The sequence below is a fragment of the Scyliorhinus canicula genome, chromosome 5 (assembly GCF_902713615.1).
Source record: "Scyliorhinus canicula chromosome 5, sScyCan1.1, whole genome shotgun sequence".
In the NCBI taxonomy this organism is placed as follows: domain Eukaryota; kingdom Metazoa; phylum Chordata; class Chondrichthyes; order Carcharhiniformes; family Scyliorhinidae; genus Scyliorhinus; species Scyliorhinus canicula.
Genome location: NC_052150.1, coordinates 31,644,040 through 31,788,218, shown reverse-complemented (window position 1 = coordinate 31,788,218; position 144,179 = coordinate 31,644,040). Strand labels below are relative to the sequence as shown.

General features: G+C 49.9%; 1 protein-coding gene across 4 annotated transcripts; it reads left to right on the top strand.

Annotated features, from left to right (window-relative positions):
* Positions 1 to 22,797: 22,797 nt before the first annotated feature.
* On the top strand, positions 22,798 to 142,594 carry LOC119965893. Of its 4 annotated transcripts, none has more exons than XM_038796862.1 (18): positions 22,864 to 22,976; positions 26,473 to 26,613; positions 34,116 to 34,245; positions 38,294 to 38,381; positions 39,847 to 39,912; positions 40,913 to 41,056; positions 51,997 to 52,063; positions 56,664 to 56,802; positions 80,752 to 80,857; positions 88,354 to 88,445; positions 96,851 to 96,972; positions 104,297 to 104,327; positions 108,151 to 108,245; positions 109,556 to 109,580; positions 113,644 to 113,748; positions 122,451 to 122,582; positions 135,374 to 135,491; positions 142,330 to 142,594. In XM_038796862.1, exons 2-18 carry the CDS (start codon positions 26,505 to 26,507, stop codon positions 142,498 to 142,500), a joined length of 1,740 nt encoding a protein of 579 aa, XP_038652790.1. In that variant the 5' UTR covers positions 22,864 to 22,976; positions 26,473 to 26,504; the 3' UTR covers positions 142,501 to 142,594. The 4 variants fall into 4 exon arrangements, with proteins under 4 accessions (XP_038652791.1, XP_038652790.1, XP_038652789.1 ...); XM_038796861.1 differs by having other exon boundaries at positions 22,899 to 23,021; XM_038796863.1 differs by lacking the exon at positions 26,473 to 26,613 and having other exon boundaries at positions 22,798 to 22,976.
* Positions 142,595 to 144,179: the final 1,585 nt, after the last annotated feature.

Sequence of the window (144,179 nt, the reverse complement as noted above, 5' to 3'; positions counted from 1 at the left end):
CAAGGCTAGCTCAGAATGTGCAGCACCAGAGGTGAATGTAAGGTTGGCATTAGTTAAACCCTACTCCTTAGCTTGGCCCCGGTTCACTCCTCCTCTGGTGATCAGGACTTGGGGCCTAGTCTGTAGCTCTGCTTCTGAAATGAATAAGCAAAAAAGGCTTGATTTATTAGCTCTGCTGCTTGGTACCATTTTTAAATTACAATATATTTAAATTACTAATTTTGCTTAAATCAGTTCATTGCCTTGACACTTTTTATTTGTTCCGCATAGTTTCTTCATATCTTAACCTCTTTTTTAAATTCACGTTTAATGCTGTGTTCAACCAGACCTCAGCAAATCTGCTGCTGGATTTCATGTTGAAGGGGAACGAGAGACTCTCCTACTGCTTTATAAAACCACAGAATCATTCCGGTGTCGAAGGAGGCCATTCAGCCCATCGTGTCCACACTGGCTCTGCAAATGAGCATTATAACCTAGTGCCATTCTCCCACCTTTTCCCCATAGCCCTGCTCATTGTTTCCATTCAAAATCGCTCCATTAATAACTAAAATTTCGTCCCAATGTATATTTTTGCCAAACGTCATGTGCCTAACTTTGGCATCACACCTGTTCGAGCTCCCATTTTTAGTAACCGCATCTTTTCATCCTTTGCACATTTTGGGACAGTAATTGACATGTGTTTTGCCTGTTAATTGGCAGCATAATGTTCTTGGCTTGTGAGTGGGTAAGGGATAGCATGTGAGAAAGCACATGTGAGAGCCAAGGCAGACACTCACATTGATCCCCTCACCAAAAACCATCACTGGGCCTACCAATTTAGCAGTGGGACAGCCTGTTGTCCAATTGCACATCATGTTCTTTTGGTGGACACCTAAAATCAGTTTTAGGCCCCTTGAATATGAGCCAACTGCATGTTAAAGAACCAACCAAAAAATTAATCCACTGCCTGCTCTGTCTCAGGATTCTTTAGCAGACTCAACCTTAGCGCCACACAAAAATGAGCAGGGCATTTCCTCCAGTGATAAGCCAATCTTTATTCTTCAACCATATTGTGGTCACAGAGGAGTCAGGTACGAGAGGATAACAAAACCGATTTATTGTTGAACCATACACTTCTTCGCCCGCGGCAGCACTTCCATTGTCAGCAGGGCCGCATTGGTTGGCATATATCGCGCCCGAGAATGGGGGGTATCTGCTCTGGTGGCTGATCCCCAGCCTGCTCAATGTTGGAAACGTCCGATGCCTGGGTATCCATGTTCAAGTCTGAGTCTACGACTCTACGCTTCTCAGCGTAGGGCCCCGCAGAGGGGCAACGTCACTAAGCTTGCTTGGGCCGGGCCAATGTTTGTAGAAGCTGGCTCTTCCGGAGGGGCATGGCGCAATGCTGATCTCCTGCCTCTGAGGTGGTCGACATGTTTCTTCATCGTCCTTTCCCATGTTCACATCTGGTAGGGGACTGGTCCTGTTGGTTGTACGATCATCCCAGAAACCCACTTGGCGCCTTTGGCGAATTTCCAAACGCGCACCGCGTCACCAGGTCTGAACTGTCTGACCTGTACACATCCAACTGGGCTACATCCCTGATGCTCTGGATTCCGCCACACTTTCTCGCCAGTATTGGGGAACATGAGGCTGAGGCGGGTCCTCAGCCGCTGGCCCATTAAAGGTTCTGCCGGTGCTACGCTGGTTGCGACACGTTGTGTGCCGGTAGCAAAATAGCAATCTAGCCAGCCTCATGTCCAAGCACCCCGAAGTTCGCTTCTGTAAGCCCCTCTTAATAGTTTTCTTTGCCCGTTCGGCCAGCCCATTGGAGGACGGGTGGCATGGGCCATGCGAATGTCGCACACTCTATTGGTCTTCAAATAGGTGCTGAATTCTTCGCTGGTGCCATTATCTGTAACCAGAACCTCCGGAATAGCATGTGTGCTAAAGGAGAGCCAGAGCTTCTCGATCATCGCTCTCAAAGTGTTGAGGACATCTTGTGGATCTTTAGCCACTTGGAATATGCATTGACCAAAATCAGGAACACAGATCCCTGGAAAGTCTCAGCAAAGTTGACATGAATACATGCTCAAGACGAGTCCGACCATTCCTATGGGTGAAATGGTGTGGCGGGTGGTAGTTTCTGCTACTTGGCAGACACCGCGCTGTTCAGCCAGCCACTCTATTTCTCCATCCAGGCCCGGCCACCACACATAGCAATGGACCAGCATTTTCATTTTTGAGACACCCGGGTGTCCATTGTGTAGATCCCATAGTATGTAGGAGCACAACGCGGGCTCCCCACAGGAGAATGGCGGCCTCAACACTGAGTTCCAACATCTTGGTCACAAAGGGCCGCAAGTTATTGGGCAGCTTTCGATGCTGAGCGCTGTACAGTACGAGGTGACAGACTTTCGACAATATGAAAATGAAAATCGCTTATTGTCACGAGTAGGCTTCAATGAAGTTACTGTGAAAAGCCCCTAGTCGCCACATTCCGGCGCCTGTTCGGGGAGGCTGTTACGGGAATCGAACCGTGCTGCTGGCCTGCCTTGGTCTGCTTTCAAAGCCAGCGATTTAGCCCAGTGTGCTAAACAGCCCCAATATGGGGTCTATTTGCGTCCAATCGCAGATCTGGGCAGTGGTGACTGGCAGGGTATCGAAGAAACTTAGCATGGCGATGACTTGGTCCATTCTTGGCGGAAATGGGGGTGGGGGGTGTGGGGGCCCACGTCGGCAATGGGGCATCGTAAACCTGGCATCGTGGCTGCTGAGCGAGAGAGAGGAGGTAGGAAATAGCGTGGAGTGACTGTGGCCCGGACATGCTGCCTGCGGCGGCCGGGGGGTGGGGGGGGGGGGGGGGGGGGGGGGGGTGGCTGCCAGGGCTGGGGGAGGGGAGGATGCGGGAGGGGACAGGTGGACAGGTGGAGCAGCCAGGTTCCCCCCCCCCCCCCTCCACAGGACTAGGGTGGCAGCCATCATGCTGTGCACCCACCGAGCAACCACCTCGGCCCCATGTACTATGTGACACCGGCCATATGGGTGTGCCCACTCCCGCACCCCAGCCCCGCCACAGCGCGCCCCCGTCCCCAGACACACTGCCCAACCGGCTGCTACCCACCGGGGGACCATCTAGGGCCACAGCCAAAGCAGCCACCAGTGAGGGCAGTGCCAACCAACGGTAACCCTGGCAGCAAGGACGGGCACCAGGACCGGGGGCACCGATGGTGCTGGATACTAACGGGGCAAAGGTGCAGGGGTGGAGGAGTGAGATGCATGGGCAGAGCCCACAGTGCCAACCGGGGCCACTGTGTAGCCCATGGAACCAGGTTGGGCATGGGCATGCAGACAATGGTGTTTGGTGTTCAACCAGCAATGCTGTCAGCCGTGGTGATGGTCGTAGCCCTGTGAATTTCCGGCCATGTGAGCAGAGGCCACTGGGAGAGGAGGGGGAAGCTGTAGCAGCAGAGCAGGCAGCAGCAGAGTGGGCAGCAGCAGAGTGGGCAGCAGCAGAGTGGGCAGCAGCGGAGCAGGCAGCAGCAGAGTGGGCAGCAGCAGAGTGGGCAGCAGCAGAGTGGGCAGCAGCAGAGTGGGCAGCAGCAGAGTGGGCAGCAGCGGAATGGCCAGCAGCTGAGTGGGCAGCAGCAGAGTGGGCAGCAGCAGAGTGGGCAGCAGCAGAGTGGGCAGCAGCGGAATGGCCAGCAGCAGAGTGGGCAGCAGCTGAGTGGGCAGCAGCAGAGTGGGCAGCAGCAGAGTGGACAGCAGCAGAGTGGGCAGCAGCAGAGTGGGCAGCAGCAGAGTGGGCAGCAGCGGAGCAGGCAGCAGCAGAGTGGGCAGCAGCAGAGTGGGCAGCAGCAGAGTGGGCAGCAGCGGAGCAGGCAGCAGCAGAGTGGGCAGCAGCAGAGTGGGCAGCAGCGGAGCGGGCAGCAGCAGAGTGGGCAGCAGCAGAGTGGGCAGCAGCGGAATGGCCAGCAGAGGAACGGGCTGTAGAGGGGCAGGTGGCAGCCACACAGGCTGGAGGGCCGGCTGCCCAACAGGCCGAGGAGGAGGAGGTGCCAAGGAGGCGCCACATGAGACCTTGTGTGTACTGGCACCGCCTGTCATTCGAGGACCTGCCGGACCGGGCATATTGTCGGAGACTCTGGCTGAGCAGAGAGACAGTGCGACACACCTGGCACCCTGGTGGTATGGGGAAGGACACCCGCTCCCGGTGATCGTCAAGGTGACAGTCGCCCTGACCTTCTACACGACGGGGTCCTTCCAGTCGCCAAGTGGAGACCTGTCCGGGATCTCACAGACCACGGCGCACAGATGCATCTGTGCCATCAGGGAGGCCCTATTTGCACAGGTGGATCATTACATCCATTTCCATGTGGACCGCACCCGCCAGGATGCCCGGTCAGCGGGGTTTGCTGCCAATGCCGGGATTCCCCAGGTCCAGGGGGCGTTAGACGGGATGCATGTCGCCCTACGGATACCTACAGATAACAGGCTGCTCTACACTATGTGAAGAGGGTACCACTCAATGAACGTACAGCGGGTCTGTGACCATCAGCTGCGTATCGTGCACCTCTGTGCCCGATACCCGGGCAGTGCCCCACAGACCCGCACCCACTCACCTCCCATACCGCCAAATTGCCCGCTTGCACACCCCTCCATTATACATACCTGCTGTGCTATGAGCTGGGGCCCTGGGTGGGCAGTGACAGCGGGTCTGGTCCATGGGATGGAGGATGATGACAACCCGCTCTGCGATGAGCTCCATGCTCCACATCATACGACAACGTCTGACTCGTGCTCACAGTAGCACTTTCCACCTGGGTGATCCCTGCATGCAAGCTGGCCAGTCCATCACACGGTCCCGTCAAATCCCTGGAGTGGAGGTGCTGGGGACTGTCGAGGCGCTGTGGGGGTGGGGGGTGGGGGGGGGGGGAGGGGGGGTTGTAGCACGGCCCTCCCACAGGGAGGCTCCGGCCATTGCTCGGGTGTCTCGGGTGGCTCTGCTCTGTCCACTGCCTACCAGATACATGGACAGGTTGGGGGGTTTGGGGGGGGGGGGGGGGGGAGTCCGAGGTGCTGTGGTGTTCCGGCACCTCCCCTGCGCGAGTCACCGGCACGGGCCCCATTACCTCCTCCCCCCTCGGGGGGTGCCTGATGGCTCCCGGGCTACTCCATTGGCTGGGGGTGCGGGCGGAGCCATGCCCTGATGCCCCCCCCCAATCCCCCCATCCCCCCGCCACCTGGCACTGCCAGTCCTGGAGTCCCGCTCTGGTCTCGAGCAGGGTCTGGTCGCTCGTGGGCCGTGGCCATGGAGCACAGGGAGTGGGCCATCTCCATCTGGGACTGTACCGCATCATGCTGCAACTGTGCCACGTCAGCCAGTGACTGGGCTACCTCCCATTGGGACAGGGCCACCCCGCCCAGTGTCTGCACAATGGCAGCCAGCGCCTAGGCAATGCCGCTGACGTTCCCAGCTATGGCCTGCTGTGACTGGGCCATGCTGAGCAGCACCGCTGCAATGTCCAGGTAACTCTGGCACATGGCTGCCTGTGAGTGGGCAGCCCTGTCCTGGGCCTCGGCCACCACCTGCACAGAATGCCCCAGGTCTTGGACACGCTGATCCATAGCCAAAATCCCAATGCCTCCACCGTGGATGCCACCCGAGCGGTGTCGGCCTGGGTGGCACGCATGACCGACACAGCCCCTTGCTCCTGCAGACGGATGGACTCCTCCACCTGCGCCTGACGGTGCTGAATGTCCATCGTCATCGCCTCTTGTGGTCCCTGGGTCTCTGACTGCATCTGCACTGTGGCTGGGACTGGATGTTCCAGAAGCCCAGGACCCGTCTGGATGGCAGCTGGTTCCTGGAGCCGGGCTGCCCTCCGACCGTCCGGCCCCTCGGCTGCTCCTACCTCCACCTGCTGTACCGGATGCGATGTGTGGTGCGCACCAGATAGTGTCCCAGGAGCCTCTTCACTAGTGTGCCCAATCGAGGTGATAGTCTCTGAGATGGTGGAGGGTGTTGGAGTCAGCTGTGACGGAAAGTCAGTGTTCTCCTCTGACCCGAGCTTCGGTGTGGCCTGAGTCTCGGGTGGAGGGCTGGTGTTCGGGCTGCTCACTCCGTCAGTGCTCGGCTGTCTGGGGGACACCGGCTCTGGCACCGGCTGGGGGCTCTGGATGGACCGGCCCCATCTCCGGCAGGTCCTGTAAGACACTGGACGACATGTATGATTAGACAGTGGGCCGCGGGGGCGTGGGTGAGGGGGTGTGGGCTGAGAGGGCTGAGGGGTTGTCGGGGTGGGGGGGGGGGGGCGGTGTCCACGCATGTGTCATCGGGATCCACAACTAAGCGGGGTCTCACTTGCGCGCCCGCCGCCCACCTCTGCGCCGGCGACCTCCCTTTCCTCCGGGCGCCGACCACGTCCAGTGCCCTCTGCTCGGGCATGGTGAGGGGCCGCAGTTCTGCTGGTCCCCCTCCGGTCTTCTCCCGCTGCCGGCGGTTGTGTGCGGTCTTCTCCTGGGGGGGGGGGGGGGGTGCAAACACAAACAACAACACCGTTAGAGGGGCCGACGCATGCAGCCCAGGGGTTGGGTAGATGGTAACCTCAGTGGCCAGTGCACCCAGCCATGGAGGCTGGCATGGGTGTTGGCATGTGGGATGGCGGCGGGTTGGGAGGGGGGGGGGTTCAGCTGTCCCCTGGGGGGGAGATGCCGGGTTACGGGTGTGTGTGTGGGTGGGGTTAGTGCCCCGTCCCGGAGCAGGCGACTCACCCTGGCCCCCCTGAGAAGGTTGTGGAGTTTCTTCCGGCACTTCGTGCCAGTATGGGCGATGTTGCCCACGGTGCTGACCGCCACTGCCGCCTGCGCCCAGCCACGGCCTTCCTCCCGGTCCAGGGTACAGGGTCATCCACCTCTCCTCCATGGCATCCAAGAGGGTGTCCAGCTCAGCATCCCTGAACCGTAGGGCTGTTCTCCTTCTCGCCACCTTGTTGGCTGGGACGGTGTGTGTGGGTAGATTGATCGTTTAAGTACAGCTGCAGCGTGTGAGCCTCATGTGCAGCAATCACGGACAAGGCGAACCCGGCACCGTGTTGCATGGAATTGATTGTGTTCCACGTGGCGGAACGCCATTGCTTCCACGCTAGCGTCGGCACTTTGTCTCAAAATCGATGAATCCAGCCCAGTCTCCCACACAGAGAATCCTGCCCATTGTCTGGCCACATTTCTGGTAGTGGAAGATCCATGAGCACAAACTGGCAGCTGCACTTTGTGCATCGTAACAGTGACCAAACTTCAAAAAGAACTTCAATGGTCATGAAAGGCGGTATATCAATGCAAGTTTAAAAATAAACCACAACAGATACTCTCTTACTCCCCATTTTGTTACTCATTTTATGGAAATGTTCTTCCTTTAGTGTTGATTTATTACAGTCTTTCTCACTTTCTTTGCTTTTCATTCCATCAATATCTCAGAAGCCTCTCTCCCTTCAAAGGTTGATTGAGCAAACTGCTAACGGTGAGGTTTAAATTCAGAGTCTGCAGGCAAATGACATGGCCACTGGATGGTTGGTTTGCCTTTTCTCATACTATTTCAATTTTTTTAAAGGACTGTTTACTGTTGAGAATACAGTTGGGCTTGCAGCAAGGGGCAGCACCAAGGACATCTGTGCTGCAAACACTCGTGACAAAGGTCAGAATGTCAGTATTTGATTTATTCCCGAGTGTTCAGACTGAAACCACAAAGATCTTCAGCAGAAACCCTAACTGCTCCTTGAAAAGGTCATCAGATCATTGCTTGAATGGTGAGTTACACACGGGAGCTTCAGCAATATAGCTGTAATCGGTCTGCTTCAATGTCAGCTGCTAGGTGCAGTTGATGTAAAAGGCTTCCAAACAAAACATTAAATATGAAATCCCATGAATATAAAACCTCAAACTGTACTATAAGGGGATAATCTATCAAAATGTTGATATCAAAACCAACACTGGTGTTGTGTTATGCTTCTTCATGTAGCATAAGCGGCTTCCTTGATGTATACTCTGACAAAGGAAGGTTCAGACTTGGAGATAGATTTAACACATTTATTAAACAGTTAACAATTCTCCTATTTGAGTCCGACTCTCCTACTGATCTTACTATAGTAACTCAATCTAACTAACCAGTCTGCTCTAATCCATGCGGTGGGTGTGATGCTTCCTGATCTGCCCCTGTATCTCTGAGTGTCGCCTATGGAAAGAGAAAGAGCATGTGCGCCCTGTCCTTTTATATCGGCAGCCCCCTTGTGGTAGTGTCACTTCTGGGTGTCTTGACTGCCCATTGGTCGTGTCCTATCTTACTGACCTGTTGGTTGAATGTCTGTGTGTCATGATGTCTCTGGTGCTCCCTCTAGTGTTTACTCAGTCTTAGTGTATCTACATTAACCCCTTGTGTATTGACAGTGATGCATATCACCACAACTGGGACATTGACATATCAAAGACAAAACAGTGCTATCAGACAATCCAATGAAAGAAACTGGGAAGCTGTCAGAGCTTATGGTACCGAACAACTGCCATTGTACAAATAAAGATCCCCAATAGCTACAGAAAATGGACTTCATCACATATATATATCAACATATCAACATTACACCTGAATGGGGTCCATTGTTTCGGTCGTGGGAACAACATCGCAATGAATTCTTTGTCTGGATTAAGGCACAAACCAAGATAAAAGAGATTAAAAGGTTCTAAGCACTGACCATCCAAACAGATGTCTCCGAGAATATGCTTTGATGTTTTAGATAATAGTTTTGTAATAAAAAGGGCAAGGCACTGCAGTCACCAAGGTCAGGAATGGTCAACCTGATTCCAAAGATGTGCGGGTTCGCTGGATTGGCCGCGTTAAATTGCCCTTCGTGTCCAAATAATGTTAAGTGGGGGTTACTGGGTTACAGGGATAGGGTAGATACGTGGGCTTCAGTAGGCTGCTCTTTGTAAGGGCCGGTGCAGACTTGATGGGCCGAATGGCCTCCTTCGGCATTGTAAATTTCATGATTTCTTTGATTCACCACCTACAGATCCTACCAGAAGGACCAGCTATATGGGCGATTGTGGGCAGCTATATGGGCAGTTGTGGGCGGTTTATGGGCAGTTGTGGGCAGTTTATGGGCAGTTGTGGGCAGTTTATGGGCAGTTGTGGGCAGCTATATGGTCAGCTATATGGGCAGTTGTGGGCGGTTTATGGGCAGTTGTGGGCAGTTTATGGGCAGTTGTGGGCAATTTATGGGCGGTTGTGGGCAGTTTATGGACAGTTGTGGGCAGTTTATGGGCAGTTGTGGGCAGTTTATGGACAGTTGTGGGCAGTTTATGGGCAGTTGTGGGCAGTTTATGGGCAGTTGTGGGCAGTTTATGGGCAGTTGTGGGCAGTTTATGGGCAGTTGTGGGCAGTTTATGGGCAGTTGTGGGCAGCTATATGGTCAGCTGTATGGGCAGTTGTGGGCAGCTATATGGGCAGTTGTGGGCAATTTATGGGCAGTTGTGGACAGTTTATGGGCAGTTGTGGGCAATTTATGGGCGGTTGTGGACAGTTTTTGGGCGGTTGTGGGCAGCTATATGGGCAATTGTGGCCAGCTGTATGGGCAGTTTATGGGCAGTTGTGGCCAGCTGTATGGGCAGTTGTGGGCAGTTTATGGGCGGTTGTGGGCAGCTATATGGGCAGTTATATGGGCAGTTGTGGCCAGCTGTATGGGCAGTTGTGGCCAGCTGTATGGGCAGTTGTGGCCAGCTGTATGGGCAGTTGTGGCCAGCTGTATGGGCAGTTGTGGCCAGCTGTATGGGCAGTTGTGGCCAGCTGTATGGGCAGTTGTGGGCAGCTGTATGGGCAGTTGTGGGCAGCTATGGATGGCAAAGGAACTGGGAGGGTTCATGGAAAGGGATGGGTATGGTGGACCCGTAACGGGTTAAGAACCCAGTGGTCTACAGGGTATGCCCCGGAATTGATTTTTTTTGTGGTGTTGGTAGGGGTGGAGGGGGCAGAGTGTGCAGGGATAATAATTTCGGACCAGTTCCGTCGCATACCTCTCATATGGGACACTGGAGCTGTGTAGTGACTGTGCTAGCCACTGTGCTACTGTGCTGCCAACGAATAAATATGCTACAGGGGCAATTCGATAGGTTGTTAATAGGGAAGGCAGTGAGGCAGCTGCGCTGGGTGAGGGGGTGCTGTATGAATACGGGGAGAAGGCAAGTTGAATGTTGGCACAGCAGTTATGGAGGCAGGCCGCGTCCAGGGAAATTTTGAGGATACAGACAGATAAAAGGGAGGTGATGTGGAGCCGGGGAAGATAAATGAGATGTTTAGGGAATACTGTAAGGAACTGTACAGAGCGGACTGGGGGGTGTAGAAGGGGATATGACACGGTTTTTGGATGGGCTGGAGTTCCTGCAGCTGGAGGAAGAGGCAGGCGCTAGAGGAGCCTTTGGGGCTGTGGGAGGTATTGGACAGTATTAGGGAGATGAAGTCGGGAAAGGACCCGGGGCCAGGTGGTTACCCGGGGGAATTTTATAAGGAGTTTGTGACGGAGCTGGCACAGCATCTGCTAGGGGCGTTTAGTGAGATGCTGGAGAAGGGGGAACTGCCGGTGACGATGATGCAGGCGACGATTACATTAATACTAAATAAGGGTCATACAGGCCCATATTGCTGTTAAAAATCAATGGTAAAGTGCTGCCCAACCTGGTGGGGGGTGGTGGGGGTGAGGGGGGAGGTTGGAAGGTTGTCTCCAGGGGGTGGTCGAGGAGGACCAGACGGGCTTTGTAAAGGGCAGGCAACTCTCCAGGCATATAAGGAGATTGTTAAATGTGATTATGACGCCGTTGGGAGGACGAGGACCAGAAGTAGTGGTGTCCATGGATGTGGAGAAGGCATTCGACCGGATGCAGTGGTGGCACCTGTTTGAGGTCCTGGGAAGGTTCGGGCTTGGGCTTTGCTGCTGTTCACACTAGCAATAGAGTCCCTGGAAATGGCCCTCAGGGGGTTGGCAGAGTGGCAAGGGACGACCTGTTCCTGTACCTGTCGGACCCGCTGGACAGCATGGGTAGGATTATGGATCTATTGGAGACGTTAGGGGTGTTCTCGGGATACAAGTTGAACATTGGGAAAAGTGAGATGTTCCCGGTGAATGAATTGCTTCGGAGAGCCAGCCTAAGGGGGCTGCTATTCAAGGTAACCAGAGACAGGCTCAGATACCTGGGGATTCAGATAACGGGAGAGTGGGCGACGTTGATAACTGGAATTTAACAAAGCTGGTGCAGGAGGTTTGGAAAGATTTTAAGAAGTGGGATTCACTGCATCTGACTCTGGCAGGGAGGGTCCAAATGGTGAAGATGAATGTCCTGCCAAGATTCCTATTCGTATTCCAGACGCTTACGATTTTTGTACCAAAGGCCTTTTTTTGGAAGGTGGATATGATTATTTCAAGTTTATGTGGGCAGGGAAGGTGCCAAGGGTAAAGAGGGCCCTGTTCCAGAGGCAGAGGCAGAGGCAGAGGGGGGGGGTTTGGCATTGTTGAGCTTTCTGCATTATTATCGGGTGGTGAACATGGAGACGGTGAGGCGATGGTGGGAGGGAGAGCGGGCAGAATGGAGGAAAAATTCTGGAAGGGGTCCAACCTTTTTTTTTCTTTTCCAATTCACAGGCAATTTGGTGTGGCCAATCTACCTAACCAGCACATCTTTGGGTTGTGCGGGTGGAACCCACGCAAACATGGGGAGAATCTGCAAACTCCACACTGAAAGTGACCCGGGCCAGGAGGGGGTCCAATCTGAGGGCTGTGGTGACAGTGGAGTATTGTTTCCAGTCCAAAGTAATAGCTGTAACTATTGTCTGAAGTTTGCAGCATCCTCAGAACAGCTGGAGCAACATTTCAAGGCATCTACGAGATATATGGAGAGCCCAGTGGTGCAGTCCACGATGAAGATGTGGAGTCAGCTGAGGAGGCACTTTCGGATAGAGGGGATGTCGGTGTTAATGCCATTATGTGACAACCACGGATTTGAGCCGGGTGGGGGGACAGACGGTATGTATAGGAAGTGGAGAGAAGTGGGGCTGGTGGGGGTGTGGGATCTGTCCCTGGAAGAGAGGTTTGCTAGTATAGTGGAACTGAAGGAGAGGGAAGAGCTCCCTAGAGAAAACAAGTTTAGATATTTACAGGTAAGGGACTTTGCACTGAAGAACTGGAAAGAGTTCCCCGAGCTGCCAAAGTTTGCCCCACTGGAGCGGTTGGAGCTCCCAGCCAGGTATCGGAGACATATATGGATGGCTGGGAGAACAGGGGGGTGAGCAGGTGGTTAAGATTAAGGAGAAGTGGGAGGGGGAGCTGGGAGGGGAGATAAATAGAGGAGTGTGGAGTCAGGAGCCAGGGAGGATAAACGCAGCCTCCTCGTGTGCGAGGATGAGCTTGAGTTATTTTCACAGGGTGCATATGACTCGCGCGAGAATGAGTGGGTTCTTCCAGGGAGTGCGAGAAGTGTGGGCAGGGACCAGCAAACCGCCTGTATATGTTCTGGGGCTGTAGGAAGCTGGAGAGATACTGGATGGGAGTGTTCGTGACACTAACAAAGATTGTGGGGGAAGAGGTCGGGCAGGACCCTATGGTGGCAATATTCAGGACATCAGAGAAGACGGAGCTGATGGAGGCGAGGAAGGCAGTTATCATGGCTTTCACCTTTCTGGTTGCTTTTCTACAAACCAGAGGCTAATCCCGGAGAATAAGGAACGGATTATAAAAAGGACTCCAGCTGCATTATGGCTGACTTTTGAATTCACAATTGCTGCAACGTTACACAATTAAATTGAGATATACCCTCAGCTTCTGGAGGACTGGCAAAAAGCATTTTCAATTGCTGCAGCAAACTGGGGCAGCAGGGTAGCATGGTGGTTAGCATAAATGCTTCACAGCTCCAGGGTCCCATGTTCGATTCCCGGCTGGGTCACTGTCTGTGTGGAGTCTGCACGTCCTCCCCCTGTGTGCGTGGGTTTCCTCCGGGTGCTCCGGTTTCCTCCCATAGTCCAAAGATGTGCGGGTTAGGTGGATTGGCCATGATAAATTGCCCGTAGTGTCCTAATAAAAGTAAGGTTAAGGGGGGGGGTTGTTGGGTTACGGGTATAGGTGGATACGTGGGTTTGAGTAGGGTGATCATGGCTCGGCACAACATCGAGGGCCGAAGGGCCTGTTCTGTGCTGTACTGTTCTATGTTCTATGTTCTAATTTCAGCCAAACCACAATTCTGGACTGGGAGCTAAATTGATCCATTGAGTGTAACAAAAAGGCAGCACCTACAGGCACTATAATAATCTAACCACTTTTCTCAAGCTTGATACCCGCACATTCAACCGCACACATACTGTGGTTTAACATAACTTCCCCCCGTGCTAAGAAAAAGCTATTTTCCTGTTGATAGTACAAGTAATTGCTAATGGTAAAACAACTAAACTTTGGGAAATTATAAATAGATTTACCAATTACACGTAGACATCGATTTACATCATTTGCAAGTTTAACTGCAGCATACTGTGCCAGTGTCAAAAACACAAGAGCTCCATTTTGAACCCCAGCTCAATATCTTTCCAATCTCTGAAACAGGAAATGTAAAGAAGCGTATTGTGGTTTTGCAATCTCTATTTTAGCAGGTTTTTAGAGGTGATGATGAACTCAACATTAATGGCAAACACCTCATTAAATGCAATAGTTTTCACATTCACAAAACTTGAGGGCCTGTTCGTATATCCAAGGAAACACTATGAAAAGCAACATTTCCAGGTTTACAGCTGTGTCCACTTCCAACAGGCATAAAATGCCCAATAACATTAATTTCAAAATACAAGTATTGTTTGCAGTCGAAAGTAATAGCTGTAACTATTGTCTGAAGTTTGCAGGATCCTCAGAACAGCTGGAGCAACATTTCAAGGCATCTACATTTATTTTTTTTTAATGAACATTTTATTGAGATATTTTTGGTATAGTAACAACAACAGAATAAACAATATACATGAAACCATAAACACAGTGCAAAAGCCATTTACCTCTCGTACAGGTCCCACCCTTATTTTTTTTTTTAATTTAGAGTACCCAATTCATTTTTCCAATTAAGGGGCAATTTAGCGTGTTCAATCCACCTACCCTGAACATATTTTGGGTTGTGGGGGCGAAACCCACGCAAGCACGGGGAGAATGTGTTAACTCCACATGGACAGTGACCCAGAGCCGGGGTCGAACCTGGGACTTCGGCGCTGTGAGGCAGCAATGCTAAGCACTGCGCCATCGTGCTGCCCTGTCCCACCCTTATTGACCCCCTACTCTAATCTAAACTACTCCCCCCCCCCCCCCCCCCCCCCCCCCGTCTGCTGACAATTAATTTCCCGCAAAGAAGTCGACGCACGGTTGCCACCTCCGGGTGAACCTTAACAGTGACCCTCTCAAGGCGAACTTGATTTTCTCCAAACAGAGAAGGCTAGCCATGTCCGATAGCCAGGTCTCCGACTTCGGGGGCTTTGAGTTCCTCCAAGCTAATAGTATCCGTCTACCAGGGAAGCAAAGGCCAGAACATCTTCCTCTTTCTCCTCCTGGATTCCCGGGTCATCTGATACCCCGAAAATCGCCACCTCTGGACTCAGCGCCACCCTTGTTTTTAACACCGTGGACATGACGTCCGCAAACCCCTGCCAAAATCCCCTAAGCTTTGGGCATGTCCAAAACATGTGGACATCATTTGCCGGTCCTCCTGCGCATTTTGTGCACCTATCCTCCACTCCAAAGAATCTGCTCATCCGGGCCACTGTCATGTGAGCCCGGTGAACAACCTTAAATTGTATCAGGCTGAGCCTGGCACATGTTGCGGACGCGTTGACTCTACTCAACGAGTCTGCCCATAGACCATCCTCTATCTCTCCTCCCAGCACCTCCTCCCACTTGTGCTTCAGCTCCTCGGTCTGTGTCTCCTCCGACCCCATAAGCTCCTAATAAATGTCCGAGACGCTCCCTTCTCCTACCCACCCTCTGGAAACTACCCTGTCCTGAGTCTCCCTCAGCGGTAGGAGCGGAAAGGTTGACACCTGTTTACGAAGGAAGTCCCGCACCTGCAGATACCTGAATTTGTTTCCCCTCGCCAACCCAAACTTTTCGTCCAACACCCTCATATTCGGAAAGCTCCTCGCTATAAACATATCCTCCATCCTCTCAATCCCCGCTCTCCGCCCTAACCGGAACCCCCCGTCCATACCTCCTGGGGCAAACCGGTGATTATCACAGATTGGGGCCCAGACCGATGCTCCCACTGCTCCCACATGCCGCCTCCACTCGCCCCAAACTCTCAGGGCTGCCACCACCACGGGGCTGGTGGAGTACCGTGCCAGCGGGAACGGCAGGGGCACAGTTACCAACGCCCCCGAACTGGTGCCCTTATATGAAGCCGCCTCCATACGCACCCATGGCGACCCCTCTCCCACCACCCACTTCCTGATCATGGCTATATTAGCCGCCCAGTAATAGTTGCTAAAATTTGGCAGTGCCAGCCCGCCCTCTCCCCGACTCCGCTCAAGCATTACCTTCCTTATTTGCAGGATCTTGCCCGCCCAGACGAAGCCTGTGATCACTCTGTTGACCCGCTTAAAAAAGGACCGTGGAATAAAGATGGGTAGACACTGAAATACAAATAGGAATCTCGGGAGGACCGTCATCTCCACTGTTTGCACCCTCCCAGCCAGTGACAACGGAAGCCCGTCCCATCTCCAAAAATCGTCCTTCATTTGGTCCACCAGCCGGCCAGATTCAATTTATGCAGCCGGTCCCATTCCCGCGCCACCTGGATGTCTAGGTACCGAGGTATCTACATTTTTAATGCAATCTTAAACCCAAATGATTAATTAATTCCTCTTGCTTGAAGGACGTTGCTCTGAAAAAGAACAGTCAAAGATCTGAGCTATGATTTAAACCGCAGACATTTCCACACTGGCGTCTAGAGTTAGCTGCTGAAGATGCAATAATGAACAAATAATTTAAGCCGACCTATTATATTTCCACCTTTGCAATGTACATGTAGCCGTTTATACTCGATACATCATTGTGTGACAGTTGTTTTCTTTTGTATGTGGTTTCTTTCTCCTCATCAAAGCTTGGAAACCACACAACTTTCCGCTAGATGCGTATTCATTCTTCAACAAGCAGAAACATGTGCATCTCAGCTTTATCATTCCTTTGATCTTGAACACCAGCATCACCTGAACTTAGTCCTCAATTAAACTAACACCTCGACGCCAAGAAGTCCAGTACAGACTGGTTGTTTTTTTCCCCTGTGCGCCTCCTAATAAACACTGTGGAACATTTTGGTCCTGGAATTATTCAAGTCAAGGTTCGAGCCAATCCAGTGACCGCCGTCACAGTCTGCAAATCGTTGCAAAATAAATAAACTCGAGTGGATTCATGCTCAGTGCGTTTAAGGTTATAATTATACTCCCCACTTCATTTTGCAGCTTTTCACAAGTATTACAAACCAGAGATTCACAGGATATTCTGGTCACTGAAAAAACAACCCAGTATGCAGATAATAATCTGCTCAGACAACGCAGGTGCACGCGACGTCCATAGAAAGTTACAATCGAGCAGAATCACCGAATTAAATAAAACATTGAACCAAATAAATTGGGGGAGTACATGGTAAAAGCAGGGAAAGAACAGTACACACGTAAAGACTCAGTCTGGAATCATGCCTTTCGAGAAATTAACAAAAATCAGCAAGTTGAGCTCCAAAGGCTTCCATAACCCCAAAAAAACAATCTACTTAATCAGTGGTGTAGGTATACCCACAGTGCTGTTAGGGAGGGAGTTCCAGTTTTTAAAAAAGGGTGGCCAAAGTGATTGGCACTGCTGCCTCACAGTGCCAGGGACCGGGTTCGATTACAACCTCGGGTGACTGTCTGTGTGGAGTTTGCCCCTTCTCCCTGTGTCTGCGTGAGTTTCCTCCGGGTGCTCCGGTTTCCTCCTATCGTCCAAAGATGTGCAGGTTAGGTGGATTGACCATAATAAATTGCCCTTTAGTATCCAAAAGGTTGGGTGAGGTTACGGGTATGGGGTGGGGGTGTGGGACTAGGTGGGGTGCTCTTTCCCTAGGTCGGTGCAGACTCGATGGGCCAAATGACCTCCTTCTGCGCTGTAGGGGTTCTATGAGTGCCCGATTGCAACAGCTGGAAGGACGTGAAAGATGAATTAAAGAGTTTTTTTGGCTGGGTAAGGGGTGTGGGCATCTCAGACTACTATTACACAGCGAGTAGTGGATTGCACTGCTTGGAGGTGTGATGGAGGCAGGTTCAATCCAGGCATTGAAGAGGGTATTAAATGATTACTTGAGTAGAAGCAATGTGCAGGACTTCCAGTGACGGCGGGCGGGAGGCAGCCGCGCAATGGAGGGCTCCCGTTCGGGAACGGCATTTTCGGGGCTTTAAGCCGGTCCCAGGGTCCACAGATGCGGCAAAAGCAGGGAGAAGGCACAGAGGAGGCACAGTGAAGGCACAGAAAAGGTAAATGTTGAGGGTGAGCAAAAAAATGGCCGTAAAAAAAACAGCTGAAGGTCCGTCGGGGAGTGGAAAGGTCACCGCGGGGTCACCAAGGAAAATGAAGGCTGGAGCACCAGGGGAGGCCGCATTGCTTACGGCTGAAGAAATAACTAAGGTGATGGCTGCGAAATTCGAAAGGCAGTTTACAAAATACATGGAGACAATGAGGAAGGAGATGAGGGAGGTTTTGAGTGTGCTGGTGGAGGGGGCGATTTCCCTGGTGATGATGGCAGTGGCGAGCGCAATGGCGGAGGCGCGGGAGCAAGGGGAGGCGCTGAAGGAAGTGGAGGAGACATTATTGCAGCACGGTGATCAACTTACCTCGATGGGGTGGAGCTGGCGAGGAGGCGGGCTGCTTTCAACCGGGTGAAGAGGGCACTGTACATTAGCAAGGTGCAGTGTGGCATTGTATATCCAGCGAAGCTGAGGGTGACTTAGAAGCTCAAGGACTTTTATTTTGGAACGGCGGAAGCAGCGGAGGAGTTTGCAAAGGCAGAAGAGCTGTGGCAGAACTGAGAAATTGAGAAATGGCCATGTGCCGAAGTAACCTCATGACTGTATTTTCTTCTTTGTTGTTTCACTGCGTGCGGGTGTATGGGTTAAAGGAGCCAATGTTGTATATCTTCGGACAAGGGAAGTGATGGGACTTTCACTCAAAGTGAGGGCTCTTTGGGGTGTAGGTGGATATGCGGGGTTTGTGTGCTAAAAGGGGATTTCTGGGCTTTCCTAGGGTCGGGCAAGGGGGAAAGGGACCCGGGCGGGGGCCTCCACGCTGGTCGGTTTAAGCCGGCCAGTGAACGGGAGTCAGGTGGGGGGAGGGGCTGCGGCCATCAGAGCCTGGCAGAACAAGGTCCGAGTGGTCTAGCTGGGGAAGGAATCGAGGTTGGGGGGAGGAGTTTTACAAGAGGCAATGGACGGGAGGAGTTGGGGAGGGGGTTGTTTACAACTCTTGGGTATCACGTACGGCACTCTTTCATATCATGTACGGTACTCTTTCAGAGGTTTGATGGCGCTGAGTGTGTGTGTGTGGGGGGGGGGGGGGGGGGGGAAGGAGGGAGTGGACTCTATGGTGACCATGGGCGGTCCCGGACTCCTTTTTCTTTTTCTCCTTTGTTTTTTGTTTCCACCGTGGGAGGGTTTGTTTTATTGGATGAATATATCGACAGGTGGGCCGTTGTTTCGGGTGGTGGGAGAATGGGATCGTTGTTATTGTTAAGGGGATTGATTCTGTATTTATTACTGTTTACTGCCTGTGTTTGGGGTCTAAATTTTGAAGGAAAATGTGAAAATGGAGAATAAAAACATTTTTTTAAAAATGTGCGGGGATATGGGGAAAAAGTCTGGGGAATGGCATAAGGTCATGGTACTTATTTGGAGAGTCGGTACAGATGCAGTGGGCTGAATGGCCTCCTTCTGTGCCCTAACAATTCTGTGGCTACCTGCCTACATGCTGAGAGGTGGAAATTCTTAGGTTGATTGGATACAATCAATATTTTTAGGAGAATAAAGGTAATTCTAAGGGATTTATATTTGTTTTGGCAAACATTAGACATAAGATATCATTTTAAGTGGGTTTAATTTAATGTTGCTGTGCCTGGAAGGATAAAACCTATAGTTAATTTAATGCTTGACAAAAGATATTTGTATGTGTGGGGCCAGCGTGAAGAATAAATAAATGCATAAGCATGTGGGGTGTTGTTTTGCAACTGCGGCCTTGTAAAGTGGAGAAACAATTAAGTTTTAATTTGGCTAACCCAATGATACTTAGAGATATATAGTGAGAGAGAAGGCAGATCTCACCTCTCTGCTAGAACAATAGTTTAGAAGGCTAGAGAGGGAACAGTTCTCTCAGCTTTGCTAGAAGAAAAGCCATACCATGGGCTAATTGTTAAGAAAATAAATGCAGAGGTCTGAACTGCAGCTAATTAAGGAAATTAGAGAAATTAAGAGAAGCATCAAAGAAGTCTGAAGTTAAGTGAATAGAGACCAAGGTATCGTTCAGAAGAATTCAAGGAAGAGTAAACGAGGTGGATAGGAAATCATCATCGGACATGTGGGAGTCTTTCAAGTGACAGTTGATTAGGATTCAGGAAAGTCACATTCCTGAGAGAACAAAGGATAGGTATGGGAAGTTTAGGGAGCCTTGGATAAACGAGAGATATTGTGAACCTCATCAAAAAGAAAAAGGAGTCTTTTGCACGTTCTAGAAGGGTGGGGCAGTCAAAATCCTTCGGGAGTACAAAGAAAGTCAGAAGGTACTGAAGCAGGAAATTAGGAGGGCTAGGAGGTGGGGTCATGAAAAATCCTTGGCAAGTAGGATTAAGGTGAATCCCAAAGCTTTTTATTCATATATAAAAAGCAAGAGGGTGGCTAAGGGAAAGGATTGGAACACTTAAGGACAGTAGGGGAAATCTATGTGTTGAGCCAGAGGAAATGGGCAAGGTACAAAATGAGTACTTTGCATCAGTGTTCACCAAAGAAAGGGATTTTGTGGAAGATGATTCTTGGGTAGGGTGTGTGGACTGTCTGGATCATGTTAACATCAAAAGGGAGGCGGTATTGGGCCTTTTAAAACATATTGAGATAGATAAGACTCCTGGGCCGAATGGGATTTACCCCAGAATACTGAGGGAAGAAAGAGACAAAATTGCTGGGGCCTTGACTGATATATTTGTATCCTCATTGGCTACAGGTTGGATCCCAGAGAACTGGAGAATAGCTAATGTGGTACTGCTGTTTAAGAAAGGTAGCAGAGATAATCTAAGAAACTATAGGCCAGTGAGCCTCATGTCGGCTGTAGGTAAATTATTGGAGAGAATTCTCAGGGACAGGATTTATACCTATTTGGAAATAAATGGACTCATAAGTGATAGACAGCATGGTTTTGTGAAGGGGGGGGGGGGGGGGGGGTAACCTCACTAACTTGATTGAGTTTTTTGAGGAGGTGACAAAGATGACTGATGAGGGGAGGGCAGTGGATGTTGTTTACATGGACTTCAGTAAAGTCTTTGACAAGGTGCCTCAAGGCAGACTGATAAAAAAGGTGAAGTCCAAGGGATCAGAGGTGAGGTGGTAAGATGGATACAGGACTGGCTCGGACACAGAAGGCAAAGGGTAGCAATATGGAGGGTTGTGACTAGTGGTGTTCCACAGGGATCTGTGCTTGGGCCTCTGTTGTAGTGTACATAAAAGATTTGGAGGAAAATGTAGCCAGTCTGATTAGTAAGTTCGCGGATGACACCAAGGTTGGTGGAGTGGCAGATAGTGTTGAGGATTGTCAGAAGATACAGCAGGACATAGATAGGTTGGAGACTTGGGCAGAGAAATGGCAAATGGAGTTTAATCCAGACAAGTGTGAGGTAATCCATTTTGGTAGGTCTAACATAGTCGGGTAATATACCTTAAATGGCAAAACTCTGAGAAATATAGAAAGTCAGAGAGATCTAGGCGTGCATGTCCACAGATCTTTGAAGGTTGCAACACAAGTGGACAAAATGTCCCAATCACCTAACGGCACATCTTTTGGGACTTGTGAGAGGAAACCAGAGCACCTGGAGGAAATTCACACAGACATGGGGAGGATGTGCAGACTCCGCACAGTGATCGAAGCTGGGAATTGAACCTGGGGCCCTGGTGCTGTGAAGCAACCACTGTGCTAACCACTATGCTATCGTATTGCCATAAAGGTTACAGGGTGGGATTCTCCATTCCTGAGACTAAGGGCTGGATTCTCCGATTTTGAGACTACGCTCTGACGCCGACGTGGAAACAGTGGTGTTTTACCACAGAAAAAATGGTGCAACAGCTACACCGTTTCAGCTACTTTAATGGACTAGCACCATCGCCACGTGAAACAGAATCAATTCCATAGAAAATGGTGCCGTATTGGCACACATGAGGCTCACATGTCGCAGCTGCACTTAAACAATGCATCCTCCACAAACACCGTCCCAGCCAACAAGTTGGCTGGAAGGAGAGCAGTGCCACGTTTCAGCGCCATGGTTCAGGGAGGCTGAGCTGGACACCCTCATGGATGCTGCGGAGGAGAGGCGGATGACCCGGGATGAAGACCACCAAGTGCCTCCGTCCGCCGTGGCTGGGCGCAGGTGGCCTGCACCATAGGCAACGTCGCTCGGACTGGCATGCAGCGCAGGAAGTCCACAACCTCCTCAGGGCGGCCAGGGTTTGTAGACAGCGCTGTGCCCCTGGCACAAACACCGCCCCCCTCCCTCAACATTCCCGTAACCTGGATCCCCCCCCCCCCCCCCCCGGGGACGGCCGAACCCCCACCTTGATCTATTTGCCAGCCGCCATGGCCGGTGCCCTGGCCACTGAGGCACCATCTACCCAACCCCTGAGCTGCATGCATCGGAGCGCCTAACGGTTGTGCTGTTTGTGTCCCCCCCTCCCTCCAGGAGAAGGCCGGGAGAAGATCGGAGGGGGACCACCAGAATTGAGACCCCTCACCATGCCCAAGCAGATGGCACTGATTGTGATCAGTGGCCTGGAGGAAAGGGAGGTCGCTGAGGCAGAGTTCAATGCACTCAAGCTGTATTAAGGAAAGGAACAGCTGTAACCTGTCCCGGACCTCCCATTGGCATTCACAGCAGCTAACATTTTTGAGTGGCATGATAGACTACGCTCACCAATTGGTCTCTGCAGAATTTCACAACTTTGTCCGCACATGAGAGTTTGAGCATATCCAGAGCAGCCCCTTATATCCACAATCAGATGGTTTGGTAGAACAGATGGTTCGCTCAGCCAAGCATCTTCTAGAGAAATGTGTCCGGGATTGCACATTCCTCAGTTTGGGAAACCTATCACAACAGGGCACAATCTAGTCAGCACAATTACTTTTTTCCCAAGCGCACCAGGATAGTGATTCCTACTGCTAAGGTCGTGCTGCAGCCTAAACCTGAAACCAATGTGATCGATGCCCTCCTGCAATGTAGGTTGCAAAAGCACTCTGGTCACAATGCCAATAGACTGGGCCAAGCGAAATCTAGTGGCCAAGTTGCTGGAGGGAATGACATTGTTGCCCAGTGTGGGAGTGACCCAGACAATGGATCATGCGGTATATACACCAGGAATACGACAGCAACCCTGCAAGAACCACCCACTCGGCAACAATGGTGTGTGAGCCTGGCCCGAATTCCCAGCAGCCTAACCCCCCACCCCCTGGATCTCCTCCTGGATGGTGTGGTGCTGAGCAGGCCATGCTGGGGCCTTCATTGTTGCTGGCAGCGTCACCGCTGATGTGGGTCGTGTTGCTTTGTGGAGCGGCGCCTCTGCTGCTCCAACCCAATGACAGAGGCAGATGGTCGGCGGCGGGGAGAAGCTCATAAGACGCGCCCGCTAACATTCCGGACGCGCGGCGCTAACGGCTCAAACACTTTGGTCAACGGTAAAGTTTATATTTACTTCAAGTGTGAAGTTTCCCCTTTGACAGGTACGCTTTTAAAATAAACGCGGCGGGGGAGGTATTAACTTCTTGGGGGGGGGGGGGGGGGAGGTATTAACTTCTTGTCAACAACCAAATCATGATATTTGGAAGTGTTCTTAGAACTTTGCAAACTGGATAGGGGAAAGATGTGCGAGGTTAATCCTGGCCCAGCGCTGCCCACTACCCGGCCCTGCTGTGGGACCTCCAGCTTCAGCCTGGTGGCGCCATTGGTTGCTCTTAGTGGTACTTGGGAGGGTAGCTTGTTGGGCTGGACTCTACCAGCCCTCTGAAGAGGGGTTGGGAAGGGGCAGGGGTGATAAGGGGCTGGGCTGTTGAGGGGTTGGGATGTGGCAGGGCTGGTAAGGGTTTGGGAAGAGGCAGGGCTGGTAAGCGGTTGGGAAGGGGCAGGGCTGGTAAGGGGCAGGGCTGGTAAGGGGGTGGGAAGTGGTAGGGCTGGTAAGCGGTTGGGAAGGGGCAGGGCTGGTAAGGGTAAGGGTGTGGTAAGGGGCAGGGCTGGTAAGAGGTTGGGAAGAGGCTGGGCTGGTAAGGGGGTGGGAAGAGGCAGGGCTGGTAAGGGGTTGGGAAGAGGCAGGGCTGGTAAGCGGTTGGGAAGGGGCAGGGCTGGTAAGGGGGTGGGAAGTGGTAGGGCTGGTAAGCGGTTGGGAAGGGGCAGGGCTGGTAAGGGTAAGGGTGTGGTAAGGGGCAGGGCTGGTAAGAGGTTGGGAAGAGGCTGGGCTGGTAAGGGGGTGGGAAGAGGCAGGGCTGGTAAGGGGTTGGGAAGAGGCAGGGCTGGTAAGGGGTTGGGAAGAGGCAGGGCTGGTAAGGGGGTGGGAAGAGGCAGGGCCGGTAAGGGGGTGGGAAGTGGTAGGGCTGGTAAGCGGTTGGGATGGGGCAGGGCTGGTAAGGGGAAGGGCTGGTAAGGGTGTGGGAGGGGCAGGGCTGGAAAGGGGTTGGGAAGAGGCTGGGCTGGTAAGGGGGTGGGAAGGGGCAGGGCTGGTAAAGGTGCTGTGGAAGGTGTGCGAGGCGTGCCCTATATCTCCCTGTTGCCATGGCATTCACCGCCGCAGGAAGCACAATGATACGGCTGCCCCACTGGGCAGTGACGTTTGGGGCAGTTATACCTCCTGCCTCCACTGGCCTTCTGCCCATGTCGGAAGAGGATGCTTGCTGCATGTAGAGACTGCAAGGTAAAAGAAACACTGACAGCTTTGCAGTGGATGTCTGGTTTGGGGCGGGGGACAGGGTCTAAGGCACCAACAGAGCAAATTCCTCACGGATTGCAGGGCCTGCCTGCCCCTGCCTGGTTAATGAGAAAGCTTGCTTTCTGTTCAAGTGTGTCTTGGCATTGACATGGCCTCGCCTTCAGGCTGCAGCTTCAGGAGCGGCCATATCTAACAAAATAATAAAATTGAAGGGCTGTAATGGGATGGAAAGCAAGGCAGATTAGGTAAGCAAAAGGATGCTGGTGCAAGAAGCTGTGAGAAATGTCAGCCACTCTCGATCAAACAAAGATTTTATGCATATGCAGGGAGAGAATCTCGGTGACCCAAAGTACGTCTCAAGGATATAGAATTTGCAACACATATTTAGGTCCTATTTCTGGCTTTCACTAGATTTCACTACAGTCATTAACCCTTAACCCTACCATTCTATCAATGACCTGGATCAAGTAGGCCCAGCAGATGATCCTGGTATCTCAACCTTCAGCCTGGGATTTGCTCGTTGCCATGGTGACTCCGCCATCTAGTTTGGCCTATAGTTCCCCTCATCTCCTTCCTCTGTATAACAATGTTTATGCAGGCTGTTATTGCTAGCTGCTTAGTCAGCATCTCCAGGGCTACCTTTGGTCAAGTATCACATCATGCCGAGGAAAGGAACCCTCATAACCATAGTGAAGATGAGTAGAGCATATTAATGCTCACCCTACTAGTGAAAGCCCCCTGGCCCCTGCTTCAAAGGCAAATGGGAGAACAAAAAAAAACAAAAGGTGCATCTGGTGGAGGTGTACATGGTGTCATGTGAGAGTACCTTTAAGAAATGGGTGTTCATAAATAGGTATATATATATATATATATATATATATATAAATATCTGTAGTGAGAGTACCTTTAAGAAATGGGTGTTTAAGAAATGTACCTTTAAGAAATGGGTGTTTATCAGTGATGTCAGAGGGTGGGTGGAGCTGGGCTGTCTGCTTTACTTTCGTTTTTGAGCAGGCTGCTACAGAGTGAGTTTTTAGTTTTGTTTTCAGAGTTGGGTAGCTGCAGTCACAGCCAGAAGGTGTATTAGTCTCTCTCTGTAATCTAAAGACTGTAAATCGATCCTTTGGTGATTTAAAACTAATAACTGCTCTCAGTAGTGACTTTAACCTGATGTGCTTCTGCTAAAAGTTTTTTAAAAGCCTTATGAATGTTAAAAGGCCAGCTTAAGGATTACTTAGTGTTGTATTCTTTGGGGGTTATATCTGAATTGATGGTTGCTAAGATGTTCACTGTACGTTTTAAAAAGGTTAACTTGAGTTCATAGAATAAACATTGTTTTGCTTTGAAAAATACTTTTCGATTTCTGCTGTACTGCACCTGTAGAGTGGGCCGTGTGCTCCCGATACCACAATCTATTAAAAGTCGTGTGTCAGGTGAACTCCATGATACACTTTGGGGTTCCTTAACTCTGGTCCATAACAGTAGGAAAAGCAGAATCATTATTAACTGTCGCTCTTCAAAAACAGAAGACACAAAATACCAGCAGTGTCTAAGATCTGGAACTATTGGAACTCATTCTTGAGTCTGGAAGGCTGTAAGTGCCTTTTAGAAAGTTTACATTGAGTTTCACGAGAATAATCTGGGACTGGAGGATAAAGATGTCAAAGCTGGAGTGGAGATGTTGCTTACAGGCTGCTGAGAGATTGGGATCACACTTGTGGACAATATGGAGATATTCCCGAGAGTGGTGACCCCACCTGTGCTTGCCTTTTTTAGGTAAGTTTTTTTTTGAACAGTTGGATGTGGTCTGGGCATCATTTAAAAACAGCAATAAACCTTATGAACAATTCCTGATCTCTCCTTTGGGTTCCAATCAGTCAGGGCCAATGCATAATTAGGCCTCATTCTATGAAGGAAAGCCAACTACCATATACAGAGCTCCTTCCAACTAGGTTTTCCCATCCCTCTGACCGGGAATCAAAGAGACAATATGAAACTGAAACAAGGCACCATTTACATTAGAAGGGACGGAGGTTTCCTGACTTCATAAAAGTTTCTGCAGAATTTTATATCGGGATTGAACCTGTGTCAAAAACAAGGCAAACACACACGAATGGTAGGTTGTCTGACATTTTGTAGTTGTTGTTAGAAAGTGGGTCAATAATTAGCATTAGAGGTCTACTAATCTTTCATTCCTTGGGAAATTTTGTTTTAAAATTGGAAGTTGCATTAAAGTATTTTTTTAATAATTGCAGATACGTTGCAAAGCGAGAGTCTTGACTTCTGAATGGCGGATTTATTTAGGAGACCAGTTGTTCAAGAACAGATTCTAAAAGAGAAGGACCTTCAACTTTTCAACTTTGTAAAGCAATGCTTTGCCACAAAAGCGCAAGATGGTTTGTGTTTAGAAAATGCAAATACAGAGATCTACTTTCTTCACAATTAGCAAAATAACATCAGCAATGTTGTATTTCAGCCAGTTAGGCAGCACGGTGGCTCAGTGGGTTAGCCCTGTAGCCTCACGGCGCCGAGGTCCCAGGTTCGATCCCGGCTCTGGGTCACTGTCCGTGTGGAGTTTGCATATTCTCCCCGTGTTTGCGTGGGTTTCGCCCCCACAACCCAAAGATGTGCAGGATATGTGGATTGGTCATGCTTAATTGGAAAAAATTAATTGGGTACTCTAAATTTATTTTTTAAAAAGTATTTCAGCCAGTTCCAACCCTTCCTTATTTAATAATAATAATATAATTGCTTATTATCACAAGAGGCTTCAGTGAAGTTACTGTGAAAAGCCCCTACACCACATTCCGGCGCCTGTTCGGGGAGGCTGGTACAGCAATTGAACTCGCGCTGCTGGCATTGTTCTGTATTACAAGCCAGCGATTTAGCCAACTGTGCTAAACCAGCCCCTAAAATTTATCAATTTTAAATCAATATTAAGTACAGTGCAAACCCATTGAATGCAAACTTTTATCATTTTATACAAATCACAATCACAGTAACACACATTATAACAATAGAAAAGAAAAACAAAGAAGAACAGTACCTCCCAAATGGATACTACCCACCCCTCCCTTCCCCATCAACATTTAACAGTGACCAGTTTCTTTAAAGTGCAATGTAAATGGCCACCATCTACAATAGAACCCATCGATGGGTGAATGCCAGAGTATCCGCCCCCACCCTGTCCTCCGCACCAGCTGGTCCAACACCCCACTAATGGGCATGGCTCTCGATCCACATTCAGGAAAGCCGATTTGGTGCTAAAAAAATACCCCCAAAAACACACCGGGTTCAGGGCAGGACCGGAACATGTGGATGAGGTGAGCAAGCCCTCTCGAGCACCGCTCACACTTACCCTTGATGCCTTCTAAAAATTGACTCCTGGCCTTGGTGAGGTGCGCCCTAAACATCGCCTTTAGCGGAATCAAACTCAACCTCGCGGAGGATGACATCACATTTACCCTACGAAGGGACTTACTCCACACCTCTTCCTCCAAAATGGGTCCCAGCTTCTCCTCCCAACTGGCCTTCACTTCCTGCTCCGAAACCTGCTATTCCCACATGGTCCTCTCATATATCTTGGACGTGCTGCCTTCCTCTGATCCCACGCAAGAGTGTATCCTTTCCAGCAAGGTAGACAACGGTGCCTCTGGGAATGTCGGAAATATGCTCCGAACAAAGTCGCGCACCTGAAAATACCTGAATGCATCCGACACCCCCCCCACCACCCCAAGCCCTCCGTTCTCCTTCAACTCTTCCCAGATGGAAAACCGCCCCTCCAGAAACAATCACCCTCTCCAGACCTTTGCCTTTCCATCCCCCAAATCTAGCCTTCAATTTTGCCAGCTCAAACAGATGGCTCCTACAATTAGGGGCCCACCTTGACACGCCCTCAACTTAAAATGCTGACAGAGCTGCAGTCATATTTCTAACGTGGAGACCCTGTGGCTTCTCCAATAATTGAGAGAAAGGCATTCAAAGCAGGATTATCAAACTATTTGCAGGTAGTTCTGGTGTTGAGACCCCTGATCCTTAATCTTTTCATGGTGGGATAAGAGAGTTGTTTCATTTACAAATAAAAATGCCACCTTAACTTTTATTATCTCCTCACTTCCGGTGGCGACATGTCAGAGTGAGTCGCACATTAGGTGGCCCCTGGTTGAGACTCTGGTTTTTACATTTTTATGACTGGTTTCAGAGGCAGTTTGTGAATGAGTTGGTGTGGGAAGTTATAATGAAGGTATGTGGGGCGGAATTCTCCGCTCCCCACGCCGGGTGGGAGAATCATGACACGCCGCCCTGGCACCCCCCGCGATTCTTCACGGCCCGGATGGGCCGAGCGGCCTGACGTTCCCGACCTGTTCACGCCGGCGGCAACCACATCTGGTCGCTGCTGTCGTGAACATGGCGCCAAATCTTCATTTGTGGCTTGTGGGGGGTGGAGAGGGGAGTGAGCACCGCGGCCGTGCTCGGGAGGGGACAGGCCCGTGATCGGTGCCCACCAATCGTCGGGCCGGCGTCTCCAAGCGACGCACTCTTTCCCCTCCGCCGCCCCGCTAGATCAAGCCGCCACGTCTTGAGGGGCAGCGGAGGGGAAGACGGCAATCGCGCATGCGCAGGTTGGAGCCGGCAGCCGTCGTGACGTCAGCCGCGCATGCGCGGGTTGAAGCCGGCCAACCTGCGCATGTGCGGCTGACGTCACTTAAGCACCTCCGTTGCGTCATTCTCGGCGCAAGCATCAAGGCCCGGCGGCTGAGATTTACGGAGCGCCGCTCCTAGCCCCCTGGGGGGGGGGGGGGGGGTGAATAGGGTGCGAGGAGCGGCCTCCGAGTCCGTTGTGAAACTCGGCTGAGTTCACGACGGCCTTCCCAATGCCGCGCTGGAGTGGAGAATTCCGCCCGTGATGTCAAAGAACCAGAAGAATGGCACTGGAAAAAAGGGGCGAGCAAAAGTCTGCTGTCGAGTGAGTTGGTGAGACCTGCAGGAAGAAAGATGCCGGGGGCTGGGTCTCTGGATGGTGCCGCTCCCCTCACCGTGGAAACTCTGACTGAGGTGATGTCAGGGGAGTTCGAGAGGCAGTTCACCAATCATCTGGTGGTGCTATGGAGGGAGATGATGGCTGCGATGAAAGAGTGGGTGGAGGAGCCTATTACCCCGATGAAGACAGTAGTGTCGAAGACATCGGCCGAGTTGCGGGAGCAAGGAGCGAACTTGAAGGGGGTGAAGGAGCCTCTGTCGCAGCTCAGTGACCAGTTCACCTCAATGGGGAGGAGCTGCGGATGTCAACAAAGCGCTCAGAGCTAAGGTGGTGGACCTGGAGAATAGGTCAAGAAGGCAGAATCTGCAGATTGTCTCCCTATCTGACGGGGTGGAGGGCCCAAGGCCGAACGAATACTTCGCGAAGGTGCTGGCAAAGCTGATGGGAGAGGGGGGGCAGGGGGAAGCCCCCCCTCTATGAGTTGGACAGGGCACATTGGTCACTCAGACCGAAGCCTAAAGCAAATGAGCCACCAAGGGCGGTTATAATCTGCTTTCATAATATCCACATGAAGGAGAAGATCTTGAGTTGGGTGAAGCAGAGATGTGACGTGAAGTGGGAAGGTGTTGGTTTACAAATATACCAAGATTGGACTGCGGACTTGGCAAAAGGCAGGTGGCCTTTGGATGGGCGAAGGCGGCACTGAATAGCAACGTCGTGAGGTTTGGAGTGGTTTACCCTGTGAAGTTGGGAGTGACGCACAACTCAAGGGATTTCTACTTTGAAACGGCAGCGGCAGCGATCGTGAAGACTGAAGGACTGGGACTGGAATGTGTTGGGGGCTTGGACTTGATTTGAGGGGATGGGTTTGATGGGGTTTTTGATTTGTCTGTCAAATGGGGGGTGTGTAGTTTACCTTTGTGGATATGTGTTCATGTATGTTTTGTGTTTATGTCTTATTTCTGGGGCACGGTTCTGGACTCCCCCACCATCCTGAACATTCTTTCTGAACCTACCCTATCTAATCCTGTTAGAATTTGTACATTTCTATGAGATCCCCTCTCACTCTTCTGAACTCGAGTGAATGTAATCCTAACCGACTTCGTCTCTCCTCATATGATAGTCCCGCCATCCCAGGAATTAGCCTGGTAAATCCTCACTGAAATCCCTCTATAGCAAGAACATCCTTCCTCACATAAGGACACGCAAACTGCACACAATACTCCAGGCATGGCCTCATCAACACCTTATACAATTGCAGTAAACCATCCCTATTCCTATACTCACATCCTCTCGCTATAAAAGCCAACATACCATTTGCCGCCTTTATTGCCTGCTATACCTGCGTGTTTACTTTCAGTGACTGATGTACGAGAACACCAAGGTCTCACTGAGTATCCACCTCTCTCAATTTACACCCATTCAAATAATAATCTGCCTTCCTATTTTGCTACAAAAGTGGATAACCTCACATTTATCCACGTCATACCCCGTTTGCCATGCATATGCCCACTCACTCAGCCTGTCCAAACCGTGCTGAAGCATCTCTGAATCCTCCTCACAGCTCACCCTCCCACCCAACTTTGTGTCATTTGCAAATTTGGAGATAATACATTTAGTTCCCTCGTCCAAATCATTAATATATAATGTGAGCAGTTGGGGTTCTAGCACAGATCTCTACAGTACGCCACTAGTCACTGCTTGCCAATCAGAAAAAGACCCATTTGTTCTAACTTTTTGCCTCCTGTCTGCTAACTAGCTTTCTATCCATCTCAAGACACTGCCCATAATCTGCGCTTTAACTTTAATTAGTAACCTGCTATCTGAGAATTTGTTGAAAGCCCTCTGAAAACCTAAATAAACCACATCGACTGGTTAACCCTGGTCAACTCTACTAGTTACTTCAAAGAATTCTGGAACATAGAACAGTACAGCACATAACAGTCCCTTCGGCCCTCGATGTTGGGCCGAGCATTGTCCGAAACCAAGATCAAGCTATCCCACTCTCTGTCATTGTGGAGTGCTCCATGTGCTTATCCAATAACCGCTTAAAAGTTCCTAAAGTGTCCGATTCCACTATCACAGCAGGCAGTCCATTCCACACCCTAACCACTCTCTGAGTAAAGAGCCTACCTCGGACATCCCTCCTATATCTCCCACCCTGAATCTTATAGTTATGCCCCCTTGTAACAGCTACATCCACCGGAGGAAATAGTCTCTGAATGTCCACTCTATCTGTCCCCTTCATCATCTTATGAACCTCTATTAAGTCGCCTCTCATCCTCCTCTGCTCCAAAGAGAAAAGCCCTAGCTCCCTCAACCTTTCCTCATAAGACCTACCTTCCAAACCAGGCAGCATCCTGGTAAATCTCCTTTGCACCCTTTCCAAAGCTTCCACATCCTTCCTATAATGAGGTAACCAGAACTGCACACAAGGGGCTGGATTCTCCCCTACCCGACGTGACGGAGGGTGCCGGCGTAGGGGAGTGGCGCCAACCACTCAGGGGTCGCGCCTCCCCAAAGGTGGGGAATTCTCCCCACCTTTGGGGGCCAGCCCCGCGCCGGAGCAGTTTGCACCAGAAGACTGGCGCAAACACCCGGCGCCGTCGGAAGTGGGGCTGGCCGAAAGGCTTTCGGCGGTCGCCGCATGCGCCGGCAGTGACGTCAGCGGCAGCTGGCCGCTGACGTCACTGCCGGCGCATGCGCGATGCGGGGTTCTCCTCCGCGTCTGCCATGGCGGAGGCCGTGGCGGAGCGGAAGGAGAAAGAGTGCCCCCACGGCACTGCCCCGCAGAGTGAGCGGGGGGCCCCGATCGCGGGCCAGGCCTCCGTGGGGGCACCCCCCCGGGTCCGATCGCCCCCCGCCCCCCCAGGACCCCGGGGGCCTGCTCGCGCCGCTGAGCCCGCAGCCACCAAGGTGGTTTAAACTTCGGCGGCGGGAGAAGGCCTCCCAGCGGCGGGACTTCGGCCCATCCGGGCCGGAGATTTGAGGTAAGTTTTTTTAAAAATGAAATCCCGCCGGCGCCAGCTGTTTTCACAGGCTGCCGGCGGGATTTGCACAACGCCGGTTTATGACCGGCGGGAGAATTGAAAAACCTGCGGGAGCGAAAATAACGCCGCTTCCCGCCTATTCTCCGACCCTGCGTGGGGTCGGAGAATTTCGCCCAATACTCCAAATGTGGTCTCACCTGGGTCATGTATAGTTGTAGCATAACTCCGCGGCACTTAAACTCAAGTCCCCTGTTAATAAATGCTAACACACTATCAGCCTTCTTCATGGCTCTATCCACTTGAGTTGCAACCTTCACAGATCTGTGGACATAAATCCCAAGATCTCTCTGTTCCTCCACATTCCTCAGAACCCTGTCGTCGACCCTGTAATTCGCATTCAAATTTTTTCTACCAAAATAAATCACCTCGCATTTATCAGGGTTAAACTCCATCTGCCATTTTTCAGTCCAGCTCTGCATCCTATCAATGTCTCTTTGCAGCCTACAACAGCCCTCCACCTCATCCACTACTCCACCAATCTTGGTGTCATCAGCAAATTTACTGACCCACCCTTCAGCCCCCTCCTCCAAGTCATTGATAAAAATCACAAATAGCAGAGGACCCAGCACTGATTCCTGTGGTACACCACTGGTAACTGGTCTCCAGTCTGAAAATTTTCCATCCACCACACCCTCTGTCTTCTATGTTATAGCCAGTTACTTATCCAATTGGCCAAATTTCCCTCTATCCCACACCTCCTTACATTCTTCATGAGCCGACCATGGGGAACCTTATCAAACACCTTACTAAAATCCATGTATACGACACCAACTGCTCTACCTTCATCTACACACTTAGTTACCTCCTCAAAGAATTCAATCAAATTGGTGAGGCAAGACTTACCCTTCACGAATCCGTGTTGACTATCCCGGATTAAGCTGCATCTTTCCAAATGGTCATAAATCCTATCCTTCAGGACCTTTTCCATTAACTTACCGACCACCGAAGTAAGACTAACTGGCCTATAATTACCAGGGTCATTCCTATTCCCTTTCTTGAAAAGAGGAACACATTCGCCATTCTCCAGTCCTCTGGCACTATTCCCGTGGACAGTGAGGACCCAAAGATGAAAGCCTCTGCAATCTCATCCCGTGCCTCCCAAGTAATCCTTGGATATATCCCATCTGGCCCAGGGGACTTGTCGACCCTCAGGTATTTCAAAATTGCTAATACATCCTTCCTCAGAACATCTACCTCCTTCAGCCTACCCGCCTGTATCACACTCTCATCCTCAAAAACATGGCCCCTCTCCTTGGTGAACACTGAAGAAAAGCATTCATTCAGCGCATCTCCTATTTCTTCTGACGCCATGCACAAGTTCCCACTACTGTCCTAGTAGATTTGACAAGAATAATTTTTCTTTGGTAAATCAATGCTGACTTTGTATAATTACACCTCTGTTTTCCAAACGATGTGTTGTGAAATCTTTGATTATGGACTCCAGCAACTTCTCTACTACCGACGTGATGCTCAATGGTCTATAGTTCCCTGTTTTCTCTCTACCTCCCTTTGCGAATAGAGGGGTTATATTAGCAACCAGTGCCATTTCTCAGCACATGGCTACATTAGGCTCATGGGTTGTGCCAGGAGTGCATTGGGGGAAGGATAATGACCGGAACTTGGAAATACAGGTCATTGCAGGCAGCGTGTCTTAATGGTGGTCTTGCCTGGTGCCCAACGAGAAGTAACACAGGAATACCTATTGTAGTCTTCCTTTGTGAATAGTTTGTTTGTCTGAATTATTTTTTATCAAAACCTACTTATAAAGTAGTATTGTTCCTTTGCATATGAGTAGAAGATAACCAAAATAAAATGGATACATTAAGAAATAGAGCAGAAATAAATTGCAATTTTTCCCTTGTAATAGGTAACAGCGCTGTTCAGTTTCAGGATGCAGTCTACGATGATAACATTTCACCTGTAGAAGCAGCATTGAAGAAGAAATATGAAAGAAGGCAGGAGCTTCTCCGCTGTGGTTTCTTTACACCCCTTGCAAAGTAACTAGATGTATTTTTTAAAAGTTCATCAAAATTGTGAATGAATAAATTTTCTCAATGTATTTGGTAAATTTGAAACTCACTGTTCCAGTAGAGAAGCATATCTGGGCAGCACGGTGGCCTAGTGGTTAGCACAACCGCCTCACGGCGCTGAGGTCCCAGGTTCGATCCCGGCTCTGGGTCACTGTCCGTGTGGAGTTTGCATATTCTCCCCGTGTCTGCGTGGGTTTCGCCCCCACAATCCAAAAATATGTAGAGTAGGTGGATTGGCCACGCTAAATTGCCCCTTAATTGGAAAAAATAATTGGGTAATCTAAATTTAAAAAAAAAAAATTAAAAAAAAAAGAAAAAAGAGAAGCATATCTTCCAGAGAATAATTAAGGGTCAGTATTCAAGATTGAAGCATTGTTTTCTGGCTTTGCATGTTTTGTGACCAAAAACTTTTAAAAAATTATGGATGGAAAATTATTTTCCCAGGCTAATCGCCTGGCCTCTGCGCTGGAACCTTGAATTTGTGAGATTGGCCTTCAGTGTTCTTTACGAGGTTTGGTTGGCCAATATTATAATCACAGGTACCCCTATCATTTATGTATACATTTTAAGTATTCAAAATTTTTTATGGATTCCAAGCTAGGTATGGTTGTTGCTTACTTCCTGCCAAGTAACAATTACTTCTGGTGATGTTTTCCTGTAATATCTGCTTGCTATATTCTTTTTCAGTCATGCCATTTGTCTCATTTCTGCCTGCCATAACTGAACATACCTATTCATTTTATTTACCACTAAATTACCTCCCTCTTTGAGTCCTTACCTTTGGATTTTAGTTAGCCCTGAAAAACACTTTGAGATGTGTGGCTCTACTGAAGGTGCTAAATCAGACTAAATTATTGATGTGTATGTTGTCAGTATAATTCAGGATTTATTCCAGTTTTGCCTCAATATGCCTTCCCCTTGTACCGTATAGCCAGGCCGAATTTTGGAATGAAAATTACTACCAGTCAGAAAATCACCCCTCAACTATTTTTAGCAGTTGGGGGAAGTACCTTACAATAAAAATTTGTACCACCTCACATTCTTTTATTTCAGTATAACAGTTTAACATATAAAGCACATAATATACAAAGTGGCAACTCATGTGTATCTGCCATTTACAAACAAGTTTGTTACTATGTACAACGTTTTTACAAGCGCCCCCCCTTGTTGGTGGCATGTTCCACTTTCTTTTTTTTCCCGGTTTGGTGTTGGGGGCGGTGGTTGCGTGACCCTTCCCTCCCCTCCCACCCACTCTGCCCCATTTCTTGTGCATGCCTTTCCTCGTCTTTCTCGCTTCCCTCCCACCCCCTCTCTTCCTAGTCGCAGTTGGCCTTGACCAGCTCTTGGAACAGGCTGATGAATAGCCCCCATGCTTTGTGGAAGCCCTCGCCTGACCCTCGGATGGTGTACTTGATGTTCTCCCGGTGCAGGTATTCCGAGAGGTCTGCCAGCCATTCTGCAGCTGTGGGTGGTGCTGCTGATTGCCAGCCGAGCAGGATTCTCCGGCGTGTGATCAGGGATGCATAAGTTAGCCCTCTTCCCCATGTGAAGATCTGGCTGGTCCGATACCCCGAAGACTGCCATTCTCGGGCACGGCTCCACCCTCATCCCGCAACCTTGGACATTGCCTTGAAAAAGGCTGCCCAGAACCCAACAAATCTGGGGCAGGTCCAGAACATGTGGGTCTGGTTGGCCGGGCCTCCCTGGCAGCGTTAGTATTTGTCCTCCACCTCCAGGAAGAACATGCTCATTAGTGTTTTGCTAGCTCTGCCCCAATGTCCTGGTAGATTCTAAGTTTGTGTCCTTCCCAGCTGCTCGCTTTCGTCTGGTGTGCCCACTGCAGGATCCTCTCACGGTCCTGATATCGATGGAGCTTTGCAATAATCAGCCTCGGCTGCTCCCTGGCTTAGATTTTGGTCTGAGTGACCTGTATGCTCTGTCGAGCTCTGGGGCTTTGGGGAAGCTGTCTCTCCCGAAAGTTGCCCAGCATTTGGGTGACGTGGTCCATTGGGTCTTTGCCCCCAATGCCAACAAATTTGGGAGAGACCCACGAACCTGGGGCGGGATTCTCCGATCCCCCTCGCCTGGTCAGAGAATCGCCGGGGCGGCATGATTCCTGCCCCCGCCTGCTGCCAAATTCACTGCCGCCGGGGATTTTGCGGGGGCGGGAATCGCGCCGCGCTCGTCGGCGGCCGCTGGCAGCGGCCCCCCCGGTGATTCTCCGGCCCGCGATGGGCCAAGTGGCCGCCCGTTTCTGGCCAGTCCCACCGGCGTATATTACACCAGGTATTTGCCAGCGGGACTTGGCTGCGCGGGTGGCCTCCGGGGCCGTCGGGGATCTGGCCCCGGGAGGTGCCCCCACGGTGGCCTGGCCTGCAGTCGGGGCCCACCGACCCGCAGGCAGGCCTGTGACATGGGGGCACTCTATTCCGCGTCGGCCGCCGTGGTCCTCCGCAATGACCGACGCAGAGATGAACCCCCCCCCCAGCGCATGCGCTAGGGTGATGCCAGCACACGCTGGTGCTCCCGCACATGTGCCAACTCGCACCGGCTGGTGGAGGCCCTTCGGCGGCGGTTGGCGTGGCGTCAAGCCCCTTCCCTGCTGGCTGGTGAGGCGCAAACCACTCCGGCGCCCGCCTAGCCCCTGAGGCGGCCCGTCGCCGGAGTGGTTCACAGTTGCCCGCCCCGTCGATTCCCGCAGAATCCCTCCTCTGATGTTTTGTCGTTAAGACCTGTTCTCCTGGCCCTTGACTTTCCCCTTGGGTTCCCCTGGACCGCCACCAACCCTTTTACCTCTACCGCCAGGGCAATGATTCTGTCGCTCTGGTCTGTCGAGGCCTTTTCCCATTCGAGGATCGTCCTCTCCTAAGTCGCCACTTTCTTTCCCCGCCCATCGATTGCCTTCTGCACGTTGGCCATCGCATTTGCCACTGCCACCTTGACCGCCACCTGGATTTCTATCCTGATTTCCTCCTTCATGGTGGTCAGCTCCTTCATCAGGAAACTTTTCCATCCGTCTCCAGGTGGTTGCCGGCGAGGGTGGTGGTGGGGAAGCTGATGCTCAGGTTGATGAGGGTGGTTGGGGCCCCTTTGCCTTGTGGGTCTGCTAACACGTCCGCCTGCTGGTCTTGGCTCTTTCCGCCGATTCTGCCGTCTCTTCAGCCCCTCGAGCTCCCATCCGCTGGCATCTGTTCTTGGTTACCCTTCTTTTGCTGTTGAGGGATTCTTGTCATTTGAAATTTGGACCAAATTCAACAAAAGTGCCTTTTTTTGTTCTGGTTCAGAGGAGAGCCAACTGATGTGCGTCTGCTCAGCACATCACCGTCACCGGAAGTCCCCAACACATTCTTAACCTTCACACTGGGCTAAAGAGCTGGCTTTTAAAGCAGACCAAGGCAGGCCAGCAACACGGTTCAATTCCCGTACCAGCCTCCCCGAACAGATGCCGGAATGTGGCGACTAGGGGCTTTTCACAGTAACTTCATTGAAGCCTACTCATGACTAAGCGATTTTTGTTTCATTTCATTTCAATGATTGAGGGATAGCTAAACAAATACACAGAGCAGAATATTCCCCTCAGCACAGAGTGCTGGCTAAGGTGAGAAAATCAGTGTGCAACTCTCCAGCTGCATCACTGTGTTTTCTCTCCAGAATTTAGTGGACTCTGTACAAAACAAGATCGGTTTTCGGCATCACTCAGGCAGGGGGGGGGACCTGATAGAGCTGGCAAGAATTTTGTTTGCCGGCAACCATCTCTAAAGGGCGCCCCAATCTGCAATCTGCAAGAATCTCGTTTGCCGATTCTAGAGAGAATTTGGGCCAGTATCGCTGTTTATGCTAACACCAAAAACCGGCTCAAATTTCCACCCATAACATAAGATTCTGTTATTATTAGAACTGTTCAGGATGAAACTGCTTTGTTCAACGTGGTCATGAATTATTGGCTGCTGATGTAACACTGAGTAAGTAATGACAGACGAGGGAGGTAATGTGGAATATTTCTTATGTTTTGTAGACCTTACCGTGGTTTGGGGACTGTCATTACGAATAGCCAAGATCTGTTCACACCCTATATGAGTTTTGAACAGCAAAGACAATTAAGGGTAAATATTTTCTTAGTGATCAAGACATCATAGAATGCGCCTTTCGGTTTTCCGTGCTGGCTCTTTGAAAGACCAGTCATTCCTTGTTCCGCAATCTCTGATTTTTGTCTTTAATCTGGTAAACCCCGCATCCTCAAGTACATTTTTTTTAACTCCCTTTAAAAATTATTGATGGAATGACCTTTCAGGTGGAGCTCAGGGGCGGGATTCTCCGAGCCTCCACGCCAAGGGGCAGGATTCTCCGAGCCTCCACGCCAAGGGGCGGGATTCTCCGAGCCTCCACGCCAAAATCACATTCGGCGCAGGGGCAGAGAATGGGCATCAATGCTGAAATCCAGTGGGACGCCGCTCCCAGAGAATTGGTGCAAATCGCGCGGTCCACGTGGCGCGGGTAGGGGGCCATTGACGGAGGCCCCCGCGGTGATCTCCAAGTGTAACTGGCCAAGTTCCTGACGGCGTGGTTCTCTCATGGTCCCACCCCTTGGGAACTCGGCGTGGCGGCTGCGGACTCGGTCCCTGGCTGCCCTGGGGGGGCGGGGTGATCCTTCACCGGGGGGGGGGGGGGGGGGGGGGGGGGGGGGGGGGGGGGGGGGGGTGGGCTCACAGATGGCCAGGCTGTGGATCAGGGGCCACTGATCTGCGGGTATCCACGATCCCGGGGGGGGGGGGGGGGGGGGGGGCTCTATCCTTTTGGTGCCAGGTCCGTGGTGGGGTCCACCATTTCGTGTGGGGCGGCCGATGATGTGACATGCGCGACCACCGACCGGACATGCAGGGGCCCTATCGACAGCCGGAGCCTTGCGAGGGCTACGCTGGTCCCTGCTAGCCCCTTCCAGGTAGGAGAATCACTCTGGAATCTCTTAAGGAAAGGTCAAGAGTGATTCGCCCGCATTTTCACCTGGAGTGTGGGACATAGCCCCATTCTTGGAGATCGTCACCTCGGATCTTTAGCCAATGAATTTAAATCTATGACCTCAGGTAACTGACTGCTCGCCAGAATCTTTCCCGTACCAGCCTCCACGAACAGGCGCCGGAATGTGGCGACTAGGGGCTTTTCACAGTAACTTCATTTGAAGCCTACTTGTGACAATAAGCGATTTTCATTTCATTTTCTCTGTAGATCCAAAGATGTGCAGTTTTGGTGAATTGGCCATGCTAAATTGTCCCTTAGAATCCTAAAGGTTAGGTGGGGTCAGGGATTACTGGGTTATGGGGATATGTTGGGGCATGCCCAAGACATTAGAGGCCGAATGGCCTCCTTTTGCACTATAGAAATTCTGTGTCAAATCTACTGTATCTAAACTGCTCATCACCTTTAGAAACCTCAGTTAGGTTACATCCTAACCATTACTGTTTTGAGGGAAACAGTCCTAACTTTTTCAACCTCTCTACACAATCAAGATTGCATTTGCATGAATGAATTATCCAAAGCTAAGCAGATTTTTTTTCTTTGCTGCTGTAACAGAAAATTATGGAAAAAAGGTCAGAGGATAAATCAATTATAAAGATTGTTCAAGCAAAACCAGAACAGGTAAGAGGAACATGGAACTATCAAGTTTCAACCAATGCCGTTCTTTGAAACAAGTACTTAGCAAGGTAAAGTAATATGCAGCTGGCATTTTCACTTTCGTTTGAACCCTTTCCGGTACTCGTTAACTCACTCCATTCTCATTCTTTTATCTGAAGTAAGACCTTGTTGGGATCTGAATGATGTCATTGAACTTCAATATTTCACAATCTTAATCAACTCCACTAATATGGCAGGTTTGAAATATTCTTCTTTTTCTTCACGGGACGCGGGCGTCGCAGGCTGTGCCAGCATTTATTGCCCCTCCCTAAAGGACATTAGTGAACCAGATAGCTTTTTGCGACAATTGACAATGGTTTCATGGTTGAATTAGATTTCACCATCTGCAGTTTGCAGGATTTGAACCTGGGACCCCAGAGCAATATCCTGGGTCTCTGGATTGCTAGTCAGTGACAATACCACTACACCATTGCCTCTCCTGTAATATTGTCCTGTTTACCACCTCATTGCCATTTTAAACCCCCAACTCTGCTTCCTTTGTCTGGGCACGGTTGAAATTAGGTTATTTCCTTTTCTATTCAGCAATTGTTCTATCCAAGTTATTTTGATGCAATGAATGGATAGTATAAGACAGATAGCGTACAAATCCTTTTAAAAATGGCATTGGCCTGTTGGTATTTTGGTGCACCCCGAATAGGTGTTGCTAAACTGAGTATTGGCTTGCCTTTTGTCTTCTTTCAATCATTTAAGTTCTTCATTTTACTCCTGTTAGGCCTGGCGGAGGCCCATTGCTTCCACCGTGGCTTGCTTTTGCAGAGCTCACCGTGGTTTGCTTTTAGAGCGGCTTTTGCAAAGTCAGAAAGTGGGTCACCATTGATTAGATTTTGTTGTGACTATCAGTTTTGTCAGAGTAAATACGTAGAGACGGATAAGTATGTTCACAGTTACACCTTGCCAGAAATAATTTAAACTTCATCATTTTAAAATTGCATTTGCAATGCAGATGAAGAAACCTCAGGCCCCCTCAGCCGAGCAGTCGAAGCGACAGAATGGATACTTCCATATTCATGAGTATTTAGAAGAGAATAAATGGATAACAAATGCAATGCACACGGGGAAGCCCCTTTCTTTATGCCTGAAAGAACTGGTAAGATGTTAAAAATCATAACAGTACTGAAATTAATTACTGAGTTTGCAGGCATAAATGTATTTTTGGATGGATAACTGTTTATATGATTTGCTTTTTAATCTAATTATTGGAACTTATAGAATTGGGAATGATTACACAAAGTAAAAATCCACTATGCATATAGAATAAGTGTGCCACATTTATCTCAGTCGATATGCTTGATGTATGTTTGAAATTAATTCATTATGTAAGAAATCACTGCTATAATTTGTTGTCAGTGTAAATCTGTGTTTAGCATTGATAAGAATAAAGGGTTGCATTTTACCTGACTCAAGGAGGTCCAGCAGCAGGGACTGAAAGTGCGTGCCAAGCCTACGTGGTTGGCAGGACAGTGAAGGGCGATTTTACCTGGAGTATCCGATCAAGAGGCTGCTTCTGAGTCTGCCGTCCCAACTCCGCCAACTCCACGCTCTTACCTGGGAAGTCACTGGGAGGCATTCCCGATGCTGGTAAAATGCCAAAGGGGGTAAAGTGGCTGTTGACTGGCCATATAATTGAATTGAGGAGTAGGGAAAGTGGGGCTTAACATGCCCATTTAAAGGGTTCCAATAATTTCAGGATAATAGTAATAATTATTGTCACAAGTAGGCTTCAATGAAGTTACTGTGAAAAGCCCCTAGTCGCCACATTCTGCCGCCTATTCGTGGAGGCAGGTACGGGAATTGAACCCGCGCTGCTGCCTTGTTCTGCATCACAAGCCAGCTATTTAGCCCAGTGTGCTTGGAGGTAAGTGGGTTGTGACAAAATGGAATACAATGGCAGTTGCAGGAGGAGGGAAGCGCAGGAAACATTTCATTTTCTGAGGTTGAAGTTCCACTTCAGAAATCAGAAAAAAGAAAGCTGCTATATTCCGGTGCCAAAGAAGAACCAAGCTACGTGCCTCAATGACTACCACCCGATGGCCTTGACATCTATCATTATGAAGTGCCTCATGAGATTGGTCATGAGACACATCAACTCCATACTCTCAGAATTCCCTGATCCACTGCAATTCGCATACCACCACAACTGGCCCACAGCAGTCACTATCTCCCTGGCCCTACACTCATCCTCAGAGCATCTCGACAACAAGGACTCCTACATCAGACTCCTATTTATTGACTACAGCCCCGCCTTCAACACCATAATCCCAGCCAAGCTCATACCCAAACTCCAAAACCTCGGATATGGCTGCTCACTCTGCAATTGGATCCTCGACTTTTTGACCCATAGACCACAATCATTAAACAATGACACCACTTCCACGATAATCCTCAACACCGGCCCCCGCATTCATGTGTACTTAGCCCCCTACTATACTCCCTATACACACGACTGCGTGGAAAATTTGGCTCCAACTCCATCTACAAGTTTTCTGATGACACAACCGTAGTGGGTTGGATTTCGAACAACGATGAGTCAGAGTACAGGAGGGAGATAGAGAACCTAGTGGAGTGGTGTAATGACAACAATCTCTCCCTCAACATCAGCAAAACTAAGGAGCTGGTCATTGACTTCAGGAAGCAAAGTGTCGTACACACCCCTGTCTGCATCAACGGGTGGAGATGGTTGACAGCTTCAAATTCCTAGGTGTGCACATCACCAACAATCTGTCCTGGTCCACCCATGTCGATGCTATGACCAAGAAAGTACAACAATTCCAATACTTCCTCAGGAAACTAAGGAAGTTCGGCATGCCCACATTGACTTACTAATTTTTACAGATTCATCCTATCGGGCAGCATCACAACTTGGTATGGCAACTGCTCGGTCCAAGGCTGTAAGAAACTACAGAGAGTCGTGACCACAGTCCAGTCCATCACACAAAACCGCCTCCCATCCATTGACTCTGTCTACTTCTCCCGCTGCCTCGGGAAAGCAGGCAGCATAATCAAAGACCCCTCCCACCAGGCTTATTCACTCTTCCAACTTCTTCCATTGGGCAGGAAGTACACAAGTTTGAGAACACACACTAACAGATTCAGAAACAGATTCTTCCCCACTGTTACGAGACTCCTAAATGACCCTCTTATGGACTGAACTGATCTCTCCACACATCTCTTCTGTGCAGCCACTACACTCCCTATGCTTCACCCAATGCCCATGTCTATGTCCTATGTTTTTTCATGTATGGAATAATTTGGACTGCTGGAGAACAATACTTTTCACTGTACCTCGGTACAAATGACAATAACTCTAAATCTATTGTTAAAATAGGTGGGACAAAGCCATCAAGGGCAGCAAGACTAAATAGGCTGACTATGAACATTGGATTGGATTTGTTTATTGTCATGTGTACCGAGGTACAGTGAAAAGTATTTTCTGCGAGCAGCTCAACAGATCATTAAGTACATGAAAAGAAAAGGAAATAAAAGAAAATACATAATAGGGCAACACAAGGTACACAATATAACTACATAAGCATCGGCATTGGATGAAGCATACAGGGGTGTAGTGTTAATGAGGTCAGTCCATAAGAGGATCGTTTGGCTTTTAAAGCAGACCAAGCAGGCCAGCAGCACGGTTCGATTCCCGTACCAGCCTCCCCGGACAGGCGCCAGAATGTGGCGACTAGGGGCTTTTCACAGTAACTTCATTGAAGCCTACTCGTGACAATAAGCGATTTTCATTTCATTCATTTTCATTGTTTACCATATTGGTGACGAGGGCAAAACGGAACTACAGGAGTCTGGTAACAGCGGGGAAGAAGCTGTTTTTGAGTCTGTTTGTGCGTGTTCTCAGACTTTTGTATCTCCTGCCTGATGGGAGAAGTTGGAAGAGTGAACAGGGTGGGTAGGAGAGGTCTTTGATTATGCTGTCCACTTTCCCCAGGCAGCGGGAGGTGTAGATGGAGTCAATGGATGGGAGGCAGGTTCGTGTGATGGACTGTGCTGTGTTCACGACTCTCTGAAGTTTCTTGCAGTCTTGGGCCAGGCAGTTGCCATACCAGGCTGTGATGCAGCCAGATAGGATGCTTTCTATAGTGCATCTGTAAAAGCTGGTAAGAGTTAATGATGACATGCCGAATTTCCTTAGTTTCCTGCGGACGTATAGGCACTGTTGTGCTTTCTTGGTGGTAGCGTTGACTTTCAGCCTTCACACCCTATACCACTGGTGCACAGTGAGTTGTTTGGGCAATCTACAAGATGGACTGAATCAACTTTCCAGGCTTCCTCAGCAACACCTCCCAAAGCTGTAACTGCTACCTCCTAGAAGAACAAGGCCAGCAGGCACACGGGAACACTTTACCTACCACTTTTGTTCCAAGTCACACACTATCCCGACTTTGAAATATATTGCTGTTTCTTCATAGTCACTGGGCCAAAATCCTGGAACTCTCTATCTGACAACACAATGAGAGTACCCTGTCCACTCAATTGGCATATATTGAAAAGGCGAATCATCACTACCTTCTCAAGACCAACTGGGGATGAGTGAATAAAAAATAAGCTAGGTTAGTGAAATAGATGTAGAAATGGAGAATGCTGTTTAATGTAAAGGATGTGGTATGGTAATTTTGGGAAGAAAACTGGGATGGGGGCATACCTCCAATAGAGAGAAGTTAAATATGTCAATTCAGAGGGTCCTAAGGATTCAAGTATCTCACTTCTTGAAAGCATGAGAGCAGGTAAATAATGTTATAAAGAAACTGAATATCCTTTGTCTCCTTGATCCCCATGGGAATGACATGATTAATCTTGCCCTGGGGCTTGTGGAATACAAGCTCCCCTGCTGAGGGGCACAGGCCCAACAGCAGGGGCTTGTCAACTTCGTGAGATAATTGCCGGCCCAGCCGCGAGCCGGCATCTTCGGATGGTCCCGGCTGGGACTTTTTGTGCCCTTCACCGCTTGCTGTGAGTAAGAAAATAAACTTCTAGGACACAACTTTTGATACTCCTCGTTGGGGCTGGTTTAGCTCACCAGGCTAAATCGCTGGCTTTTAAAGCAGACCAAGCAGGCCAGCAGCACGGTTCGATTCCCGTACCAGCCTCCCCGGACAGGCGCCGGAATGTGGCGACTAGGGGCTTTTCACAGTAACTTCATTGAAGCCTACTCGTGACAATAAGCGATTTTCATTTTCATTTCATTTTCATTGTTTACCATATTGGTGACGAGGACAAAACGGAACTACAGGTGGCGTTGCTGGACACCTGTACCACGGCTGCATCACTGGTTTAAAAATGCTGTTCTTCAGGAGACTCAATGCTTTTGATGCAAGTATAGAAGACTGAGAAGGCAGTGGCATAGTGCTATTGACACTGGACTAGTAATCCAGAGACTCCGGGTAATGATCTGTGGACCCAGGTTTGAATCCCACCAGGGCAGTTGGTGAAATTTGAATTCAATTAAAACAAAATCAGGAATTGTAGGTTCAGTGATGACTATGAAACCCATTGTCAATTGTCGTAAAAACCTATCTGGTTCACTTTAGCGAAGGAAATCTGCCATCCTTACCTGGTCTGGCTTAATGCAACTCCAGACCCACAGCAATGTGATTGACTCTTAAATGTCCTTCGGGATGGACAATAAATGCTGGCCCAGCCATCGATGCCCACATCCCATGAACGAATTTAAAAAAAATTGGGCTCAGTACGCTGAGCGAATAAGTTACTTTTTCAGGAAAATGGCATTAATGGGAATGACCGCCAGAAGGTGATTCTCCTGACCGCCTGTGGGGCTACCACTTTTACTGTCAAAAAGAGCCTAACCTACCCAGCAGCCCCTGACTCCCAAGACATTTGACGAATTGGTGGCGCTTGTGGTGGACCACTGTAACACCAGACCGCCAGTCAGTGTCCAAAGATACTGGTTCAGTGCAGGATACTGGGCAGCAGGGTAGCATGGTGGTTAGCATAAATGCTTCACAGCTCCAGGGTCCCAGGTTCGATTCCCGGCTGGATCACTGTCTGTGAGGAGTCTGCACGTCCTCCCCCTGTGTGCGTGGGTTTCCTCTCGGGTGCTCCGGTTTCCTCCCACAGTCCAAAGATGTGCGGGTTAGGTGGATTGGCCATGCTAAATTGCCCGTAGTGTCCTAATCAAAGTAAGGTTAAGGGGGGGTTGTTGGGTTACGGGTATAGGGTGGATACGTGTGTTTGAGTTGGGTGATCATGGCTCGGCACAACATTGAGGGCCGAAGGGCCTGTTCTGTGCTGTACTGTTCTATGTTCTATGTCTAAGAGCACCCCAGGGGAGACCATTACTGAGTTTCTAGCACACTTACACAAACTAGCTGAGCACTGCAATTATGGGCCATCCCTACCAGAGGTGCCAAGGGACTGCCTTGTGTGCGGAGTATATAACATGATGGCCAAGGGAAAACAGCTGGCTGAACCATCTTTGGACTCGAAAAGGGCCATCGGGATTTCCCTCTCCTGGGAGAGCGTGGAGAAGGGAGTCCAGGAACTCCAGGGCGCCCCCCCCCCCCCCCCCCCCCCCCCCCCTCCATTCAGGCGAATGGCACCCCCTATGAATAAAGCCTCTGGGGCCCAGCCCTTGCCCGAGCACATTCAGAGCCTGGCTGGTTGGCTGAGGGCCGCTGCAGCCAGGTGAGACATCACCCCTGAACCACTGGTGGAGGATTCACTGATGTGTTGCACCTGTGGCTGGAGGACCCGAAGGGACCAGTCAGACAACAAGCGCGTCACCCCAGTCAAGTTACACACCTGCCAAGAGCTTGGACCTTCGACCAAGTGCAGCCCAACAAAGATGGATGAATGCAGTTAAAATGCATCGCCACGCCAAGAGTAGCTCCCCATCAAAGTCACCATCCAGGTGAATGGTCACCCACTCTTAATGGAACTGAACTGGGGACTGCGGTGTCGGCAACAGGACAGCAGGTATTCCATCAGGTCAGGAAGGAAATCCAGCGATTAGACTTGAGGGACATGGAGGGGCATTTGGCAAAGGGCAAAGTTCACTAGGGAACCGTTGGCCATCGTGGGCAGAACAATGACCCCAGTTGCCTACGGACAGCAGGCCTTCTCCGTATTGATCACAACCGCCACCTCCACCTTTCGTCCCTCCAGGGCATCATAGCATTTAGCAGGCGCCTGATATTGGCCGACATATGCCTCTCTTTTATGAATCCCGTCTGGTCTCCCCCCATCACCTCCGGCACACAATCCTCAACCTGCAAGTCCAGAATCATAGCCAGTAACTTGGCATCCACATTCAATAACGATATTGGATGGTAGGACCAACACTCCTCCGGGTCCTTGGCTTTCTGCAGGATCAGAGATAGTGAGGCCTGCGCCAATGTGGGGGGGAAGCTCACCCTTCTCCCTCACCTCATTAAATACCCTCACCAGCAGGGGCCCCAGGTCACCCAAAAACCTTTTGTAAAACTCTACTGGGATGCCGTCCGGACCTGGGGCCTTCCCTGCTTGCATTGCCGCCATACCCTTCAACACCTCCATCAATCCAATGGGCTCTACCAGCCCGTCCAAAAAATCCCGTGTTCCCTCCCCCTCAGCCGAGGGTTCCGATTCATAAAGCCTCCTATAGAATTCCTCAATCACCCCATTCACCGCCAACAGATCCAATACCGCTCCGCCCCTGCCGTTCTTCATCCTGCCAATCTCCCTCGCCTTCTCCTGCTTCCTGAGCTGGTGGCTCAGCATCCTGCTAGCATTCTGCCCATACTCATACACACTGCCTTCCTTGTGGACACCAATCCAAACTCCATCTGGAGCTTCTGCCTCTCCTTCAACAATCCCACCTCCGGGGCTTCCGCGTACCTTCTGTCCACTCGCATAATCTCGTCCACCAATCTCGACACTTCTGCCCATTCCTCCTTCTCCCTGTGAGCCCGAATTGATATAAACTCCCCCCTGACCACTGCATTGAGTGCCTCTCATAGCGTGGCGGCCAAGACCTCACCTGCATCGCTTACTTCCACCTACCCCCTGATGGCGGCCCTCACCCGCTCACACACCTCCTCACCTGCCAGCAACCCCACATCCAACCTCCATTGCGGCCGCCCCCGATCCACTCAAGTCCACCCAATGTGGCGGGCGGTCTGAGACCATGGTCGCTGAATATCCCGAGTCCACCACCTCCTCCAGCAATGACGTACCCGGCACAAGTAAAAATCAATCCGTGAGCAGACCGTATCCATATGCGAGAAGTAGGAAAATTCCTTCTCCCTCGGCCTGCCAGACCTCCACGGGCCCACAATTTGGGCGTAAACATTAACTAGGATCTGGCATCCCCTCTAATTTCCCGCTTACCGTCACAAACTACCCCCCCCCCCCCCGAATCCGTTACCATATCCCCCACCTCAAACAACACCCGCTTATTGACCAGCACTTCCACTCCACGCATCTTCATATCCAACCCCGAATGGAAAACCTAACCTACCCTTTTCTCAGCCTTGTATGGTCCCCAATCTTCAGATGTATCTCTTGCAAAAAGGCCATATCTGCCTTCAAACTACTCAGATGCACGAAAACACACGACCGTTTGACTGGCCCATTCAGCCCCCTCACGTTCCATGTGACCAGCCTGGCCGGAGGGATTCTCCCTCCTCCCCTGTCAATCAACCATACTCCTTCTTAGGCCAGACCCCCGCCCGTGCCACGCAACCCTCCAGGCCCACCCCTGGATGTCTACCGTCTCCACTCCCTCCAATATAACACCACGGCAGCAATACCGTCATCAGCAGCGCCCCCCCTCCCCTAAACAAAGCAACAGCCCCATCCCCCCTTGCTACACTACCCACCTGATCGCCCTCTACTGCGCTTCCATTAACCTGCCCACTCAGCTAGCATGGTAGCCCCCGCCCAAGATGCCACCACCTTTTACCCCCTTACTGATTCTCCCCTCCCCCCCCCCCCCCCCCCCTCACTCCTCTCACAATAGTGCAATAATAAACAACAAACTCCTCATTAGTGCCCTGTGCACCCGATCGACCTCCAGGGGCCGGCCAACTAGTTTCTCCAACATTTCAGCCATGAACGTGGCAGTGTCCGCTCCCTCGATGCCGTCAGGCATCCCTACAATTCTTAAGTTCTGCCTCCGGGAGTGGTTCTCAACACCCTCCACCTCCTCCTGCATCCGCCTCTGGTTATCTCACATTACTCCCTCCTCGGCCGCCAGCGAAGCCAACTGCTCCTCGTGCTCCCCCACCGCCTTCCCCACTTTCCGGGTGGCCTGACCCTGCATCTCCAGCCTCTGCTCTACTTGGTCAATCCCAGACTTCAACAGGTCTACTGTCTTGGCTAGGTCCTAATGGGCCTCTCTCCTCTGCTGACTAAACACCCCTTTAAGATGTCCACCAGTTGGTCCATTGACCATTGGGTCGGCAGTGGCGGCCCTACACTCTCTGCCATCTTAGGCTGTGATGCACAAAGATTCTCCTGCTTCAGCTGCTCCCTTCCTCTTGACCCACTTCTAGTCCTTGGATTCATCCACCAGTTATTACGGGAAATTCATCCCAAATTTGGCGACAATCCTCGCCCCACTTCATGCATATTGAAAAAGCAGCAAGGTTAGGTGTGGAGAGTGCCGCAAAAAGAAGTGTTCGCCAAGGTGAAGCAGCGACTGTCATCATGGGTTTTGTTGACCCACTACAACCCCTCACGGCCTCTTCTGGTCGCTTGTGCTACCTCCCCATGCGGGGTTGAGGTCGGATTATCCCACAATATGGACTCCGTGATGGAGAGGCTGCTTGCCTATGCATCGAGGACTTTGGTCGATGCGGAGCTCAATTATGCTCAGTTCGAGAAAGAAGGGCTAGCCGTCGTTTTCACAATGAAGAAATTCCTCCAATACGTTTATGTGTGACGTTTTACAAATATAACGGACCACAAGCTATTGCTCGAGTTGTTTATAGGGGACAAGGAAATCCCACTGATAGCAACTGACCGGATTCAGCATTGGGTCCACCTGTTTGTGTTGTACAAGTACGTGTTCGAATATCGCCCGGGCACACAGATTGCTTTGAGCTGACTCCATTATCGATGCAATCCCATCACCGCCAATGACTGACAAGGTCGTATCGGCCCTAAATGATTTGGATACCTTGCTGGTTACTGCCGCAAAGGTTCGGAACTGGACACAGAAGGATCCAGTCCTGGTGAAGTTACTTCATGTCATCTTGCACGGGGATTGGCAAGGGAAACTGCCTGCCGAACTGTGGGCTTTCGAGGCAAGCAGAAAGAGTTCAGCATGGAGGACTGTATCCTCCTGTAGGAAGCTCATGTTCTGATTCTGAGTCAGGGCAGACAGGCCATACTTCAAAACCTACAATGGACATCAGGGTGTGTCGCAGATGTAAATGCTCAGCAGGAGTTACGTATGGTGGCCAGGTTTGATGGGGACATTGCACGGTTGGCACAGCAATGCACCTTGTATCAGAACATCAGAAATTCCCACCAATCGCACTCATCCATGCATGGGAATAGCCAGGCCAACCTTGGGTATGTCTGCATGTGAACTTTGCTGGATCTTTCAAGACTTGATGTTTTTGCTGATAGTGGATGCCCATTCCAAATGGTTAGACATCCATCGAATGTTGTCCACCACTTCAAAGATTATCATTGAGAAGCTATGCCTCTCACTCAGCACCAATGTCATCCCGGAGGTATTGGTCATAGACAATGGTACTCCAGTTACTTGCAAGGAATTTGCACACTTCACAAAGTTAAAACGGGGTGAAGCACATCCGAACCACCCCATACCACCCTTCCTCAAACGGTCTGGCAGAACAAGCAGTACAGATGCTCAAGAGGGGCATAAGGAACAGGCCATGGGATCTGTGGCGCATGTTTTGCTTAGTTACGGTTCCATGCCACACATCACGACTCGAGTGGCACCGGCGGACCTGCTGATGGTCCGGAGTCTGAGAACACGCCTTAGCCTGACGTTCCCCGATATTAGCGGGAAAGTAGAACGGAGACAAGATATCCAGAGACCGCATCGAAGCAGACGGATGCATGACAGAGATTGCCAACTGAGGGACACGGAATATGTCCAAAACTTCAGAGGCAGTGCCCAGTTGATGCACGGGATTGTGGTGGAATGGACTGGACCGGCATCACACATGGTGAAAGCATGGGAGCGGACAGTGAAAAGCATGTGGACCATCTCTGGAACAGGAAACCAGTGTTAAGACCGACCCCACCGGATGTGCCGTCTTTTCCTCCCGCCTCCCCGGCACCAAAGGACCTGGGGGCAACACCCCCTTGAGGCCCTAACACAGAGATGCATGAGGTGGAGGACACAGGATCTGACATGGAGACTCAAGCATCCATGGTTTTGGACAACAGTCTCGCCAAGGAACGGTCGCCGATGATGAAACCTCCTTCCGCCCAGATGATCGGCGCAAAAGCGATGTTCCCCAACACTACATGCTGCCCAATCCAGCCCCTCAATAGCCGGAGGTGCAGCCACGGATAAAACAGCAAAAGAGGCCTCCTCCACCCTCTACGGCAGAGGGACTTGTGGACTTTGGAGGGGGAGGGACGCCTAACAGTGGGATTTGTTAACTTCCCGAGATAAAAGCCGGCCCTGAACAGACTAGGCAGGGACTAAGTGTGCTGTTCACCGCTGGACAGTCTCGCTGTGAATAAGAAAATACACTTCTTGGATTTACCTGTTCGAGACTCCTCATTGATTACCATAGATTCTTTTTTCCGAAGGGGCATTTAGCTGAAGGGGAAAGAACTACTGATCATTTTGTTCAAATCTGTGGATATGCTGTATTTGGAGAACTATGAACAGTTTTGGGTGGCTGTTGGGATCCTAGCAAGCATGAAATGTAGATTCACCAAGATAAGGGGATGAAAATGTGATGGGTTCCAGAGGGATAAATGGTCCATTCCACCAGATATTGCCCAAGTGGAGAAAATGAACTAAGCACCCAATATTTTTGATTTTACTTGTAGATCTAATATATTGCTATTCTGTTTATTTTCCAGGATGAGATGTATGCTGAAGCCTTAAGACAAAAAGAATTTGGAACCTTAACAATGGCCCAGGAAAAATGTAAGTGCTGGCTGAGTGGTGTTTGGGGATTTTGGTGCATTCAACTGAGTGTTAGAGGTGAATATTTAAAAGTCTCTAAAAACCCATCAACTCTGAATATGCAAGACCAGCGCAGAAGGACAGAAATCCCTGAGGTTGCAGAGGACAAAGCCTGGTCGCAGAGCTTGCAAGAGGTCTGATTGTAGGAAATAACCTAATTCCTCCAGGGTCACTCTGAACTCTGGCCGAAGTGGGGAGGCATGTGGAGCTGGCATGACTTCTGCCCAAACGCTCCCCACACCAAGTCAGAACGTCCAGAAGAGCTCCAGGGCAGTTCTGGGAATTCTGCCCATCAAATCGCTGTAAGGCCCCAAACAGGTCGGCAATGTTATGGCTTCCACTGAGGCCACTGGAAAGGCCCCTGATGGTTCCAAGATGGCGGCAAGTAAACTGGTGAGTGTAGAACAAGATGGGGGGAGGGTTCTGGGTTGGGGAGGAAATACAAGCTCAGGATAGAGGATCAATTATTAGGTCTGGGATGAGAAAAGTTTTCTTCACTCTGATGGCTGGGAACCTTTTGGCTTCCCTACTCCAGAGTCCTGTAAATGCTCCATCCCCGCTGTTTCCAGACTCCTAAATGACCCTCTTATCGACTGATCTGATCACTTCACACATCTTCTCTACTGAGTAGTACTACACTCCTGTATGCTTCACCCGATGCCTGTGTCTATTTATTCACATTGTGTATTTATATTTGCCCTGTGTTTTTTTTTCATGTATGGAACAATCTGTCTGGACTGTACGCAGAACAATACTTTTCACTGTACCTCGGTACACATAACAATAAACAAATCTAATCAAATCTAATCCCCCATTGAGTGCATTCAAGGCTGGGATAAATAGATTTTAGATCCCCTAAGGAATGAAGGGATATGGGGAGTGGGCTGGAAAGTGGAATTGAGGAAGAAGGTCAATCATGGTGGAATTTTGGCCTTTATAGCTAAAGGAATAGAATATAAATATAGGGATGTGTTGCTCCAACTGTACAACTACACTCTGAGTACTGTGTACAGTTTTGGATCCCTTATTTGAGAAGGGATGTAGTTGCATTAGAGGCAGTTCAGAGGAGGTTCACCAGATTGATTCCAGAGGTGACAGTTTAGTCTTATGAAGAGAGATTGTGCAGTTTAGGCCTATACTCTCTCGAGTTTAGAAGAATGAGAGGAGATCTGATTAAGTATTATAAGATGATAAGAGGTATTGACAAAATAGATGTAGAGAGGATGTTTCCTCTTGTGGGGCATTCTGGGATGAGCAGTCATAGTCTTAGGATAAGGGATAGCTGATGTAAAACAGAGATGAGGAGAAATTACTTCTCTCAAAGGGTCGTGAATCTGTGGAATTCACTAACCCAGAGTGCAGTGAATGCCGGGACTTTGAGTAAATTTAAGGAGGAGATAGACGGATTTTCTTTTCAATTTAGAGAACCCAATTATTTTTTCTTCAATTAAGGGCAATTTAGCATGGCCAATCCATCTAACCTGCACATCTCTGGGTTGTGGGGGTGAAATCCACGCAGACAAGGGGAGAATGTGCAAACTCCACACGGACAGTGACCCAGAGCCGGGATTCGAACCCGGGTCCTCAGCGCCGCAGTCCCAGTGCTAACCACTGCGCCCTTTACGGATTTTAAATTAGTAATGGGTTGAAGGGTTATGGAGAAGGTGCAGAACGGTAGAATTGAGGACGAGAGGAGATGAGCCATGATCGTATTGAATGGCGGAGCGGGCTCAAGGGGCTGAATTGCGTGTTCGGGAATCTGCGCATTAGAGTAAGGCTTATTATCTCGCTCTAATATGCAGATTTTCCAAAAAGTGATCCCATCCATTGTGAGCAGGATTCATCTTGCAACGTCTCGTGAGTTCGCGTTGAATCTTGTGAGGCATTGCGAGCTGGGTAGATCCCAGGAACGGGGTCTCCCGACTCTCAACGGCCACGCTGTACCGCAGCAAGCTGCTTTTCCGGCGCAGCGTGGCTGGAGGGTTGCGGCCATAGAACTTTGTTTCAGCACTGGGGAGCTGAACTCGGAGACCGGGCCGCAATTTTGAAAGGGTGCCCCGATCTCTATGTGAACTTGTGGGTCCCATACATCTCCCACTCATGGGCAATGTCACCCCCCCCAACACACCCCCCAAGTGAGGACACTCCGCTATGGAGTCCGTGGGAGTCTCCCCTCTTCAGGCCCCAAGCCCCCTTACAGCACCCCCCTCCCTTCCAGGATCATCATCCGTCACTCCCCCCCTCCAACCTCCCAGAGGCCCCTGCTTACCTGACCGCTCCCCCACCTTTTAAAATGAAATAACTGAAAATCGCTTATTGGCACGAGTAGGCTTCAATGAAGTTACTGTGAAAAGCTGCTACTCGCCACATTCCGGCGCCTGTTCGGGGAGGCTGGTACGGGGATTGAACCGTGCTGCTGGCCTGCCTGGGTCCGCTTTAAAAGCCAGCGATTTAGCCCAGTGTGCTAAACACCCCATCCACACTCCTTTCATGGGCATGGCCCCCCTCAGGCTCTGACCCTTGGCTGTGCCACCCTGGCACCCGGGCGTGCTTTCACTGGAACCCAGGCAGTACTCCTGCCAGCTTGACAGTGCTGCCTGGGAACCTTGGCACTGCCAAGGTGCCCAGCTGGGCAGTGCCAAGGTGTCCACATTCCAGGAGGAGGACCAGGGTGCCACCCTACATTGACTCTGAGCATCCAGGGGTCCCCAATTGCCTCAGAAGGCCCCTCCCCCCCCGGGTGCTGTTCCGCCTGGTTCACATTCTGTGGACCAGCACTGATGGCTGCAGCCTCCACGGGGAAGCCGGAGAATTGATGGAATCTGGTGTATCCGGCTGGTGTATACGTAGGAAAAGACCTACTTCTGGGAGCGGCGTTTGGTCCCGCGCCTTTTGGGCGGAGTTCCCATTCTGACACTTCATGAGACTTGGGCGAATTCCACGAGGCGTGGAGGCTCCCAGGAAGCCCATGAGAGGGCTCTCCCGGATACTCAGGACACGGCCAGAGATTCGTGCCCAACTTCTGAGAAGTTGGAAATCACTTTGAAGTAGTGAAATCAGGATCTCAGAATAAGTCTTGTGAGCACAAGCCTTTTCCCACAGACTGGCCCCAAGGATTGTAATATCATTTTTGGCAGATCAGTTTCATTGAACAATAAATGAAGAGGGAACTCAGTCGAATAGTACAATTAAGCAACTCTTCCTTTGGGCTTTGCCCCGCCGGTTCATTTTTTGTTCGTACAAAGCTGAAAAAAAGAAGTACTTTTATTAAGAGCTTCCATCTCACAGGAGACTTCAGACCAACCCACATCCAACAACCTGCTCCAAAACCTCTGCTCACATTTGGACAGCTATGATAAATTCCACCATAGCTGCTGAGACAATCCTAAAACAATCAACAACATTCTTTTTTAAAAAAAAGCAATTTGCGCCATCTTCCAACGTAAACAGCCCCTTTAAATGATTCCATAATCTTGCTTTGTGTCCATATCTTTGCCATGAAACGGATCCGTTCTTCCTTGGGTCATGCTCGATATGTGTATCAGGTTTTTTTGAGATCTGTCTATTAGTTTGGGGGATATATTGTTAAAAAACAAACTAATGTGCCAAAATCTCACCATCGTATACCTACATTGGTAGATATAATGATTGCCCAATGTGTTCTTGCCCTTGTTGATGCTGGTGAGATCCATGCAGCATGGGAAACCTATGCGCTTGCTTTAATAACCGAATGCTGGATTAAATCCATAGTTACTTGCAAAACTTATTTATGGTTTTAAACATTAAAATGACCTACCCGGCAGCCTCACTGCTGTCTCCCACACTTGCCTGCAAACTCACCCAGTTAAACCCAGAAGTGGATGGGATCATGTTGGGTTCCTGATTCAACACTACTTTTTAGGGCTTAAACCCTCCTCCTCCTCCCCCCCCCCCCTCCTCCTCCTCCTCCCCCCCCCCCCCCCCCCCCCCCCCCCACCTGCACTGAATCTGTCCCCCTTTTGGTAGTTAAAAGTCTGTCATTAGTCCGTATTGTAAAATTGGGAAACAGCAGCCATCTGCATAAAATAAAGTCTTGCGCATGACAATGAGTTTAATTACCGGATGTTCTCTGTTAGTGGTGTTGATTTGAGGAATGAGTACTGTTCCAAGACACCTAAGAGAGCTCACCTGCTTTTCCTCAAATAGCCCCATGGATCCTTTACATCACCTAAAATGGCTGTGCCTTTGTTTCACACCTCATCCAAAGATTACAGGCGGGATTCTCCATCCGTTCACGGCAACGGAATTCTCCGGTCCCACTGCAGCAAATCAGAGATTTGGCGGAGCGCCAAATTCTCCATCCTCGCTACCAGCGGAGCTGTAGCAGAGCGCGCACTGGCATCGGAGAATCCCGGCCTCCAATTGCGACAGTGCAACCCTCCATCAGTGCCACATTCACTCGGCAACAAGGTGAGGTATTCAGATTGATTCAGATCTCTGGAATGGGCTTTGAATGCACAAGGTTCTAATGAAGATGAGGATGCTATGACTGAATTAAAGTAATTTCCCAATTATCTTCTAGCACGCCGTTATTCACGAAAACCAGTAGATGAGCCAGTTCCATTTTCCACATTGAGAAACAAAGCTGCCAGACGATATAAGGAATGTGGTCTCTTAACGCAACAAATTCCCAAAGACCTAGATCAGGAAGAACAATTAGAGTATGGAAAGTTTATCTACCTATGTTCATAAGCTTGTTGTTTGAGATTGAAAGCTACATGAATTGTATGAAGATATTGCGTGCATGTTCTGTCTCTTCTACCTTCGCTCGTATTACAATCCTCCTCTAGGTCACACACCAACAAGATTGTTTCCACCAACACAACTGTTACACGGGGAGAAATGTGCAAGGACTCACCTTGATTTTCAGTGTTCGCTGGGAAACACTGAATGTTAAATCCAATAATAGTATATGGTTAAGGAATAATCTGAAGCCTTTTATCTTCAGCAAGTTTATTCCCAGAAAAATCCAGCAGATTAACATCCTCTTTATGTTCCCCATACCCAACTGTTCCAGCTGTGTCCATTTATACTATTTTGAGTGTTAAAAAAATGAACAGACTAAGGGACAAAATAAAAGAGCAGTCCCTTAAAGAGACGATGTACCAAACAAAAGGAAAAGGACATGAATCACATTTTGGCTTGATGGTTTAAGGGATCGATAAAACAAACCGGCCCCACCAAGCATGGAAGGCCTTGATGCGTTTTCTTTATTGAATTAAAATTCCACCTTCTCCCATGGTGTGATTTGAACCCAGTTCCCTAGAGCAATATGCTGAGTCACTGGATAACTAGACCAGTGAAAATAGCACACGGTTAGCACTGCTGCCTCACGGCACCAGAAACCCAGGTTCAATTCTGGACTTGGGTGACTGTACAGAGTTTGCACTTTCTGCCCATGTCTGTGTGGGTTTCCTCCCCCAGTCCAAAAATGTGCAGATTAGGTGGATTAGCCATGATAAAATTAGTGTCCAGGAATATATAGGTTGGGTGGGATTACAGGAATAGAGCAGGGGAGTGGGCCGTGATGGGGTGCTCTTTTGGAAGGTCAGTGCAGACTCTATGGGCCAAATGGCCTCCTTCTGCACTGTAGAGATTCTGTGAATCTTGGCCTGTGTCCAATTTATAGTTGAGCTAATGCTCATCATCTGTCTTGAACAATGCAATTGCAATGGGTGCAATTACTGGTATATTGGGCGGGATTCTCCGCTCCCCACGCTGGGTGGGAGAATCGCAGGAGGGCCGGGCGACTCAGGACACGCCGCCCTGGCACCCCCCGCGATTCTCCCACCCCCCGCTCGGATGAATCGCTGCTCGCCGTTTTTCACGGCGACCGGCGATTCTCCGACCCGGATGGGCCGAGTTGCCTGACGTTCCCGACCGGTTCACGACGGCGGCAACCACACCTGGTCGCTGCCGTCGTGAACATGGCGCCAAAGTTTCGTTTGAGGCTTGTGGGAGCTGGAGAGGGGAGTGAGCACCACGGCCGTGCTCGGAAGGGGACTGGCCCGCGATCGGTGCCCACCGATCGTCGGGCCGGCGTCTCCAAGAGACGCACTCTTCCCCTCCGCCGCCCCGCAAGATCAAGCCGCCACGTCTTGCGGGGCAGCGGAGGGGAAGACGGCAACCGCGCATGCGTGGGTTGGAACCGGCCAACCTGCGCATGCGCGGCTGACGTCACTTAAGCGCCGCCGTCGCGCAAGCGTCAAGGCCCAGCGGCCGAGATATACGGAGCACCGCTCCTAGCCCCCTGGCGGGGGTGGGGGGGGGGGGGGGGGGGCGTGAATAGGGTGCGAGGAGCGGCCTCCGAGGCCGTCGTGAAACTCAGCCGAGTTCACGACAGCCTTCCCGATGCTGCGCGGGAGCGGAGAATTCCGCCCATTGACTCTGATCAACCCCAGTCACTACATTGAGACTGCAATTGACAACACCGCAGTGTCAGGTCACAGGTCTTTCATTAATATAATGTGATAGAACTCTAATACTCTCTGCCACCACTCTGCCCAATTAAAAGCAACTTTATTTGGAAGCGAGCTCCATTGGTTTCAAAATTTGAATTCCCAATCACCCAGAAAGTTGAGCGATAAATATGAATATTTCAAAACTCTGTAAAGTACAACTTTCTGACAACAAATAAAACTTCTCTTTTTTTATGCTGACACAGATGATGTAAGTATATCGTTAAATTGCGTAACTTTAGCCCAAATGCAAAAGTGTTATTTTTTCTAATTATTATTGCATGAAAATGAATATAAAGCAAACACTTCACCCCGTCAGCTGTTCCCCACATATATATTTGCTGAACTCAAAAGTAGAAACATTCTGGCAGTTTTATTTAAACATTTTGAATTTAGTTAAAGTAAATTAAAACCTCACTGTGCTGTTAACACTAATGATGCCATTGGTTCCATTTTTATTGCGGTTGTGACTAAAGGCATCTATCTGAATCAGGCGCTCGACTTTCTATTTAGAAATCATATCACAATATCCCATTTTTCATTTTAGGGCTGAGTAGGCCAGAGCCCACAAAGTATTCACAAAGGAGAGGGACACGTTGATTGGTGGTGTCTCAGAGAGATGTGTAAACACTTTAGAACAGCTCGTTATTACGAGGGAGGAAGAGTTAGATGTGTTAACAAGCATTAAGGTAGACAAGTCCCCAGGGTCAGATGGCATCTATCCCAGATTGCTGAGGGAGACAAGAGATGACATCGCTGGACCTCTGACAGAAATCTTTGTTTACTCATTGGCCACAGGTGAGATCCCAGAGGATTGGAGAATAGCCAATATTGTACCATTATTTAAGAAGGGCTGCAAGGATAATCTGGGTAATTATAGGCCAGTGAGCTTGACGTTAGTGATAGCAAAATTGCTGGAAAAGATTCTCAGAGAGGATCTATACACATTTGGAAGTGAATGGTCTTATTAGCGACAGACAGCATAGTTTTGTACGAGAAAGATCATGCCTCACTACACCCTGTAAGGACTCCATCCCTTTCTCTCAACACCTTCGCCTCCGTCGCATTTGTTCCGATGATGCCACTTTCCAAAATGGTGCTTCGTAAATGTGTTCCTTCTTCCTCAACCAGGTCAAAACACTCATTCCAGGTTAAGCAGCGTTTCACTTGCACCTCTTCCAATTTGGTCTACTGCATTCGCAGCTCCCAATGTGGTCTCCTCTATATCGGAGAGGCCAAACGCAGACTGGGTGATTGCTTTGCTGAGCATCTTCGGTCTGTGCGCATTCAGGACCCTGACCTTCCTGTTGCTTGCCATTTTAACAAAAGACCCTGCTCCCATGCTCACATGTCTGTTCCTGGCCTGCTGCAATGTTCCAGTGAAGCTGGAGGAACAACATCTCATCTTCGGGTTAGGCACGCTACAGCCTTCCGGCCTGAAAATCGAATTCAACAACTTCAGATGATCAGCTCTACCCCACCTCGACCCATTTGTTTTCATTTCATTTTAACTGTCATTTACCATTTTTTCTTTCTTAATATATATTTAATTCCCCCCTCTCCCCAATCTTATCCACCTTTCCTTCACATTTCTCCTCTTTGCTTCCCCCTTCCCCTCCCCCCATATCTGCAGTTCATCCTCTGATGTTACTTTCTCTGCTGTTTGACCTTTCACATCTTTTGTCCTCTCAGGGGACTGCTATTAGCACTCTTTCCCCTTGGTTTCTGTGGCCATTAGAACCCAGTTTCCCTGGGTTTCTGTGGCTATGACTCATCTTTCATTCTCACTCCACAGTATAAATATTTCTCACTTTCTCTGTCTTTGACAAAGAGTCATCGGACTCGAAACGTTAGCTCTTTTCTCTCCCTACAGATGCTGCCAGACCTGCTGAGATTTTCCAGCAATTTCTCTTTCGTCATGCCTCACTAATTTAATTTAATTTTTTGAGATGACAAAAATGATTGACGAGGGAAGGGCTGTGGATGTTGTCTACAAGAACTTTAGTACAGCATTTGATAAGGTCCCTCATGGCAGGCTGATGCAAAAGATTAAATCACATGGGGTCAAGGGTGAACGAGCTGAAAGGAATCAGAACTGGCTTAGCCAGAGAAGACAGAGGGTAGCAGCTTCCGAAGTCAGATTGGCCTTCCTGAAAGTGAACCCACAGAAGGCGACGGGCCCGGACGGGATCCCTGGTCGTGCACTCAGAGCCTGCGCAGACCAGCTGGCAGAGGTATTCACAGACATCTTTAACCTGTCCCTACTCCACTCCGAGGTCCCCACATGCTTCAAGAAGACCACCATCATACTGGTACGAAAGAAGGACCAGGCAACGTGCCTCAATGACTACCGCCCGGTGGCCCTGACGTCAGTTGTAATGAAGTGCTTCGAGAGGCTGATCATGAAGCGCATCACCACCATACTCCCGGAACGCCTTGACCCACTTCAATTCGCATACCGTTGCAACCGGTCCTCATCAGACGCCATTTCCCTGGTCCTACACACATCCCTAGAGTATCTCGAAAACAAGGACTCCTACATCAGACTCCTATTTATTGACTACAGCTCCGCCTTCAACACCATAATCCCAGCCAACTTCATATCAAAGTTCCAAAACGTAGGACTTGGCTCTCCACTCTGCAACTGGATCCTCGATTTTCTGACAAACAGACAACAATCAGTAAGAATGAACAACAACACCTCCTCCACAATAGTCCTCAATACCGGTGCCCCGCAAGGCTACAAACTTAGCCCCCTACTCTACTCCCTGTACACACACGACCGCGTGGCAAAACTTGGTTCCAACTCCATCTACATGTTTGCTGACGATATGACCATAGTGGGCCAGATCTCGAATAACGACGAGTCAGAATACAGGAGGGAGATAGAGAACCTGGTGGAGTGGTGTAACGACAACAATCTCTCTCTCACTGCCAGCAAAACTAAAGAGCTGGTCATTGACTTCAGGAAGCAAAGTACTGTACACACCCCTGTCAGCATCAACGGGGCCGAGGTGGAGATGGTTAGCAGTTTCAAATTCCTAGGGGTGCACATCACCAAAAATCTGTCCTGGTCCACTCACGTTGACTCTATCACCAAGAAAGCACAACAGCGCCTATACTTCCTCAGGAAACTAAGGAAATTCGGCATGTCCACATTAACCCGTACCAACTTTTACAGATGCACCATAGAAAGCATCCTATCGGGCTGCATCACAACCTGGTATGGCAACTGCTTGGTCCAGGACCGCAAGGAACTTCAGAGAGTCGTGAATACCCCCCAGTCCATCACACAAACCTGCCCCCCATCCATGGACTCCATCTACACCTCCCGCTGCCTGGGGAAAGTGGGCAGCATAATCAAGGATCCCTCCCACCCGGCTTACTCACTTTTCCAACTTCTTCCATCGGGCAGGAGATACAGAAGTCTGAGAACACGCAGAAACAGTCTCAAAAACAGCTTCTTCCCCACTTTCACAAGACTCCTAAATGACCCTCTAATTGACTGACCTCATTAACACTACACCCTGTATGCTTCATCCGATGCCAATGCTTATGCAGTTACATTGTATATCTTATGTTGCCCTTTTAAGTATTTTCTTGAATTTTGTTTAATTCTCTTTTCTTCCCATGTACTGAATGATGTGTTGAGCTGGTTGCAGAAAAATACTTTTCACTGTACCTCGGTGCACGTGACAATAAACAAATCCAATCCAATCCAGTGGAAGGGCTTTTTCCGAATGGAGGTCTGTAATCAGTGGTGTTCTGTAGGGTTCAGTACTGGGACCTCTGCTCTTTGTAATATATATAAATGACTTGGAAGAAAACTTAGTGGGTTTGATTAGCAAGTTTTCGGATGAAACTAAGATTGCAGGAGTTGAGGATAGTGATGAAGATTGTCAGAGAATACAACAGGATATAGACAGGCTGCAACATTGGGCAGAGAAATGGCAGATGGAATTTAACCCCGACAAATGCGAGGTGATGCATTTTGGTAGATCCAATTCAGGTGGGAGCTATAAAATAAATTGCAGCACCATCAGGGAGCATCATAACACAGAGAGATCTTGGGCAGCATGGTAGCATAGTGGTTAGCACTATGGCTTCACAGCACCAGGGACCCAGGTTCAATTCCCGCTTGGGTCACCGTCTGTGCGGAGTCTGCACGCTCTCCCTGTGTCTGTGTGGGTTTCCTCCGGGTGCTCCGGTTTCCTCCCACAGTCCAAAGATGTGCAGGTTAGGTGGATTGGCCATGATAAATTGCCCTTAGGTTAGATGGGGTTGCTGGGTTACGGGGATAGGGTGGAGGTGTGGGCTTAAGTTGGGTGCTTTCTGGGGGCTTCCGGTGGTGCGCGCGAGCGCAGCGGTCGCGCTGGAGAGAGGCTCCCACCGGTCCGCGGCATTTTGGTGTTTTCCGGGGGTTTCCCCGTGGTTTCGCCGGTCGCGATTTCTTTGGTCGTTGGGGCCTGAGGGACGGGCGCTGGGTCGGGCCGGTTTGGAGCCGATGGGGACCCCCATGACCGGAGGAGAAGGGGCATCGAGCCTGAAGCAAGCGGTGGGGGAGGAGCGTGGCCTGAGGCGAGGCCTGAATCCAGCACAGATGTGGAGGGGGAGCAGCGCACACCGGGTGGCCCCCGCTGAAATTGAATGTTTGGGATGTTTGAAGTCCAGTCCCAGGAGAAGAGATGTTTTGCACTTTGATTTTGAATTTTTGTTTATTTTAATAAAAAACTAAAAAAAAAAATTATATTTATAATAATTCTTTTTATTTATTTATTTATTTTTAAAAATGTTATTATTTATTTATCTCGAGATTTAAGAAAGAAGAAAAAAATACTAAGTGGTTAAGGGATGCCAAAAACAGCCGTGAAGAAGGGAGGAAACGCGAGTTTGCCATCAAAGGAGAGGACCAGTAAAAGCGTTGACAAGATGGCAGAGGCCGGACCGCGTGGTGGGGTCGTGCTACTTACAGTGGAAAAGATGACCAAGGTGATGGCTGTGGGCTGGAGAAGCAGTTTGCGAGGCACATGGAGGCGTTGAGGAAGGCGATGGCGGTGGCACTGAGATCATTGGTGGAGGAGGCAATTGTCCCGGTGAGGGTGAATGTGGCGAAGACATCGGCCGAGGTGAGAGAACAGGGTGAAAAGATGAAGGAAGTGGAGGAGGCCACATCGCAGCACAGCGACCAGCTCACCTCGATGGGAGACGAACTACAGAGGGTGGTGGAGGTCAACGGAGGACTCCGAGCAAAGCTCGAGGACTTGGAGAACGGCATGAGGCGGCAAAATCTGAGAATTGTAGGCTTACCTGAACGGGCAGAGGGTTCAAGGCCAACAGAGTACTTTGCTAAGAGGCTGGTGGAGTTGATGGTGGAGGGTGAAGAACCCTCCCATTATGAACTGGAGCAAGCTCATCGTTAAGGCCGAAATCCAAAGTCAATGAGCCACCAAGAGCAGTAATTATCTTCTTCCATAAATACCACATGAAGGAGAAGGTGTTAAACTGGTCGTAGCAGAAACAGGAGGTGCATTGGGATGGTGCTAGAGTTCGGATTTCCCAGGACTCGATGGTGGAGTTGGCAAAGAGATGAGTGGCGTTCAGCCGAGTGAAGGCGGCACTGTATAACAAGGGACTGCAATTTGGTATGGTATACCCGCAAAGCTGAGGGTGAGTGTTTGGTTTGATTGACATTTTTGCTCCTTTTTTGTTGTTGCAACGGTTATTTCATTGAATTGCATGGGTTAGATTGTTTTTCTTTTTCTTCTGGGACTGGGTGGGAGGGGACATTACGTTTTTGGGTGGGAGGGGGACTACCCACGCTAGCTAATTAAAGTCGGCTTGTGAACGGAGGTGAGGTGAGAGAAGGGCTGCGGATATTGGAGCCTGTCCGGGGAGGCTGGTACGGGAATCGAACCGTGCTGCTGGCCTGCTTGGTCTGCTTTAAAAGCCAGTGATTTAGCCTGGTGAGCTAAACCAGCGATTCCCGGTGATTCCCAGGCACAATAGACACAATTAAGAATAACAAAGGTCAAGCTAGACTCTTTGGCGCCAACAGGAGTCCCGGACAATAAGATACAAACAGCCCCAAGAACCGCCCAGCGATCGGGAAACAGCCCCAGTATTGGGGAATTCAAACCAATCGATTGGTATGAGGTCCAATCGATTGCAAGTAGGTACAGGGTCCGCCCAGATGGGCGCGAAGCCCCTGTGACCTATAAAGGACAGATCCCAAGTCCAGCTCTCTCTCTTAGCCGGCCCTCCCAGCAAAACACCTTTGCAGCAGCTCTCTAAGAACTTGAACTGGAGAAGGAGAGGCCTGGCCAATTGCTACACCGACAAGTAAGTGTCATACAACGCAAGCTACGAGAATAGACACTCCTGACCCCTTTAGTCCACACCAACTGGAAGCCTGCAGATCCAGCGCAGAGCAAGAGGCCATTGTTCCCTGCTCCGGCAGTTCCCTTATTCCAGATAAGTATTGGCCTAGTAGTGGTAGGAATAGTCTAGTCTTAGTATTATATGCATGAGTAGTAAATAACTGTAATAATAAACGTGTCTTGTTTGAACTTACTAACTGGTGTATTGAGTCATTGATTTGAATTTGAACCTCGTGGCGGTATCATAAAGATACCTGGCGACTCGAGCTAAGGAATAAAACGGAGCCAATTGAGTGTAAAGCACACTCACCCAGAACGAGCAACATAGGCTAGGCTAGACAAAGAGGAGAGGTTGGAGGGTAATAGATGAGATGCTGGAGGTAGACAGGAGATATGCAGAAGATAGGGACCCAGTGCAGTTGAAAAAGAGGAAGGATCTCCAGGCGAGCTTTGACCGACTATCTATCAGGAAGGCGGTACGCCAATTGAGGCGATCAAGGGGGGCGGTTTATGAGCATGGAGAGAAGGTGGGCCGTATGTTTGCGGGTCAGCTTGGTAGAGAGGCTGCGACAAGGGAAATTGTCCAGGTGCGGGACAGGGCAGGGAAGTTGGTGGTAGCTCCAGTTCAGGTTAACAAGGTCTTTAAGGAATTCTGTGAGAGGTTGTACAGGTCAGAGCCACCTGGGGGAGGCCGGGAGATGCAGGAATTTCTAGATGGGCTGGAGTACCTGAGGTTTGGGGAGGGGGACAGGGCGACATTAGAGGTGGCGATAGTGGAGCAGAAGATAAAAGATGAGATTAGGAGGATGCAGTCGGGAAAGGTGGCAGGGCCGGATGGATTTCCGGTGGAATATTATAAAAAATTCAAAAATAAGCTGGTACCACTGATGTTGGGGATGTTTGAGGAGGTGTTGGAGACGGGGGTGTGACCACAAACTTTGGGGCAGGCATCAATTTCCCTGTTACTTAAGAAAGATAACGATCCGACGGAGTGTGGGCTGTATAGGCTCATATCACTTTTAAATGTGGACGCAAAGATATTGGTGAAGGTACTGGCGGGTAGGCTAGAGGAGTGCCTCTCGATGGTCATAGGTGAAGATCAGACGGGGTTTTTGAGAGCGAGGCAGCTCTTTTCGAACATTAGGAGGGTTTTGAACGTGGTTATGGTACCGGCGGAGGGGAAGGAAACAGGTTGTTGTGGCATTGAACGCCGAGAAAGCGTTTGACCGGGTAGCATGGGGGTACTTGATGGCAGTTCTACAGCGGTTTGGAATTGGACCCAGATTTGTGGATTGGGTAAAGCTATTATATAAGAAGCCGAGGGCCAGTGTCCACACAAATAACATCAGCTCAGAATACTTTGCTCTCCACCGTGGGACTAGGCAGGATGTCCTATGCCCCCCCTGCTGTTTGCACTCGCGATTGTGCCATTGACCAAGTTCGGGGGTATGGAAAGGGATCGTGCGGGGTGGGGGTGGGAAGATAGATCATAGGGTGTCCTTATATGCCGATGACTGGTTATTATACGTGTCGGAACCAAGTGTGTCAATAGGGGGAATACTGGAGCTGCTTCGGGTGTTTGGGCCTTTCTCGGGGTACAAATTAAATCTGGATAAGAGTGAATATTTTGTGGTGTCTCGGGCAGGGGTAGGGGGGCTGCCATTCCGTAAGACAGGGACTCACTTTTGATACCTGGGGGTGCAGGTTCCTCGAGATTGGGGGGGGGGGGGGGGGCTCTGTAGGTACAACATTTCTAGTTTGGTGGGGAGGGTGAAAGCTGATCTGGCAAGGTGGGATGGTCTCCCTCTGTCACTGGTAGGTCGGGTACAGGTGGTTAAAATGAACGTGTTGCCGCGATTCCTGTTTATTTTTCAATGCCTGTCGATTTTCCTGCCAAAGGCATGTTTTAGAGTGATTGAAGGAATGATTATCTCGTTCATATGGGGAGGAAAGGTGGCCAGAATTAAAAAGGTGCTGCTACAGAGAGGAAGGCAGGCAGGGGGTTTGGGTCTTCCGAACCTGATGTATTATTACTGGACAATGAATGTGGAGAAGGTGCGGGGCTGGGTCAGAGGGGTTGACACCCAATGGGTCAAAATGGGGGAGAGTTTGTGTAGGGGGTCGGGATTGAAGGTGCTAGCGACAGCGCCGCTCCCGACGGCCCCGGGGAAATACTCAGGGAGTCCGGTAGTAATAGCTTTGTTGAGAATTTGGAGGCAGTTTTGCCAGCACTTCGGGTTGGGGGCAGGCTCAAGGATAATGCCGATTCGGGGAACCATAGATTTGAGCCAGGGAAGGGGGATGGAAATTTTCGGAGATGGGAGGAGAAGGAATTAGGACACAAAAAAATCCCCAATTCTTGGGGATCGTTTTGCGGGATTGAGGGAGCTGGGAGCGAAGTATGGGCTGGAGCAGGGGGAAATATTTAGATACATGCAGGTTCGAGACTTTGCCAGAAAGGAGAATCAGAGCTTCCCAGTAGAGCCAGCTTCCACGTTGCTGGAGGAGGTGCTGACAACAGGGGGACTGGAGAAGTGGGTAGTATCGGCGGTTTACGGGGCTATTTTGGAGAAGGAGAAGGCGCCGCTAGAAGGGATCAAGGCAAAGTGGGAGGAAGAGTTGGGAGAGGGTATGGAGGAGGGGTTCTGTCGGAGGTGCTCGTGTGCGAGGTTGGGGCTGATACAGCTGAAGGTGGTGTATAGAGCGCACCTTACAAGGACGAGGATGAGCCAGCTGTTTGAGGGGGTAGAAGATGTGTGTGAATGTTGCGGGGGGGATCCCGCAAACCACGTTCATATGTTTTGGTCCTGTCCAAAGCTGGAGGATTACTAGAAGGAGGTGTGTAGGGTAATCTCTGAAGTGGTGCACGTAAAACTGGACCTGAGCCCTCGGGAGGCCATATTCGGGGTGTCAGATCAGCCGGGCTTGGCAACGGGCACGGAGGCAGATGTTGTAGCCTTCGCCTCGTTGATCACCCGAAGGTGGATCCTGTTAGGGTGGAGATCAACCTCTACACCCTGTGCCCTGGCGTGGCGGGGGGACCTGCTGGAATTCTTGACGCTTGAAAAGGGCAAATTTGAACTGAGGGGAAGGATGGAGGGGTTCTACAATTCATGGGCATTATTCATTATGCACTTTCGAGAATTGGATCACATTGAACATTAGGGGGGTTGGGGGCTGGGAGGGGTTGGGGGGGAGAGAGACTCTGTGTTAATGGTGTCTATGGGTGATTCCTGATTCCTTTCTGTCATTTGTTTATGTTAACATACGGGCTAATGTCTGGGGTTTGGTGGGAGGATGGGATCGTTGTTATTGATATGGGGATTGACATTACATTCGTTACGGATTATTGTTTATTGTTGGGTGTAAATTTGGGAGAAAATATGAAAAGAATAAAAAATATTTTTTTAAAAGTCGGGTGCTCTTTCCAAGAGTCGGTGCAGATTTGATGGGCCAAGTTGCCTCCTTCTGCACTAACTTCTATGATACTATGATATGCAGGACCACAGATCAGTAAAAGTGGCAGTACAGGTGGAAATGGTGGTAAAGAAAGCATATGGCATGCTTACCTTTATAGGACGGGATATCGAGTATAAAAGCTCAAAAATTATGTTACAGTTATATAGAACGTTGGTTAGGCCACATTTGGAATACGGTGTCCAATTCTGGTCACTGCACTACCAGAAGGACGTGGAGGCTTTGAAGAGAGTACAGAAAAGGTTTACCAGAATGTTGCCTAGTATGGAAGGCATTAGCTATGAGGAGAGATTGAGTAAACATGGATTGTTCTCCCTGGAGAGACGGAGGCTGAGCGGCGACCTGATAGATGTTTACAAAATTATTCGGGGTACAGATAGGGTGAATAGTTGGCGACTCTTTCCCAGGGCGGAAATGACAATTACAAGGGGGCACAAGTTCAAGGTGAGGGGAGTAGGTTCAGTGGAGATGTGCGGGAGACGTTTTTTACACAGAGGGTGGTGGTGGCCTGGAATGCACTGTCAGGTGAGGTGATTGAGGCAGATACGTTAGCGACCTTTAAGACTTACCTGGGCTTCCGGTTGTGGCTATGCGGAGCTAAGCCGCACGTTCGGCAGCTCCCGCTAAAAACGGACTTTGGGGCTCTTTTCAGGGCCCTCAACGGAGCTTTTTCGACGATTCCCGACGTGGGAAGGGGTCTGCAGTAGATCCCCAGGGTTCTATGGTCCGGACCAGGAGTGGGGTGAGCACAAAAGCGGTGGCACGCCCCTGGAAAAGCGGGGGAAGGGAAACAAAATGGCCGGCGGAGCCCTCGAGGAGCTGAGGCAGTGGGCGCAGGAGCAGCAGGCAACTCTTCTGCGCTGCTTCCAGGAGCTTAAGGTGGAGCTGCTGGAGTCGCTGAAGGCTACCACCAGAGAGCTGCTGGAGACACAGACAGCCCAGGGGGCCGCAATCCGGGAGCTGCAGCAGCAGCAGGCCTCCGAAAGGGAGGATGAGGCCGCGGCCGTCGCGGGGAAGGTGGAGATGCACGAGGCGCTCCATAAAAAGTGGCAGGAGCGGTTCGAGGAGCTGGGCAACCGGTCGAGGTGGAAAAATTTACGGATCCTGGGCCTCACGGAAGGGCTGGAGGGGTCGGACCTGGCGGCCTATGTGGTCGTTATGCTGAACTCGTTGATGGGAGCTGGGTCCTTCCAGGGGCCCCTGGAGTTGGAGGGGGCCCACAGAATACTGGCTGGCAGGCCCAAGCCGAATGAGCCGCCGCGGGCAGTGTTGGTGCGGTTTCACCGGTTCGTTGACTGGGAGTGCGTGCTCTGGTGGGCCGAGAGGGAGCAGAGCAGCAAGTGGGAGAACACGGAGGTGCGGATCTTCCAGGACTGGAGTGCGGAGGTGGCTAAGCAGAGGGCCGGGTTCAACCGGACGAAGGCGGTGCTCCACAGACGGAGTGTGAAGTTTGGCATGTTGCGGCCGGCACGTCTGTGGGCCACCTACAAGGACTGTCACCATTATTTTGAGTCCCCGGAGGAGGCGTGGGCCTTTGTGCAGGCCGAGACACTGGACTCAAAATGAGTCAGTTTGGGGTCAGACTCGGATGGGGGTTTTGTATGAAAATGTAACTGTGTTTAATTTTTGCTCTGGAGGGGGGGGGGTGGTTCTCTGTTTAATGCAGGATGTGTGTTGGTTTTAGGGTGGGTGGGGCGATGTTTTTATGTCTTTTTGTATGGGTCTGGTGGACGGGTTCGGGCAGGGAGGTAAACTGGGAGTGCGGGGAGCTGGTGGTGGGGACTGGCAATGGGAGTTGCCCTAGAGGAGGCGGGGTTGGGCAGGGCGAAAGCACGGGCTTTTCTCTGGTTGATGGAGGGCGGGGTCGGGGCTGAGAAGCGCGGGCCTCTGCTGGCTGTTATTTTCCCGCGCAAGAGCGGTGGGGGGGAGGGGGCCGGTTGGTGGGCACGAAGGAGGAGGAGTAGTCCCACATGGGGAGGGGTCGGAGGTGTGGCTGGAGTCGCCGGGGTCAGCAGACAGTAGCTGGCTCACGGAAGTGCTGCGGAGGGGAGGGTGCGGCTAGGAGGGGGTCCTAGCCTTGGTGGGGGGGGGGGGGTTACCGGGTTGCTGCTGAAATGGCCAGAAAGGAGCTGGAGTATGCAGTGGGTGCTGAGGATGGGGCGAGTTGCCGCCGTGGGGAACAGGCCGAGCGGGGGACGCTGGCCAGTGGCGGGCAGGGGATGGGTTATGGCTAGTCGGCAGGGGAGGGGGGCAGGGAGCCCTCTGATCCGGCTGATAACCTGGAATGTGAGGGGACTGAACGGGCCGATCAAACGGGCCCGGGTGTTTGCGCACTTGAAGGGGCTGAAGGCGGATGTGTCCATGCTCCAAGAGACGCACCTGAAGGTGGCGGACCAGGTTCGACTGAGGAAGGGGTGGGTGGGCCAAGTATTTCATTCAGGGATGGATGAGAAGAATCAGGGGGTGGAGATCCTGGTGGGAAAGAGGGTGCCGTTTGAGGCGTTAAAGGTGGTGGCTGACAGTGGCGGGAGGTATATGATGGTGAGTGGTAAGCTGCAGGGGGAGCGGGTGGTGTTGGTGAATGTTTACGCCCCAAACTGGGGATTGGATAGGCATATGGCGATAAGGGAATAGTGTAGAGGGACTTTAGAAGGGTTTCACAGGACGGTGCAACATCGTGGGCCGAAGGGCCTGTACTGCGCTGTAATGTTCTATGTTCTATGATGCGGGGTTTATGCGGCGCATGTTGGGCCGCATTCCGGACCTGGAGGTGGGGGGCCTGATCACGGGGAGATGTCAACACGGTGCTGGATCCCCCATTGGATCGATCCAAGTCCCGGACGGGTAGGAGGCCGGCGGTTGCTAAGGTGTTGAGGGGGTTTATGGATTAGATGGAAGGGGTGGATCCCTTTAGGTTTGCGAGGCCAAGGGCCAGGGAGTACTCGTTTTTCTCCCACGTGCATAAGGCCTATTCTAGGATTAATTTTTTTGTCCTGAGCAAGGGGCTGGTTTCGAGGGTGGAGGATGTTGAATACTCGGCCATTGCCATTTTGGATCATGCCCCGCACTGGAACTCGGGCTGGGGGAGGAGAGGGACCAGCGTCCGCTCTGGCGCTTGGAGGTGGGGCTACTGGCAGATGACGAGGTGGCCGGGAAGGTTCAAGGGTGTATCAAGAGGTACCTTGAGGCCAATGATAACGGGGAGGTCCGAGTGGGGATGGTCTGGGAGGCATTGAAGGCAGTGATTAGAGGGGAGTTGATTTCCATCCGAACCCATAGGGAGACGGGGGAGCAGAGGGAGAGGGAGAGACTTATAGGGAGATGGTGAGGGTGGATAGGAGATATGCGGAGGCTCCGGAGGAGGGATTGCTGGGGGAGCGGCGTAGCCTTCAGGCCAGGTTCGATCTATTGACTACCAGAATGGCGGAAGCTCAGTGGAGGAAAGCACAGGGGCCGGTGTATGAATATGGGGAGAAGGCGAGCAGGATGCTGGCACACCAGCTCCGAAAGCAGGACGCGGCCAGGGAGATTGGGGGAGTGACGGTCGGAGTTGGGAAGGTGGTGCGGAGGGGGGTAGACGTTAATGGAGTCTTTAGGGACTTTTATGGGAAACTGTACTGGTCTGAACCCCCGGTGGAGGGGTGGGGGGGGGGGGGGAAATGTGGCGCTTCTTGGACAAGCTGCGATTTCCGAGGGTGGAGGAGGGGCAGGTGGAGGGACTGGGGGCGCCGATTGAGCTGGTTAAAGGGATAGGGAGCATGCAGTCGGGGAAGGCGCCGGGGCCGGATGGGTTTCCGGCCGAATTTTATAAAATTTATGCGGACCTGTTGGGCCCCCTGTTGGTCCGGACCTTTAACGAGGCAGGGGGGTGGGGGGTGGCTTTGCCCCCAGCTATGTCACGGGCACAGATTTCCTTGATCCTTAAGCGGGACAAGGACCCTCTGCAGTGTGGGTCATATAGGCCGATCTCGCTGCTAAATGTAGACGCCAAGCTGCTGGCAAAGATCTTAGCCACAAGAATAGAGGATTGTGTGCCGGGGGTCATTCACGAGGACCAGACGGGGTTTGTGAAGGGAAGGCAGTTGAATACCAACATATGAAGGCTCCTCAATGTCATTATGATGCCGGCTGTGGAAGGGGAGGCGGAGATAGTGGTGGCATTAGATGCGGAGAAGGCCTTTGATACGGTTGGGTGGGGGTATCTGTGGGAGGTGTTGGAAAGGTTTGGGTTTGGGGAGGGGTTTGTCCGTTGGGTAAGGCTGCTCTACGAGGCCCCGATGGCGAGTGTAGCCACGAATAGGAGGAGGTTGGAAGTAATTTCGGCTGTACCGGGGGACGAGACAGTGGTGTCCCCTGTCCCCCTTGCTCTTTGTGTTGGCAATTGAGCTCCTGGCCATGGCGTTGAGGGAGTCAGGGAACTGGAGGGGTCTGGTGCGGGGTGGGGAGGAGCATCGAGTGTTGCTTTATGCGGACGACCTGTTGCTCTATGTGGCGGACCCGGTGGGGGGGATTCCGGAGGTGATGAGGATTATCAGCGAATTTGGGGGCTTCTCTGGGTATAAGCTCAACCAGGGCAAGAGCGAGTTGTTCGTGGTGCACCCGGGGGATCAGGAGGAGGGGATTGGTAGGCTCCCACTGAAGCAGGCAGGGAGGAGCTTCAGGTACCTAGGAGTCCAGGTGGCTGGGAGTTGGGGGGCCCTGCACAAGCTCAACCTCACAAGGTTGGTGGAGCAGATGGAGGAGGAATTCAAATGGTGGGATATGTTCCCACTGTCACTGGCGGGGAGGGTGCAGTCCGTCAAGATGACGGTGCTCCCGAGGTTTTTGTTCCTGTTCCAGTGCCTTCCAATCCTTATCCCGAAGGCCTTTTTTAGGAGAATTAACAGGAGTGTTACGGGATTTGTGTGGGCGCATGGGACTCCGAAGGTGAGAAGGGTGTTCTTGGAACGGGGCAGGGATATGGGGGGGGCTGGCGCTGCCCAACCTCTGTGGGTACTATTGGGCTGCCAACACATCGATGGTGCATAAGTGGGTAATGGACGGGGAAGGGGCAGAATGGAAGAGGATGGAGATGGCGTCCTGTGTGGGCACGAGCCTGGAGGCGCTGGTAACGGCGCCGTTGCCGCTCCCTCCAACGAGGTATACCACAAGCCCGGTGGTGGCTGCTACCCTCAAAATTTGGGAACAATGGAGACGGCATAGAGGAAAGGTGGGGGGCTCGATGAAGTCCCCGATACGGGGGAACCACCGGTTTGTTCAAGGGAGCATTGATGGTGGATTTCTGGGCTGGCACATGGTAGGTGTTAGGAGGTTGAGGGACCTGTTTGTGGATGGGAGGTTCGCGAGCTTGGGGGAGTTAGAGGGGAAGTTTGGGCTCCCCCCGGTGAATATGTTTAGGTACATGCAGGTTAGGGTGTTTGCCAGGCGGCAGGTGGAGGGGTTCCCCTTGCTGCCCCCACGTGGAGTACGGGACAGGATGCTCTCGGGGGTGTGGGTTGGAGGAGGGAGGATTTCGGACATATACCGTGTAATGCAGGAGGTAGACGAGGCCTCGGTGGAGGAGCTGAAGGGTAAATGGGAAGAGGAGCTGGGTGAGGAGATTGAAGAGGGAACGTGGGCGGATGCCCTAGAAAGGGTGAATTCCTCCTCTTCCTGTGCGAGGCTTAGCCTCATACAGCTCAAGGTGCTGCATAGGGTCCACATGACTGGGACGAGGATGAGTAGGTTTTTCATGGGCGAAGACAGGTGTGCTAGGTGCTCGGGGAGCCCAGCGAACCACGCCCATATGTTTTGAGCATGCCCAGCGCTGGGGGAGTTTTGGGAGGGGGTAGCAAGGACGGTGTCGAGGGTGGTAGAATCCAGGGTCAAGCCAGGCTGGGGACTCGCAATTTTTGGGGTTGCAGTGGAGCCGGGAGTGCAGGAGGCGAAAGAGGCCGGTGTTCTGGCTTTGCGTCCCTAGTAGCCCGGCGGAGGATCTTGCTCCAATGGAAAGATGCAAGGCCCCCAAGCGTGGAGGCCTGGATCAATGATATGGCGGGGTTCATTAAATTGGACAAGGTGAAATTTGTCCTGAGGGGATCAGTACAGGGGTTGTTTAGGCGGTGGCAGCCTTTCCTGGACTTCCTGGCGGAATGGTATGGAAATAGGCCGGCAGCAGCAGCCACCCCGGGGGGGGGGGGGGCGGGGGGGGGGGGGGGTATTGGGTTTGGGGGGGAGGGAGAAGTGTGTAAATGAATGGGTTTGTCGGATGTGGCGGGTGTTATCTCTTTCCTTTCTGTTGTTTGCTTTTTTTGTTTCGATTTAGTAGTTACTTTTGTAGGGGGGTGGGTGTTGTTCTTGGGTTTTTACAATGGTTATTCTGTTAATATTGTTGTGTTGTTTATATTTTGTGAAAATCTTAATAAAAATTATTTTTTAAAAATAAAGACTTATCTGGATATGCACCTGAACAGACGGGATATAGAAGGATACAGGCGGTTGGTCTAGATAGGACACGTGATCGGCTCAGCCTTGGAGGGCCGAAGAGCCTGTTCTTGTGCTGTGTTGTTCTTTGTTCCAGAGGCAGACCTGTTTCAAAGAGAGAGTAAAGCACTTTAAATCCATTTATTTTGTGGGCCTCAGCGAAGCATTCCACCTCCCATCAGGGTCCATGAAAATGACCTAAGCCATTCCCTGGGACACCCGTTGTGTGTGCCCTTGACCCTAGAAGGGGGTCACTATTCAATGAAAATGTCAGAAATTATCCCAGTATCTCTGTTGCCTGTTTTCGGAATGAGAATAGGTAGAGTCATAGAGGTCTACAGCACAGAAAAGACCCTTCGACCACATCTGCGCCGGTCAAAAACAGCCACCTAACTATTCTAACCCCATTTTCCAGCACTTGGCCCATCGCCTTGTATGCCTTGGCACCACATGTGCACATCCTAATACTTCGTAAATGTTGTGAGGGCCTCTGCCTCCACCACCCTTTCAGGCAGCGCATTCCAGACTCCCACCACCCTCTGTGTGAAAATAGTTTTCCTCTTCAAATTAATCTTTATTTGCTTGTACAATTTTTTTTCTCCATTATTCTGAAAAACAGCAATCGTACCAAATATGTTATTTTGATCATGTTGAGCACAATCTACCTGAACCGGAACAGAGTCCTGTAACGCGCACGATTGGCCAAGTGTATCCCAGCGCTTAGAGCGGCAAAAAACACAACACGATCAAACAACCATACGGGTAGATCAGGGGCCTCAGCCTCAGCTGAGGCTGCAGTTAGTTCCGTTTCCTGCCCTGAGGAGCTCCATTCGCCGGAACTCCTCAATGAACGATGAAATCGGGACACCATTTTTAAATGGCAACCCGATCCCTCATCTCCCCCCACCCCCCCTAACTCACCATTAAAGTTCCTCAGGAATTTCCACAGAGTACCCAAGGCTCAATCCCCATTGCAGGAAAAATGCAAGCTTAGCACCTTGGCAGTGCCAGGATGTCACCCTGCCTGGAGTGCAAGCATCTGGAGCCTCCAATCCCCTGGGAGACCCCCTCAAGTGCATACTATCTGGTCCCCATTTGTGGGGACCTGCACTGAATAGCACTCACCCGAGGTCTCAAAGGCAAGGGGGTTAGATTGCATCTAACTATGTATGCATTCCCATGATGTACCATTGAGTACATTGTGGGAATGCATATCAGAGTGAGACTAGCTGTCTCACTCCAATATGCAGATTTGCTAAAAGGTGATCCCGTCAACAATGGGATAGTATTAGATCTCGCAAGACATGGCGAGGCTGGTAGAACCCAGAAGTGGAATCACTCGGCATCTACCAGCCATGTTGCCTTTTGGGCACAACGCAACCGGTATATCTCACCCATGCTCTTTAGGTCACATCCCAGATTCCCACTGAGCAGTATCCCATTTCCATCTCGAGGGAGGCATTTTAATCTTTTGATTAGCACTTCCTCAGTTCGCAGATTTAGATTCTTGACTCTGTTGTTTCATCCTTGCTTTTTTGTGGATTGAATTGAATTTTTTCTGACAATCTCGTCAGTTGATTGAAGCATCTGGTGATAAGTGCCAGCTTTATGATTATGAACTTCCAGTGTAGCCGTCCTGTGGGGAAACTGTACCATAAGTCCTGGTATCAGCATTTGCAAAGAGAGCAAAATGGTATGTGGAATGTCATTTCTCGGGTCAGAAACATGGTTAATTCTACTAAACCTGCCTTTGAAGCAGCATGTCTCGTGAGAGTGTGTAATGCTGGCAAGGGAATATTATATTTTTATATAGTAAGCAAGGATGACTCACGCTCTGCTAGCCATTCTCCACCATCCATCAACTGGATTTTATAACCACCCATAAGGATTTTCTTTCTCTACTTCCAAATCGCTGACCGTCTCCAGGGGTGGAAGCACAGTGGAAAGGAGGGAAATAAAAAAGTCAGAATAGTATTAAAATGTAAGATGGGTAAGCCTCCAGAGACTTGGGTTGGAAACAGTAGCAGGGAAACACAATGATCGTAAGACTGATACAAACGTTTGTATAGGTCTTACGATCATTGCGTTTCCCTGCTACTGTTTCCAACCCAAGTCCAGTAGGCCACGATGAGAGTCCACACTGAGCTGCAGAAGGAAATAACGTTTTATTTACAATAACTATTATTAATGCAGCACAAAAGATCCCAGCCTGGTCTCTCCTTGCTGTCGGTACCCAAACTGGCCAATTTTATGCAGAAGTGTCGCTATACATGGTTTAGGGTTCCCCCGTCTGCTTTAACGTGGGAGCTCGTATTCAGCGAGGGAGTTTAATCATTGCCCCTTCGCAAGCCTCATGTGGGTTATGTCATCAAGTCCTGGGAATATAGTCATATACGTATTCAGCATAGCTGTCCTAAGCCTGGAGAAATGCAACAGAGTGCAATATTGTCAATATTCTCTCCAAAAAAGGGGCAGTTGAGGCCCAAACGGAGTCGAAGTCCAGGTTAAAAAGATGCAAAAGCTTTGTGACAAAGTCACATTTCGGAACAGGCAGCTGATTCATCAAGGATTAATTGTCACATGTTGTCTTGATCGATGGCAAAACCAAAGGCCCACAACAGGTACAGCAGAACTGGGCAAAATGCCCAGTATAACCCAAACTGCTGTCAGGCCTAACAGGGGTGGGCGGAAAAAGCAACTGCCTCCTCTGGGTCAGGATTACCATGTTGTCTTAGGTGGGCAGAACTCAACTGATTCCAATTCCTTCTGCCGTGCCAACATTGGGATCCCGTCAACAGAGGGGCAGAATTTTAATTTTAGAACTTTTATGTCACGGGGTCAATTTTCCCATTCCGCCCCACCATGGAAATTGTCGTGGGCGGGAGGGACAATTTGGTGGACTATTGAAAGATCCCTTGACCCTAGGCAGGAATTTCCGGTTTCGGGGCAGGTGCGACCGGAGAATTCTGCTCTATGACATTTTGGCAAATGAAAGGACAATTTAGCCCCCCAAAAAGCATCTCTCGTTTAAACATAAATGCCACCTTCTTGCCTTTTCAGCACATTGTTTGATTGATTGGCAAAGAAATTTAGCTGTGCAGCACCTGTTTATCAGGCGCTAAATCATAGAAGCAAAGAATGGTCAAAGCACAGAAGGAGGCCATTCAGCCTGCCATGGCCATGCTAATTCTTTGAAAGAGCAAAGCATTTAGCCTCACTCCCGAACCTCTCCCCATAACCCTGCAATTCTCTTTCCCGTAAAGTTCTTATCTGATTACGTTATTGGAGACATTATACATCCAATATTTTAAGTGGCATGTTCGCTGCTTCACCATATAGGTACGTGGGAAGAAAAAGTTTGCCAACCAGGACCCACTCTTGAAACAAACATTAGGATATTTTACAAATTCAAAACAGGATCTAGTATCTGTTTGAAGCTCTCCCTGCAATGTGGGTATGCCCTGGGGCAAATGTTCATCCCTGGGCCGCCACTGGTGTTGCAGCAGCCTGGTGTTCAATTTGTTTACATGGATGAGTTTACTTTGAATGCCTAATAAATGTCCTCAGCTTGTTCATCCATTGATAATCAGGATCAATATCACCTCTGCCCCTCTATATGCGTGTGAAGATGTGACCTCCCCCCTGCCCCCATACCTATTTTTGGGTACACTCAAATTTTTAGACATTTCTTTCTTCAGGAACACAACTACAGTCAGAGCTTAGAGTTTTAGAGTTTTACAACACAGAAAGAGGCCCATAGTCCCATTGTGTCCGTGCCAGCCATCAAGCACCTATCTATAATAATAATCTTTATTAGTGTCACAAGTAGTAACACTGCAATGAAGTTACTGTGAAAATCCCCGAGTCGCCACACTCCGGCGCCTGTTCGGGTACACAGAGGGAGAATTCAGAATGTCCAGTTCGCCTAACAAGCACGTCTTTCGGGACGTGGGAGGAAACCGGAGTACCCGAAGGAGACCCATGCAGACACGGGGAGAACATGCAGACTTCACACAGACATTGACCCAAGCCGGGAATCAAACCTGGGACCCTGGCGCTGTGACGCAACAATGCTAACCACTGTGCTACCTAATCCCATTTTCCAGCCCTTGGTCCATAGCCTTGTATGCTATGGCTTTTCAAGTGCTCATCTAAATGCCACTTAAATGTTGTGAGGGTTCCCCACTCTTTCAGGCAGTGAGTTCCAGATGCCGACCACCCTCTGGGTGAAAAAGCTTTTCCTCAAATCCCCTTTAAATCTCCTGTTGCTTATCTTAAACCTATGTCCCCTGGTTGTTGATTCCTCTAATAAGGAGTAAAGTTTTTTCCTATCTACCCTACCTATCTCCCTCGTACTTTTGTGCACCTTAATCAGGTCCCACCGCAGTCTTCACTGCTCCAAGGAAGAAAACCCTGCCTAACCAGCCTTTCTTCATAGCTGAAACACTCCAGTCCAAGTATCATCCTGGTGAATCTCCTCTGCACTCTTTCTAGTACAATCACATCCTTCCTATAGTGTGGTGACCAGAACTGTACACAATACTCTAGCTGTAGTCCAACGAGTGTGTTATACAGCTCCATCATAACCTCCCTGCTCTTACATTCTATGTCTCGGTTAATAAAGGCAAGTATCCCATATGCCTTCTTAAACGCCTTATCTACCTGTCCTGCTGTCTTCAGGGATTTTGGGACATGCACCCCAAGGTCGCTCTGGTCCTTGGTACTTCCTGCATCCTACTGTTCATTGTACATTCCTCTGCCTTGTTTGTCTTCCCAAAATGCATCATCTCACACTTTTCAGGCATAAATTCTATTTGCCACTGTTCTGCCCATCTGACCAGCCCGACTATATCGTCCTGTGGTCTAAACTTTTCCTCCACTCTATTTACCACACCACCAATTTCTGTGTCACCTGCGAACTTATTGATCTACCTCCCAAATTCGTCTCTAGATCATTACTGTACACTATTAACAGCCGATCCCAGCGGTACATCACTGGACACAGGCTTCAAGTAACAAAAACATCCTTCAACACTCTGCCTCCTACCCCTAAGCCAATTTTGGATCCAGTTTGCCAAATTGCTTGATTAGTAAACTGAGAGTATACCCCACCTTTAAATCCAGGCAACAATGAAAACTGGTGGATAACTAAAGCCCCTGAACATTGAAAACGATAAGACAACAAAAAGGATTACCTTTAAAAATGATGAATAAAATCCCGTACAGATATAACAGAGCTATCGGTAAGTTTGACAATCAACCGTAATCAACTCGCGGTTTTGCCGTACTTAAGTGGTGAAACCTTATAGGTGTGAGCCGAAGCAAAGGAACTTTGATGAGTGAACCTTTCCAATTCATGTCTTAAAGATAGATGACATATACTATGAAGATGAAGGTAAGATACAATTAGAAATAATAATCAATAATCTTGGCAATTACAAAACAACTCATCTTGGATTCAGTTAAATCTCAAATTCCTTATTGTCCAGAGATAATCCCATCAAATTGTGCAGGGTAAAATGGAAGGCAACTTGATTTACCAGATCAGTTGAAATGCAAGTAATTTGGGTGCGTACCCAGCACCTACACAGGTTTTGTTACGCAGCCTTCTCCAATAGGCCACCAATATTGGGGTCATATTTCCCTCAGACCTGCTGTGTAAAGTTAGTAAAATTAAAACAAAATTCACCTCCCCTTGTGGGCTCAGGCCTCATCCCTGGCCCATTGATGGATTCCTTCTTTGTCCATTTAGATGCTGTTGCAACTCAATTGAAATGGTGCACTATATATGCTGTGTAACTGATACTGTGTCAAACATTTCAATGTTTTTATGAAGGAGCATACATGCCAGAAGAAGAGAGTACATCAATGAAAAGCTGCAAACAATTTACAGTCTATTATGTGGGGTTGTCAATATGAAATGCAAGGATCTCAAACGTTTTGTAAGTCTATAAGTTCTGTATTTTTTGGCAACCCATGACAGGATAAGTGCAGAAAAGAAAGTCTGATTGAATATAAAGTTATTTTTTTGCCTACGAATATAGTCTATAAAATATATAAGTAACGGCAGCTTTCAGTCTTGAAGGATGATGGTTTGCAGTATGGTGGTCAACTCTGTGTTAACATTGCCTGGTGTGGCTCAGCACCCCATTCCAGCACCGCAGTCTCTGTTGCATTTGCTGCAGAGAAGGGACTGGATTTGTTGGCCTCTGTTTTCACTCGGCCCTTTCCTTGATCAGCTGAGCTTTTCATTTCACCTCACCTTTTCCAATGCCCTTCCAAACAGTTGGCCAAGTTATATAGCGGCAACGCTTTACATGTGAAAACTAATGAATCGCTCTCTCACTGCCTGTGTTGACTGGTTGATCAGCGGGGTTCTGTTCTTCTTGCAGCAGGGTGGTCCCTCCTGTTCTGTTGATTTTCACACTGATCAAGCACACCCCTGGTTCTTGGAGTAAAAAGATTTGTGATCTGAGGTCAGTTTTGGTCACTGAAATAAAAGCAAAATACTGCGGATGCTGAAAACCTGCAATAAAAAGGGAGCACTGGAAAAACCCAATGGGTCTTGCAGTATCTGCGGAGAAATGAAGGCCCTACCGCAGAGAGGTTTTCCTGTGGTGGAAACGGGACGCCGATGGCTGGCAGGCTCTCTGCCAGCACTGCCTGCGAACAACGCAATTGGACATTGATGCAATTGGGACTGAAAGATCCCATTTGGCGGCCCATGATGAGCTGCCTCGGCCACCGGAAAACCCGACGCAGGGGGCAGGAAAATCTTGAAAATTTTTGAGTCCGTATGACTCATTCATAAGGCCTCAAAACGTGAACTCTGTTTCTCTCTCCACAGATGCTGCCAGACCAGTTTGGTTTTTCCAGCATTTTCTGTTTTTTATTTCCGTTTTGGTCACGTGCCTTGCCATGATCAATACTTCAACTACCTACATAACTGGCTCGAAGTTAGGAGCCACTGCTACGCAATGGGGTTTAATAACAGCGGTTCAAACCTGCTTGTCATAACTGGTTTCTCTGCACATTTCTTTGTCAAGGGTTGAGCTCGCAGCCACAGTGCTACTGATTTTGAGTTCCAGTCAATATCCAGTCAAAAACAAGTATAAATTCACAAGTGGTTTCTCAATGCTAGGGTAATTCAAGGGAGGGCAATTCTTTGTGCAGAAATCGCAGAAGGTGACCTAATCTTTTGTGGCCACCTTGGGTAAAGTAAATTTTCATAAGCCTTAATTGACTGAAGTCTGTATCCTGAAAGTTAGGAACATGTTATCCTTAGAGGCATGGTGTGACCGTCACAGAGGTGTTAGAGAATCTATCCATTCGCCACTGCCGATGTTCCTCAGTATGGAATGTTAGTGTGGCATCGCCAGGATAGAGCAACTCTCTGATGAGGGCTTGGCACAGCTTTCTCTTGGATCTCAGGTGAGCAAGGCTGCATAGCTTTCCATCCGTTCTGGTATGTTAGTATACATCTTCTGCAGATATCATGAAGGCAGCTGGAAAGAGAAGACTACACCAGGGTCTCAGTGCCAGAACAGAACTCTGACCTCACTGCTGATCTCAAAGGTTTTGGATGTTTCACTCTCACAGCTGACCTTATCCGTCATGTTGACATGGAAAGAGGAAATCACACTGAGCAGCTTCAGCAGGCAGCCAATTTTCTCCAGCTACTTTAGTCTACCCCCCTCTGCTCACATGGTTGAATGCCTTGGTGAGATTGATGAAGACAATATATAGTGGGTTCCTTTATTCACGGCATTTCTGTTGCAACTGCTGGACTGAGAAGATCATGTCAATTGTAGATTTTCTAGTTCTGCAGCCACACTGGAACTCGGGATAGATGTGCTCAGCCAGGATCTACGGTCTATCAAGGGCACCACGGTCATATATTTTAACCTCAATGAAAAGCAGAGGAATGCCATGGTGGTTGTTGCTGTTGCTGAGGTGTTCCTTGTTCTTGTGTTGGTGCTGGTATTACAGATCACTCAGGAAGTCCAAGTTGCTGTGGCAACATGCCCTTTTATCTGTTGTAGTCTGGAGCGATGGATGGTGTTGGTAGAGGCACCAACTTTTTTTCCACCACATGGCTGCCCAGAAAATTCTGCTGTTCTTACTGCTTGTCATTGGTGTACGTTGGAAGGATTAAGGTAGATAAAACTGTTTGGACATGTTACGAACACACCTTCCCCAACCATCGCATCCTGGGATGGGACTCGAATCTGGAGCTTTTGCTGCAGAGGCAGGGATGCTACCCACTCTGCCAGAAAGGCCTCCTCCCTTTTATGGTAGAGGTCATGCCGGTTACATCATGCATATCCTGAGATGCCCCCCCCCCCCTCCCCCCCCCCCTCCCCCCCCCCCCCCCCCCCCCCCTCCTCCACCCCCCAACAGAGACAGTGAGGTGTGTGCAGATGCTGAGGCATGCTGGTTTCCCATGCCTGATGAGTATCGCTTCACCACCTGGAGCTTTGCTCATGGCAGGTGAGTCAATAGTTTGCTCAGCTCCCTCACTGTGAGTTTGATATTCAGCATTGCCATGACAGGCAGGCTTTCTATGGTGTCTGGAGCCTCCTCCCTGCCAGTGTTCTCCCGCGAGTACAACTCAAGCTAGTGTTCTGTCCATCTCTCCGACTGTTAATTCCAGCCGATGATGATCTCACCTGCCCTTGATTTGAATGGAGCCGTTTTCTTTGCAGGTGGATCTGTTGACCTTTCGATCCCTTCATTAATGCCCCTCGCAGTCCCTGTGTCGGCAGACATTTGGGATTCAGGAAGAGTTGTAACCAGTGGCCATTGGCACACCACCTATCCGTCTGTTGGACTTTACCTCGAGCGGCTCTTTATTCATTCAGGGTCTACTCGCTCAGATCTGTCTCGTAATTAATGAGTGGCCTGCTTGCTTTCCATTACAGTGATGTTAGCAATGAACTAATCAGCATTTTCCTGCTTCCCATTTATTGAGAATGCACTGATGTGAGATGGTGACTCAAAGTATGTTCCATTTTATTTCTACACTGTGTTGGAATGTTGGACAGTGCCTGTTCAATTGAGCTGTGGAACTGTTGGTTTTTATCTGGGTAGGACACATGGCTCTGATATGAGGATAGAATTTCTGCTTTGAATTACAAAGCTTCAAGGCTTGCCTTCTAACCCTCAGGCATACCAGTGAGTGACCTGTAACACAGTCAGCACTGAGGTAGCTGCATGTGTTTCAAATGCTGTGTGGAGAGTCCCGTCTGGTGATGATCAGATCCAGCTGGTGCCCCCTGTAACACTTTGTGGCATGGTTTATTCTGAAAGAAGGTGTTGGTTACAGGAAACTTGTGGAAACAACAAAACCCACACACCCTGGTCCACGCCCACTCATTCAGCAAAATACCCCAGTGGATATAAATGTTCTGACTTGGGGATTCTGTTAATCACAATGTCAAGTTCCAACTGGCCTTTCACCTCTGTCATGGAGAATAGGTAATCGTAAGATTAATTGGCCCTACTTGAGTTGAGAAGCAGATGGAGAGAACACGTTCTGAACTATTTCTGGGGTGTTCTATCATTGAGAGTAGCGAGTTCCCCACAGTGAAGCCTACATCTTGCACACACATTTCCTATGAACTCTTTCCCTGCTACATGAAGGTGCGATGATTTTCTTTCAGTGATCTGCACTCAGCAAGCCTGGTCTCTTTTTATTCCAATGCTCAGGCTATTAGGTTCCAAGTCGATCACAGCTGGCTTACGTGCATTATCATCCAGCCACAAGCGGTCTGTCAGTCCTGTGCACATGGTGCTGAGGTGCCAGCTTGCCAATGGGAGAGTTGGCACCTTTTGTTTTGTTTGTTTTTCTGCAGTGATGAATTTTGTCCACTTGGTGAGCAGAGACTGTGAGCTCCAAGCGCTCATTGAAGCAGATGAACCGTGGAGGGGGCGGACTTTATCAGTCAGGGGCTGTCCAATTTGAGGTGGGTGGTGGCTGATTAGTGGGAGACAATAGTTCCTCTTAGTGTCGAAGACTGTGGCACCCGTTATGTCAGTCGTGTTGGGCTTATCACTCCATAGAATCCATGGAATCCTTACACTGCAGAAGGAGGCCATTTAGCCCATCGAGTCTGCACCGAGCTCCGAAAGTGCCCCCTTCCTAGGCCCTATCCCCGTAAGCCTGCATATTGATCATGTAAATCCACCTAATCTGCACATCTTTGGACTGTGATATGAAACCAGAGCACCCTGGAGAACGTGCAAATTCCACATAGTCACCCAAGGCTGGAACTGAAGCCAAGTCCCCGGCGCTGAGAGGCAGCAGTGCTAACCGATCTGCCACGGTGCCACTCGTAATTGCTGTCGCCAATGTTGTGTTAACAACCTGCAGTGAAACTGGAGTGCCCTCTCCAGGGCACAAGCCTGGGAAAAATTTATGGAGACCCTTGACTGCCCAAATGTCAAGGTCCCCTTTATGACCTCTCCGGTTGAATTTAGAGGAGGAACGGAAAGCACCACATTTGGCACTGGTTCTGTTGCAGGAGCTGGTGGGGGGAGGGGGAGAATCTTTTTTGGGGGGGGGGGGGGGGGGGCAGTGTGGGGCAGTGAAGGGGAAGGAATCTCAAGCTGGGTCTCCTGCCAGCTTTCTATTCCTCCATTTTCACCTCCACTTATTTCTTCTCATCTTTGTTCAGAACGTTGCTTGGTGCGCAATCCATTGTCATAACATTGCATGTCACGTTTGCGGTGAGTGATAACAATTGCTGTGAAGTGTTTGGAGCATTGTTACCATGGGACCCACTTCACCTCAGGAAGGTTATTGAGGCCTCAAAGAAGGTGTGGAAGAGACTTTCCAACCACGAGTACCAGATATGAGCAGTTTTTTTGTGCAGAGAGACTGGGGAAACAGGAGTTGTTCTCCTTAGAGCATTCAAACCAGTTTTGCAGCAAATCAGGCCATTGTACAGCACACCAAATTGTGGTGACAGGAAATGCCTTGCCCGAAAGGGTGATAGAAGCAGATTCGATAGTAATGTTCAGTGGAACTGCATCAGAACTTGAAAGGAAACGGTTTTAGAGTGCTTTGGGAAAGATCAGGGGAGTGGTGTTGAATGGGTGTTGTATCATAGAGCCAGAACAGAGGACAAAAAATCTCCCTCCTGTGCTCTGAGGGAATGTTAACCAGCTGACACAGGTTGGGTTTGGTGGGATGTTGAAATCTGAAAAATTTTATACCCTCCACAAACCTGCCCATTTTCAGTTCTAATGACCCAAGAAGCAGGTTGATTATTTCAGTATTCTACATTCCTCAGGTTTAATCTCCATTTTATTAATTCTGGTCAACCAGGATTCCCAGGCCTCGAGAAACTAGCAGTTGGAGGAAGGCGAGGAATGCTGGATGTAATAGCTACCCCTCCTTCCCCATGGGATCAGATAGCACCATTCCCTCAGTTCCCCCTCCCCCAGTAATTCCGATCCCTCACTTCAGTCCGTCCCTGGACAGCAGCTTCCAAACTAGCCCCCAGGTGACACCTCCAACCTATTCCCCCCCCCCCCCCCCCCCCCCACCCCTCCACGAGGTCTCTCAGCTTCCTACCTCTGCTAACCGTTCCAATCTTCCCCAAGTGACCCTTTCGATCTCTCAACTGAAGCTGTCCATCTACCGACAGACGTCTCCCATCTTCTCCAATACGGGGGCCTGGAATGACACCCACACTCCCACCCCCCATGAACTGATGGACTGACCCTACTGATCTCATCTCCCCCGAGACGTCCAAAGTATCTCCCATCACAACGCCCCCCCCCCCATCCCCTGACATGGCCTTCATTCTCCCTCCCCCTTCACTGAAGCATAATGTTTCTAATCGCCCCCTTCCCTCACACCTGCTCTCCCCATCTCCAAGGACTCTGCTCCCCAGCTAACATGGCCTCTGACCTCTCAGGCCCAGAACCCTGACACTGGCCTCTAATACCCTCCCCCCCCCGCCACAACCCCCCTCCCACTCTTTGCTTGCAGCGGGGTGTCCAAAACGTACCCATCTCGACAGCCAGTCAATCCAGTTGGCTGTTCCCCGCAATTAGAGACAAGAATAATGTTTTGCTGTTGAATCTGGCAGGACCTGGGGGTAACTCATTCTGCTCAGTTTCCCACATGCAAGACAGCCATCCACTGCCACCCTATCCCCCTCCCCACATCTGAGCCTCTGGTACTATATCCTACTTTCCATAAATAATGGTGGTCAGGGAGGTTTTCCCTCATTGATCGAGCAGACCACATCCAACTGTTGGATACGGATCCCACTGATGCCCTAAGGTACAGGAATTCCTGAAATGACATGCCCGTGTCCCTCCTCTTCTGATGGTCAGCTTTAGGCAGTTTCTGCCCCATGAGGTTGTATGTATCTGGGTCCAAATTCCTGGGAGATTTGCACTAAAATTATGGTCAGAATTTCCTGGATTGATAGATATTCAAAATATTTGAAAACAAATCTTACATCCAATTTAATTGTATTTGCTGGCTGCTGAATCTTGATTACTGGTTTTCATACCAGCTCAGTCTTAATTCCTTGGTAACTGTTTTTGCAGGCTTGTCACATATGTGGTATTATCATACGTGAAGACAATGCAAGGGTTAATGAAATGTATACAGACAGCCACTAGAGGGAGCTAGTCTTATATAAGGGATGATGCTGAGCCTTGTGGGTCAGAGGAAGAGAAGGACAGATGAAGGGGGTAGCAGTAGGCGTGAAAAAATAGCTAGAGAGAGAGCAGTTGTATACGTGAGAGTTCTGTTAATTAGAGCTAGCATAGTTTAATATAGAAAGCTTCTACTTTAGGAATGTGAACAAATTTTAGTAGTGTAAATAAATTTATGGTTTGGTTTGTTAACAAAGTGTTCACAGTGTTAACGTAGTGTTCTTTATTCAACACTACGCATCCAAGCCTTCCAGGTAAAGCAAAGTAGAGAACACAACAACATATTCATTGGTTACATTTTATGAATTTGGTATTCAAATCAGTTAAGAGGAAAAGCATTATCTGAATTATTAAATATCTCACACTGAAGGAGTGTAGAAAATGCTGAATGCAAGACAGTTATATCGAAATGGGGGGTAGGGGATTTGTTTGAGGAGTGCTGCTTCTGTGCAGACATGGAGGTGGTGCTATGCAAACAAATTTCTTCCCCATCAATCGACTGTTGAAGGTAAAATCAATGGAAAGTGAATTATATTGCAAGCTTTTTCCAGCTTTATCCTGCAGGTGTTGTTTAATGTTCCAAGAGCCTTATCCACAAAACACCTTTGTAAAGGATATTCCGGATTCTATACATTTGAACTCAGTGGTGAGCTGCTCATTAATGTGCAGCTCTTTTGGTGTGGTTATGTTTTGGCAACATTTTTAAAAATACTCATGAAATACAACTGATGGATAAACTGTGCACATCTCTTTCCATCAGATGCCGTTGCCCTTACCTTATGTCGAGTTCCTGTTGGAAGGACCAGAAGAAGGGGAGAATCCATTTCCTTTAGGACTCTCCCAGTTGCTAAGGTAGATGCTGTAAATATAGTGACAAGTTATAAAATGGCAATTGCCGTTAAGGTTAGTAGATTGAAATGAAAATGAAAATTGCTTATTGTCACATCGAGTCTGCGCCGACTCTTCAAAAGACTACGCTACCTAGGTCCAATCCTCCACCCTATCCATATAACCCCACCCAACATTTGAACAATTAGGGGCAATTGAGCATGGCCAATCCACCTACCCTGCACATCTTTGGTCTGCGGAAGGAAACTGGTGCACCCGGCGGAAACAAATAGGCTTCAATGAAGTTACTGTGACAAGCCCCTAGTCGCCACATTCCGGCCCCTGTTCGGGGAGGCTGGTACAGGAATTGAACCATGCTGCTGGCCTGTCTTGGTCTGGTTTAAAAGCCAGCTCTTTAGCCCTGTGCTAAACCAGTCCCTGCTGGTTTGCACTTTGTAGACAGCGTTGACACTAAGCTCGCATCTTGGAATGCACATGCACAAGGTTTTTGTGCGTTAGTCTGAAATCCCTCTGTTATTTTCGATTATTAGAGACTGCCACCGCATTGTGAGCCTGAAAGTTGTCAAGAGTGGCTCATTTTCAGCAGAGGGAAGGTTCTGGGTTTGCTCACTTCCATTGCTTTTCCGACTGATCTTCACTTGTGTGAGGCAATATAGCCTTGCAATTCTGTTATGACTTGCCCAATCTCTTTACGATTGGTGTGAGGCTGCAGCATATACACATCCGATAGGGAATATTGCTTGGGCGCAGCCTGTTTCTTCCCCTTGGGGTACATTTCTGAAGTCTGCCCGCCCATTCAGGGAATACTGATAACAACCCTGGAATATATTAAGGAGAATCACAACTTTTTTCTACACGGAACAAACTAGTCTCAGAATCTACAGTGAAATTTGCACTTGTTATTAAAACTGGGGTTTTATTGGAAGCCAAAGATTTTCCATTATGAGTGTTTTCAATTTTTTTTTTCATTCATGGAGTGTGGGCATCATTGGTTCAGTCAGCATTTTTTGCACATCTGGAATTGCCCTTGAGAAGGGGAGGGTGGTGAGGGTGCAATTCTGTAAGGAGGGAGTTCCAGGATTTCGATCCAGCGACAGTGAAGGTGATATTGTTCCAAGTCAGGATGGTGTGTGGCATGGTGATATGCATCACTGTAAATACACAAGGGGCTAATATAAATACACGTAGACTAGCTAGACACTAGAGGGAACACCAGAGACATGACATACAGACATTCAACTAATAGGCCAGTAAGATAGGACACGGCCAATGGGCATTTACGATACATACAGAGGTGACACTACCACGGGGGGGGGGGGGGGGGGGGGGGGGGGGGGGTGGGGGGGGGATTACACCAACCCATATATAAGGACACAGCAGACATGATCAGTCTCTTTCCAGTGGAGACACTTAGTGAGTACACAGGGTTGATTGAACATCACACCCACCATGTGGATTGTAGCAGACTGGTTAGATAGTCTGAGTAGCTATAGAAGGATTAACAGGAGAGTCGAATCCAAGTAGGAGAATTGTTAATAGTTTAATAAACGTGTTAAAGCAATCTCCAAGTCTGAACCTTCCTTTGTCAGAGTGTACATCAAGGAAGCAGCTTATGCTACATCAAGAGCATAACAAAACATGTGGCTTGGAGGGTAATTTGCAGTTGGTGGTGTTCCCATACATCTACTGCTTTTGGCCTTCTAGATGGGAGCAGTCATAGGTTTGGAAACTACTGCTGAAGGAGCCTTGGTGAGATGCTGAAGTGTAGATGTTACACACTGCTGCCACTGGCGTTGGAGAGAGTGAATGTTTGTGGAAGAATTCCCAATAAAATGGATTGCTTTATCCTGGATGGTTTGTGCTTCTTGAGTACTGTTGGAGAACTGTGCGGTGGTCACTCCAATAATACTGTCATGGAAAGATGCATCTGCGATAGGTAGATTGGTAAGAATCATAGAATCCCGACAGTGCAGAAGGAGGTCATTTAGCACATCGAGTCTGCACCGACTCTTCAAAAGACTACGCTACCTAGGTCCAATCCTCCACCCTATCCATATTACCCCACCCAACATTTGAACAATTAGGGGCAATTGAGCATGGCCAATCCACCTACCCTGCACATCTTTGGTCTGCGGAAGGAAACTGGTGCACCCGGCGGAAACCCACACCAACACAGGGAGAATATGCAAACTCCACACAGACAGTAACCTAAGGTCAGAATTGAACCCAAATCCCTGGTGGTGTGAGGCAACAGTGCTATCCACTGTGCTGTTCAAGGATGAAGTCAAGTATGTTTTTGCTTTTGTTGGCTCCCTCACCACCCCCATTACAGAGATCCCCACCATAGACCCCCATTACAGAGTCTCTCATCAGAGACCCCCTCATAAAAGAGACCTCTAGCAGGGACCACCTCCGAAATTCCCCCAAACAAGAAACACCCACCAGAAACCCCCTTGCAATCTCTGCCACACACAAATTTGCTTGGCAAAGTGAATTGCCTCCGGCTTCTCACTCACGAGCGCATATCAAAGACGATTCAACGGCTGGATTCTCCGATTTTGAAACTAGGTGCGGAGCCGACCTGCCAGATAGTGTCCCCCGTAACCCACCTTGCCACCCCTGGGCCAACTCCACCAGTCCTCCCGGCTAGCAAAACGGCTCTCCCCCACCCCCACAACTGTGGAGGAGATGGACACAGTCCGCAGCCACCACGTGAGGTCCCCAAAAACTGTGAGCACCAGCACCCCACGCCAGGAAGTCGGCCCATCGGGGTGGAGCATCGGCGGAGGGCCTCTGGCGACGTCCTGAGGCCGTCCCAACAGCCCACTGTTTGGACTGCTCTCTAGCTTCCAGGCAGGGGACTCTGTAATGGGAGGAGGGGGGTCTCTGGTGTAAATTGTTGCAATCAGGGGCCTCTAGTGGGGTCTCTCTTACGGAGGGGTCTCTGGTGGGGTTCTCTCATATGGGATGGTGCGATGATGCTGTTTCTGAGGGGACGGAGCATCCGAAAAACTTCACCGCCCCCAATTGCGGCGTCAAAACGGATTCTCCGGCCAATCGCCGAACAGGATTTTGGCATCGGCAGTTGGAGAATCCAGCCCATAATCTCCCAGATGGAGAATTGAACAGTTTGGGAGAAATTATTTGATATCATTGTGAAAAGTGGTGGCTAGACCTCGGAGTTTGTACAAAAGTCTTTAAGGCAAAGGAAACCTGAAGGGAGAGGAGTAAAACCTGGGAGAAAATCACTGATTGAAGCAGCTGAGGGAAAGCATCGTTTAAAAGAAGATTTGAAAACATGTCTTTTTGAAACGGGAATTCAAAATTACTCAAGTGGAAGCCTGAGTTCAGTGAAACAAGGTGGCTCATTGTATAAGAATCGGGTGGATTTTGAGGACAAATCCACTGAAATTCACTCGGGTTCAGAGCGGAGTGTCATGGGAGTGTATCTTTAAGAAATGGGTGTTTATCAAATAGCTGCAGTGATGTCATTGTGTGGGTGGAGCTGGAATGTGATTCTGTCTTTTACTTTCGTTTTGAGCTGGGAGCTGCAGTGTGTCTTAGTTTCATTTTCAGTTGAAAGCTGTATTCAGACTACAATGATGTTGGGGTCTCTCTCTCTCTCTGTATGTTCAAAAGGTGTTCAGATCACTTGATAATTTAAAAGTGATACCTGCTCTCTGTAGAGATTTCAAACCTGCTGTCTTTGTTAAAAGGGTTTTTTTTACTTATAGATGTTGTTCGGAAAGTTATTAATGGTTACCTATAGAGTATTGTATCTGTGGATTATCGGCGTTGGCAGTTGATAACCTGTTCACTATGTGTTTATGAAGTGTTAACTTAATTCATAGAATAAACATTTTGTTTTAAACATACTTTAGATCTCTGTTGCATCACACCTGTAAAGTGTGTCCTTGTGCTCCCCATAACCAAAATCTATTAAAAGTTGTGGGTCAGGTGAACTCCATGATATACTTTGGTGTTCTCTAAACCCTGGGCCATAATAGGAATGTGTGTCTGACTACAACCAGCCTATGTGTTAAAAGGGACTTTGTGTTACTGAGACCATTATAGATTAAGAAACGTGTTGTCGCCCAAGTTAACCTTAAAATCTGTATATATTTTTGAAACCAATGGGGAATTTAAAAAAGTAGTGTATATTAATCAACCTTTTCATGTTAAGTGCTTTCTGCAGAGAAAAAGACGAAGTGACAGCACTTAACTACCGTTGATGTTGTCCAAGTGCTGTCAATCATAGCTAGATGTTTAGAAACATTGTAGTTAGTTTTACAGCTGGGTACTTGATATCCATTCAAGCATGCAGAGAAATTAGAAATGGGAAGTCTCTGGTGGTGTCTGTGTAATAGGTGTCTGTGTAATGGGGGTCTCTGTAACGGGGAGTCTCTGGTGGGGGTCTCTGTAATGGGGAGTCTCTATAATGGGGAGTCTCTGTAATGGAGGTCTCTTTAGTGGGTGTCTGTCATGGGGTCTCTGTAATGGGGGTCTCCTGTGGTGGATTCTCTTATGGGAGTCTCTGGTGGAGGTCTCTCTTATGGGAATCTCTTGTGGGGGTCTCTGTAATGGGGGCCCTGGTGAAGAACTCTTGAATGTGAGATCGCTGGTGAGGGTCTCTAATGGGGGTCTCTGGTAGGGGTCTCTCTAATGGGGGTCACTGTTGGGGGTCTCTTATAGGGGGATCGCTGCTGGGGTCTTTAGAATTGGGAGGTCTCTGGTGGGGGTCTCTCTTATGGAGGGTTTCTGGTAGGGCTGCTTTTGATGGGGGAAGTTTGCACCCCATGCAAGCAGGAAGATGCAAATAGGTCAAACTGATCCTATCAATGGGCTGGGCACTGAATTCTCCGAGCTCGCATGATTCTCTGGCCCTCTGGGTCAGGATTCACATGAGCGAGAATTGGTGCAGGTATTTCCCTCGGGATGGGCCAAGGGACCTCCTCAAGGTCCATCGGTGGGTTCCCTCTGCAGAACAATGCAAATCTTGCCCACCCCACCCTAACCAGACCCCATCACCAGACCCTCTCCAGGATCCCTCTAATGGGGGTCTCCGGTGGAGTCTCTTAGGGGTGTCTCCGTGGTGGGAGTCTCTTTTTGGGGGAGTTTCTGGTGAGGTTCTATGTAATAGGGGTCTCTGGTGGGAGGGTCTGGTGCAGTAATAATTGGAAAGGTGGCAGACGGGGAAGGGTTGTCGCATGTTGGGAAAGTCCAGATGGAGCAGCTCGCTGATGGCATTTTTTAGAGAGGAATTCCGGCAACAAAGAAATAAGATGCAGGAAGACTCAACGAAGGAGCGGTTGCACCCCTGGAAGGCTTTATGGAGAGTCGAGAAGTGCTTGGAGGCCCAGGGGTCGCAGATCTGGGAGATGGAGAGGGTGATGTCTGACCACAGTGATTGGGCGGTGGCATTGGAGGAGGCGGTGGGGCTCCTGGGGGACCTTGCAAGTCATTAAGAGCAAAGGTAGAGGAGCAGGAGAACATATCTAGACGACAGAACCTGTGCATCATTGGCCTGGCTGAGGATGTGGAAGGTACGAGTGCCATGAGGTACGTCTCAAGTATGTTGGCTGGGCTGGTGCCGGAGAGGGTGCTGGACAAGGCCCCAAAGGTGGATAGAGTGCACAGGTCTCTAAGGCAGAAGCCAAGTGCGGGAGAGCTGCTGCGGGCGGTGATTGTGAGGCTCCACAAGTTTGTGGAGAAAGAGAAGATCCTGCGGAGGACCAGGAAGAAGCAGAATTGCAAATGGGAAGGGAATAAGGTCCGAATATACCAGGACATTGGAGTGGAGCTGGTGAAAAGGCATGCTGAGTTTAACAGGGCCAGAGCAGCTCTTTACCGACAGCAGATCAGGTTCAGGGAGCTGTCCCCAGCGCAAGAGTGGGTGACTTTTGAAGGCTGGGAGTATTATTTCGAAACCCCAGAGGTGGCCAGTGACTTTATTCATAGAATCATAGAATTTACAGTGCAGAGAGAGGCCATTTGACCCATTGAGTCTGCACCAGACTTACAAAGAGCACCCTACTTATGCCCATGCCTCCACCCTATCCCTGCAAACCTAGTATCCTGACCTAACATTTTGCAGACTAAGAGGCAATTTAGCATGGCCAATCCACCTAACCTGCAAATCTTTGGACTGTGGGAGGAAATCGGAGCACCCGGAGGAAACCCACGCAGACACGGGGAGAAAGTGCAAACTCCACACAGACAGTGACCCGAGGCTGGAATTGAACCGGGGACCCTGGAGCTGTGAGGCAGCAGTGCTAACCACTGTGGCACCCTGAACAGAGAGCATAAACTGAACTTTGATGGGAGACGGAGGTGTTGGAACAACAAAGTTAGGTAGTGTGGGTGCTGGTGGGTTGGGGGAGTTTTCTTTCTTCTCGGGTGGAGTGAGTTCATTGTGGGGATTTTTTGTTAAGGGGGAGGTTTGTAATGGGGCAGCTGCCCCCCCCCCCCCCCCCCCCCCTCACCCTCCCACCTCCAGCTGCCTGTGGTGCTGTTTATTTTTTGGAGGAGGTGACCTGTGGTTCTAGAGTTGTCTTTGTTTGGGTGGGGTAGATGGGGTCCACAGGGAGCTGTTTACACAGATCAAGGAGGAAAGGGTGGAGGGAGGGGTGGAGAGGTAGATAGAAGGAGCCTTCGAGCAGGAGCTGCCACGCTGGTGAACAGTGGCGAGGTGGGGGAGATGGCCGTGAGGATAGGGCAATGGGGTGGGGAGAGGAGGAGAAAGCGAGGGGGAGTGGGCTGTGACATGGCAGTTCTGAGCAGGTCATTGACGGACAAGGAGGCCATCTTGGATGAGACGGGTTAGGATGAAATTAAATGAGATATAATTGGTAGGGGCGGATGTCGGATAATAGAGGGGAATGGAGGCGCAAGCCACCGGTAAGGTTCAGAACATGGAACGTGGGGGACTGAACAGGCTGGTGAAGAGATCACAGGTAATGGAGCACCTGAGGAGTTTGAAGGCAGGGGTGGTCTTTCTGCAGTAGACGCACTTCCAGGTGAGGGATCAGGTTAGGTGTAGAACGGGTAGGTCTGGTGTTTCACTTGGTGTTTGACTTGAAGTCGCAGGGGGTGGCCAGTCTGTTGAGTAAAACGACGGGGTTTGGAAGTGACGAAGTGTGGGACCCAGGTGGGAGATACTTGATAGTGAGCGGGGTGCTGGAGGGGTCGCCGGTTGTGCTTGTGAATGAATATGCACCGAATTGGGACGACGTGGGTTTGTGAGGCGGCTGCTGGGAGCGATCCCAGACTTGGCCACGCACCAATTAATTATGGGAAGGGACTTTAATTGTGTGCTGGAACCGAGGGTGGACGTGGAAGGGGAGGGTAGGATTGGGGCCAAATACAGGTGGCTGGGGTAGCAGGGGGGGAGCGCATGTGGTGAGGATCAAGGAGAAATGGGAGGAGGAGTTGGGGGGGGTATAGGTTGGGTAGTGTGGAGTGAGGCGCTGCGGAGGGTGAATTCGACCTCCTCATGTGCGATGATGAGTTTGATACAATTTAAGGTGGTACATAGGGTGCACATGATTCGGGCGAGGATGAGTGGGTTTCCTCCGGGTACTCCGGTTTCCTCCCACAGTCCAAAGATGTGCAGGTTGGGTGGATTGGCCATGAAAAATTATCCAAAATTCTATGATTAACCTAGGACAAAAGTTCGGCGCAATATTGTGGGCCGAAGGGCCTGTTCTGTGCTTTATTTCTCTATCTATCTATTAGCAAAGGTGGAGGGGGTAGAGGCCGGGCCGTGGCAATATTTGGGGTATCGGAATGGAGGGGAGGAAGGCTGATGTCGAAGCCTTCGCCTCTCTGGTTGCCCAGTAAAGAATTTTGCTGCAATGGCGGTGGACAATGCCGTCTGGGGTGGCGGCCTGAGTGGGGGACCTGTACGACTTCCTCCATTTGGAGAAGATCAAATTTGAATTGAGGGGATCAGCGGAGGGCTTTGAGACACAGTGGGGATTGTTCACGACCATGTTGGAGGAATTGTTTGTCGCAGATGGGGGTTGGGTGGCTGGTTGGGAGAGTGGGGAGGTTCAGAAGGGGAAAAGTTGGATATGTTTGGAATAATGTACATTTCTTTTTTTTTTAAAGTTAGTAATGAAAGAAAATATTGCATGAGTATTCCACATATTGGGCTGGATTCTTCGTTCCCCCACTGTGTATCTCGGCAGTGCACCATTCGCTGGCGGCAGGATTCACTGCTCCCGCCACTTGTCAATGGGATTTCCCATTGAAGCTACGTCACACTGCTGGGAAGCCCGTGGGTGCTGCCGGCAGGAACAGGAATCCCTACAGCCGGAGAATTCCAGTCATTGTTTTCAAAGTGTAGTTGTAAGTATTTAGAAGTTTCAGCATTCAATGTTCATGATCCTTTCAAAACACTATTGCAGGATTAATCGTCAAAAGATGACCAAATGTTACCCATCGATGCATTTGGACGCCAAAGAATTGAGGACTCCTGAACTTGCATGGAAAACCTTTCTCTGCAATGATAATGGACCACTGAACTCAGGTATTAAGTTGAAAAACAAACTGTATCTTGAAAAATGAGCATTTTCAAAACAAATTATATAGTTAGGAAGATCTTTCAAATTTTTGCAATTCAATTTCAGTGTTTCCTTTGAAAGCAAAACTTTATCTGGCTGCTTTGCGCTTAGTTAATCTGTCTTCAGAGGTAGCTTTTGCTTATAAATTACTGAAATTAGATGTGGTATTATGGGCTGGGGGGGGGGGGGGGGGGGGGATACTATAAAAATGCCGTCTCATTCCTAGGTCTGAGAATAAGCACTTAAGAAGAGTGTCACAGTTGAGATGTGTCAGAATAGAGATTAATCAGCGAGAATATTGTATAAAGTCATTTTTTTTGTCTGATGTTAAAAACGGAGAATTGCTGAGGTAGGAAATGGTGCAGCCAGTCACCTGACACCTTGCTGCAATTTTAAAGTAACAATGGCCACAGCGACAGGACATCTCGTCCACCAAACTCTGAACTTCGTAAGTCGTGCGGCTGGATTCTCCGTTCCTGAGACGGTGTTGACTCCGGGGCAGGATTTGTGGACTTCCATGGTAGCAAAACTGGCACCGCATCTGGACTGATTCAGCGACCGCTAATGGGCTACCACTGGCGCCACGTGGAACACAATCGATTCCAATGAGAAACGGTGCCAGATTCACGATTGACACCCAGGAGGCTGACAAGCTGCAGCTGCATATACACACTTCACCCCCCCACACACACACATCATCCCAGGTAACAAAAGGCAGCAAGACGGTAGATCAAGCACGATAGAGGGAAGATAAGGGTGATTGAGGACAGCTCAAAGATGAGGTTGGAGAGCCGACGGTAACAAGGGCAGGTTAAAATTGATAGCGGGAGGGTCAAGGATGATGGTAGGCAGATTAAGTGTACCAGTGGCCAGCTAGATGGTTACGGGGCATTTCTAGGTTGAGAGACGGTTGATGCAGGGTGACTCAGGCATCAGTGGAGGCACCGCAAGGGTGATGGAGGAAGGGTCGACGTTGATGGAAGGAAGATCAAAGGTGACTGATGCATAGATTGGGAGTTTTTTAAATTAATTTATAGGATGTGGGCGTCGCTGGCTAGGCCAGCATTTATTTCCCATCCCTAATTGCCCTTCAGAAGGTGGTGGTGAGCTGATCTCTTGAACTGCTGCTGTCCATGTACGGTAGGTACACTCACAGTGCTGTTAGGGAGGGATTTCCAGGATTTTGACACAGCAACAGTGAAGGATCAGTGACATATTTTCAAATGAGGATGGTGAGTGACTTGGAGTGTACAGGAACATACCTTCAAGAGCAGGGAGAGTTGGCTGGAAACCAGATTGAGGAGGGATGTGGCCATGATGGAATGGGTGGAGGCCAGGCTGTGGGCACTATAATACAATCGGCTCCCAATATTCCTCAAGTCAGGCAGATGGGCCAAATAGATTGTACTGACCAGAGTTTTGCCAGCCTTCTGGCAGTTTTTGATTCTGTGATACCAGGATTCTTCAAGTGCAGACTTGTTGAATTTGGTCTGCGAGGAAGGTCATTGGCTTCCTTGGCGGAGGCTGGGTACTGATGGCAGGCATGATGAGATCGCTGATCCTTTGTGGCCTGACATCACGACGGCCAGTCATTGACCTATGAAAGCTCCTGCAGGAAGACCATGAAATGGGAGGCAAGTTACTGGAGAAGATCTTGTCCTACGCAAGCCTGCCCTTATTCATTGACCTCCTCAGCCCAGCAGCAGTACATCTTTCCTCACACCATGCCACAAGGTTAAACCCACCACGTCAAGGAGTAACAGCCGTGGACTTGCAGTAGGAGGATTGGCGGGTGAAGATGTCCAACAGAAAATACTCTTTCATCATGGATCCCACTGCTTGTGTACCCGATGATGATCTCCCATGGCGACAATGGACCTTTTAAAACTGATTCCAGACTGGCCAAAATCAGTGGGTTTGCCAGAACCACCCACACGGCAGTTGGGGTGCAGTCCATAGAATTACTCACATTGTCGAGGAGAGTATGCTGAATTTCTAAGCCATCGGGTCATTCCAGGGCTCCATGGGGGCCTTGTGTGGTGTGACATCTTGCAGTCAGCCACACACAATGCCCTGTTCAAAAGAGCCAATAATTTTGTGCGGTTCGCCACAAACCCCGAGAGCCAAGCAGCCAGGACGTCAAGGAAACGTACATGAAAAATGGGAGCAGAAGGAGGCCATTCAGCCCTTCGAGCCTGCCCCACCATTCAACATGATCATGGTTGATCATCAAGTTCAATATCCTGACCCCACCTTCCCCCCCCCCCCCCCCCCCCCCCCCGAATCCCTTTAGCCCCAAGAGCTATATCTAATTCCTGTTGGATTTGTCTCCATGGCTGTATTTATCCAAGTAGAAGATGCAATTGATTGCACAAAGACAGTCCTCACTTAAAGTTGTGGCTGCATTCCTGAAATTCACGACTTTAAATTTAATTTAATAATCTTTATTGTCACAAGTAGGCTTACATTCATACAGTAGTCCCCCTTTATAACGCGGGTGTTGGGGTCCAAGACAGCCACCCGCGTTGCAACCGAGCCGCGGATATCCACGATGGGGGTTTTAAATTTATTTAAAAATCTATGCATGCGCTTCCCATTGAGAGTCTACGGGGGGCGGGGGGAGAGGTCAGACCCCCGTAGACTCACAATGGGAAGCGCTAGCATAGATTTTTAAATAAATTTAAAACCCCCATCGTGGATCTAATTAAAACAGTGTCAATTTCAGCGGCCGGCTCACTTTGATCCGGAGAGGGAAGCTGCTCTCTCACTAAAACAATCAGCCGGCCGCTGAAATTGACACTGCCGGCTGCTCTCTCCCTCCAATCCAACTTTTAAGTTTTAATGTTTCTGATTGGAGGGAGAGAGCAGCCAGCAGTGTCAATTTCAGCGGCCGGCTGATTGTTTCAGTGAGAGAGCAGCTTCCCTCTCCGGATCAAAGTGAGCCACCGCTGAAATTAACACTGCCGGCTGATTGGAGGGAGAGAGCAGAGAACACAGGAGGAGGTCATACGGGCCTCTGCAAGACCAGCATGGTCTCACATCGCCCCTCCCCTCTGTAGTTGGGGTTCAGGCTGTGGCTGCTGGGCTTCAGGCTGTGGCTGCTGGGGTACTGTGGCTGTTGGGGTTCAGGCTGTGGCTGCTGGGGTACAGGCCGTGGCTGCTGGGGTGCAGGTCGTGGCTGCTGGGGTACAGGCTGTGGCTGCTGGGGTACTGATTGGAGGGAGAGAGCAGCCGGCAGTGTCAATTTCAGCGGCCGGCTGATTGCTTCAGTGAGAGAGCAGCTTCCCTCTCCGGATCAAAGTGAGCCGGCCGCTGAAATTGACACAACTGACAGTTGGGGTCCATAAGCCCCCCCGCGGTATATCGCGAACCGCGGTATTGCGGAACGCGGTATAACGGGGGACTACTGTACTGCAGTGAAGTTACTGTGAAAAGCCCCTGGTCAAACAACTTTAAGTGAATCAAAGATTCACATGGGAATCAATGTTAAAGCTAGAGTCAGGTTTCAAGGTCGGGAAATGTGTGAAGGAATCTATGTACGTCATATATGTCCAGCTGAGATAATTTGCAAAATAAAGTATGTAACAAAATGTAAAAGAAGCACAACGGGCTGGATTCTCCGATTTGAAGACGAAGTGCTGACGCAGGCGGGCGAACAGTGACGTTTTACGCCAGAAAAAACGGCGCAAAAGCTGCACCGATCCTCCGTCTGGTGGGGGGGGGGGGACAGCTGAGCAGCGTAAAGCCCCCGGCTTAACCTGCGGATACAGCCGGAGGATAGCCGGGTCCATGGTCACGCATGCGCACGGCGGCGGCCTGCAGTTGCTGCACCGCGCAACATGGCGTACCGCACGCAGACCCAGCCTGCCAAAAACTGCCCCCCCCCCCTGTAACCAGCCTCACCACCTCCGGACCACACCCCACCAGTACCCCCAACCCCTGACGAAGGCCCCCCCGCCAGCGGAATGGCTCCCCCCCTCCCCCGACTAAAGCCGCCATGTGGGGTCCATGGGAAAAAAAGGATGAGTGTTCCGTGCCGTCGGGAACTCGGCCCATCAGGGGCGGAGCATTGGGGGAGGGCCTCGGGTGACATCTTGAGGCCGTCCTCACAGCGTGCGGCGTACGAGTCCTCCCTTTTCAAGGGGGCAGAGCATCACAAAAGCGGCGCGGCCCCCGATTTCGGCGCAAATGGGGATTCTCCGGCCGATCGCCGAATGCGATTATGGTATCGCCAACCGGAGAATCCTGCCCAATGATCCACAGTGTAAAATGTTTAAAAGATTTACTGTACTTTCACGTAAGAATGGGCCTTAACTTTCTTGGAGTGGCAATTAGGATTGGATTACCACTCCACATCCACTTTCCTGCACTAAGGTTCATGGCCTATCTCACCTGAACTTCCTGACTCAGGATGTGTCCTTGGGTCCAGCGGCAGAGTCCAGAAGAACTGCAGCAAAGGAGGACATGTCCCCGTTTTACAGCAGTAAGTGTCCAAGGGCAGTTAGCGCTTCAGGATAATTAACAATAATAATCTTTATTCGTGTCACAAGTAGGCTTACATTAACACTGCAATGAAGTTACTGTGAAAATCGCCACACTTCGGCGCCTGTTCGGGTACGCGGACGGGACTTGCGGAAGGAAACTGGGGCACCCGGAGGAAACCCACGCAGACACGGGGAGAACGTGCAGACTCCGCACAGACAGTGATCCAAGCCAGGAATCAAACCCGGGTCCCTGGTGCTGTGAAGCCACAGTGCTAACCACTGTGCAACTGTGCTGCCCATATTGCTGGATCAACCCTTACCTGGGAACCTTTGAGAGTGATTCCCCAATGTATCTTTGAGGTACCCGGCAAAATCATTGCTGGGGATCCAGGAAGTCAGAGCCAATATTTTTAGATTGATCACGATCCATCCAGTGACAGAAATTGGCCGGTGCATGGAGCAGCTGTCATGACATCTGTGAGGAATCCACAGAGCCTGGCAGAGGAGAGGATGGGAACCGATGCAGGAAGTTGGAGGGAAGTGAGGTGGGGACAGAAACAAAAGGCAGTAAAGGGAAAAGTGGAAGGCAGAGAAACCAAAAACAAAAATCCAAAAGGGCCACATTACATCATAATTCTAAAAGGGCAATAATTGCCAAAAAAACAAACCTGAAGGCTCTGTGTCTCAATGTGAGGAGCATTTGTAATAATAGCATAAGACATAGGAGCAGAATTAGGCCATTTGGCCCATTGAGTCTGCTCTGCCATTGGTTGCATCTGCCATGGCTTATATTTTTCTCATCCCCATTCTCTTGCCTTTTCCCCATAACCCCGATCCTCTTATTAATCAAGAACCTATCTATCTCTGTCTTAAAGACACTCCGTGATTTGGCCTCCACAGCCTTTTGTGGCAAAGAGTTCCACAGATTCACCACCCTCTGAAGAAATTCCTCCTCATCAATATGGGTGATGAATTAACTGCGCTGACAATCATTAACTGATGGTGATGTGGAGATGCCAGCGTTGGACTGGTGGGCACAGTAAGAAGTCTTACAACACCAGGTTAAAGTCCAACAGGCTTGTATGGAATCACTAGCAGGGTTGTGTGGCAACCTCTAAGAGGTCCGAAGTGTCATCCTCAGAGGTGATCTTCTGCATTGCTGCCGGCTGTGACTACGTGAGGACCAACAGTAGAGAACACATGGAATTATATTCCCGCTTCCCAGCTCTACATCTCGTATACCACTCATGCATTTACCTAGCCTTCTGCTATCATGAGTGCCACTTTGCAGTAACTATTCCGTGCCACTTACCCTTGGAAGGAGGCATTGACCCTTTTGCAGTCATTGGACTCGGGTTCAGTTAAACATCCCACAGCTGCTAGCCTCTGTTGTAACAGCCATCAAGACCACCTTGGTTAGGCATGAGGGTCTGCTGCTTCCATGACAAGGAAACAGAACCACTGCCATGCCAGCCCAGACGGCCTGGAGAAGGACCTGCAGGGAGTCATCGCTAAAACATGGGGCCGCTCGTTCTCAGTGCTCAGAACCTGCAGTGGGTTGCAACTACAGTTGCAGTTTTGCTGAGGGTTCGATCAGCAATTTGCTGCATTTGTACCCCATCCACTCAAAAAGCGAGACTGACGTTGCTGGATTGCAGCAAGGGTATGCCTGTCTGGGGACCTTTCAAAAAATGGCACCCGGTCTGCCAACTTCGAGGGGTAATGAGGGACCCTCTGCGATGATAGGTAGACTAATATGAATAGATCATCATCATCTGTATGTGTATTATAAATTATATGTTTTACTGTTGTAGTTCTAGTGTCCGACCAGCAGGTGGTGCAAGTATGCAGGCCAGTGCAAGTATGTGACCCAGACGCACCATATGTTCCAGGACAAGGTGTTAGTAAGGAGTTCATAGCAGTTGCATATTTGAGTATCTTTGTAGCATCTTAGTGTAAGTTAGAATTGGATAATTATTTCCAACTGTATTAATTGTAGACATTATAATAATCCTTTAGAGTGGTGTTAGTAATAAATAGTTTTGTTGTAAAACAAAGTCTAATGTTCTTTGTTAACACTACCACATCAAGATTCAACATCAGCATTATGAAAGAACATTACACCCTCGACTGTGAATGTCCAGTTGGTTGGCCTATAATTGGCTGCGTAATTGTGTGTGGTCAGTTGCCCCGCCTCCGAGCAGAAGCACTGGACACTTCTAGTCTGCCACCAGGATTCTCAACGTAACTATAAGTTTCTACTCGTAGAATTGGGGGTATTAAATTAGCAAGAGGCAGAGAGTATAAATAAACTGGTTACTTTCAGGTTGGCAGGCTTTAACAAGAGACATATGCAACAATTGGTTCTGGTGTCTCAGCTAGTTACAATCTATATCAATTAATTAGACGAGAGGACAGAGTGTAGCGTATCCAAATTTGCTGACAATGCAATGCTAGACGGGAAAGTAAACTGTGAGGACTACAAAAAGAGGTTGTAAAGGATTGAGAAAGGTTATGTGAGTGCCAAGAACATGGCAGATGGGATGTAATGTGGAGGAATGTGAAGCTAATCACCTTGGGAGGAAAACAGTAAAGTAGAATACTTTCTTCCATCAGAGGAATCTGGGTATCCTCGGAGGCAAATCATTTAGTTAACTAAATTTGCAATTTGGAAAGCGAATAGTATGTTAGCCCCTTTTACAAAGAGATTGGGGTATCAGAGTAAAGATAACTTCTAAATAAGGACATCATTTTTATTTGTACTCAAATTGTACAATAATTAATGGAAGGTTTCTTTCTATTTAAGGTGAATGCCGGAGAACTTCACAAGTGCTCAGGTAAGAAGACGTTTTGGTTGCAGTTGAAGTTGGCAATTGTTGCATTATTTTGCTGATGTATTACAAAATTACAACTTTTCTTCAAGTGACATGGTCCAGAATGTTCTGGTTTTGGGGAATCCAGGCACACCTTTGACCTTCAGGATTTCCACCTTCAACTCAAAAGGGCTTTCTGGGGATTTTGCAGTTATTGGTCGACTGCCCAGAGTTTGCTGGAGCCTGTGTCTGGAAGGGTCACAGAGATTGGATCAGATGGCCTCACGTATATTGTGGGGCCAGCAATGCCTCTGCTGGCTGGAGAGGCTGGATCTTTCTAGAAGGTGGAGACAAGACGTTGATCGCCCTGTGACCATTAAAGTCATATATGCTAGATGAAAGACAACAGGGACTTGGATGTCATGCTGCAGGAAATCTCATGGTACGCAATGGGTAGAGTTTTTCTTGGCCAGATGCATAAGGCACTGCAACTGGATGGGACCAAGCAGAAGGACTAGCTGGTCCTTTCCTTCCTGTTATTTTATCCTATTTCTTGTCTACATGACTCTCCCCAGTGACATCTGAAAACATGCATTTGTCTCTACATGTACGCCAACGACACCCAGCTCTACCTCACTACCAACTCTCTCGATTCCTCCACTCTGGCTAAATTATCTGACGACTTGTCTGACATCCAGTACTGGATTGACAAAAATGTCGTTCAATTAAATATTGGAGAGACTGAAGCCACTGCCTTTCATACCTGTGACAAATTCTGTCCCTAATCGCCAACTCCATCCCTCTCCGTGGCAACTACCTGAGACTGAACCAGACTGGGCACAATCTTCTGTTCACTGAACTACATAATCTAGTCAAACAAAGCCTTGATTTTTAAAATTCTTCTCCAGGAGCAACAGTAATGCAGTTTTGTTTTCTAATTCAGTAATGCCCACAACCCATGGAAGAATTTAAAGAAAGAATTGTACTATTTTCTTAGGTGAAAGATTGGCGGCTATTTTCTCAATTTCTCTGACTAAGTATTGACGTCAACGCAGGATTCGTGAAGTTCCACAACAGCAAAACTGGCACTGGACCGATTCAGCTACTGTTAAGGGGCTAGCACCGGCACCACGTGGAACACCATTGATTTCAGTGAAAGACAGTGCAGGATTCGCCGGTTACACGATTGACACTCGGGAGGCTGACAAGCTGCAGCTGCTTATACACACTGCACTCCCCACACACACCATCCCAGCCAACAAGATGGCAGCGGGGAGAGCAGTTCCCTGTTTCATGCCAAGCTCGAGACCCTCCTGGCCACTATCGAGGAGAGGCAGTTGACCCTTGATGCACGATCAATTGCACGAAAGACTCACATTGGTACAACTGTGGCTTTATTACAGTCAGATGCGTGGCCTCCTGCTGCAACTGGCGAAATGGCTGATCAGGAGGAGGTCATGCATATTTATACGGCTCCTTGGGGGCGGAGCTAGCCGGCAGGGGCTACCGGCGAACCTGTAGTGCAGGCCCTACCTTACATCCCCTAATACAGGTGCACACAGTGGATCACCACAACCCTGTACCCCGGCCCGGGAAGGAGGCTGCCAGCCGCCGCTGTTCGTCATGCCTGGGCGCAGGTGGCAGAGGTTCTCAGCGCCATCAGCAACACTGTCCAGATGGGTCCGCAGTGCCGGAAGAAACTGCATGACCTCCTCAGGGCGGCCAGGGTGAGTAGTCAGCACTGTGACCCTGGCACTAGCCCCGTCCAAGACACCCGTAACCCCCTCCCCCACAACCTGCAGGGCGGCAATTGGAGGTAGTGGTGCCTTCCATGTGTGCCACCCAGGCCAAAACCACACGGTTGGTGTCCTCGGTGGAGGCATTGGTGGTGACGGTTTGGGCTATGGAATAATGTGTCCAAGGCCTGGGTCACTCTGTGCAGGTGGTGGCTGAGGTCCAGGACAGGGTTGCCACCTCACAACCCCCATGTGCCAGAGCCACCTGAAAATCACAGCGGCGATCCTGAGCGTGGCCCAGTCACAGCAGGCCATGGCTGGGAACGCGGTGGCATTGCCCAGGCGCTGGTCAATGTGACGTAGATACAGAGGGAGGTGGTCCAGTCCCAGAGGGAGATGGCACAGTCACTGGCTGATGTGACACAGACCTAAAAGGTGGTGGCACAGTCAAAGTGTGATGTGGTGTAGTCCCAGATGGAGATGGGACATAACCACTCCCTGTGCTCTATGGCCGTGAGACCAGAGCACGGTGGCACAGTGGTTAGCACTGCTACCTCACAGCCCCAGAGTCCTGGGTTCAATTCCTGCCTCAGATGACGGTCTGTGTGGAGTTTGCACTTTCTCCCCTTGTCTGCATGGGTTTCCCCTGGGAGCTCCGGTTTCCTCCCACAGTCCAAAGATGTGCAGGTTAGGTGGATTGGCCATGCTAAATTGCCCTTTAGTGTCCATAAGGTTAGGTGGGGTTACTGGGTTACGGGGATAAGGTGGAGGCGTGGGCTTAAGTAGGGTGCTCTTTCCAAGGGCCGGTGCAGACTCGATGGGCCGAATGGCCACTTCTGTGCGGTAAATCCAAGATTTATGATCTACGGTCTATGCTAGCTCGCATCCCTGTCGCATGGAGTAGCTCAGGGGCCATCAGGCACCCCAGCTAGCCCGGCCAGTATCCAGCCCGGCAGCCCACAGTCACGCCTCTCTGTGTCCAACCCCCTCTATCTCCCTCATCAGCCACAACGCCGGTTGCATAATTTTTAATAGCACAAGTGAATCGCCCCCTCGGGAACTCGGCCCATCGGAGACAGAGAATCACGGAGGCCCCGGAGAATAACTGGTCAGATTCACTAATGACATTCAAATGGTATTTACTGTACATGCATTCCGGATGCTGTCGAGGTGATGGAAAATTGTGATTTGGCATCAAACCAGAGACCGCCACAATTTTGGTGTCGGAACCTATTCTCCGCCCAATTGTGTTTTGCGATTTCGGCGTCAGCAAACGGAGAATCCCACCCTATGTTCTCCCGCTGAAGGTGAAATGGGACTGGGAGAGCAGATCAGGAAACAATTCAGTATCCATGGTGAGGAATACGAGGGATTCACGAGGTAATCCCGCTATCAGGCCACCATTTTGAGCAGCACAGAACACCACAGAAAACAGAGCCCTGTCTGGAAGCTAGAGCAGTCCAGACAGGGGCAGTGATAAAAATTACAGTTGGGCAATGTACCTGCTGGCTCAGGCAGAAGAAGCATCACATGTCCATTTGAAGAAAGAGTATAGCAGTGACCGGAGTTAAACCCCTCAGATCCTTCAGCTGCAAGCCATTTCCCTTAGCGGGTGTGATTAACAGCTTCCACAAACACAGGTGTGAGTCTTGCTTCATTCATCTCCCTTCATGGATGAGTAACTCTGAAGTGCTGTAACCACAACGTTTACAAACATCAACCACTTCAAAAAAGAGTTAAGTGCTGTCAATTTCCAGCTCGGCGCTTCAAAGTCACTTAAGTGTGAAGGAGGCAAATTGGAATGCATTTAACTCTCTTTGAAATGGTTGATGCTGCCAGCAGGTGGCCGGGGCGTCAGAAACTGATTGGCGCCCACTGGCAACGATCAGATTTCCTCCGGGCATTCGATTCTCCGCCGATTGGGAACTCTACTGCCAGCGTGGGGACGTGGAGAATCCAGGCCAACATCTGTAAAATCAACATTTAAATGGATGGAGTGACTTTTATGTATGTTGTACGAGAATATTGATCATGCAAGATCAGTGGTTTGTTTTCAATTTAAAGTTATGAGATGACAACCTGTTAATATGCAAGTTTTACAATCTCTATAGCACCACAGCTGCATCATTGATATCAGAATTAACTGAATCGGAGGCTGCAGTGTTTGAACTTCCTCCGTGGTTAGCACTCATTGAAGCTAAGAACAGTAAGTGGCGTAGTTTCCAAAATACCGTTAAGTCTAAAACATATTGGGCAAAATCTTCCAGTAATTTGCAGTGTCGTTTTCAGTGAAAAACGGGCGTTTAGCTCTCCAGCTCCACAGCCGAGTTTTCCTTCCAGATTCCCTGCAGTCTGAGAATCTGCACAGAGAATCTGGAGGTATGGCTTCGACTGTCACTCTAGCGGGTCAGGGCCTGATAGAGCTGGCAACATAGCTCCACAGAGATCAGAGTGGCATCCTTAAAGGGCGCCCCAGCCTGCATTAGAAAGAAACTCACGCCCCTCACCCCTCCCCTCATGAATGTGGCTCCCTCCCCACGACCATTTCCCCCCACCCCCGGCCATTGGTCCTGAAAATTCATGGCTGGATTCTCCGCTTTTGAGATTATGTCCCCACGCCGTTGTGAAAACTGTGGTCTTTTACGCCAGGAAAACGGGATTCAAAAGGCCACAGATTCCCCGTTTTGCAGGGGGCTAGCAGGCAGCTGCCGTAGAGTTCGCACCTCTAGCTGCCGATACGACCCCCAACACTTCTGGAAGGTCAGAGGCCACTCATGCACACGGTCCCCCAGACCGCTGCACTCATTGCCCGGAGCCCCGAATGAAGCCCCCCTGCCCATTGATCAGCCCTCCCCCCGACTGGTGGCCCCAGACTGGGTCCGCAGCCGCCCCGTGAAATCACGGATGGTGGGACCATGTTAGAACCACGCCGTCGGGAATTCGGCCGGGTTGGCAACAGAGCAATGGCCTGGGGCGGTGGATACTTGGCGCAGCGTACTCCGTGAGTACGCCAATTTTCGGGAGGCGTAGAATTCAAGAACCGGCACCGCTCCCGATTTTGTGCGCGAAAACGGATTCTCCACCCCGTCACCGAACACGATTTTGGAGTTGGGGTGCGGAGAATCCAGCCCCATGGCTTTTAGTCCATTATGTTGCACTTTCTCCCAATGTCTGCGTGGGTTTCCTCCGACTGCTCGGGTTTCCTCCAACAGTCCAAAGATGTGCATGTTCGGTGGATTGGCCATGCTAAATTGCCCCTTAGTGTCCAAAGATTAGTTGGGGTTACTGGGTTACAGGGATAGGAAGAGTGCTCTTTTAGTGGGCCGGTGCAGACTCGATGGGCTGAATGGCCTCCTCCTGCACTGTAGTGATTCTATGAAAGCATTTCTTATGTGGATAGCATGAACCTTTCAAAAATAAGCTCAAAGCTATGTATGCAGTCAGTAAGCTGACATTTATCCCTATCTAGGTTTCAATTTAAAAAATTAAATTTCTATTATATTTTTTCTAATTTAGCGACGGAATTACGTTTTCGGCAGAAGTGAGTATTCATTTATTGCTGCGTTTATCATAAAACATATAATCATAATTATTAACTTCTGTAATCACAAATCAATGCTTTGGAATATTCCTGGTGACTCACTCAATCCAGCAATTAGTGGTCACAAAATCAATGAAGAAGGAAGCCTTTCGGCCCATACTTCAAAGCTTACTTCCTACCAGAGTAATTCAGCCAGTCGCAGCACCCTGCCCTTTCCCCATTGTCAAGTGAGAGTACCTTTAAGAAATGGATGTTTATAAATGGGTGTGTATAAAATCTGTAGTGAGAGTACCTTTAAGAAATGGGTGTTTACTACTGCAGCAATGTCAGAGAGTGGGTGGAACTGGGCTGTCTGTCAGCCTTTTACTTTCGTTTTAGGCTGTTTGCTGCAGGCTGTGTTTTAGTTTTGTTTTCAGTGTTGGAGCTGAAGCCAGACAGAGCAGGTGTACTGTTGATCTCTCTGCCATGAAATGACTATCTCTTGATCATTTGGTGAATTCAGAATTATAAATGTTTTCAGTAGTGACTTTAACCAGATGTGCTTCTGTTAAAGGGTGTTTCTTTTGTAAGTCTTCTTGATGTTAAAAGGACAGCGTAATCATTACTTAGTGTTGTATTCTTTGGGGGTTTTATTTGGATTAATGGTTGCTAAGATGTTTACTGTATGTTTTTAAAAAGGTTAACTTGAGTTCATAGAATAAACGTTGTTTTGCTTTTAAAACATACGTTTCCATTTCTGCTGTCCCACACCTGTAGAGTGGGCCGTGTGCTCCCCATACCACAATCTAGTAAAAGTTGTGGGTCAGGTGAACTCCGTGATACACTTTGGGGTTCTCTAAACCCTGGCCCATAACACCATGGTCCAGCAGTTTATTTCTCCTCAGGTGCTAATCCAATCCTCTTTTGAGAGTCGATTGAATCAGTGTCCATCACAGTTTTAAACAGAGCCTTTTGGGTTCTAACCACTTGCTGCTTTTAAAATGTTTTCCCTCACGGCACCAATGTTTAGCTCTGGTTCCTGACCCTTCCACCCAACGGGAAACATCTACTCTGTCCAGAGCCCCTCACAGGTTTGAACACTTCTATCATTACTCCTCTCAACTAAGGGTGGCACAGTGGTTAGCACTGCTGCCTCACGCGCCGAGGATCCGGGTTCAAATTCTGGCCCTGGGTCACTGCCCGTGTGGCGTTTGCACATTCTCCCCATGTCCGTGTGTGTTTCACCCCCACAACCCAAAAAAATGCGCCGCTTGGATGGATTGGACATGCAAAATTGCCCCTTATTTGGAAAAAATAATTGGGTACTCTAAATTTATATTTTATAAAAAATTACTCCTCTCAACCTTCTCTCAGGAGAACAACCCAGCTATCCAGGTGATTAAAGTCTCTCACCCCTGGGACCATTCTCATAAAATCTTTTCCGCAGCCTTGGTAAAATGCAGCACATAAACTGGATACAATGCTCCAGTTGCAGCCAAACCAGTTTTTTAAAATAAAGGTTCATCATGATGGCCTTGCTATTTATAAAGCCAAGGTGTCTTGTTAACCACTTGCCTTGTTAACATTACTGCCTTGGTATAAACATGGACATAAGAGCTGAATGCCAGAGGTAAGTTGAGAGTGACTGCCTTTGAGGGTCGGTGCAGGGGTTTTCCAGGCGATGGCAACCCTTCCTAGACCTCTTGGATCAGAGATAGAAACTGAGGCCATGACAGCAGCAACCCGGGAGGGGAGGGGAGGGGCGGGAGGGGGGGAGGGGGGGGGGGGAGGGGGGAAAACGACGAAGGAAGTACGGTAGCGGCGGTGGCACGGGCAAGGCCTGCCCGAGGACGCTGCTAGAAATGATAAGTTGGTCTGACTGTCGGTTCGCCGGCGGGGGGGGGGGGGGGGGGGGGGGGATGCGCGGGTAGGGGGGGGGGGGGGGATTCTTTTTCTTTTCCTTGTTAAGTAGGGGGGTTTGACTTTGTTTTGTTATAATTTAAATGTAAATGTAGGGGGGGTTAAAATGTTTGTATTTTGAAAAATTCAATAAAAATTATTTAAAAAAAAAAAAAAGAGAGTGACTGCCTTTGACATCAAGGCAGCATTTGACCTAGTATGTCATCAAGGAGCCCTAGCTAAACTGGACTCAATGTGAATCGGGGAAAACTCTCCACTGTGCCTGGCACAAAGGAAGATGTTATGTGTAGTAATCCACGGGAGGCAGGAGTGGTAACCATTCGCAACTCCTCAGATAATGAAGCAGTCCATGTTCAAAGGCAGCAAGACCTGGACAATATCCAGGCTTGGGCTGACAAATAGCAAGTTACATTTGCGCCACACAAGTGCCAAGCAATGACCATCTCCTACTAGAGAGGATCTAACCACCGCACCTTGACATTCAATAGCATTACCATCGCTGAATCCCCCACAATCAACATCCTGGGGGTTACCATTGATCAGATACTGAAGATGGACTAGCCACATTAATACTGTGGCTACCAGAGCAGGTCAAAGGCTAGGAATCCTATGGCGAGTAACTCACCTCCTGACCCCCAAAGCCTGTCAACCATCTACAAGATTCAAGTCAGAAGTGTAATGGAATATTCTCCACTTGCCTGGATGAGTGCAGCTCCAACAACACTCAAGAAGCCCTGCACCATCCAGGGCAAAGCAACCCGCAGGATTTCTCCCCCTTCCAAAAATATTCAAACCGTCCACCACCGACGAACAGTGGCAGCCGTGTGTACCATCTACAAAATGCACTGCAAGAACAGCAAGGTTCTTTAGACAGCAACTTCCAAACATATGCCCACTACCATCTAGAAGGACAAGAGCAGCAAATACCTGGGAACCCCACCACCGAGAGGTTCCCCTTCAAGTCATTCACTATCCTGACTTGGAAATATAACGCCATTCCTAAATAAGTGATTCTTATTATTGTTATTTACTGTCGCTGGGAAAATAAATCCTGGAACGGCCTTCCTAACAGTACAGTGGGTGTACCTACACAAGGACTGCAGCGGTTCAAAAAGGCAGCTCACCACCACCCTCTGAAGGGCAACTAGGGATGGACAATAAATGCTGGCCTAATCAGCGACGCCCACATCCCATAAATTAATTTTTAAAAACATTTTTTAAAAACTTCCTCCACTTCCATGCCATCTTTAAGTATTTCTGCGCGCCCACCTACAGGGGCAGAATGAGGTACCCACAGGGCAAATGATTACCTCACCGCGTCACCATGAGATTTGACAAGCTCTTTGACGCACAATTAATGAGTTGAAAAGTGGATAATGGGGCAGATTAATATTGCCCGCCAACCAGCGGGAGTTATGCCGTCTTTCCCATTTGCTACCGCACTTAGTCTTCGGAATGTTAAATTCTGCCTTTGGACTGCTTGCCAGGTGGAATTGGCAGCTGTCGCTAAGTCTTCGGTTGGTGGCGAGGGAAACACTGCCATCCTGAAAATCCTAGATTGGCTTTCTGTTGTTCCTGCAGCCCCTTTAGAATTGCATCCTTGTTCCTACCAAAGGTATTGTTTCACATTTTTCTGCATCACATTTCATCTGCCACATATCTGCCTGTCCCACCAGCCTGCCTCTGCCTTCTTGTAGTCGAACACCATCCTCCTCAGAGTTCACCATACCCTGAAGCATTGAAATTGTGTACACCCAAGTCCAAGTCTTTAATATACATCAGGAAGAGCAGTGGTCCAAGCGCCGATACCTGGAGACCCTCACTATGTGCATTACTCCAGTTCAAAAGCTACTATTCACAACTACTTTCTGTTCCTGTCATTCAGCTAACTTTATATCCACATTGAGACTGTCCCCTTTATTCCATGAGCTCCAAATGGTATCAAGTCTATTATATGACATTCTTATCAAACTAAATTATACAGGCTAGAAAAGTCCCAGACCTGTTACTTAGAATAGGGTCACTTAACAAGAGGTTTTAGAAAGCTGTTCCCATGGAACAATTTAAGTCACTTTCCTTAGGTGAGGAAGGGAGTGCAGGAAAGTGGAGTGAGGTGTAAGCAAACGTTCCTATTTTTGATTCACTGAATTTGTTTTCTGTTTAGATTAAGAGAGAGCAAGGATACCATTCAAACTTTGAAAGCAACATTTACAAATTTGCAGAAAACCATGGCCAAACTGACGCAGCGAAGATTATTGCTGAAGAAAGAGTAAGTACAACACAGAGAACCTCCGACTGCATTCCTACACAACATGATACCTAGGTTGGCCAAATCAGAATAAAGCTACCTCGACACTATTCAAACAGTTTGTCTGAAGCTCCCAACCTGAGAACAGTGGCTTTGTTTGCACTAGAATGATATTTTTCCATTTTCCAAATGTTACACTTGAGGTATCTTTGACTGAATTGTCTCGCTGGATCAAAATTGTGAAGCGTTTTGTGTTCTGGAGCTGAACTCATTAGGAATCTAGTTAGTAAAAAAAGGCTGAAGAACCGGTTTCATCCAATTATTCAATGCTGGATTCAAACCCAGGCCTCCAAGGCAAATGGACCCACTCACCACCTCATCAAGTACTCACATGATCAAAAACTGTTGTCTTTAAAAAATCTAACAGTGCGAGCTTTGTAGCAGGTTTCCAGCATGCCATCGACTACGTGTATTTTCTAACGCCCAAGATTTGGTGAGGGCTTTGGTTCTCAATCAGGAATTGGAACATAGCATCATGAAAATGTAAAATATAGTCGTATATATTAATGGAAAGAATAGGAAATATTTTAGTGCTGTGTACTTCAGTGGTAACACTGTGATCTCTGAATCAGATGGTTCCTGGCTCCATGTCCTGACCCCAGAAACCTGAACATAAAATCTAGCTGAACCTTCTGATGCAGTACTAAGGGAGTGCTGCACTACATCAAGTGCTCTCTCACAGATGAAAACTGAGGCCCTGTTTTTCTTTTTATGTGGCCAAAAAAGGTCCCAAGGCACTATTTCAACAAAGGGATTTTCAGAGTATCCTGGCCAACATTTCTTCCTCAATCCAATCATTGGGCTGAATCTTACCATATGTTTTTTAAAGTTTTGGTTCTGGTGAGAAAACCGGGAAGAATGTCGTCGGCGCTGACTGCGGGAAACCTCACCGAACATTCAGCCTCTTTAACAATTTTTCCCCCCCCCCACGTGATTCACGTCACGCTCGAGGAGGGATGCCTCTGATAGCTTATTAGGAAAACCTAATCTCTGTCATCAGTGGGGCGCTCCTGTTAAACGCCCCCCCTGCATTTGCTGAAAGTTCAGTCGACGGGCTGGCTGCCAGCAAGGCAGCATCACGGTTCATGGAGGGAGCCCTCAGCAAACCTCTGGACAGTGTCGAGCAGAGGAATGACAGCCTGTACCAGCGATCTCGCAGACGTCCATCAAGCAAGGTCACCAACCCCGCCTGGGAGGGAGATCACCGTGGAGGTGGGAAGGGCGTGTGAAGGGGTACAGCAAAAAAACTTTAGGAGGTAGACTTAGCCTCGCTGCATTACCCCATTATCTTGTGGCTGTGGAAACCTGCTGTGTGCAATTTTGCTGTGCATTTCCTACAGTACAAAACTAACCACAGTTCAAGTATTGGTTGTGAAGTTGAAGAAGAGGCTGTGACCGCGATAGTGAGTGCTAGCTCACTCCAGAAGAAGACGAGGCAACAGTGCCGGAATGAGATGAATGACCTTCTTCGTGCAGTGAGGGTAAGTCTACCTCCTAAAGTTTTTTTGCTGCACCCCTTCACACACCCTTCCCACCTCCACGGTGATCTCCCTCCCAGCCACCTCAGGGATTCCCAACACTTGTCATGGCGACCCCGACCACCACCGTCCCACCGCCTCCCCTTTCCAAACAATTCCCCATGTTCACCCCAGTGGATAGCCTGCTCCTCTAATCCCCGCTCCTACTTACCTTCCACACACACCAGACTTCATCACCATCTGACCCGGCAGGACCCCCGCCTACACTCTCCCCATTTGTCTTATTGCAGGACAATCTCGGGCACAACCGGTGGGAGCGGGTGCAGCCTTCCAGACTGCAGGAGTCATGCCTGAGCTGAGAATCCGAACGTCCTATGGAGAGAGATCCCTTGAGCTGACGGATGAGGAGCAGGACCACACCTGTGCAGAGGGCGAGGTGGGGGCAGCAGACAAAAGTGAGAACCCTCAAGTTATGCAGCCATGGTGCAAGCCTCACGGGAGTTAACTTTCGCCCATCAGTCTGCCCCTGTGCTGCACTAATACCATCTGCTTTGTACAGCAAGGAAAGGCAAAAAGGAAATGTGCACTAGGCAGAAAAGATGTATTAGAAGATGAGCAGAGTCGGATATTGCGAAAACGCTGCCGCTTCCATGCTCACATCACGGGAACCCCCAGGCCTGATGAGAATGCTAAAGTTTGAAAACATGTGCCTCATGCGCAGGTGGAGAAAATCACTAGGACTCCTGACTTCGGAGGAGGCAGTAACAGCTGACATTTGTCTTTCAGCGTTCATTCAGTGGCAGGTTGCATTCACCTCTCTTTCAGGCAGGAGTCACACACTTTGCTGAGGATGAGAGGAACATTGCGCTGTACTCAGTGCAAGTCATCATCATTCTCCTGCAGCATCCGGCCAATTCTTTTAGTGCCCTGCCTGGTACATTAGCCACCGTTACGATGACCTCCCGCAGGCACTCTGTAGTGGGTGGATGTCAGACTCCATGGTGGAGAGCTCTTCACAACCTGGTCCTGGACGTCCCCAAGGCGAGGGTCAATGAAGGCACCCCTAGGCCTGCGCCACATGAGGGCCTAGTCATCGGCGTCGGTCTTGTTTATCTCATTCCCTGTGGGTTGCCCCTTTCCACTGAGCCGCACTCCCTCTCCTGTCGCACAACAGCCTCTTGCCCACAGTTGTCCCTCTCAACTCCTGCAGAATGAAGCGCTTCGACCCTTGAAAGCCTCAGAAGTGCCATGCAACTCCCTCAAGGGTGAGGGCTAGGGCAGTTGAGTGCATTAAATAGACCTACATTCTAACCTCAGGGGGAATAAGACGATGCCCTCTGTCATCCCTTGAAGGTGGTAACTGACGAGTGACTTCCCCATAATGCCTTGCATTTGGGGCTACATCTTTGGCACTTCTCTGTTATGTATATGTGAGTATGAGCCTTAGAGTTCAATGCTTGGGGACTAAGCTTCCAAAGGGTGAAAAAAATTGGGTGCCAATCAGTGGCACACTCATGCATTGCAATGCTGATTAAATTGGCACATATTGACTCATCAATGAAGGTTTGGGAAGCTGATTAGGCAACTGACTTCGTTTCATGGCTGGTGAGGCACACATGATGCGCGTGAAGACTGCAATTAGCATCTCAGCTTCATCCTTAGAGAACACCCTCATTCTCCCAGCTCTCATGAACTGTGGATTAAACAAGCCTTCCAACTCAAACTGCCAGCCACTCAGATACTAATCACTGACAACCTGGCCTCCATAACCAATGGGATTGAGCTTCCATACAGCTCTTGATCTCTGGTTTTGCAGTGCTGCCTGAATGTGGGGGTTCATTCTGATTGCACTCATCTTGCCCCGGTGTGAGGGAGGGTCTTCAGCCATCATGAGGCTGAAAAACAACCCTTCCCAGAATCACAAACTCTGCCCATGCAACCTGGCTTCTCATGGGACCCCACCCAAGAACCTCATAGTCGCCTCCAGTGCTGACCCTGTGGATTCACCTCCTCACAACCACTTTCCAGCGGCCACTCTGGAAGGGCAATCAGGGGTTGGCGTGCAGCAGCTGGACACTCTTGACCAGGGGGTCGGTCTTATAGTTCCTCGTATGTTTCCGGAGAAGGATGGGCCCTGGAATTATCAGCCAGGATGGAAGCTAGACCCCGGAGATGGACTTCCTAGGGAAGACAAACGAACGGTCGTGAGGGGTCTCGTTCGTGGCTGTGCAGAGGAGCGACCCAATGGAGTGGTGGGCGTCGGGGAGGACCTCCTGCCAGCGGGGGAATCGGGTGACTTCTAGATCGGAGGGCCAGAAGAACGGCCTTCCATACCGTTACGTTCTCCCTCTCCACCTGCCCGTTTCCCTGCGGGTTATAGCTCGTAGTCCTGCTCGAGGCGATGCCCTTACTGAGCAAGTACTGACGCAGCTCATCGCTCATAAACGATGTGCCCCGGTCACTGTGGATGTATGCAGGGAAACCGAACAGGGTGAAGATGCTGCGCAGTGCCTTTATAACAGTGGCCGAGGTCATGTCAGGACAAGGGACAGCAAAGGGGAAGCAGGAGCACTTGTCAATGACAATCAGGAAGTATGTATTGCGGTTGGTGGACGGGAGGGGCCCTTTGAAGTCAATACTGAGGCGCTCAAAAGGCCAAGAGGCCTTTACCAGGTGGGCCTTGTCTGGCCGATAGAAGTGCGGTTTACACTCTGCGCAGGCGTGGCAGTCCCTGGTCATGGTCCTGACCTCCTCGGTGGAGTAGGGCAGGTTGCAGGCCTTAAAGTGGGTAAGCCGGGTGACCGCAGGGTGACAGAGGTCACCGTGGATAGCCCAAAGTCGGTCATCTTGCACGCTGGCGCATGTGCCGCGGGACAGGGCATCTGAGGGCTTGTTGAGCTCTCCAGGATAATACTTGATATCGTAATTGTAGGTGGAGAGTTCGATGCTCCACCTCAAGATTTTGTCATTTTTAATTTTGCCCCGTTGTGCATTGTCAAACATAAAGGCTGTTGGTCGGTGACGAGGGTGAACCTCCTACCGGGTAGATAGTGCCTCCAATGCTGCACAGCTTCCACGATGGCTTGAGCTTCCTTCTCGACAGAGGAGTTTCAGATCTTGAAGGCGTTGAGGGTTCGAGAAAAGAAGGCTACTGGCCTGCCCGCCTGGTTGAGGGTGGCGGCCAGGGCGACGTCTGACGCATCGCTCACTACCTGGAAGGGGACGGACTCGTCCACCGCGTGCATTGCAGCCTTAGTGGTGTTGGCCTTGATGCGACTGAAGGCCGAGCGGGCCTCAGCCGTCAGGGGGAATATAGTGGCTTTAATAAGTGGGCGGGCTTTGTTTGCATAATTGGGGACCCACTGGGCATAGTAGGAGAATAGCCCCAGGCACCCGTTGAGGTCCTTGAGGCTGTGGGGAAGGGGAAGTTCCATGAGGGGGTGCATGCAGTCGGGGTGGGGCCCTAGGACTCCGTTTTCCATGACATACCCGAGGAAAACGCACTTCTCCTTGTCATATGTGAGGTTGAGGGATTTGGCGGTTTGGAGGAACCTCTGAAGGTTGGCGTCTTGGTCCTGCTGATCATGGCCGCAGATGATGACAGTGTCCAAGTACAGTTATGTAGCCCGCAGCCCGTACTGGTCCACCACTCAGTCCATCGTCCTCTGGAAGACTGAGACTCCATTAGTGACGCCGAAAGGGACCCTGAGGAAGTGGAAGAGTCTCCCGGCTGCTTCAAAAGCCATATAGTGGTGATCTTCCGGGCAGATCGGGAGCTGGTGGTAGGCTGACTTCAGATCTACCGTGGAGAATACGCGATATTGCGCGATTTGGTTGCCCATCTCTGCAATGCGGGGAAGGGGTACGCAGCCAGTTGCGTGAACCGGCTTATGGTTTGGCTGTAGTCCACAACCATCCGATTCTTTTCCCCGGTCCGGACGACCACCGCTTGTGCTCTCCACGGGCTGTTGCTGGCCTCGATGGCCCCCTCCCTCAAGAGTCGCTGGACCTCTGACTTGATAAAAATCATGTTTTCTGCACTGTACCGTCTGCTCCTGGTGGCGATGGGTTTACAGTCGGGGGTGAAGTTCGCGAAGAACGGGGGCGGCAACCTTAAGGGTCGCGAGGCTACATATCATGAGGGGGGGGGGTAAGGGACCGCCGAACTTTAGGGTCAGACATCGCTGACTGCATTGGAAGTCTAGTCCAAGCAATGGGGGGGGGGGGGGGGGGGGGGGGGGGGGGGCGGCAGAGGTGAGGAAGGACATAAAGTTTAAAATGGGCATACTCAGAGCCCTGTATTGCGAGGTTGACGACACAGTACCCCTGGATCTGCACCGAATGGGATCCGGAGGCAAGCGGGATTGTCTGGGACGCGGGGTAGAAGTGGAGGGAGCAACACCTTACCGTGTCGTGGTGGACGAAGCTGCCTGTGCTCCCGGAGTCGAAAAGACAGGGGGTCTCGTGCCCGTTGACCCGGACGACCATCATTGAATTTTTCAGGTGCGACTGGTCGAGGATGACTGCGCCAAGCTGCGGGTAGTCTGCGTGGTCGGAGGTATCGGAATCACAAGATGGCGGCCCCCACGAGTCGCACGTGTCGGGCTGAGTTGAATATGGCGACCAAGATGGCCACCCCCATGAGTCGCACGTGTCGGGCTGCGTGAAAGATGATGCCCCCCACGAGTTGCACGAGGCAGATGACGCGTCTGAATGGGGCGTTCCCGGCCGACACGCAGCCATATTGCGGGATCTGTGGGCCTGTGAGTCCATGGATCGAGCCTGGTACGCTTTAGACTTCGGGGCTTTATGTCGGGCCAGGCAGACTCTGGCAAAATGTCCCTTTTTGCCGCAGTCGCTGCATGTTGTGGTGTGGGCTGCGCAATGCTGCCGGGGGTGTTGGCCCTGACCGCAGAAGTAGCACAGCGGACCCCCGGTCTGGACGGGCAGCATCACTGCACAAGCCTGTGACGTACTCGGACCTGATGAGGGCCGCGTCAGTGGGGCCCACGAGGAGTAGTTTCTGGCGAGTAAGGTCAGGTTCTCCAGGTACTCGTCCAGCGATTCCCCAGCGCGTTGGCGGCGGGTAGTGAGAAGGTGCCGCGAGAACACCTCGTTTACGGGCTTCACGAAACGCTCCTTCAGCGTCGCGACCGCCGCATCGTGTGTGTCGGCTTTCTCAATCATCACGGAGATTTGCTGGCTCACCCGGGCGTGGAGGAGGCGCAGCTTGAGGGCGTCGGAGGGAGGCGTTTCAGAGAAGTCGAGGTAGGCCTCGAAACAGTGGAGCCAGTGGGAGAAGATCTCCTTAGCTTCTGTTGCTCGTGCGTCGAGGTTGAGTTTCTCAGGCTTTAGAGCGGCTTCCATAGTGATGTCTTCAGTTAATAAATTGTTGTACCATCAATTCACTGCAAGACGATGAGAACGAGTGAACAGAGGCTTTATTAACCGAGACCTTGCCTGCCTGTGAGTTCAGTAACAATGAGTGCCGCCCACAGGTCTATATATCGCCCTGGGGGGGGGGCGAGCCAGAGGCGGAGCCCGCCAGGGCTCCTGTACCATACATGGTGGTAGATCGTATTACTATTTCCTGGTTATAGGCCACAGTGCTAAACAGACAGTTTATACTATGGTGCATACATTCACCACAATAACTACCATTAGAAAGAAAGGCTTGTGTTTACATAGAAGTACTTGCGAAGTGTTGTCATGCAGCAGCCAATCTGCATCCAGCAAACTCCCGTAAACAGCATTGTGACAGGATCAGTTGTTTTTTTATAATGACAATTGAGGAATACTTGTAACTTTTTCTCCCTGACTTTAAGGGTCAAGTCAGGAACACCATGATCAATGGGGAAGGTGTTGCGTCCTCCTCTTGGTCACACTAAATAATACCTCCACTGGAAGTTGAAAAATTCAGCTACCTTGGGTCCATGGTGGCAGACAATCTGTCTCTCGATGTAGAACTTGATACACACATACAGAGGGAAAGCAACTACCAGCTTTGACCCACTCACCGTGGTCGGCATGGTGGCACAGTGGTTAGCACTGCTGCCTCACAGCTATAGGGTCCCAGGTTCAATTCCGGCCTCGGGTGACTGTGTGGAGTCTGCACTTCCTCCCGTGTCTGGGTGGGTTTCCTCTGGGTGCTTCGGTTTACTCCCACAGTCCAAAGATGTACAGGTTAGGTAGATTAACCATGTTAAATTGCCCCTTAGTGACCAAAAATGTTATGTGGGATTACGGGGATAGGGTGGAGGCTTATGTAGGGTGCTCTTTCCAATGGCTGGTGCAGACTCGATGGGCTGAATGACCTCTTTCTGCACTGTAGGGATTCTAAGATGTGCATGGAAATAACATCAAGCTGACACGTAAGACCAAGCTGGTGGTTTATAAAGTCTGTGTTCTCAGCATCTTGCTGTACAACTGTGAAACATAGTCAATGGATAGCTATCAAGAAGTTCATTCCCATTTCCATTGTCTGCGACCAGTACATGTATATGCTGACAGGACAAAATCAGGAACATGGCAGTCCTATCAAGGGCAGAGCTCACATGTTTGTTCGCGTTCATCAAACAGAGGCAGATATGTTGGCTCAATGACAGTCGCATTCACAAGGGCGTTCTGTCTGGTGAGATAGCTAGAACCTGCTGACCAATGCTGACCGAATGCCCAAAGCTCTACTTCAAAGGTACATGCAAGCATGACAGGAAGGCCCTAAACATTGATTATCTCCCCTGGGAGTCACCATCTGAAAATGGTGATGCCTCTTGTGGGATGGCCCGCAGCAGCATGGCAACAGACACTAACACGAAAAACAACCACCCATAATGATGTCTGGAAGCTTCACATGTGCCACTTATGGCAGAGCTAGCCTCTGGAAGATTGGCTTCCTTTAGGTATGAGCATCGTATGAAGACACCCCCTCTCAAACGGTTTATTTCCAGCATATCCATCCTTCATAGATGGAAGAATGCTGACAATAATTAAGGAATCATTATTTGGCTAGAAAACTAGTAATTCTTATTCATTCTGCCAGCAGAGACAAATAAAAATCCCTTCTATCCCGTCGGGGAAAACGGAGATATTGTCTCACCAGATTTTCCTCTTTAATGTTGTTTAATGTTGCAGAATCATCCTCATTGAAGAATTCAGGACTGACCTAACTTTTTCCATTTTAAACAGAAATCGGACAATCAGAATGGGTGCCATCCTCCAGCTTCTCGACATTAGCCCTGAAGTGGACTTTGGGACAATGATTGATTCAATCGATCACGACACAAAAGTTTTAGAACCACCCAAACATCCACCCCTTTGGTGAGCTCTCTTTTCAAGTGGATTGTTAATCTTAACCGGGGAACTCTCCTGAAAATAGTTTGGCATGCAGATTGTTAAAAATCGTGATCCAAAAGTAAGTAGCAAATTCGCAATTGACTCACATCATGGACCAGGGATACTTGTTTTTAAAATGGAAACTCTTAATTTCAGATTTTTCCAGGTATTTTGCAATTTAAATGGGACAGTGGGTTATTCGCGCATAGGTCCTCAGTGGGTGTCACTTTAAGGCTGTAGTTTGCTAAACTCAAAGATAGCTCACAAAATTTGCTGCAAATTTAAAGGCAATCCATAATGAAATAATGGATTTCCCTTGGAAGACTTAACATTTCCGATGTTTTGAGAAACTGGATGGCGAGGCTGTGTGAAAGAGCAAAGGTTGGAAGCCAGGAGAATGCAGCTCTCTTCTGGCAAACAATCTGTGACTCAGGGGAATCGATCACGCAGGATCTCCTGCCCTGGTGGATGTAGTTTAGCACAGTGGGCTAAACAGCTGGCTTGTAATGCAGAACAAGGCAGCAGCACGGGTTCAATTCCCATACCGGCCTCCCCGAACAGGCACCGGAATGTGGCGACTAGGGGCTTTTCACAGTAACTTCATTGAAGCCTACTTGTGACAGTAAGCGATTATTATTACATGGATATTTCCTCCAGACAGGGTCTGAGAAATATGCCAGTTGTCGGGACCTGACTTGCAGTCTCTTTCATAAGGATGCAGCCTTGTGTACACAGCTCTGTAGGTAACAAGAGCACCTTTGTGCATTTTATGCATTGGGATGCTTTATTAATTATGTCCATCAGTCAGCAAAACATTAGTGCATTCATTCTGCCCAGGCACATCACTAAGTTCATTCATTTCCACATTGGGTTCACACATACTATTGGTATCTCAGAGTCCTGTTGGAGCCGTGTGTACATCATGGTACCATGATTTCCATATTACAGTTGTGCCACAATCATTATTGATGCTAATATATTCTCACTGCTATGATGAAACAGTAACATACGTGCCTACTCCTTGCAGACCACAGGTGCAAGGCATGGGCTCAGTGGGCTAATTATAAGCATGAGGTAAGATCAAATTGTCCTAATTAATTGATGAGAGCTGTTTGGAGATACCAGACTGTTAATCAAGTGCTTTCTTCTGTATGATTCTGGCATCGGTGAACACAAAGGAGATTAATTTTAAGAAGATTATCTTTTGTCAATCAGAAGATATGACTGGGCAATAGCAGCTAGACAGTTCTGTGAGTGCTCCATCCTAATACCAGTATGAACCTAAAAGCTGGATTCCGACTTCTCTGCCTTCGACAATCTCTCTGGTGGTTACCCAGACGTCATGGAACTTTCTCCTGATGACTACAGAAGGGCTGATGGTGGCCAATTCTCTTTCCATATTAGCTCCTTGACTCTGGGTGTGTGCTCTTTTGTAAAGAACAGATTTGGACACGAGGCAGACCAATTCTCAATCGCTGCAAAATTCACTTCCACTGTTATTGGCGTTATGAAGGTCCAGAAAGTGAAAACTGATCACCAAACCACGTCCAATCATTTTCGCCTCCCTATGGTACTCCTGTGAAAGTGCCATGCCTCTGCTGTAGGATCATACTGAATGGAGAGATTGGGACATCATTCAGGGTCTCACACTGAGTTTGAATCCAACATGGGGCCTCACGGTAGCATGGTGGTTAGCATCAATGCTTCACAGCTCCAGGGTCCCAGGTTCGATTCCCGGCTGGGTCACTGTCTGTGTGGAGTCTGCACGTCCTCCCCGTGTGTGCGTGGGTTTCCTCCGGGTGCTCCGGTTTCCTCCCACAGTCCAAAGATGTGCGGGTTAGGTGGATTGGCCATGTTAAATTGCCAGTAGTGTAAGGTTAATGGGGGGATTGTTGGGTTACGGGTATACGGGTTACGTGGGTTTAAGTAGGGTGATCATTGGTCGGCACAACATCGAGGGCCGAAGGGCCTGTTCTGTGCTGTACTGTTCTATGTTCTATGTTATGCCAATTTGGATTTGCCGGTCTTTGTAGTATATTGTAGGCTATTGTGCAAATAGCTAATATACATTCTCAACAAAATCAAATCACGTGAAACTAGAACTCAGAGAGAGAGGCTTCTGGAAGGAATCTTCTGCTTATCTATCTCAGTATGTAGTTGTGTATAGTGAATAAATGTTAAGTTAAGCATGCCCTGGGACGATTTATGAAATGAAATGAAATGAAAATGGGGATAGTTCAGTCTTATTAGCACCCTCTCTCAAACACTCCTTGCTGAACATACTTCCAGTTGCTTGAGAGATCGACTGCCACCTCCCCTAGATAAGTACTATTTAGAGGTGTCAGCATGGGACTTTCAGGTCAGATGCTTTAGACTTACTCTTACTGCTGCAGAGTGAGTGGAGATATTGTGTTCTCCATTGAAAGACTTCTCAAAAAGTCTTGAGTGATGCTGAACTTTCCCAAGGAATTCCGAGGACTTTGAAGATTGGCAACACTCTTTGGCCACCACTGTGGGTATAGCTGCAGTCCCTCATGGGCTCCAGCACAGCATGACATTGGCCAGAATTCTCCGGCCGCGGGAATCTCTTATCCCGCCGACAGCACACTCACACCCGCAGGGTTTCCCGGTGGCCTGGTGTGTCTTCAATGGGCATTCCCATCGACAGCAGCAGGAGCAGAGAATGGCGGACGTCGCACTACCTTCCACCTTCGAGAAACATGTGGCTGGGAGGCCAGAGAATCCCGCCCATTTGAGATTGAACACCGGTAGCAGAGAGAGGAAGTTGTGCGCAGAGAGAGGAGGGGGATTCCTCTCATTAGGAGGCTGTACCAACCTATGGCATTCAGGGAGCACTTCCCCATCCCCCAGCTCAGCCATGAGCAATATCTCAGTCAACTACGATTCATCACAGAGGTGTTGAACTGTGCCACCACCTCCACATAGCCCAGCAGTGATAGAAAGGCTTGTGACCATGAAGATCTCCGTGGCTCTGAATCTCCATGGTCCGCATTGTAGCAGATGGAGTATTATGTGGAAAAGTACAAAGTTGCCTACTTTGGCCTTAAGAAAAGAAAACAATTTATTTTTAAAAGATGTGAAACTGGTCGCCGTTACTATTCAGAGGGACGTGAGTGTATTCATACAAGGAACACAGAAAGTTAGCCTGTCGTTACAGCAAGCAATTAGAAAGGCAAGTGACATGTAGGCTTCTATTATCAGGGGATTGGAATACAATAGTGAAGAAGTCTTGCTACAATCATACAGGGACCACAACTGTTGAGTCTTGATCTCCATAATTAAGAAAGGAAATACTCGTATTGGAGGAGATAAGAGTGAAGGTTCGCTAGACTGTGTTGAGAGGCTAAGTAAATTGGTCCTTATTAGTGGAGTTTAGAAGCGTGAGAGGTGATCTCATTGAAACATATAAGATTATGAAGGGACAAACAAGGATAGGCACTGAGATTGTTTCCCCTGGCTGGGTGTCTGGAACTTGGGGGCACAGGCTCAGGATAAGGGGTCAGTAATTTGGGGCTGAGATGAAGAGTTGTGAATGGTTGGAATTCTCTATTCCAGAGGGTTGTGGCTGCTCCATTGTTGAATCTATTTAAGATTGAGATAAGCAGATTTTTGGTCTCTTGGGGAATCCAGAAATATGGGTAGCAGGTGGAAAAGTGGAGCTGAAGCCAAAGATCGACCACAATCGTATTTTATCGTCAAGAAGAGTGAACGGGTCATGTGGTCTACTCTTGCTCCGATAATTTATGTTATTATTTCTACCTAAGCAGATTCCTCCAAGCGACAGTAAGCAGCATTGCCAACATTGCATCGTACAGCATTCATACTGAATCAGGGAGAAAATAGAGGCACTGTTGTCAAGTGATGGAATTAATCGTCTTCTTGTTAACCATAGAGAAGCGGGGGAGTGAGCTTGTTGCTTTATCATACTGGCAGGATTGCCAATGGTGCAGGCGGCTTCGGGGAAAGCGTCTGTACATTTGTGACTCTGCGGGTTCCACACATTAAGGGGAGATATACTGCACTGCAAGGCTACCACCCCCTTTAGCTGTTAGCACATTTATTCCTACTCTTTGTTTCCTGTCTACCAACCAGTTTTTTATTCATCTTAATGCACCACCTGCCTATTTAATATTACAGCCTAACCTCTTATGTGGGATTTTGTCGAAAGCCTTTTGAAAGTCCAAATAAACCACATCCACTGGCTCCCCTCGTCAACTCTACTAGTTACATTACTCCCCTCTGCTGCCTAACCAAATGTGGAAATACAGATATGAAAGCCAAGCTGTTAGATTTCTTTGAGGAAGTAACAAGGAAGTTAGACAAAGGAGAACCAGTTGAAGTGATTTATTTCGATTTCCAGAAGGCCTTTGACAGGGTGCCGCATAGGAGATTGTTAAATAAGTTTTTTTTTAAATGATTTTTATTCAAATTTTTCAACAACAAATGAAATAAACAAAGCATAGAAAAAACCGAAACAAAAGGCCCTCCCCCCATACAAAGCAATAAATTAATTACAAAAAAAAGTAACAAACACATGGTGACAAAAACAAACCCCCTTAACAGACCGATAGTCCCGCCCCCCCCCCCCCCCCCCGGCTCCGATGCCACCCCAAAAATAGCGAGCCCCCAGCCCGGTTCCACCCTGGAACCAACCACCCTGGACAGGATCCCCGCCACCCCTTTCCAGAAACCCTCCAACGCCGGACACATCCAGAACATGTGGGTGTGATTCGCTGGGCCTCCCGAACACCTTCCATACCTGTCCTCACCCCCAAAGAACCGGCTCAGCCTGGTCCCAGTCATATGCGCCCTGTGCAGCACCTTTAGCTGAATTAGACTGAGCCGTGCGCAAGAAGATGAAGAATTCACCCTCCCCAGGGCGTCCGCCCATGTCCCCTTGTCGATCTCCTCCCCCAGCTCCTCCTCCCACTTCGCTTTCAGCTCCTCCACCGAGGCCTCCTTCCTGCATCACCTGATAAATTGCTGAGATCCTGCCCTCACCGACTCACATCCCCGAGAGCACCCTATCCTGAACCCCCCTTGGCGGCAATAGCGGAAACTCCGCCACCTGCCGCTTAACAAAAGCCCTAATCTGCATATACCTGAAGGTATTCCCAGGGGGGAGACCCCACTTCCCCTCCAACTCCTCTAAAGTCGCAAACTTCCCGTCGAGGAAGAGGTCCCCCATCCGCCTGATGCCTGCCCTATGTCAACTCAAAAACCCACCATCCATTCTCCCTGGTGCAAACCGGTGGTTGCCCCGTATCGGGGTCCAGACTGAGGCCTTCACCTCCCCCCTATGCTGCCTCCACTGTCCCCAAATTTTGAGGGAAGCCACCACGACTGGACTCGTAGAATACCTAGCCGGGGGAGTGGGAGCGGGGCCGTCACCAGCACCTCCAAGGTCGTGCCCACACAGGACGCCACCTCCATCCTCTTCCATGCGGCACCCTCCCCCTCCATCACCCACCTACGGATCATTGCCACATTCACAGCCCAGTAGTACCCACACAGGTGGGGCAATGCCAGACCACCTACCTCCCTGCCTCGCTCCAAGAATATACTCCTCACTCTCGGGGTCTTCTGCGCCCACACACGGACACTAAAATACTCTTATTAACCCTCCTAAAAAAAGCCTTCGGGATCAAGATGGGGAGACACTGAAAGAGAAACAAAAACCTCAGGAGGACCGTCATCTTAACCGACTGGACCCTGCCGGCGGCCAAGGAGAGTGGCAGCGCATCCCATCCCCTGAACTCCTCCTCCATCTGTTCCACCAGCCTTGAAAAGTTTAGCCTATGAAGGGCCCCCCAGCTCCTGGCTATCTGGACACCCAGATATCTAAAGCTCCTCTCTGCCCTCTTCAACGGGAGCTCTGCTATCTCCCTCTCCTGGTCCCCCAAGTGCAGCACAAACAGCTCACTCTTCCCCACATTGAGCTTATAGCCCCAAAAGTCCCCAAACTCCCCAAGTTTCCTCAACGCCTCAGGCCCCCCCCCCCCCCCCCCCCCCCCCCCCCCCGCCCCCGCCGGATCCGCAGTGTACAACAGCAAATCAACCGCGTACACCGACAGCCGGTGCTCCTCCCCACCCCGCACAATCCCCCTCCAGTTCTTCGAATCCCTCAACGCCATGGCCAGGGGTTCAATCGCTAACGCGAAGAGCAGGGGAGACAAGGGGCACCCCTGCCTCGTCCCCGGGACAGCCGAACGTCCTCCGACCTCCTCCCGTTTGTCACCACGCTCGCTACCGGAGCACTGTACAGCAGCCTCACCCACCTAATGAATCCCTCACCAAACCCAAATCTCCTCAGCACCTCCCACAGGTAGCTCCACTCCACCCTATCGAAGGCCTTCTCCGCATCCATCTATGCTACTATTTCCATGACCCCATCTGCCGCCAACATCATTATAACATTAAGTAACCACTGCACATTGACATTCAGCTGCCTCGCCTTCACAAACCCCGTTTGGTCCTCATGGATAACCAGCGGGACCACATCTTCCACCCTCCTGGACAGTATCTTGGCCAACAACTTTGCGTCCACGTTGAGGAGCGAGATCGGCCTGTAAGACCCACACTGGAGGGGGTCCTTATCCCGCTTCAGAATCAGTGAAATTATTGCTCTGGACATCGTCGGGGGCTAAGCCCCCCCCTCCCTCGCCTCATTCAGGGTCCTCACTAACAACGGGCCCAACAGGTCTGAGAACTTCTTATAAAACTCCACCGGGAACCCATCAGGTCCCGATGCCTTCCCTGTCTGCATGCTCCCCAGCGCCTCAATCAGCTCCTCCAACTCGATTGGGGCCCCCAGCCCCTCCACCCTCTCCTCCTCCACTCTTGGGAACTCCAGCTTATCCAAAAAGCGGTCCATCCCACCCTCCTCCCTAGGGGGCACCGACCGGTACAGCTCCTCATAGAACAACCCATTAATGTCCCTAGCGCCCGCACCAGGTTCCTTCCTACATCCCTAACTCCCCCTATCTCTCTCGCTGCCTCCCGTTTCCGGAGCTGGTGGGCCAGCATCCGACTTGCCTTCTCCCCGTATTCGTATACCGCCCCCTGCGCCCTCCTCCACTGCGCCTCCGCCTTCCGGGTGGTCAGTACATCGAACTCCGCCTGGTGACTGCGACGCTTCCTCAAAAGCCCCTCCCCATTATCATTAGCTTCCAAATACCCTTCTACGGACCCGCCCACATACTTCCTCCTCTGACAGAAGCCCCACATCTAACCTCCACAGTGGGCGCTGACCCTTCCCCTCCCCCAGCTCCAGGTCCACCGAATGTGGGGCGTGGTCTGATATGACTATCGCCGAATACTTCGCCCCCACCACTCTCGGGATTAGCGCCCTGCTGAGGACAAAAGAATCAATCCGGGAATAAGCCTTATGGACATGGAAGAAAAAGGAGAACTCCCTACCTCCCGGCCTCAAGAACCTCCAAGGATCATTGTTTAAATAAGTTAAGAGCCCACAGTGTTAAGGGTAAGATCCTGGCATGGCAGAGAGTGGGGATAAAGGGTATTTTTTTTCAGAATGGCAGCCAGTGACTAGTGGTGTGCCTCAGGGGTTGGTGCTGGGGCCCCAACCTTTCACAATATACATTAATAATCTGGAAGAAGGTACTGAAGGCACTGTTGCTAAATTTGCAGATGATACAAAGATCTGTTAAGAAACAGGTAGTATTGAGAAGCAGGCAGGCAGCAGATGGACTTGGACAGGCTAGGAAAGCGGATAAAGAAGTGGCAGATGGAATACCTTGTGGAAAAGTGTGAGGTTATGCACTTTGGAAGGAGAAATGGAGACATAGACTATTTTCTAAATGGGGAAATCAGAAGCACAAAGGGACTTGGGAGTCCTTGTTCACGGTTCTCTGAAGGTTAACGTTCAGGTTCAGTCGGCAGTAAGGAAGGCAAATGCAATGTCATTCATATCGAAAAAGCTAGAATGCAAGATCAGGGATGTACTTCTGAGGCTATATAATGCTCTGGTCAGACCCCGGGCGAGATTCTCCGCAAATGCGGAGAGTCGTAAAGGCTGCCGTGAAACTGGCCGTGTTCCGGGATCCGATTCTCCCCACCCCCCATCGGGGCTAGGAGCAGGACCCCGGGAATCACGGCGTTGTGGCCTTAACGACCGTCATTAAGGCCGCGCGCCAAGCCGGCTCCAACCGGCGCATGCGCGGGTGACGTCATCACGCCATTCGCGGTTCCGCATTTCTCCACCGCCGCCCGACAAGATGTGGCGGCTTGATCTTGTCGGGCGGCGGAGGGGAAATAGTGCGTCCCTTTTGGACGCAGGCCCGACGATCGGTGGGCACCGATCGTGGGCCTGTCCCCTCCCGAGCACAACGGTGGTGCTCCCGCCCCAAACGGGCCTCTGGATGCCCCAAACGGGCATCCAACACCCGTTTTTATGACGGCAGCAAGCAGGTGTGTTTGCTGCCGTGAAAAAACGGGCGTAAAGGCCCGGCCGCTCGGCCCATCGGCCGCGGAGAATCGCCGCTCGCCGTTTTTTCTGGGTCGGGCGAGGGGGGGGGGGGGGGGGAGAATAGCGGGAGGGCGCAAAAAATGTCGGGAGGCCCTCCCGCTATTCTCCCAACCGGCGTGGGGGGCGGAGAATCGCGCCCAACATTTTTAGTATTGTCACCAGTTTTGAGCCCCGTATCTAAGAAAGGACGTGCTGGCCTTGGAAAGGGTCCAGAGGAGGTTCACAAGAATGATCCCTGAAATGAAAAGCTTGTCGTATGAGGAACGGTTAAGGACTCTGGGTCTGTACTCGGAGTTTAGAAGGATGAGGGGATCTTATTGAAACTTACAGGATACTGAGAGGCCTGGATACAGTGGATGTGGATAGGACGTTTCCGGGAAAAACTAGAACCAGAGTCACAATCTCAAACTAAGGGACAATCCTTTAAAACAGAGATGAGTAGGAATTTCTTCAGCCAGAGGGTGGTGAATCTGTGGAACTCTTTGCTACAGAAGGCTGTGGAGGCCAAATCACTGAGTGTCTTTAAGACAGAGGTAGATAGGTTGTTGATTAGTCAGGGGATCAGAAGTTAGAACATAGAGCAGTACAGCACAGAACAGGCCCTTCGGCCCTCGATGTTGTGCCGAGCAATGACCACCCCACTCAAACCCACGTATCCACCCTATACCCGTAACCCAACAACCCCCCCTTAACGTTACTTTTTAGGACACTACGGGCAATTTAGCATGGCCAATCCACCTAACCCGCACATTTTTGGACTGTGGGAGGAAACCGGAGCACCCGGAGGAAACCCACGCACACAAGGGGGGGGACGTGCAGACTCCGCGCAGTTATGGGGAGAAGGCAGGAGAATGGGGATGAGAAAAATATCAACCATGATTGAATGGCAGAGCAGACTCGATGGGCCAAGTGGCCCAATTCTGCTCATATATCTTATTGTCTTATAGTCCGTAGGGATGTCATGGAGCGTACCATGAGTGTAGCGGATCAATGATTCCGCTGACTAGCCTGCGTAGGCGAGCCCTCCAATACTCTCCAGAGCATTTCTGCAAATTTGTGGTGGTTTGTTGCATTCTCTTCAACCTTGCTGTCATGAAGGTTCAGTCTTTTGTTGCAATATGCTTTAAAGGAACTGCAGAATGCTATCACTAAAAGGAAAGTGTGTCATGTGATCCAATCTTAGTTTGTCCTGTGAGCAGAACACAGCACACACAGCTCTGCTGCTGCACATATATTTATTCTCATGTGCCTAGTTTAAATAAATGAACTCACCAACGTCTTTACACAATTTCTTATGAGCGATTGTGCAGCACAGTAGCATAGTGGTTAGCACTGTTGCTTCACAGCGCCGGGTCCCAGGTTTGATTCCTGGCTTGGGTCACTGTCTGTGTGGAGTCTGCACATTCTCCCCGTGTCTGCGTGGGTTTCCCGGTTTCTTCCCACAAGTCCCAAAAGATGTGCTTGTTAGGTGAATTGGACATTCTGAATTCTCCCTCAGTGCACCCGAACAGGCTCCGGAGTGTGGCGACTAGGGGCTTTTCACAGTGACTTCATTGCAGTGTTAATGTAAGCCCACTTGTGACAATAATAAAGATTGTTATCATCTCTATATCATCACTAAAACATGACACCCTTGGCATCAGGGGTTGGATTATCCGTCAGCGGGATCCTCCACTTCCCCAGCAGCGCACTCACGCCCGTGGGTTTCCTGATGATGTGGGAATGCCCACAATGTTAAACACCATTGGCCGGCTGCTGCGACGGAGAATCCGCTGCTGGTGGAGGTGGGCGCTGCACCAGAAAACGGTGCGGCGGGACGGAGAATCCTACCCCAGATCTTTAACTGAACCACATGATGACGAAGGGGAGGAAGGGAGGAGGCATCAAGGATGACTGCATTTCCTATAGATTATCTGTGAATGTCTAATCAGCCTTCAGTTTTCCCAGAGCCCACATCGCCACAGTACCACAGATTCATAATTTCCCACTTTACCCCTCTGCTGTGGATCATAATAGGGTCCTCTTAGCTAAAGACCTGAACTAAAGGACGCCACAGAAAAGCTTTTTCATAAAACTTTATCCAGCAGCAATTTCAATAATGCTCAATTTATTGCCAAGGTGCACTCCCTTACTGCCTGTCCTATGGATTCCTTTGCCTGGCCTATTGCGCCTTCCTGTACTGCTCCTGAGGCTGCCCCATGGCAAGTGGGAAGGTGCTGACCTTCAGTTGGCAAGTCAGCAGTTGGCGATAGATAGAGTGCCATCAAGCAGCTCTGGGCCTTGGGAGCTTGGTTTTGGACTGCACCACCTTGGCACGTGTGGCAGCAGTTCTGGACTGGCTGGGCGTTGTGCAAGGCAGCATTGGTGGAAAGGCAGTGGTGGAAGCAGGAATTCCATCACCGTGAGAGAGATCAACATGCTTGTGCACAAAGGAGCCATTGCCACTTCCTCCATGAAACTCCAGTAAAGTGTCGGAGCGTAAACTGCTGAACTGCTGTTTAGCTCACAAGGCTAAATCGCTGGCTTTTAAAGCAGGCCAGCAGCACGGTTCGATTCCCGTACCAGCCTCCCCGGACAGGCGCCGGAATGTGGCGACTAGGGGCTTTTCACAGTAACTTCATTGAAGCCTACTCGTGACAATAAGCGATTTTCATTTCAGAATCTGCATGCTACTTTGAGCACTGGTATCTGCGGCCACAATGGCATCAGCCTGAATCTGTCAGGCCGGCATGGTGAAAAGCAGAGACCTTATGACCTCAGTTTGAACTTCCACTGAAGCACTTGAACTAATTTCAATTTTTGACCTGCCGCCTATTCACCAAATTTACTTCAATTGCAGGCCTTCTCTTGTGAATATTCTATCAGGGTCAAGCAAAACATAATCGCTTCCTGCTAAAACATTGCAAGAAATGTGATAGAGATAGTGTGATTGTGAAGGAGGAGTTATAGCCCTGAGTCAGACAGTGGCTTCTGCTTCTGCCCACCTCTTTTACGCAATTATGGTTCTGAATCACATGGAGTTCAATCATATTTTCAGCATTAATTCAGCATCTGCGTGGACATTCATGTCTTTACTTACCTTGCTCAGCTTGGTGAGCTCTTTAAAATATTTCCAGTGCTGAATAGTTGTCTGATGGGGTGATAGAATTGACATTGACATCCATTGTCACCTCCTCCCTAACCCCCAAGTGCCTGCAAATCCTGGGGCTTGGGAACGAGAGAGCTTTTTCTTTCTCATCTTTCCTTCTTCAAGCAGCATTTTCAATGTTTTTGAGGACCGGTTTGGCACCACACTCGCCCAGGTTATGCTCCTCCTCCTTCCATTGCTTTCTGCATTCAAGTGCAGGTCCTTCTTTGACTTTCTCTCTTCCTTTCTCTTCCCCTCCATGTCCACTGTGCCAACTGATGTGCTTCTGACTATTTAACTTGCAGCAGCCTTTGTCCTAACAGTGGAGAAACAATTAGGAGTGATACTTCATTGAAATCCTGCCCTGGGTACCTGGGTGAGAATCTTTCCCCCTATCAGATGAAATGTGGCCTGAAGTTTATGAGGTTCATGCACATGATGCTGATGTCTGGCCAATTGAGACGAGATTATAGAGATATGGGCCGGGATTCTCCGAAATCCCGGCCAAGTGTTCACGCCGGTGTCTAAACCGGCGCGAGCGACGCCGGCATCAACGGGCCTCCAGGCCCAGCTTCTCCCCTTCCTCGGCTGTGCTGTGCTCCGGCGGCGAAAGCCGGCGCGATACGGCCGGCGCTGGTTCGCGCATGCGCGCCACGGCCGTCTCCGTGCCAGTCCATGGGCAACATGGCGGAGCCCTACAAGGACCCGGCGTGGAGGAACATAGGCCCCCCCCCCCCCGAATTAGCACGCCTGCCGATTGGTTACCCACAATCGCGGGCCTGTACACTGTGGAGGACCCCGCCACCGGAGTCGGCTCCCCCCCACCCCCCCAACCAGGTCGGCCCCCGCAGCCAGAACGGCTATCACGGCCAGAATGGTAATCACAGCCATTACGGGAATTGAACCCACACTGTTGAGATCGCGTTGCACCGTACATCAGTCATTCAGCCAACTGACCTCCGAATGCAGTATATAAAGGGATGTCCTGTGCTGCAGCATCAATTCTTGTTTTCTCCAGCAGATAAAAAGTATGCCACTTATTGTCTAATCAAACTTCTGGTTTTGCTTTCTTGCAGGAAGAGTTAAAGTAGAAAATACATCAATACATGTGCAAACATATTTCCATCTATGTTTTTGTAGGTTTACTATCCTGATGAATGAATCTTTAGAATTTGGCACCCCGGAAGAAACCAATCCTCTATTACAGAAACTTGCGTTTTTTCACCACTTTACTGCAAGTTCTGTACCTTCTGCTGAGGTAGGTTCTAAACCAGGGGTGGGCAAACTACGGCCCGCCAAAGGTCTTTATGCAGCCCACCAAGATCAAGTCATTAAAAAAAAAATTTAAAAAAATTTTTTTTTTTATAAGGTTAATGTGGGGGGCTGTTGGGTACTGGTATAGGGTGGATATGTTGACTTGAGTAGGGTGATCATTGCTTGGCACAACATCGAGGGCCGAAGGGCCTGTTCTGTGCTGTACTGTTCTATGTTCGATATGAGGCGCCCAGAATCATAACCGGGTGAAGCGCCATTTTTGAAAAGTAGAGAAAAAGAGGGCTAAAGGCAGGATGCCGCCGGGGGAAGCGCTGAGGTATATGCCGCACGCTAATTGGTTACAACCGGGACTATTAATTAATATACTATGCGGCCCTTTAAAATTGTGAATTTCTGAATGTGGCCCTTGCACGGAAAAGTTTGCTCACCCCGTTCTAAACTATGATGTGCATAAACATTGGCAACAAGCCTTAGATTGAAGTATGCAACCTCATTTTGGAAACAGTATAATGTGTTATAGGAAAAGGCAACTACACTGGTCAACGAGGTCCATTTTCAATTTTAATCTGATTGTTTGGTGAGAAAGATATTTTTCTGAAATGGAATACATTTTGAAACAACAAAAAAATGTGTGTTCCTTGGGAAGAAGTCAAATGCCTTCACAGCACTCCATGTGGGTCATGGGGGCGGAGGTGTTTCTGCCTGGCCTGCAACCTCCCCCATGATCAGATATTGCCTGCTACAAACTGACCCTGCCTCAGGATTGGATACCCCTTTGAGGCTGGTCAGTAATTGCAACCCTGCACCCAAATTGTAGACCTGTTTGATCAGGAATTGAACATCCCACCGCTGCCACCCAGGGTGACATTTAATGCCTTCCGCGGAGGTGAGTTTGGTGTAGAGTTGTCTAATGACGCAGGATGTTAGGGTATTGTCTCTGCCACCTCTACCCTGGTTACGTCCGGGGAGGACAAGCTTGTGGACTGCCTTCCATCTTTGTTACCAGTTGAGGCCCTTAAGTGGCCAACTATTGCCGACTTTAGGGCCTCATCCCCTGCTGCTAGCATTGGCCATGCGACAGGCAGGGAATTCAATGTGTGGGGAACCCGAAAAGCAAACCCTGAGGCGTTACCCGTGGGCCTCGGCGGCAGGCGGGAGGAGTAGCGATCCTCATTGTCAGGCACTCAGTACATGAACGAGGGACCTGGCATCAGGAAGGACACGGGACACGTATCCTCTTAGAGAGAGAGTGACCAACTCCTTTCCCATGTTGCCGACAGACCTCCAAGATCCCACTAGCCCATCACACACCAACGGTCCTGGGTCTGGCTCTTCCGTGGCACTGTTATCAAGGAGTAGGCCGCACGTCGTTGGGACGGCCTCAGGACGTCACCGGAAGGCTCTCCCCCGATTCTCCGCCCCCGACGGGCCGAGTTCCCGACCACGCAGGGCACGTGTGCTCTCAGTTTTTGGGAACCCGGCGTGGCAGCTGCGGACTGTGTCCAGCGCCGCCACAGTGGGTGGGAGGCATGCTGCTGACCGGGGAGTGGGGGGGTTCAGCGAAGGCTGGGGGGAATGGTGGGGAGGGGGGGGGGGGTGGGGAGGGGTTGTTCAGGGGGTCACTATCTGGCAGGTGGGGTCCATGTTGTACAGCGCAAGGTGCGCACGGGTAGCCACGGACCCGGCAATTCTCCAGGTGTTTATATCGGGAAGGTCATGCATTTTAGGTGGCACAGATGCTAGCCCCTCACCGGTCAGAGCATCAGTGAGGGGGCAGCGCTAACTTTTTCATCGTAAACCAGACACATCCTCCGGACATAGCCTCAAAATCAGAGAATCCAGCCCTAAGTTTTAATGACAGAGTAGAATTGTTCCTGGTCCCCATTGGCACTAGGAGTGGTGTCCAGGAGCGATTCACTGCCCTTCTCCATGTAAATTTCTGCATCAGAGGGGAGTTCTCGGGATTCTTTCAGAATCCCGGTGTCAGCCACCATTTTGAGTGGGCAGCCGGATATTGAGATCCAGCGGCTCCTCCCCCCTATCCCACAATACAAATATTGCGGCCCCCCACACCACCAGTTGAATTATGGGTCACCCCCCCCCCCCCCCACTCCACAGCACATACATGTGAGGGTGACCCGCCCTACCACCCCACGAGACCCTCAACAGACCACCCCAACCGAGACCCCCCATCAGATGCCCCCATCAGATCCCTCCAACAAAGACCCACTATCCGACCACTTCCAGCCTCCCATCAGACTCCCCCAACATGTGGGGGGGGGTCCTCTGATGGGGGTTTCAGTTGGTGGTTTCTGATGGGATTCGGTTGGGGTACTGATGGGTGGTTTGATGGGGGTCTCTGTTAAGGGCCCTGTTGGAGACCTCTGTTTGGCATCTCTGATGGGGTCTGATGGAGGGGTCTCTATTGGGGATCTCTCTTGGGGTCTGATGCAGGACTGGGTTTTAGGAGTTGTGTTGTTGGGGGAGGGGGCACTCTGATGGACTTTCAGGAGGTGCCTACATTACACACTGACCCCATTGACTCACTGTGGGGTCCACCATGCCAGGGCCACACTTCGAAATACCTGCGCCAGTCATCACCTGCGCGAACCATGGCAAAGAAGCATGGAGCATCAAAGGGGCCTGGAGAATCAGGTTTCCAGCCCATTAATTGAATGCAAATAAATTATAATGATTCATTTGCATCCGCCCACTGGTGCGGGGAGACTGTAATCCCAGAACAGAAGCGGTGTCGGGCACCGGTCTTGGGCTGGATTCTCCAACTTTACGCCCGGAAATTCAGCGCAAAATGGCCACCGATCCATGATGTAGCTGGGAGCTGGCATGCCAGCAGCGTAGAGCACCCGGCTCTAGCTGCTGATATGGCCCGAAGAATTACCGGGTCCGTAGCTGCGTAAGGCAGCGACCTGCAGCGGCCGCACATGCAACATGGCGCCAGCCGCTCGCGGACCCGTCCTGCGAAATAGTCCCCCCCCCGCTTTGGCGGGCTCGCGTGCCCTGGACCACCACCCCCCACAGTGCCCTCAGAGTCTGGCAAAGTCCCCCTTGCCCGCAGATTGGCCCTCCCCCGACTGTGGCAACGCTGGACTGAGTCCACAGCTGCCAAGCCGAGAGGATGAGACCATGAGAGACCCATGGCGTCAGGAAAACGGCCGGTCGGGGGCGGAGCATCGGGGAGGGGAGGGCCTCAGGCAACGACCTGAGGCCGTCGATACGTCGCTTTGGAGGGGGTGGAGCATCACAAAAGTGGCACCTCCCCCAATTTGGTCGGGAACTTTGATTCTTCTTTTTCGCCCGACGCTCGATTCTCTGCCGGATCGGGAACCCTGCTATTACCGCCGGACAATGCAGCCCAAAGTGTTCTCTCAGGCAGGAAAGCGATGTGAAGCCCACTACCGGACCTTCCCACCAAAATTTAAAAAACTTTTTAAAAGATACTGGAGACGGGTCCCATGATGTCACGTTGCTGGGCGGACGCTGAGTGAGCCCATCCCACCAGCAACCTCAGCTTTCAAGAGATTGTGGCCCTTTTCTTATAGAATGACCTAATCTAAAAATAGGATTCCCCTCACAGACACGGATCCCCCGCCCAAAATCCCTCGCATGGACCTGCCGCCCCTTAAGAGAAGCCCCCCAATGCCAAACCCCCCCCCCCCCCCAACAAAAGCCCTCCTAGGCACTGCCCTCTGGCACTGCCCATTAGCAATGCCCCTTACTGCCAGGGGGCAGTGCTTCGCGAAGCCCAGCCGGAGTGAAAGTTGTTTTGGGACTTCCGCTGGATTTTCAGGCACCGCCATTCTCACCCACTAGAAACAGGGCAGAAATCCTGGCCTCTGACGTTTAAGTAAAAGATATTTGCCTCTCGTTGCCTGTCCAGTCCATTCTTGCGGACGACCCCATCCGCAACTGCCGGGACAATGAAATAATGTTCTTTTCTATGGTAAGTTGCCCAGAGCCTGGCTGGGAATAACATCCCGAATCTTCCCTGGCTCTTGTACAGAGCCACCTTTGCGTGGTTGAATTTGGCCCTGTGCTTTGCCGGGTCCGCCCCTATGTCCTGGTGCACTCTTATTTTATGTCCCTCCCAGTTGCACGCCATCATCTGCAGAACCCAGCGAAGGATCCTCTCTCAGTCCTGATACTTCTGGCTATTATGGTCCTCGGCTGCTCCCCGGCCCTGGGCTTTGGTCGGAACAACCAGTGAGCCCTGGCCGGCAGTTTGGGGAAACTGTCCCTCCCGACTAGGTTGCCCAGCATTTGGGAGAGCTTGTTCTCTGGGTCGCCAGTCTCCCTCTCTCAGAGGAGGCTGGGGATCCCTCGCCTCGTGGGTCCGCCCACCCGCTTGCTTGCCTCACCTCTCCTTTACTGCAGTTTCTGGTGTCCCTGCGGCCTCTTGAGCTTTTGCTTCCTGGCATTTTTGTTGTTCGCAGTGTTGTTGAGGGTGAGGGGATGTCGAAGTGTGGTTTTGCGGGCTAATTTCGGCCAAAAGTACCTATTTTTCTGTGGTATGAAGGAGAGCCACCTGATGTGTGACTACTCAGCACATCCCTGTGACCAGAAGTCAGGATCATGCACTTCTAATTCTAAATGTCTCTGGCTGAATATATAATTGTTTCTGTCCCAAAAATTTCACAACCCAGATTCCCAGGCTTCCCGCACTGTACCAGGCCTTCCTTTCCTAGCATCTTTGAATATAAAAAGTCCTCCTGTCTTGGTCTCTGAGAAAAACAATAATGTGAATAGAGGGTAAAAGGAAATGGAAGGAGGGGAGACTGAATCATAGAATTAAGGATGCCTTTGGCTTCTCGCACCCCTCCCCTTGGGGAAAATGAGTAGGAAAGATAAATGGAGGACTAAGGGGGAGGTAAGTACCAATGGAGTCAAGAGGATAGAAGTATGGTTGGATTATCAGGTAATCCAAATGGGAAGTGTGGTAGCATGACTAGAAGTACTACGGTACCTTGGAGTGTGAGCTACCATTAGTGGAGAAGGCTCGCTGCTCAATGGCCCAAGTGTTTGCATTTCATTGGTCGGGATGTAAGGTAGCTCCGCCCAATGAGGCGGGGTATAAGAACCCGTGTTCCCCAGCAGCCAACCTTCTTTCTGTACTCGAGCTGCTGGGGAAACATCTTGTTGATTAAAGCCTTCAATTCGGACTACTCCTTTGTTTCAGTAGTTATTGATCGCACATCAGGAAAAAATGAGGGAATGATGGGAATGTGTTAAGAGGGTGATTGGAAGGGCAGAGGACAGTTGCAAGATGAAGGAGTAAGTGACATGATAGAAACAAAGAGGTTGGGAGAAATATTGTGATTGAGAAGGAGCTGAGAGTATCAAAGGCCTGTTTTCATGGGTGTCTCCTTTGAAAATGTAGCCAACAGCCGTATTGTGTGTCTCCCCTAATTCCTACCTGAAAATAAAAGGCAGAGGGATGCAGAAGTAGAGGCAGATCAACACAAAAGACATCAAAGATGAAGAGTGCCATTCTCCAGCCGCGTTGCACTCAGGCGAGAGCACAACGTGACTAGAGGGTGGTGGGAGAGGCCTGCATGGAGCTTCCCAACAGTTTCCATGCCTCAAATGGATGAGACCAAATGACGCTCGTAGAAGAAGGTCATAAACCTACTTACGACCTACCTCGATTCTCTGGTTTCCCCAGGGAGGCTGCAGCCTGGCACTGATCAGGGCTGGTCCACACAAACGTGGACCAGGTGGAACGGTACCCGGAGGGTTTCCCGGGCTATCGGAGACGCCTGAGTGGTCCCCTGGCCCTCCCCCTAGAACGTGGGCACCTTGGCACTGCCACCTGCACTGCCAAGGGACCCAGATGGCACTGTTAGGCAGGAGCACTGCCTGGGTGCCAGGGTGGCATTGCAAGGGCCAGGCGGCGAGGGGGCCATGCCCATGAAATGAGGGTGGAGGGGGGGTTTGAAGGGTGGGCAGGGAGGTACGGGCCTCCGGGAGGTTGCGTGGTTGAAGGGTGGGTGTCCTAGAAGGCAGATGCCGTAAGGGGGCTTGGGGGGGTGGGTCTGATGAGGGGCAACCCCCAGGGACCCCATAGCAGGGTGTCCTCACTTGAGGGTTGTGAGGTAGTGTCCATGTGTGTGTGGGGGATGACATTGCCCGTGGGTGGGGGATGTGGGGGACCCTCAAGTTCACACAGAGACTGGGGCACCCTTTCAAAATGGCGGCCCGATCTATGAGCTCAGCTCCCCAGTACTAAAAAAATTCTAAGTGTGAGCTAAACCGGTGAGAAACTCCCCAGGGACCAAAAAAGTGACTAAGTGTCATTGAATAGCAGTGGGGAACTCGCTGGCAGAGCCGGCGGGAAACTCCTTAGAAAGCCACCACTAATTGACTTAGAAATTTTGGGGAAGACTCGTACCCCAAGAGCCCACATTCTCTGACTTTCATGGGCCTGCACATGCTTTCAGCCAACCATTATTAATTCTTACATCTTGGTTTTGACAGTGGAAACTCTCAGTAAACATACCACACACACCCTTCACCACCATACTCTCCGCACAATGAAGGTGGGAAGTAATGAGGCAAATAAAAATAATGATAGAATCCATGGCGGGACTCCGTTGGCAGCGGGATTCTCCCTCCCGCCAGCCGACCAATGGGATTTCCCATTGTGGGCAGCCTTCGGGAAATTCCCAGGCTGGTGTAACGGAGAATTCTGACAGCGGAGTATACAGCCCCATGACTTTAAAATAGGCGTGAGTTATTGTGTGTGTGTGTGTGTTTCTATGTCGTACACTGAATGTTAAACCTTTCCTTTATATTTTCCCTTTCAGGAAAAGTTATGTCTTTTGGCTGTTTCCCTTCCGGCACACCAACTCCTCAAGCTCGCAGTTCAGGATGCTCTGCTCTTTATCGTGCAATGTATTTTCAAGTGCTCCTCAAGACATGTGAAGCAGTGGTTCCAGTATAGGAAGTTGCCCTTTACACTTGAATGTGGACTGTAGAAAATAACACACTTTGGCTGAAGTGGACCCAGATTACTGAGCACACCAATCTGTTTGGAAGCATACACCTTTTAATTGTTTTTGCAATTTCACACTAGGGTGGGGGGGAGGGGGGGGGGAGGGGGGTGGGGGGTTAAGGAGGTTTTAGCCTAGCTGTGCGTGTACCATATTCTCGTGTTGGAAATAAAATCTGGCCTGCCATTGAAAAGGTTTCAATTGTTTGCTGTTTGAAGGTGAAGTACTTTTGCCCATGAATACTTGGTAATTGCCACTTTTCATTAACAATGGATTCAACTCCTCTGTCCTTCAGCAACATGCAGACTAGAAATGAGGCCTACCCTTTCCCACCGCCAGGCCTGTTGCAGTCAGCACAGGTACCTCTTCGCCATGTGCTGATTGATTTGATTTATTATCACGTGAACCGAGGTACGGTGAAAAGTATTGTTCTGAGTACAGTCCAGACAGATCGTTCCATACATGAAAAAACATAGGACATGCATAAATACACAATGTAAATACATAGGCACAGGCATCAGGTGAAGAGTGTGTACAATACTTTGCTTTCCGAAGTCAGTGATCAGCTTTTTAGATTTGCTGGCATTGAGGGAGAGATTGTTGTCGCTGCACCGCTCCATTAGGTTCTCTAACTCCCTACTGTATTCTGACTCATTGTTCTTTGAGATCTGACCCACTACGATTGTGTCATCAGCAAATTTATAGATGGAGTTGGAGCCAAATTTTGCCATACAGTCATGTGTCTATAGGAAGTATAATAGGGGACTAAGTACGCAGCCGTGCGGGGCTGCAGTATTGAGGATTATCGGGGAGGAGATATTGTTGGTTATCCTTACTGATTATGGTCTATGGGTCAGAAAGTCAAAGATCCAGCTGCAGTGAGGAGCCAAATCCTTGGCTTTGGAGTTTTGATATGAGATTGGCTGGGATTATGGTGTTGAAGGCGGAGCTGTAGTCAATGAATAGGAGTTTGATGTGGGAGTCCTTGTTGTCGAGATGCTCCAGGGATGAGTGTGGAGCCAGGGAGATAGTGCCTGTTGTGGACCGGTTATGGTGGTATGCAAATTGTAATGGATCAAGGCATTCTGGGAGTATGGAATTGATGTGTCTCATGACCAATCTCTCGAAGTACTTCATGATGATAGATGTCAGGGCCACCAGGTGGTAGTCATTGAGGCATGTTGCCTGGTTCTTCTTTGGCACCGGTATGATGCTGGTCTTCTTGAAGCAGGTGGGAACCTCAGAATGGAGCAGGAAGAGGTTGATGAGAGGTTGCTCGAGTAGAGCCTGCTTTCTCCCTGTCTTCTGATCTGCCCCATTTCAGGTGAAGCCCAAGTTCTCCAGGTAAACTATGCCAGAGGCAGCAGAATTTGCCGAATCTGCAGAAAATGGAGCTGGATGCCTAATAGGCATTTGCCTGCTGATGGTCTCTATCTTGGCTCCATTTTTAAAGAGCTCTGTGCTGCCCATAATGTCATTCCTGCTGTTTCGGGTCTGCAGCACTAGTCTGTAATCACTCTCAAATGCACAAAAGCTAGTAATTCGGAAATCATTAGGTCACAGAGTTTGTTGTGCCTACCAAGATTTCTTGGGCTCGATTCTCTGGGAGACTAAGTCCCCACGCCGGCGTGAAAACGGTGGTGTTTTACGCCAGGAAAACTGGC

Coding starts and splice junctions, on each gene's coding strand:
- LOC119965893 (XM_038796862.1), top strand. CDS start 26,505: ATGGCGGATTTATTTAGGAGACCAGTTGTTCAAGAACAGATTCTAAAA. Junction 26,614..34,115: donor TGCCACAAAAGCGCAAGATG/GTTTGTGTTTAG, acceptor CCCTTGTAATAG/GTAACAGCGCTGTTCAGTTT. Junction 104,328..108,150: donor AGAACTTCACAAGTGCTCAG/GTAAGAAGACGT, acceptor CAATCTCTATAG/CACCACAGCTGCATCATTGA.